The sequence below is a fragment of the Bombyx mori genome, chromosome 22, assembly GCF_030269925.1.
Source record: "Bombyx mori chromosome 22, ASM3026992v2".
NCBI lineage: Eukaryota > Metazoa > Arthropoda > Insecta > Lepidoptera > Bombycidae > Bombyx > Bombyx mori.
This window is the reverse complement of record NC_085128.1, coordinates 6,966,861-7,111,039: the sequence shown is the minus strand read 5'-3', so window position 1 is coordinate 7,111,039 and position 144,179 is coordinate 6,966,861. Positions and strand designations below refer to the sequence as shown.

Sequence of the window (144,179 nt, the reverse complement as noted above, 5' to 3'; positions counted from 1 at the left end):
GAGTCTCTTTATTCGACTCACCACAGTCGCTACACCTGCTACAGCCAGGATGGCTGCTGACCGGTAGTCGTCTCCGCGGGCCGTCACCAGCGTGTCGTCAGCGTAGCAAACCACTTCGACGCCACGCAGGTTAGCCCCACGGAGGACACAGTCGAAGCCTATATCCCACAGGAGCGGACCCAGTACCGACCCCTGTGGAACTCCCCGCGACACTGTTTTCCGTCCCCACCCACTCCGCTCGGGAAAGATTACAGCCCGCCCTGAGAGATAATCTTCGATCAGATTGCGGAGACCGGTGGGCACGCGGTGAAATCGTAATGACTCCATGATCGTACTCCAGGGGATCGTGTTGAAGGCGTTGGCTATATCGATTGACACAGCCAATAGCACGCCCCCCCCAGAGCACGCCTGGTCGGTAAGGTCACGGACGCGCAAGACCGCGTCCACGGTCGACCGACCTCTTCGGAAGCCAAATTGGTTGGACGCTAGATTCGGCCCAATATTCTCCAGGTGCTGAACAAGACGCTCGGCAACGATACGCTCAAGGAGCTTACCGGCCTCGTCCAACACGACTATCGGGCGATACCCGGAGGGCTCATCTCTAGGGCGACCGTCCTTTGGGATGAGCACCAGCCGGCCCGTACGCCACGGCTCCGGGAACCTGCCCTCTCGGAGGCACTTGCTAAAAAGCCTTCGAAGTGTAGGTCCCAAACCATCTTCAGTTAGGGCCAGAGCCCATGCCCTGCTCGACAGACCGTCAGGGCCGGGCGCCGTGCGCTTCGAGCGCATCTTCGCCACCACCGCCTTGAATTCTGCCTGGGACACACCTTCCAGCTCTCCGCCGTCAGCGACCTGCACCGCTGCCATTACAGGAGGGATGAAAGCCGTTCCGGATGAGTCCGGAAATAGACCCCCGACCACCCGGTGCAAAGTCTCAGGCGGCAGTGTGCTGGTCGTAGGGGGAGCCCAAGGTCGAAGCGCATTGTGCGCCAGCCTGTAGGGCCGCCCCCATGGATCTCGATCGAGCGAGGCGAGTAGATCGTTCCAGGCGGCTTCCTTTGCCATTCTGATGGCCACGCAAAGGGCCCTCACCGCTGTCCTGTACACTACGTAAAGGCGGTCTTGCTCCTCCGGGTCTCGATGCATCCTTCGACGTCGGCTCCGTTGGTACGCACGACGACTGACGTTGCACGACTGGCGCAGGTTGGCGATTTCCTCAGTCCACCAATATACGCGGCGCTTAGGGGCGAGAGCTCGCCGTCGTTGAGAGGGGTCGCAACTTCGTCGCCGTCCTCTGGGCCGAGATGATCGTGGTGGGAGTATACTTCTCCCCCAACAGGACACTTGCTGAGTTTGAAGGCCTCCTCCTTGAGCTCAGCCGCGTCACTAGGAGGTCGCACTCCCGGCAGATGCTTGTTCTCGGGGACCTCAATGCCAAATCATCGGCTTGGGGTTCCTCGAGGACGTGCCCCAGAGGAAGGGCGCTGGAGGAGTGGCTAGTCGAAAGCGGTCTCGTCATACTCAACCGCGGCATGGAATTCACATGCGTGAGACGTTTAGGCGGGTCCGTGGTGGATGTCACTTTCGCATCGCCGGACGTCGCGCGTCGCATCCGCGGTTGGGCGGTGATGGTTGGTGAGGAGACGCTTTCCGACCACCGCTACATCCGTTTCAGCATCGTTGTGACCCCAGGAGCGGTGTCAACGTCTTCATTCTTCGGTGGAGGCGCGGAGGGTCCTCGTTGGGCCCAGAAGCGCCTAGATGTCGAGCGGCTGCACGAGGCGGCTGTCGTCCAGGCGTGGCGCCTCGACTCACTTGGCGAGCCGATGGACGTACGCGTGGAGGCGGAGCGTATGCGCGAGGCCATGTCGCGGGTGTGTGATGCCGCCATGCCCCGCATCAGAGCTCTCGCCCCTAAGCGCCGCGTATATTGGTGGACTGAGGAAATCGCCAACCTGCGCCAGTCGTGCAACGTCAGTCGTCGTGCGTACCAACGGAGCCGACGTCGAAGGATGCATCGAGACCCGGAGGAGCAAGACCGCCTTTACGTAGTGTACAGGACAGCGGTGAGGGCCCTTTGCGTGGCCATCAGAATGGCAAAGGAAGCCGCCTGGAACGATCTACTCGCCTCGCTCGATCGAGATCCATGGGGGCGGCCCTACAGGCTGGCGCACAATGCGCTTCGACCTTGGGCTCCCCCTACGACCAGCACACTGCCGCCTGAGACTTTGCACCGGGTGGTCGGGGGTCTATTTCCGGACTCATCCGGAACGGCTTTCATCCCTCCTGTAATGGCAGCGGTGCAGGTCGCTGACGGCGGAGAGCTGGAAGGTGTGTCCCAGGCAGAATTCAAGGCGGTGGTGGCGAAGATGCGCTCGAAGCGCACGGCGCCCGGCCCTGACGGTCTGTCGAGCAGGGCATGGGCTCTGGCCCTAACTGAAGATGGTTTGGGACCTACACTTCGAAGGCTTTTTAGCAAGTGCCTCCGAGAGGGCAGGTTCCCGGAGCCGTGGCGTACGGGCCGGCTGGTGCTCATCCCAAAGGACGGTCGCCCTAGAGATGAGCCCTCCGGGTATCGCCCGATAGTCGTGTTGGACGAGGCCGGTAAGCTCCTTGAGCGTATCGTTGCCGAGCGTCTTGTTCAGCACCTGGAGAATATTGGGCCGAATCTAGCGTCCAACCAATTTGGCTTCCGAAGAGGTCGGTCGACCGTGGACGCGGTCTTGCGCGTCCGGTGAATTCCATGCCGCGGTTGAGTATGACGAGACCGCTTTCGACTAGCCACTCCTCCAGCGCCCTTCCTCTGGGGCACGTCCTCGAGGAACCCCAAGCCGATGATTTGGCATTGAGGTCCCCGAGAACAAGCATCTGCCGGGAGTGCGACCTCCTAGTGACGCGGCTGAGCTCAAGGAGGAGGCCTTCAAACTCAGCAAGTGTCCTGTTGGGGGAGAAGTATACTCCCACCACGATCATCTCGGCCCAGAGGACGGCGACGAAGTTGCGACCCCTCTCAACGACGGCGAACTCGGGCGGAGCGCCCACACAACCACGACGAATAGTGGCAACCCGGCCGTCAAGGTCAGCTGCCCAATCGGGACCCGTAAGGACCCGGTATGGCTCTGCAACCACCGCAAGGTGGGTCAATCCCTCCACCATGCTCTGAAACAAAAGGTCTTGAGCCCTGGCGGAGTGATTGAGATTTCCCTGGAGAACACGAAGAACGTCTGTCATGACTGGGCGTCCATCGGTGTCGCCGAGGCCATACCGGGCCGACTCCGCGCGCTCTCAAGCGTGGCGAAATCCTGCCGTCGTTGTCTCTGTCTCGGGGGCTTGGCGCAAGCCTTGCCCCCGGAGACGTGGTCCGCCGGTCTGCCAGCAGAGACACAAACGGTGCAGTGCAGCGCCAGCGAGCAGCCAGAGGCCACGTGACCGGCCTGGCCGCACCGGTAGCAATCCCGGCTGCGGTCAACTGACGACGGGCAACGTGCGCTCACGTGGCCCAGCTCGTGGCACCGAAAGCACTGCAGCCTCCTGGCCTCCAACAAATGAGCGCGGAGTACGCTCCAGCCAATCCTCAGCTTGGGGACTGCTGCGATTTTCGCAGCTGTTGAGACCGGGCATCGAACTAAGACTTGGCCCATCCCGCCTGGACCGGACTTTATTTCCCCGACCTTGATACTTTCAGGCGGGCACCCCCCGATTTTGGCGAGCTCATCGGCGATCTCCTCACGCGACACCGAGTCGTCGAGGCCACTGATGCGCATCGCTGCAGTCACCGATGGCCTGGAGATCTCGACGCCCTCTGCGGGTAGAATTTCTTTCAGCCTATTCGCCAGGAGATCGGCCTTCTCCACTTGATCGCCTCCATCTACCACCAGGACCTTGGCACCGGTTAAAGAGGACCGAATCCTCTGGACCGGGATGCCTAACGATTCTAGGTCGATCTTTGCCCTCGCTTCCGCAAGGACGGACCGATATGTAAGGCCGCGGCTTGCGGCTTCTGGCTGTAGTTTTAATACCACAGCCTGAGAACGCGGAGCTCGAAGCCGCTTCTTCGTCCTCTTCTTTGAAGACGGTGCTTTCTCCTCCGGTGGAAAAGCTGCGACTGTTCTCACGGCCTCCCCCCTTGACTTAGCACCCCTACGGGTGACCGTGGACCAGCTTTCGGTTAAAACAACTGGAGCCGGAGGGAAGGCACCCAGTTCGGACAGGGGTGCTAGCACCGTGGTCTTGCGTCTAGGGCCTTGTGTCTTCTTATTCGCGGAGGGCGGCAATGCTGCTTGTACCGATGTTGATTCCAGCGTAGCATCAACGATGAGAGGAGGGTCTGGCGATTTCTCACAGGTCTTCCGTCTATCCGCCGCCAGGGGTGGCCTGATGCGAGGCTCCGGGGGCAGCCGCATCTCCAGACTCGCAAAGCGAGCGTCAACCATGGTGCCGACGGCACGCATAATGCGTTGGACACGTAGCTCCTCCTGGTCCTCTGTCGTGGTGGTTGAAGCTGGGGCTGGGGTTTCGACTGGGTTGGACAACGTCAAAGCCCGTGAGATGCGTGCCAGCTCCTTACGTACCTCCTGCAGTTCCTGCTGACCGGCGTTTACCGCTCGCAGCCTTTCCGTCTCTTGGGCCGCGGGACGGTTCGCCAGCTCTTCTGTGACCTCCATTATTGTCACCGCCAATTCCTTTAGGGCACGTTGATACGTACTCTTCAGGTTGCCGGGCTTACTGCATACCTTCAGGGCCATCGCGGCACTCTCCTTCAGACGACACTCAGGATCCTTTTTAGGGCTCCCTTCCGTGGCTTTTGCGCTTCTTACTTCGCGCATACTACTCATGCTACCGGTGGCCTTTATCTCAGAGCGCTGAGTTTTAAGACACGTCTGTTTGTCCGCAGTCAGACCAGTGGTCGGCAGACGACCACGCCCTCTCTTTGATTGCGGCATGACACCACCTTTGCCAGTAGAGGCTGCTCCGTCAGAGCCGGAACTGCTTCCAAGCTCGTCACTACTGATCGTCAGTACTCTTTTTCGCTGTCTGCGTGTCGGCGAAGAGCGGGCCGACGATTGGGCCGACCCAGCTGTGGCCATGCTATCGTCCGACACGAGAGCGGTTCCGGACGATCTCCCTTCATTGTCCTTAACGGACCCTATAGCTACTACGTCCTTCGCGGACTCGTTCTTCCTACTTATGTCCTTCCCGGACCCTGCTCCTTTTTTGACGCCGTCCTTCCCGGACCTTATCTCAGTGCAGTTTGTGCCCCCCCCCAGAATACGAGGGGCTGCGCACTACCGACGAGTCAGTAGTACGGAGGGATTCTCCCGCTTGGCGGGTACCCTCCTGGGGTATTACTCTTTGCAAACTGGACATCTTCATTGGTTTCCCTTTGTTTTTTGCCCGGGGTGCGGTCCCCTGGGACACCCTAGCGACCGGTCGCCCACCGGCCATGCATCCTCTCACCGGGTGTCAAAGCTTAGGATTAGGATTGAAATGAAAAGAAGAAGAAAATAAAACAAATAAAACCAAAAATAAAAACCAAAGGCGAAGAAAGACAGGATAGAGAATAACACAAAATGATAAACCAAACAGTAAAACGAAGAAAGTTACAGATTACAAATCAAAATATAAATAAAAGAAATGAAGATAACAAAAAGACAGTAAATAAATCAACGAAATAATCAAAGGGAAAAGGATAAAAGGTGGATGCCCACGCATCTCCAGGAGGACCACCCTTCAACAAGTGAAGGGGGAGGAGAGCTTGGAACCCCCGGAGCTGGTTTTGGTCCACGTCGTTCGGTCTCTCTCGTTGTAACAGAACGAGAGAGACCGGACGATACCCCTGGGAATAGAGCCCAGAGGCCCGTTATCCGCCACCTACGGACGCGCCCGGTAGAAGTCCAGCAACTCCCGCGGGACAAATTGATAACCTAAAATTAGTTGTAATTATACACATAGTTGAAGGTGGTTTGTAGAAAATAACAAGTACTCATGTAACTTAGCTATAAATTTATAATAGACCATATAAAAATACAAAATAAATAAACGTTATTTCAGTAGATGGACATGGAGCTTCGCAGCCATTACTAAGATTGATAGGCTCAAGTAGGCATTAGGGGTATATGTACGGGGCGGCTTGGAGCTCCAAAAGCATCTTGCGGAAGCGGCACTTAGATTCATCTATCCACCGCAAAACCGCTCGTAGCCGGCGCGCTATTCACTACAATCCATCATCCTGCCTAGATCAATTAAACCCGACTCGGACTGTTATGTGCCAGACGGGAATGAGATGCCTAATGCAATCTTCATCACAAACAGCTTTGTAATGACCCGTTAATACAAGAATGCATATCTAGAAAAAATAATCTGTATTAATATCTAATAAATTGTTACTGCCTGCTGCTACACGGTTATGGAAACCCAATACATAGTAATGGGTAATATACTTCACAGTTTTTTACGTTTTAATCCGACAAATCATCTCATTTCTTTTTCTTTTCAATATTACAAAGAACAGTAATTTTCATACTAAGTGCCACTAATATCAGCTGAAATAGTTTTACATGAAAACAAAATGTAAAATCACAACGACAAAACTAAACCAATCATCCATGTTTTTTTACATCGAGTTCCGCAAACGTGAGAAGTATCCCTGTCATAATAAAGTTATGTTAGAGTAAAGGCATATAAAATGCAAATACGAGAGTGCAGTAAACGAGATCTTGGCGGTAAATACGAGCCTGTTGGTGGCATCAGCCAACATAAATAATTCGTCATAACTTATGTGCACGATGTCGCGCCGCTCCAGACAAAAACACCTCGGAAACGGAGCTTTGATTTTAAATTCTAATTTTATGAAATGTCCTATTTGCATATCACAACGTGTATTTTATTCAAAAACTGTAGATTGGTTAGCTTTTAATTTTTTTCATAAATGATATTTGAATGTAATATCTGTCTACAGCAAAATCGTTTTTTATTATTATTTAAGTGTAATGAGACTACCCCATGACTGTTTTTCAAAAAAAGAAATACGGGTGTAGTTAATTTTAATATTGCAAGGTTCAGACATAACTAAAAAAAATTAACCACCACCGGAAACACGAAAGCCTTAAATATGGTATTAGACATTAAATATTAATCATAAATAAGAAAATGGAGACATTAACTTTCGCAGATCGTTAATCACGATCCTGATAGCAAGTCTTTTTGATTCAAGGGTTGATTTCAAACGAAACCGCTCAAGACAAGTGCATGTAAATATAAAGGTATATTATCGGTAATTCGTGTCTTACAAAACGTAATTCCCTAGGATTACTTTCAGCAAGTTGCGTAACTAATGAAGTAACTTGTGACACGGGTCGGGCCCTGGGATCGACGTAATCAAATTAATGAGAAAACTTCACTTCAATTTAGGGATTCCTGCCTCAATCTTTAGGATATTTGGCAGCGGTCAAATCGAGCACTTGACCATACTAAAAATATCCCGAGGGGCACGTTTATTGTATTAGGGGTACTTGAGCACTTCCTTAACCGACAAGGGATAGCATTTAATTTTATATCACTGAAAGTGTCTTGTTAGGCAGAAAACTATTCTGTTAAGATGTCATTGAATACGAAAAATCACAACTAAAAACCGCTTTATTAATCAAATATCTATTACTAAAGTGGTATTAATTAGGTTTCATAATTAGCCACTGTTTTATTATATCTTATAGAGCTTTAAATCTGAAACCAAATCATTTTCTCGTCTTTGATGAGCTAACATTGTAAATTTAATCATAATGATATATAACATAGGTAGGGAACAAGGAAATCTTATTTTTCTTTTTTCATTGCATGTCTAGGTTGAATACTATAGCTACTCTAAGCATACATATACAATTCAATCATTTCAAACTTCATAAATGGTACTACTTGGACAACTCATAGTGAAAATATCCGAAATTAGAAATTCAATCTTTTTTACAAATCCAACGTTCTTAAATTTAAACAAGGTTATTAAATTACATAGTAACTAACAGAAAAGAATAGTGATAATCTAGCGAATATGATCAACTCAAATGTTCACTTGAGGCCTTTGATCTGATTAATGTAATTCGGTAATTAGATTATAAGCTTTACGAAACCATTTATTTTTGAGGAAAAAAGTAAGTACTGTGTATTTTCTTGTAAAATACAAAGGGCTTTTTCATTAGCGTACATACTGAATATGTTATTTAATACATATGTGAAGATAAAAAACGGGATATTCGTGAAAGGACTGTGAAATATAATTTTGACGAGGATCTAGCAGCATTGTGAAGTTCAAATCATAAATTATACTACTGACGTAACATTTCCCGAAGTTTTCTAGATTCCGCATAGATAAGTTTCAATTCGCCTCAAGTTTTTTTTGCCAAGCGTTTTCAATAACGAATAACGATGTAAGGTGTTGAAGTTTTATCAAAACGTAATTTGGGTATGTTTATGAAGTTTGCGACACACAGTTTTCCAAATGTATTTTTTGGTATGCAGCCAACATCTAATGAAATGAAAATTTATATTGCTCAGTTTAACTGTCCGAATAATGTTTAGCAAACCGGATAAGCTATCGCCGTTTCTTTATATTGTAGCAGCCTTCAAACTTAAACGTAATTAGAAATTCGTTTGATTTGTCTTTTTTATTATTTAACTAACTGACCCGGCAGACTTCGTAGTGCCTCAATCGATAAATAAAAGACCTAACTTTTGTATAAAATAAATTTAAAAAAAAACAATTGGAATCTTCACCTTTTAAACCTTTTTTGGACTTCCACGAATAATTCGAGACCAAAATTAGCCAGATCGGTCCAGCCGTTCTCGAGTTTTAGCGAGACTAACGAACAGCAATTCATTTTTATACATATAGATAAGGCAAAAACTGTGACTGACGACCCTTTCGAATTTTGGGCAGATTTCAAAGTCAATAAATTAAACAATGATAATAATTTTATTACACGATTTATGTATTTCTTGTTTTTTTTTCAGTATTGGATATGGCTTCTTGCAATGCCATTACTGCTAGCAACAGGCTTAAATCGATTAGAAATTCAATAACGTTCCACTAATACAGTGGAAATTTACTGAAACATCACTGGACTTTTTGGAAAACTTGATAAGCTATGTCCACCGATCTCATTTCAGTTACTTGTGGATAGTGGATGACATAACTTCAGTCCTCTCGTTCCCACCAACCTTCTTCTTCTTCTCAATAGTGTCACTCTTGACAGAGTGGTCGTGGTCGTCATGTACTGTTGTAAGACATTGACATTGGGGGACTTGATGCATCTCACGATGTCCCGCTATTTCTCCCTGCTCGAGGCCATTCTACTGCACTCATTTAGGGGACTACCCACGAATTAGACTAATACAATTCGTTCCTTCTAGAAGCCGATTCTGCACACGTAATTAGAAAAGCTTAGCGGATAATTTGTTGTAATCCCGGCAACCACATTACACAATGCGAGTTTACATAGCATCCGATGGCCATCATTTCAGCGAATACTTTTAAATGATAAACGACGGAATTTTGCAGTGATTATTGAAAACAAATTGCATGAAATTCGACCTCGAACCAACACCGCTCTAATCCAGACATGACATGAAACGAGCGACAGCTTATATCACGGTTGTGTGTGAACTTTTGTCTATTTCATTTTTTTTCTCCTTGTTATACATTTGTATATTGTGTTATTTTCGTTTTTTTTTTGGAATGGAAAATAAAACTTGTTGCCATTACACTTTATGTAATCAATTTTATTATCCGTCAGGTACACTTTTATTATTATTATTTATTTCTATCTTTATTCCAAAGTGTTCAATTGGGTAGATAAAGAGTAGTGGGAAGTCTAAATAAAAAAAAAAAAACTATACCAAAGGGTGTTGGGAAATTGGTAGTAATAGTAGTACTAACCAAGATATTAAAAGAAGGAGGTGGCATGCACGACTATAACAGTACACCACCGTCATGTTAGACACGTTTACCGTCCTCTATTGATATTGTAAACACATCATATACAGGATTTAGCACCACAAGAGACCACCGGCAAAGAGACTTGATTATATCAATTCTAAAAAAATTAAGACAAAGAATCAGGTTACTCACAACAGCACTGATAGGAATATTTTGTATTTTGTACATTGTAAAAACATCGTTACTGTTACTTTTGTTGTAATGAATGCGTCAACAACAAATCGTAATAAATAATTTTATTGTATGGTTTCATTTACAATTACATAATTTGATGATACGGGCAGGAAAGACTTTCAGGTAATTTTTTTTGAACCATCACGGATGTAGACGAGTATTAACTAAAATTTAGTGAAGCATGTTACCAATAACAAATGCTCGACACGATAAATATTACAAAACATTATAATACGAAACCCATGTCATTGACTTCAAAAGCAAAAGATTACACAAATACGAGATATTTGCTAAACACAATCGTCAACGAGCTGCCTTGCGTTAAATAGCCCATTGAAGTGTGAAATTCAAAAATCAACTAACATTTTCTAGTTCAGTGAGCCATTCATCCCTCAGTAGTCTTTTGCTCGGGACGTGTTTGCTTTTCGCTGGAGAGATTTCCCTTTAGATAAATAAAATTCATCGTGTTGATTCGACATTGTTTACATTGAAATGCTTTTAGGTGTATTTGAAATACGTTTATGTTGTTTTTTAAGTTGTAACACTTTTAAATATTATTCTCTGTCAACTTCCACACCGAGATCCCTAATACTATCGACCTCTTTTATGATGCTATGGTTTATAGTGTAGTTGTAGTGAGTTCTAGTTTTTCTTCTGGGAAAATGAATTGAATAGCATTTGACCGGATTGAGGTCCATATTGTTGCGTGAACACCATGAAACCAAGCGGTCAATGTCGTTCTGCAGGAATATCACATCCGACGGACATTTTACAACCCTGAAGATCTTCAAATCATCCACAAACAGATAATGTCTGCAGTAGTGAAAGCAATCATCAATGTCATTAATAAATATATTGAAAAATAGAGGACCGAGATGGGATCCCTATGGCATACCAGATGGTGTCGAGAAAGGGTCAGAAAATAAATCTGACGCTACGACCATTAATTGCCGGACCGAGAGATACGATGAACACCAAGTTTGCAATGGCTCAGCAATGCTGTTATCAGAGAGCTTCTGCAAAAGGATTTTGTAATTCACGCGATCATCCGCCTTGCTAAAATCGGTGTACACAGCATTAACAGTCGAGCGCTTGTCGACCTCGACAGCAATTGCGTTAATGAAAGATGTCAAGTTTGTGAACGTAGATCTAGACTTCGTGAAACCATGTTGATGAGGACTAATTAGATTTTTGAAATTGCACCCCCCCAAATTCGGGTGGAAATCTTTGCAAATACATCAAGAATAGAAATAGATCGGTAATTCCTGATAAGATTATTTGGGCCATCCTTATGCAAAGGAGCAATCAGCGCCGGCTTCCAAATCGCTTGGGAAAACACCTGTTCTTAACGATTTGTTGTATATAAGACGCAGTGGGTGAGCAAGTACTGTAGCGCATCTAGAAACAAATACTGCGGGAAAGCCATCCAAACCAGGTCCCTTATTCGAATGAAGTTTTTTTAAAGCTTTAAGTACATGTGCGTCATCAAATTGGATAATCGACAAGTAATTATTTAATCATTTTGCAACGTGAGGGGCTGAGGAAGGTAGAGGACTGTCATTGTATACAGAAGACTTTAACTTACTTAAGTTGTAACATTTTCAAATGTTATATACATATATTATATATTTCTTTTTTTTTTCTTTTTTTCTCTAATATTATACAATGGACCGCTTTTTTACCAATGCATGCAGTCGGTACCTGTAATTGTGTTAGCATTTAGTGCGAGATTAATGTCTATGTTACCTGTACTGTTCTGTGCTGATGTTTATTTAATACGTTGGTACCCAATAAATAAAATAAAATAAATAAATTTCTTGAATTACTTATAAATAAACTAAGCTCCACTCCAACCACCAATCCATTTTGATATTTTTTTAGATTCTATAACACAAAAATGTATAATACATAAATTGTTTATGCGGTGACTATCAAAGCCATAGTTCACATATGAGCATAATGTTCAACAGCGGGCTGCTATTTCCATTAAACGCTATCTTTAAGATTCATGGGAGGTCCCGACAAAAATGATGGCCGTTTAAGAAATTGAATACCCTTTGCTCGTACTTAAACTTTTTTGTATCCATCCACACTCCAGTATAAGAATTTCGAACTGATATTTAGCGGACCAAATTATTTATGAGATTTATAGTATGTAAAAATTCTGCACAGTGCAATACAATGCATTTTGGAAATGTATTTTATTGTATTTTATATAATGACCCAAGGATAGAAACCAAAACGTAATAATATAGGCTTTAAACTGAAAACGTCTCTATAAGTGATAAGAGCTCTTTGAATTTCCGAAATACCGTTAATGTTGTAATAAAAGAAAACGGTACTATTTTATGATTTTGTGATTTACCATTTTATGAAAATCCTTGTGCTGAAAAAGGGCTGATTATATTTCAGTTACCACGCCAGTTTACCTATTGGATACCAATGCAATTGAAACTTTGCCCCAGTTTTTTTTTAATATATCAACATTTCTGAACACTATTAAGTAAATTCTCGTGTGTATTCACACTTAATTATCCTGCCTATAATTCGGTAGACCGACTCAAAACATAACCAGATACTGTATAAGTTGCAAATTGAGTGTTAGTTTTAGTCTGTGGAAGTTTCAAAGATTGCATGAATATGCAGTCCCAAGCTCCCAACCAAACTTAAACAGTCGGCTAGACGCGTCAACGGGATTATTTAAAGACACTTTACCGGGTTTACTGATAATTCCGTATTTATAGATAATTAACCTAAAACCTTTATATGTCTGCTCGTAAAATATGATTCTTTCAGAATTGTATATACATATATGGTATGTAAATTGAAACAAAGTGAATTCAAGTTTACACAGTTAAAAGTGAAACAATTTTGCTTCATTTAAGTATATTTTAATATGTGAGTTTATTTTAACTGACAGATGTAACTAAGTAAAACGGAAAATTATCGTTATCAATATCGGATACTAGATAGCACTAGTCAAACAATAGTGATCCGACAGAATAATTAGTATTAATCTACGCGTGAGAATTTTATACCCGTCATGATAATCGTCTTATCGTTGCCGCCGCTGACTACTCCCCCCATTCCGATAGAGGCACCCGTCACGTGCGGACGTGCTCATCGACCACCCGATCGCCCGGTCTTTGTTCGCCTGGCTTTTGTTAGCCCGGCCATTGTTCGCGCGGCCTGTGTTCGTGGTACATCTGCCGACTAAGTGCTCTTCCTGGAAGTTTTTATTTGTTTTGTTTCCTTTTGTTGTTTCTGTGTTCGTGGTACATCTGCCGACAAACTGTTTTCCTGGAAGTGTTTAATTGTTCTGTTTCTTTTTGTTATTTCCGTTTTGTTGTGTTTTTTCTTTGTCCTGTAGTAATGGTGCCGCATCGCCACCTGTGTTCAATAGAACCGCTCAGGTCCGAGAAGTTGGGGCCTCGCCGCAAGGCGAGTGTTTTCAAGACCCGGGGCCGCCCCACCTGGGCACTCAGCGATCATGGACGCTGTATTCGCGGAATTCCTCCGACTTCGCCACCCACAGCTCGCCTCAGAGTTTCTGGCCTTCAAGGCCGATCACACTGCGAGCCCTCTCGTGGACTCTGCCGAGCTCGCTGCTCCTGCGTCACCTGTACCTGCGTGCAAAGTTTCTGCATCGAGCACCGCAGCCTTCGTCGTGCCTGCCGTTCCCGCGTCGCCTATACTGGCGAGTAAAACCGCTGCGTCGTCCGCCGTGGCCACCGTTCCAGCAGCGCGATCATCCGCAGCCTCCGTCGTGCCCTCCAAAACACCTGCTCGTAGGTCACCTGCGCCCGCCTCCTCGTCTTCCGACTCTGACTCGGAGATGGAGGTCGACCTCGCTCCCGCCTCATCGACGGATGGATTCACCCTGGTACAAAAGGGTAAGAAGCGTGCCGCGGAGTCTCGAGCTCCCGCGGCCGCTAAAATTAGCAAAGCCGCGAACGCGTCGCGCCCCCGCCCTCAGACTCCCGTTGCGCCTCCAGCCCGTGCCACTCCGTCGCCGCGTCCGGTGGCACAAAATAAAACCCAGACCCCTCCCCCGGTAATCCTCCAAGAGAAGGCAGCTTGGGATCGAGTTTCCCTGGCCCTTAAGGCCAAAAATATCAACTTCACGAATGCCCGTAACCTCGCGAACGGCATTCAAATTAAGGTTCGAACACCCGACGACCATAGGGCCCTCTCTTCTTACCTCCGTAAGGAGCGTATAAGTTTCCACACGTATACGCTCCAGGAGGAGCGCGAACTCCGTGCCGTCATACGTGGCATCCCTAAAGAGTTGGATGCCGAGCTAGTCAAGGCCGACCTTCTCGAACAAGGCCTACCGGTTAACTCCGTACACCGCATGCACACAGGTCGCGGAAGGGAGCCATATAACATGGTTCTCGTCGCCCTCCAGCCTACCCCCGAGGGTAAGCAAATATTCAACATCCGAACGGTCTATAGCCTTTCCGGAATCGCCGTCGAAAACCCCACACAAGAAAGGCACACCTAGCCAGTGCCATAACTGCCAATTATACGGGCATTCATCCCGTAACTGTCACGCGCGCCCCCGATGCGTCAAGTGTTTAAGAGATCACGCCACGGCCCTCTGCCCTCGCGATCAAAAAACCGCGACGGAACCGCCTAGCTGCGTCCTGTGTCGTACACAGGGTCACCCCGCAAATTACCGCGGATGCCCCCGAGCCCCGAAAATAAATCGCCGCATCGCCCGCCAAAACCGCCTCCGAGCTTCCGGCCCAGACATCAAAGCCTCGGCACCCTCTGTGTCGCAGGCTAAGCCAGCGTTCGTTCCGGCGCCGGTGCCCAGTGTCTCGGCTTGGGCGAAACCGCTGCCGTACACGAACACGGTTACAACTCCCTCCTCCGCGATTCGTCCCGCCCCCGCAACTCGTCCCTCTCCCGCGACTTGCCCTCCGACCGCGTCCGACAATCTCGCTTTAGCGATCGACTTCTTTCAGTCGATCAACTTTGAGCGCGTTAACGCTTTGGGCGACGCCATTCGCGCTGCCTCCACTGCACAACACTTTATCGCCGTTGTGCAAGAATACGCCGACGTATACGCGTCATTAAATACGTACGTCCTCCCCTCACTCCGCCGGTAATCAATGGCGTATATAAGTAGAATAAAGCCCCTATCCGTAACGATAGGATTTTTTAACGCTTACGGTCTCGCAAATCAACGTGATCAGGTTTCTGACTTTTTGCGTGACCATCAAATTGATATCTTTTTAGTGCAGGAGACCCTACTTAAGCCCGCGCGCCGTGACCCTAAAATCGCGAACTATAACATGGTCAGGAATGACAGGCTCTCTGCTCGTGGTGGTGGTACCGTCATTTACTATAGAAGAGCCCTGCATTGCGTCCCGCTCGATCCTCCCGCGCTCGCTAATATCGAAGCATCAGTGTGCCGAATCTCACTGACGGGACACGCGCCGATCGTTATCGCGTCCGTTTATCTTCCACCGGATAAGATCGTTCTAAGCAGTGATATCAAGGCGCTGCTCGGCATGGGGAGCTCTGTCATTCTGGCGGGCGACCTAAATTGTAAACACATCAGGTGGAACTCACACACCACAACCCCTAATGGCAGGCGGCTTGACGCGTTAGTCGATGATCTCGCCTTCGATATCGTCGCTCCGCTAACCCCGACTCACTACCCGCTAAATATCGCGCATCGCCCGGATATACTCGACATAGCGTTATTAAAAAACCTAACTCTGCGCTTACACTCGATCGAAGTAGTTTCAGAGTTAGATTCAGACCACCGTCCCGTCGTTATGAAGCTCCGTCGCGCTCCCGATTCCGTTCCCGTCACGAGGACTGTGGTGGATTGGCACACGCTGGGCATCAGCCTGGCTGAATCTGATCCACCATCGCTCCCGTTTAACCCGGACTCTACCCCGTCTCCTCAGGATACCGCTGAAGCCATAGACATCTTAACGTCACACATCACCTCGACATTAGATAGGTCATCGAAACAAGTTGTAGCGGAGGACTTCCTTCACCGCTTCAAATTGTCCGATGATATTAGGGAACTCCTTAGAGCTAAGAACGCCTCGATACGCGCCTACGACAGGTATCCTACCGCGGAAAATCGTATTCGAATGCGTGCCCTACAACGCGACGTAAAGTCTCGCATCGCCGAAGTCCGAAATGCCAGATGGTCTGATTTCTTAGAAGGACTCGCGCCCTCCCAAAGGTCTTACTACCGCTTAGCTCGTACTCTCAAATCGGATACGGTAGTAACTATGCCCCCCCTCGTAGGCCCCTCAGGCCGACTCGCGGCGTTTGATGATGACGAAAAAGCAGAGTTGCTGGCCGATACATTGCAAACCCAGTGCACGCCCAGCACTCAATCCGTGGACCCTGTTCATGTAGAATTAGTAGACAGTGAGGTAGAACGCAGAGTCTCCTTGCCACCCTCGGATGCGTTACCACCCGTCACCCCGATGGAAGTTAAAGACTTGATCAAAGACCTACGTCCTCGCAAGGCTCCCGGTTCCGACGGTATATCCAACCGCGTTATTAAACTTCTACCCGTCCAACTCATCGTGATGTTGGCATCTATTTTCAATGCCGCTATGGCGAACTGTATCTTTCCCGCGGTGTGGAAAGAAGCGGACGTTATCGGCATACATAAACCCGGTAAACCAAAAAATCATCCGACGAGCTACCGCCCGATTAGCCTCCTCATGTCTCTAGGCAAACTGTATGAGCGTCTGCTCTACAAACGCCTCAGAGACTTCGTCTCATCCAAGGGCATTCTCATCGATGAACAATTCGGATTCCGTACAAATCACTCATGCGTTCAACAGGTGCACCGCCTCACGGAGCACATTCTTGTGGGGCTTAATAGACCAAAACCGTTATACACGGCAGCTCTCTTCTTCGACGTCGCAAAAGCGTTCGACAAAGTCTGGCACAATGGTTTGATTTTCAAACTATTCAACATGGGCGTGCCGGATAGTCTCGTGCTCATCATACGGGACTTCTTGTCGAACCGCTCTTTTCGATATCGAGTCGAGGGAACCCGTTCCTCCCCACGATCTCTCACAGCTGGAGTCCCGCAAGGCTCTGTCCTCTCACCCCTCCTATTTAGCTTATTCGTTAACGATATTCCCCGGTCGCCGCCGACCCATTTAGCTTTATTCGCCGACGACACGACTGTTTACTATTCCAGTAGAAACAAGTCCCTAATCGCGAAGAAGCTTCAGAGCGCAGCCCTAGCCCTAGGACAGTGGTTCCGAAAATGGCGCATAGACATCAACCCAGCGAAAAGTACTGCGGTGCTATTTCAGAGGGGAAGCTCCACACGGATTTCCTCCCGTATTAGGAGGAGGAATCTCACACCCCCGATTACTCTCTTTAGTCAATCCATACCCTGGGCCAGGAAGGTCAAGTACCTGGGCGTTACCCTGGATGCATCGATGACATTCCGCCCGCATATAAAATCAGTCCGTGACCGTGCCGCGTTTATTCTCGGTAGACTCTACCCCATGATCTGTAAGCGGAGTAAAATGTCCCTTCGGAACAAGGTGACACTTTACAAAACTTGCATTAGGCCCGTCATGACTTACGCGAGTGTGGTGTTCGCTCACGCGGCCCGCACACACATAGACACCCTTCAATCTCTACAATCCCGTTTTTGCAGGTTAGCCGTCGGAGCTCCGTGGTTCGTGAGGAACGTTGACCTACACGACGACCTGGGCCTCGAATCTATACAGAAATACATGAAGTCAGCGTCGGAACGGTACTTCGATAAGGCTATGCGTCATGATAATCGCCTTATCGTAGCCGCCGCTGACTACTCCCCGAATCCTGATCATGCAGGAGCCAGTCACCGTCGACGCCCTAGACACGTCCTTGCGGATCCATCAGATCCAATAACCTTTGCACTAGACGCCTTCAGCTCTAGGAGCAGGCTTAGGGACCTCGGTAACCGTACTCGTCGAACTCGACAAAGAGTTCGCCGTGCAACCTAACCCATGAATCAGCTCGCTGAGTTTCTCGCCGGATCTTCTCAGCGGGTCGCGATTCCGATCCGGTAGTAGATTCATTCGCGAAGCAGCTGCTCTTGAGTTGTTAGGTCTCCTTCGGAGGCGCTCGGGCAGCTGTTAGCAAATCCCACCCCTCCTGGCTGAGCCTTTGCTCGCCCACCTGCCCTGGTGAAACTGGAAAGGCCTCCGGGCCACAAGTAATCCTTCAATCATAAAAAAAAAAAAAAAAAAAAAAAAAAAAAAAAAAAAAAAAAAAAAAAAAAAAACTACTCCCCGATTCCTGATCATGCAGGACCCAGTCACCGTCGACGCCCTAGACGCGTCCTTACGGATCCATTAGATCCAATAACCTTTGCATTAGACGCGTTCAGCTTTAACACTAGGAGTAGGTTTAGGGACCCCCGTAAAGGTACTTATCTAACTCGACAAAGAGGTCGACATGCGACCTAACCCATGCATTAGCCCGCTGAGTTTCTCGCCGGATGAAGATCCGCTGAGAAGCTCAGCGGGTCGCGATTCCGATCCGGTAGTAGCTTCATTCGCGAGTTGTTAGGTCTTCTTCGGAGGCAGTTGTTAGCAAATCCCATTCCTCCTGGCTGAGCCTTTGCGCGCCCACCCGTCCTGGTGAAACTGAAAAGGCATCCGGGTCACCAATCAATAAAAAAAAGGAACTTTATGCAGTTTAATTTTACTTAAAATATGTTATATATTTAACGATAATATAAACTCTAGTTCTTTTATAGAAAAATGATCACAATAAAACATTTCTTGACAGTTAATTTGAAAAAGGAACAAGTTTATTACACGTGTCCCTTTGTCATCAAGATAAATCTTGAAAGTGCGGTCCGCTTGAGCACATAATGTGAAAATATGGACGGGTGATGGCGAAAATGAGCTCGTATGTTTCAGAAGGGACGTTATATTTCTTGTAAACGAAATTGTTAAAATAATAAAGAGCAATCAATATCTGTACGAATGTGAAGAATTTTTACACCGGTAACAATTTCCAAGAAATACATTATTAACGTACTAACTGATGTCTTTGCAATGTAGACATTAACAAACATGAGACAGAAATCAAGAGCGATTTCAATGAATTTGGAATGCGTTATTCCAATCCCGCAGACACGTATCAATCGTTCTAAGTAAGCCTTTAAGTATGTATTTAACCAATGACTTCTACGACGAAGGAAAAACATTGTGCAATAAAAATCATATCCCCAAAAATTTACATGAGTACTGCGTTACTAGTGGTAAGGCCAAAACAAAGGCTTAGTGTTATGGCGATATTTCCGGATTGCGGAGTGGGAAAAGAGAAACCGCTTGCATTTGAACACCAAGAAATGCTAGTTATTGCATTCGGCTGGTCACGGTCGCCTGTGGCATTCCCAAATAATTTATCGGTGGGTTCCGCGTGGTCAGTCCATCAATATGGATATCGTGAAGTGTAATAACTGTAACATAGTTATTTGTGAGCTATTGGCTTTTGTGCAAAATAAAGCTGATGTAATGGATGAAGACAGTATACTTCGTCTGTGTTCTACTGCGTTCACGACTGATGAAATCACACAGGCGAAAAAATTACTTTTCGAGTCTGTACAAACTACAACTCGAAGGGTACATAGAAAAGGTGAAGGAAAAAGTAAGCGAGATATGGAAGATATTCTATGTGTGATCAAAGAAACAGACCCTGATTTGGTACCTATTTTTGTGGCAAGGGACTTACATCGTCTTCCCCCGGTCACATTTGACCATATAGATGCCACGAGATTGTTAAGGGACATTATTAAACTGCAAGATAATGTGTTGTTTATAAAAGAAAACTATGCTACAAAAGAAATGGTTTTAAATCAAACTTCGGAGATATATGGAAACAAAAAGAGAGGGGCTGCTATTTTACAAGACAGTTTTGATTGCAATAGTAGTCCAGTTGGTCTTCCGCATATTTCAACGGAAGAATTTCAAACCGATTCAACGGATATCATTCATACTTCTTGCATTGACAACACAAAGACTCAACGCCCGGTGGCTCACTTACTGTCATCTGATTCGCTCGCACGCAAGGTAACATGTCATAGTGGCCTCTCACTTTCGCGTCCAACTGAGCGGCTGAGCGGAGAAAACGGTTCTGGAGGTAGGCGATCGGCGGTGTCGCCTGTACGTGTAACATCGCGCCCGGCGAGAACCGAGGTGAGTCAGCCTAGCAGCAACTCATATGCTGAGGCGGCTGCGCGCGCGCCTCGGGCTTCGGAGGTAGCGGGTTCGAGTACTAGTGCGAGTAATGGGAAAATTTGCAAAAATGATGACTGGGTCCTGGTGCAACGAAGGCGTAATAAGAACAGATTCACTGCAATGACGGGAAAAGCGGATAGTCATTACAATACATTTAAAGCGGCAAATACGAGAATACCGTTTTATATATATAATGTTGATATTAATTGCATGACGGAAGATATTTCTAATTATATTATGAGCAAGACCGGTGTTGACGTGCAATTAGAGAAAGTAAATATGAAATTTAAAAAAGATTACGGAGGGTACAAGTTTATGATACCTAAGGATAAATTATCGATATTTATGGATGAGAATTTATGGCCTTGTGGGGTATCTTACCGCAGGTTTGTACAGTATAATAAATATGGGAAAACAAGTGATGAACAAAAATTAATTACTTAAAATGGATAAAGATAATCACAAGACATATAAAATTATGAGCTTCAACTGTATGAGCCTAAAGAGGTCTATGGATTGCATACGGCTACTGAGTAAGAAGGTGGATGTAATGGCACTCCAAGAAACATGGTTATTACCAACCGAAGTACCTGATCTGGGGTTGTTAAACAAAGACTTTTCTTATTTTGGTAAATCAGCGATGGACAATAGCAGTGGGTTATTGCGCGGCCGTCCTTACGGTGGCGTAGGCCTATTATGGAGAAATGATTCATTTCAATCGGTGTCTGTGATCCCCTGTGCGAGTGAGCGTATTGTCGCGATCAAAGTGTGTGTCGCGGATCGGTCTATGTTATTTTTTAGTGTATATATGCCTACTAACGAACTTGATCATTTATGTGAATTTGTTGAATGCCTCAGTGAAATATCTGCTATAGTTGAGAATGAACATGTTGAATCTATATATGTGTTAGGAGATTTTAATGCTCATCCTGGCAAATTATTTGGAAATGAAATGTTAAGTTTTTGTGCGGAGCAGAATTGGCTATGTGCGGACATTGAGAGACTAGGTATTGACTCTCAATCATATACTTACACTAGCGATGCGCATGGTACCTGTTCGTGGCTCGACCATTGTTTAACTAGTGTGGCCGCGTGGCGGACAGTAGTAAACGTAAAAATACATTATGATGTTTTCTGGTCAGATCATTTTCCATTGGAGGTCGAATGTAATCTTGAAAGGGTTAGATCCATGACTATTCCGCCTAATATTAGTAATGTAAATAAAATTATATGGGGTGAACGCACAGGAGATCAAATTGATATGTATTTTAAATATTGTAATGATAAATTGAAATTAATAGATTTTCCTCTAGAATTGAACAAATGTTGTGATAAAGTGTGTACTAATGTGAATCATCAATCTGTTATAAATAATTTTTATATGTGTATTATTAATGTTTTAACTGAAGCCTCTATTAACTGTTATGATAATTTTAGTAATAAGTGTGAAATAACCCATAGGGGTATTCGACCATTGATTGGGTGGAACAAGCACGTCCGCAGTGCTCACCGGGTGGCTAGACAAACTTTTCTTTGCTGGGTGTGGAACGGGAAACCTCGGAAAGGAACTGTGTATAGGGATATGGTGGAATCGAGAAAAATATTCAAAAAACAGCTTAAATTTTGTCAAAACCATCAGGAACAAATAAAAATGAATATTCTTGCCACAAAACACGAACAAAAAGACTTCCGAGGTTTCTGGAAACAAACAAGGAGATTGAGTCCAAAAGCTGGTATCCCGGTGAGCATTGATGGCGAGTGTGAGCCTGTGAGGATTGCTAATCTGTTTAGGAACCATTTCAGGGTACAATCACCCGGTCAGTTAAGTAGAGGTGCTGATGCTGGGGTGGTGGACCCGAGTCGACCCTCGCAAGTACCACCTCGGATAACAACGAAGGAAATAACTAAAATAATAATGAATATGACTAAGGGTAAGTCTCCCGGTCATGACCACCTCAGCATTGAGCACTTTCAACACGCCGGTCCGCATTTACCTAGATTGCTAGCGCTCTTATATACCTTCTGTATCAGACATTCGTATCTGCCCGGGGCGTTAATGAGAACGGTCGTTGTCCCGATTTTAAAAAATAAAACAGGCGACGTATCGGATCGTAACAACTATCGGCCGATCTCCCTGGCAACCATAACTGCTAAGGTACTCGATGCAGTGCTCGAGCGGCAGGTGAGTGATCATCTTAAATTAAGTGATGCTCAGTTCGGTTTTAGACCGATGTTATCTACCGAGTGTGCAATCCTGTCGCTAAAGCATGTGGTGGGATACTACACGGAGAGGAATACGCCTGTTTATGCAGTGTTTCTCGATCTTTCGAAGGCTTTCGACCTAGTCAGGTACGACTTGTTGTGGGGTAAGTTGAGGCAGACGGGCGTACCGGGACCTTACGTGGACTTGTTCTCCCATTGGTACGAGTATCAGACCAATCAGGTAAGATGGTCAAACACACTTTCGGAGGAGTACAGGTTGGAATGCGGGGTGAGGCAGGGGGGCTTAACCTCACCGGCGCTTTTCAACCTGTATATTAATGAGTTGATCGAGGCACTCGGTGAGGCACGTGTCGGCTGCTCGATTGATGGTCACTGTGTGAACAGCATCAGTTACGCTGACGACATGGTGCTGTTGAGCCCATCGATCGGTGCTCTCCGGCGGTTGTTGTCCATCTGTGAGAGGTACGCGGAATCTCACGGGCTCCGCTATAATGTTAAAAAAAGTGAACTGCTCGTCTTTAAGGCAGCAAAGACAAAACCGAGTTATGTGCCACCAGTGACGCTCGGAGGTACTCCACTGAAGAGGGTTACTGAGTTCAAATACCTTGGCCATATTGTAACTGAGCACCTTAAAGATGATGCAGATATTGAAAGGGAACGGAGAGCGTTGGCTGTCCGCTGCAGTATGCTGGCCCGCAGGTTCTACCGTTGTACCGCACAGGTTAAGGTAACCTTGTTCAAGGCGTTTTGCCAGTCCTTATATACCTGTACCTTGTGGGTTCGATATGCGCGGCGGGCATACAATGCTCTCCGAGTGCAATATAATAATGCTTTCAGGATGTTGTTGGGGCTCCCGCGGTACTGTAGCGCATCAGGTATGTTTGCGGATGCTCACGTGGATGATTTTTCATCAATCATCCGCAAACGAACGGCCTCACTGATGCGTGGGGTTCGTGCGAGTACTAATAATATCCTGATGGTTATAGGTAATAAACCCGAATGTGCTGTTTTGAGACACTGGGTTCATATACATACCCATATACCAGGTGCCTCAAAGCAGCGCAGATTTATGAATTAAATGTTTAAATGTTTTAATTGCTAATTTTAATTTTAATTTTAATTTTACTAACATAGTTCTAAGTATTATTCAACTTACAACATATGGACTTAAGAGGGTCTGAATTAAATGAATTTTATTTTATTTATTTTTATTTATAGGTATGTGACTTGAGACTTAATTTTGATTCCAAATAGAAATTTACCTAGAGGCCGCATATAACATATCAGTGAAATGGGTAGTGTACTGCTCGTATTCATAATTCGTCAGACGCATGACTTCGCAGATCATCGCGAGGCAGTTTACTCGGTTTGATACCTATTTGCGAAGTTATCTTAATAACGCTTTCGACTGAGATTCTCGCTGCTGTTGCTGTTTGTAGATTTATATTCAAGAATGTTTATAGATACTATTCGTTCTTATATCCTTCACCTGATGGGGTCGGATTAAATACTCCAGAGCTGTGACAAAAGATGCTTCTTGTAGTGTCAAAACAAAATTGATCATAACTCCTCTGCAATAGAAACAGTATCGCTATAATATGTGCTTAATGGTCATATGCGCGGACGTACAAGTGAAGGGCAGCTTCGCCTGCGGTAGTTTCTTACCATGCACGCGCGTACTCATCACACCACCGAATCGCCGACGCATCATGGTGTCTTTTTACCTAATTTTTTTTTCCTACCTATGGTGATAGCCTTGAGAGGCTATTTCAGCTTCACCCTAAGATGTAGGTGAGCTCACGGGGCTCAAACCGGAAGTGTTGCTAACACTGGTCCTAGCAAGAGCAGTGCTTCGCAAAATCTACCATCGGACCAGAAACGCGACCCACTAAGAAGATCCGGCGAGAAACTCAGTGAGCTGTGTCTATGGGTTAATTCGCTAGCCGAGCCCTTCGTCGCAAAGCGACGGGTTCGACGACGATGGTGACCGGTGCTCGTGGTGCCTAAAAGCACCGTTAATGGATCGGGAGATCGTTACTTAATGATTTGCTAGCCTATAGCCTACTCCCTCCTATATAGCCTACTCCGGATACGGTACGGAGCGATTTTATCTATTACAAAAAGCTACTCAAGCTACCATTAATAACTTCCAAATGTTTTAGTTAACTGTTAGTTTGTAAGAGGCTGCACTAAGTAAGCAAATGAATTGTAAGTCCACACGAGTAGTTGCCACCATCCTGCCTATTTATCATAATACCTACCATAATAATAATTTCATATAAATAAATATCCAACGTATTATTAGTTGCAACATATTGCATTTCAGATTGCAGTTGACCATGTACCTATGCAAAAAAATGATTTCTCGTTTTAAACATCTCGTATATAACAGCAAAATGTCAATCATATATTTTTCTTAAGTACCACATGATATGGATTTCAACCACAATAATCTGCTACTTGATGTTACTTAAGATCGCTAGAAAGTTATAGTGTTTTAGCTAAGCGGCACATTTAAGTAGGCAAAGGTGACCATGCACACGTAGCCGAATTTTAATCCTAGCCACCAAAACTAAATGAAGCGTACAGACAGAGGCTAAGTGCGCTTACATTGAAGATGAAACGTTCACTTTTCCTTAATCGAACAATTACTTCGTAGGATACAAGGCCATAAATGAAAATGCACCGAAAATATAAACACAGATATGACAATTTCGTAAATTCAAAACAAAGCTTTTTAACGGCGTGGGAGGTAAATAAACCGAAATTTTCTAATTTTCCGTAACATTGCACAAGAGCCAGGAACTCATTTGCATTCTTACCTACAGATTATTGGGAAACCTGTTCGCTTGGGAATCGATAACCTAGAAAAAGCTATTAGAAGCATTCCATTGAATCTATAATATTGTTTGCTTTCTAGAAAAGTAGCATGGGTTTTACTTTGTTTTATTCCATTTCTGTAAGGACAACAAATTGCACTCTTAATTCAATGTAGGAGCATTCTTTTTAGTGATTAAGTCAAAAATTTTGTAGTAAAATGTTATTGTTATCGAGTTCAGTCCCAGTAGGTAACAATCTGGCATTCCAGTAAACCCATACTAATATATAAATCTACAGTGATTTTTACGGATGTTCCGTTATAACTACTGAACCATGCATCCGATTGACTTGAAACTTGGTATCCATGTAGAAAATACATGTACCTAATGGATAGGCTAATATTTATATGAGTGTTGGACTCCCTACACCAGTTGCGGGGGCATTAATGATGAGAATCTTTGTGGGGGTGAGAAATAATAATGTTAATTTTAAATGGCCAGCGAAGCGGACGGGTACAGCTAGTCTTTTATAAATTGAAGCAACAATAAATATGTAATATATGCCTTTTTTTTCTTTTTCGTACATGGGTGGACGAGCTCACAGCCCACCTGGTCTTAAGTGGTTACTGGAGCCCATGGACATCTACAACGTAAATGCGCCACCCATATTGAGATACAAGTTCTAAGGTCTCAGTATAGTTACAACGGCTGCCCCACCCTTCAAACCGAAACGCATTACCGCTTTACGGCAGAAATAGGCAGGTCGGTGGTACCTACCCGCGCGGACTCACAAGAGGTCCTACCACCAGTAATTACGCAAATTATAATTTTGCGGGTTTGATTTTTATTACACGATGTTATTCCTTCACCGTGGAAGTCAATCGTGAACATTTGTTGAATACGTATTTCATTATAAAAATTGATACCCGCCTGAGATTCGAACACCGGTGCATCGCTCAGCACGAATGCATCAGACGTTTTATCCATTAGGCCCAACGGCTTCATGCCTAAAAAAATCTAACCTAACAAGAAGGGTGTCTTATTCTTCAACAGCTCAAATTCAACATTGTGATATACAAGAGTCAAATACGTTCTGCCGGCGAAATGTAACGATACCTAACTGAAATAAAATACGAATGCTTCTATACTATTGCCTTTTTGACAAAACATACTACTTTACCATGTAGAATCATCTTCATGTGTACATATTATCTTATCCATCTTATAATTACATTAGCCCCGTTCAAAACTAAAGTCGTTTGAATCGTGTATATTTTAAGCATATACACACGTTAAGTTTGGGACCAACATCACTTAAAGTGGAAACTGTAACTGTTCGTAAACAAGTCTTAACAAAGTTCTGTGGTTAAGTTGTACCGTCTCTAGTGTTTGTACGTACAATTCTATTGTTAAGTATAAACCACCCAACCAAATTTAGTTTCGATCATCTAATCATGTTCATGGTACTTAATTGTTAGGGAGTAATAATACTCGATCTTTATTTTGCTGAGATTTGAAAAGGTACTTTGATGTCGTATACTGTCACTATACAACACTGTTAACAATAACCTTTTTAAACGCTTGTAAGAGGTAAACGTAACTCAGCAAGTGTTTGGAAAACCAAGTACAGATGTACCTACCTACTAATTAGTGAATTAATATTTTATGTAAGCTTGATACCTATACCGTGAGAAAAACCATCTTAAATTTCGGAGACAGACAACAACCACAACAAAGTGGTCGTATAAGAGTTCATTTGTTTTCTTTTTGAAGACCAATTTCCTTACAAGATGGTACTTATCGAATGTTACGTTTTCCTGGTCGAACAAGAACATTTTCAGTTTCGTTTTATTTTTCATTGAAACATTCAAAATTCAACATCACCGTCGATTAGGTCGTCGGTTTAACCACCATTTAAATATTGCGGAGCGTTATAAAAACACGTAACGAGGAATTAAAACGAATTTAAGAATATTTTTAATCAAAATTTATGTATGCTATAAGAATAAAGTTCTAAAATAAGTATAAAGTTTTAGAGAGAATGAAGAGAAGATACCTACTGTTTTTTCGAAACTAGTCTTATAATTTGTCTGGTAATCTTGAACTCTTGAAAGCCGAACGTCACTCTAGAAATTAATTCATTCTGTCCAGTTTGAAGTAAATCGCTTATAACGTCTTTATTCGTGAACAGATTTTAAGTTTATATTTTGTTACGGATATCTATTACCAGTCCATAAAACATAACAACAAATACACAGGTTAACATAAAAGTTTATTTAAGTTCTCAACTATTCTTAAAAGCCATAACAAAATCGGAGCACTGCGAACTAACTAGCTAACAAAAAATTATTTTTCACGTGCAATTGCAAGTCTAAGATCACCGTTTTCCTGAAGACGTCTATCAAATCATTCCGAACAGAAGACTTTATCTGTTGGAGGCGGCCGCCGCCGGCGCCGCTTATTAGTCGCATCAGCCTTTCTGATGGACACTCTACAGATACTGAACATATGATTTTATCTTCGTTATCGATCTCTTCGTAATAATCTAATTTCACTTTCAAATTGTATGGTATTTCTTGATGCAAAAAATCTAAGAATTTCGCTCTCACAGCGTCTTCTATGACTGATTTCGGCGTTTGGTCAGTCCATTCTTCAGTTGAATAATGAAACTTTCCGGGCTTGGCGTTGTTGACAAGGTACTCCTTTAACAAAATATCATATGCATTTATACTTACATATATTGTACATAAACTAAATTTACAACCGACCATCAGTCGTCTGTGATCACGAAAACCAGATTAAATCGTAAAAGTGGTTTTACTTAATTCTATTAATACGGTTTATTTTCGTCTATTAAATTTCGTAATAACATATCAATTTGTTTTAACACTAAATGTAGTAGTAACAGAACGACGCTAGAAATCGACTTCTTAATCATATATGCATATGTACATATATTATACAACCGAGGAATATTGGTAATGATTTACCCTAATATGAATGTATAGTGTCTATAAAACTACTCTTACTCACCCTTATATCTGAAACTCCATCACCATTCAAAGCAGATACCATAAACACATCCGAAAAATGACTGAAGCCTCTCTCCTGTTTATTAGGATTTGTGGGACCAGGAATAGAGTTTCCAGCAATAAATCCATTAGTGAGATTCCTCACTAAAGTCAATAACTGCTTCTTTGACCTTAACTTATCAACCTAAGGGATTAAAAAGTTTGCCAATAAGTTTAAAATAAATGTGTGTAGCTTAAAAACTAAAACACACTATAGCAAACCTAAGTAACAATTCATTAATTATTTTCTTTTATTCTGTTCCCACTGGTAGATATTAGAGCGAAATTTAAAGTTATTGTCATCTGTCCTTGATGCGTGTGTAAATTTTGAAATTAATTGTACGTCTTGACTTTAGTAAAAATAGCATTAAAAAAATCATAACTTTTAATCCCATCTCTCCTTTAGTGTTAGATTTATTTAATTTCAATAATAAAACAAGAGGAAATAGTACAAAAAGCAAAATTAATGTAAATCTTGTAAATTTTGTGATTATGATTAAATTCCCATCATTGAGATCGCTACAATACCTTATTTATGATAAGAAAACTTGGCATATCTTGTACAGAGTTCAGCATTTCAACAACATCCTTGTGTAAAGATTCTCTGATATATTTACATGATGCATCATGGACAACACCAACTACATCTGCACATCTGAGACTTTTGTGACATGATCCTAACATTGAAGGTGGGAGGTTGTATCTGTGAACATAAAGAGTGATGTTAGTGATATTAGGTAATTTTATTGAATTTAACTAAAATTATTCTTTTTTTTCATGCTAAACAATTCACAGTGCTTGAAATTGTGAAAATAAATGCTCATTGAAAAGATTTTTTTTGTTTATGGCCCACTCTAAAATAAACCACATTAATCAAATGCTATAAAAATTTTAAGAGTTTCAATACCAAGATGTGGCTGCCTGAGGGTAATCAAAATACAATTTAAGTTAATTCTAATGAAAAAGAATAAGTATGTGTACTTTCTTTTAAAGAAACAAACCTGAGCTGTTCCATCTACTAATACCACTACAATAAAACAATATTAACTACCTTAATTATTAAACAATTAATTTCCTATATTCATATACAATTATCATTCTGAACATGGGTTAATTTGAGACATGTGGCAATTTAAATTATAAGCTAGATCAAATAGCAACACAATGTGCCAACCAGTTCATCTAGAATATTGTATGGTACTTTTGGTGGTTACCAATTGACATCACCACTTTGAGAGATAAGTCTCAGTTTTATAGTACAATGACTGCCCGATCCTTGAAGTCAAAATGCATTACTACTGCCTTTGATGAAAATAAGCATGCTGGTACCACCCCATGTGGGCTCACAAGACTCTCTTCCACCAGGAGGTGTGCCCTGTCAGCTACTTACTTCTTTTGTTCTCTATCAGTTACAACACCCGGTGTATCCAGAAATACAATCTGTGTGTCATTGCAGTAACACATTGCTCTTACTAATTTGGTAGTTGTATGAACTTTATTTGAAGCAGCACATATCTATAGAAAAAAACAATATTGTGAAGGAGTTTTTTTTTTTCTTTTCAATATGTGTATGAAAAAAAAACATATCTAACAATAACGTAATAGTAATTTTAGTACTTTACACATAGTTAATAAATTAATATGTATCAATAAACATAAATCAGTTCCCATAAATACCAATATACCAAAAAATTACAATGGTACCCAATACAAAAATAACATTGTTATCATTTACATTATAAATAATTAAAAAAATATTTATAACATTTTAAATAAATGTTATTATGCAATTAACAGTTAATCCTCACAAAATATAATTTAATATATAATACAATTGTTTTAAGGATTTTGGTGTTTCAACACAGTATATTATAACATGGCCTGAACTGTAAAGAAAAGTCCATAAAAGAAAGAACATATTATCTAAAAAATAATTAAATCGTTAATTTAATAATAGCCTGTTAATTCAAATTCTCACCTTTCGGTCAATTATTTTGTTTATTAAAGTACTTTTTCCTGAATTTGGGGCTCCAATAATCGCAACATGTACGATTTTACCTATGTTTTTATTTTCAGCATGTTGTGGTTGAAATGAATAATTAACGATACGACGAGGGAGCATATTACGATAACTAAAAACACACATCCCACGAGTAATCGTAGCCATGGTTATTATGTGATATATAGTAATAATTACAAATAACCATTTAGATGTGTATTAATAAAAATTTTATGTGTTTAAAAATCTAGGTGTTATCTTTCCATTTCTTTTTTTTTTGAGGAATTTTATGACCTGGTAACTAAGACCTTTAGGTCATGTCTTATTTTAATTTATATTCTTATTTTTATGAAAAATGATAATATGTAGTGAAATGAAATGAGATGATATGGGATGAAATATAAAATATAATCTCAGTAAAATGGTGGTCATTTACTGAGATTATTATTCAGTTTATTTTTTCAGTGGACTTTTTGGAGGATCCCGAGAAGTTACGTCCAGCGACTTTGTTTCATTTTCCCACATTTGTGCACTTTCACAGATATTAAACAGTTAAAAAACCACCGTTATTACACATTTAAACCTGAAGAAACACTAAACAGACAAAACAAACAAAATTAAACAAATCACATAACTTCACTCCTCGCGTTCCCGCCAAAAAGTCACTGAAGTAGGAAACCTATGGAAATGAAACGTCAACAACAAATTTGTGCCATTGTGACGTCATCTGACCACAAAACATGACGGTTTTAGTGCTGTACAAAAGATTTCAATGTTATCAGGTTTTATCGATAAACGTTCTTGGCTCATTTTATTTTAAATATTGTTGAGTATTATTTATTTGTAGAATTTATACTTTAATGGGAAGTAAGTGGGTATATTGTTATGTGCAAATATGATATGATTTAGATGTATGAAATCTAAGACAAGTTCGTCCTTCGAATTTGCCAAGTAAACGATGTGATGATTTTTAAAAGTTGCTACACTGATTTTATAAAGTTGTCGTTTGTCGCAAAACATAAAGATATGGCGCAGTACAGTGCCATCTGCCCATTTCCAGCATGCTAAATGTTATCGTATTTTAAGTACGTGTTTTTCTTAGACTATTACAATCTATTTTAATTGTTTTGCTGACTCTAAAGTCCGTAACACACTACCGCAGCGCACCTCAAGGGAGGTGCGCCGCACCATTTGAATCACTTTCACTTGAGAGTGATTCAAATTTTAAACTTATAAAGGGACCGCGTGAAATAAAAAACACATACAGAACATTTATTCATTAATTACAAACGACATTCCTTGTGACTTCCTCTCTAAAATCACTTAATTATGAAATATTTAACGAATTTACAATAGTGTTTTACTCACGGCGGAATAAAACTATTTTATTTAAATAGTTCCGAAGAGATTTTGTCGGTAGCCTTTTTCCCGAAATATCTAAACAGAATGTCTAAATATGTTTTGATGACATATTTTAAAGAGGTATTTATGATTAGTGTCATGATCAATAGATGCCGACCGAATAGATTCCGTTTATTCATTATGTAACCATTCATATACCAAAATGAGCTTAACAAAACATAGATTCTTATGACACTAAAGTTTATTCAAAATGACCACCGTGATTTTGAATACAGGCCTTCAATCTGCGCAGCCAGTCGTCTATCGCAGCACGAACGAGGTCCATGTCAATATCGGCGGCTGCCTTAATCAAGGATGTCTTGAGTGACCCCAAATTGGGATGAGGCTTTGAGTACGCCTTTTCCTCCAAGTGTTGCCATATCTTGTAATCTAACAGATTAAAATCTAGACTGGAGGAGGGCCAGTCTTCGTGCCGGATGAAGTCGATTTCACGCGCCGCCAGCCAGTCTTGTGTGCTCTTCGCTCTATGAGCTGGCGCCGAATCTTGTTGGAATACCCAGTGCCTGTTATTGAACATGGTATGAGAAACAGGTTCCACAAGGTTCGTCAGGACTGTATTTTGATACACAACTGCATTCGTTTTTACACCTTTCTCACAAAAATGTACCTCTGTTAAGCCCCAATAAGAAGCTCCCAACCATACCATGAGCGAGGATGGAAAATGACCTCGTTGGACACGCGGAATACGGTTGCTCGCTTCTTCACTACTGTGTGCGTACACCTTATTATTTTGTTTGTTGTAGCTCTCTTCTACGGTAAAAATATTTTCATCCGAAAAAAGAATTTCCCAATATTTTTTTCCCGCGTACCGCTTCAACAAAGCGCGGCATCTCTTCAGTCTCAGGTCCATTAGACAAGCATTCAAACGATGTCCTGTTTTTCTTCGATATGCCCGAAGCCCTAAGTCTTCATTTAACACCCTTTTCACCGTGGTTCTGCTTAACCCCGTCTGAAGGGCCAACAGTTTCTGCTTACGTTTGGGATTTCTTTGAATTCGCGCCTTCACAGCTTTTATCACTGCTGGAGTCCTAACAGAAGGGCGACCACTTCTTGACCTGTCATCTACACTAGAGTCTTCATTGTATCGTTTGATGGTACGATAAACGAATCTTTTGGTTATATTCAAATTTTTCAGTATGTTAAAAATTTTAATTGGCGCGTAACCGCAACGATGCAACGCAATAACTGCAACACGGTCTTCTTTAAGCGTCCACTCCATATTTAAAAATGAATAAAATTCTAAAAGTATACATTTTTATTTTCATGAACAATTCGGAATTCGAATTCAATAAACTTTTTTGTGGCCAGCATTCTAAAAGAAAAGTTTTTACTGTGTGACAATACTTATGACCTGACTAGGTATATATAGATAATAGTTTTGGGCATCGACTTTCTTGAGATCCTATAAAATACGTTTTAATTATTATTTTTGTATGTTTTAAGCATGATAAAATATGAAATTTTATATAAGCAATCATATTAAATCGATATCAAAGTTAATATATAATGTACAACCCAAAACAGACGGCCGAAATGACGTGACAATGATGACATTTGGTGCGCTCAACATGGTGGATTTTCGGCCTCATTAGACATTTACGTATATTTATGTTTCATTTTATGTACGCACTGAAATACTGTTATATTGTTTTCTTGCGAGTTAAAGTGCTGAGTAAGAACGAGATAGATATATGTTTATGTGTGTGCCTTCAAAATGGGTGCTATTTATATAAGCAATTGTACGTATAGTATACATAGATTATACACTTAATATATTAGAGAGATTAATATACAATATGTCGTGTCCCTACTATATAAGTCTATGCAAAAAGTCTCCATTAGAGTCGTATTTTTATTAGACGAAGCCCACTGACAGTTGCTAATGTCACTTTGTAAAATAATGTTGCTATATTTAAAGTAATAGTGATGCGTTCAGTTCTCGTTCAATCAGATGAATGAACAATGAGTGCGAGTAGTTAATCATTTCAAACTATAAAAGAATATTATTTCTAATTTACAATAAAATTGTATAAAAGTGCTCTGATATAAGTTACTAGTAGTATGTAACTACAATCAGTTTTTTGACAGCTTATTCTAAGGCGTGGCGCGGCGACTAGTGCCAACACCGATCACCGCCGCGCGCGTTAGTCGCCATTTTGTTTCTAATTCGGCTTCTAACCTCTGGTCTGATAGCACGAATATTTTTTCTGGGCTCACGCTGTTTAGTTATTGTTTTTATTAAATTTTTCGTTACGTTGTGTTTATGGAAATTGTTGTGTTTATTTGTTGCTATATTGTTCCGTACAAACGATATGGATCCTCAACCAAGCACGTCAAGCCAAATTTGTCTCCAAGAAAGAAGAGAACGCGGATTGCTTTAAGCGTTACCGAAAAAGTTATGATACAAAACGTCTACAAACACGTATTTGAGGAGAAAGCTGCTTCTCTATTACCTATTGAAGCTCCCGAAAAAAAAGAATGTGTTTCGAAAACAGCTGACATTTCGGGAATCGGTGTGACCTCAGTTTACAGTGTATTAAAAGAACACAAAGAAAATGAACAATTTAAGTCTCCCGAGAAACGTGGACCGAAACACAGTTTCAAAGATAAATTAGACGATTTTACTTTTGCCGCTATAAGGTGAAAAGTACATCATTTTTTTATGCAAACGAACCACCCACCATTATAAAGGCATCTTAAACTTTATTCCTTCTACTGCATTATATTCTGTGTCTACCATAATGTTCTTTGTAAAACCAAAGTATTGCGTAGATTTCCTTACTCAAAAACTTTTTTTATTACTTTACAGATTCTTAAGGTTGTCAATGAAGACCCAGACTTGCCCAATTTTTCTCGGAGTACATTAAGAAATGTTATGAAACATTGAAATTTCAATTATATCACAAAATCAAGACAAAGTATTTTAATTGACAGACAGGACACTATTTGATGGCGCCAGCGATACCTTCGAAAAATTAAAGAGTATCGAAAGGAAGGAAGGTATTTATTACCAAGATGAAACCTGGATCAACGAAGGTAGTTACAATTTTCTGTTTTCTTTACATTAAATTGTACTTTCAATAATTAATTAATATTTTTCACTGTCGCGAAGGTCATGCACCGAAGAAGGCATGGATTGATCAGACAGTTTCATCGTCCCGCCAGGCCTTCCTAGATGGCTTGACCACTGGCTTAAAACAGCCTTTAGGAAAGGGCAAACGATTAATTATCAGCCATATAGGCGGGGAAGAAGGATTAGTAGAAGACAGCTTATTAATATTTGGCTAACAAGCAAAAATATTTCATTCGAAGAAACAATGGTTAAAGCTACTCTTATAGAAATTGTACGGCAGCACAAACAAGAAAATTGCGATAAGTATGTTGTGGATGAGATGGCAGCGCAGCATGGGATAATTGTGTTATGTCTGCCCCCATACCACTGTGAGCTCAATCCCATTGAGTTGGTATGGGTGCAAGAATATGTTGCAAGAAATAACAAAACCTTCAAAATGACAGAAGTAAAAAACTTTTTGAAGAAGGACTTCAACATATCACACTTGAAAAATGGAGTATCTGCGTGTCTCATATAATTAAAGAAGAAGACAAAATGTATGGTCTCGACCACAAGATCGACAATATTTCAGTCAGATTTATAATTAATATCACCGAAAGCGATAGTGATAGTTTTTTATCTGATGATGAATAAAAACAAATTATGTAATAAGCGATGTTTTTTTATTTTCATTACCTACCTATAATTGTTATATTTTATACTTCTATAGTTTCAAGTACATGATGTATTGAAAATAGGACAGCCTTACAAGTTTCCTCGCAATGTTTTGTTTAATGTTTAAAACACTCGGTATTCATTATAGGTAGATACTATATGAACATAGTCATCGAAAACTCGTTGGTATGTACAAAGCACGACTACACCGTACCCGATATCGGCAGTTTGGCACACTAACTATTCACTAGACAATGGAGGAAATTTCATTCATTCAGGAGTTTTTTCAATTATTCACTTTGTCACAACACTATTTTTATTTCATCAAAAACTGACAAAAAAGTAAAAATCAATTGACTTCGTCATGGCCTAAAGGTCTAGATAACAGGCCATATACTCAAAAAAAAATTGACTTCGTCTAATACCGGTCACTCACATTCGCAAGAATACGCAAACCCGCAAGTGTAGGACGACATTTGCAAATGATTATGCAAAGTTTTCGCTGCATTGGTGGTTTTCCAAGCTGTGTCGGTTTTTCAACCGACATCAATGCACGCGAACTGCGATTATTCGTGTAGTCTTCCACACATTCGTGTGACCAGTTGCGCCCACGATTGCGAAGGTAACGGACGTTTCGCCATTTTCATAATTCATGACGTATACTGTGTAGCGTAGCTTAATCATGGATTGGAACAACACTAAGGTGATGGAGTTTATTGAACTCCTGCAAAATGAATCGACCATATGGGACCATCAAAAGAAATCCCATAAAAACAGAATGGCTAAGGGCCAAGGGACGTCTGGGAAAGAATTAAAAACTCCCTTTCTCTTCAATGTTCTATTGGTGAATTAAAAAAGAAGAGAAATTCGTGAGACATTCGTAAACAAGTGTGGGAGAAAGCACAAACGGGTTCGCAAATTGAGTACCGAACCCATTTGCACAGCCGCTATGTTTGCGAATGAATATCTGCCAGCCCTTCACATGCGCGCGAACATTCGTACAATGTACAAACATTCGTACAATGTACAAATGTTCGCGCGTTTGTGAGTGGCCGGCATTTCATTCGCAAACTTAGCGGCTGTGCAAATGGGTTCGGTGGGGTTCGAGAATGGGCGTTAATGACGCCTGCGTTCCAATTAAAATCTCTTTTTCTCTCCAATGTTCTATTGACGAATTAGAAACGAAGAGAAATTCGGGAGACATTCGTAAACAAGTGTAGGAGGAAGCGCAAACGGGTTCGCAAATTGAATACCGAACCCATTTGCACAGCCGCTATGTTATATATGAAACACTAAATAGACAAAATAAAACAAATCACACAACTTCACTCCTCGCATTCCCGCCAAAAAGCCCGACTATAGTTTCTTTTTTTTAAGGGGTTTTATGACCTGGTAACTAAGACTTTTAAGTCATGTCTTATTTTAATTTATATTCTTATTTTTATGAAAAATGATGAAATGAATTGAAATTAAGATGATTAATTTGAGACATTAATCAACTGGGATGAAATCAAATCAAATGAAATGAGATGACATGATATGGGATGAAATATAATCTCAGTAAAATGGTGGTCATTTACTGAGACTTTTTCATTGGACTTTTTGTAGGATCCGAGAAGTGACGTCCAGCAGTTTTGTTTCATTTTCCCACATTTGTGCACTTTTACAGATATTAAACACTTAATAAACGACCGTTATAACACATTTAAGCCTGAAGAAACACTAAATAGACAAAATAAAACAAATCACACAACTTCACTCCTCGCAGCCAAAAAGTCCGACTATAGTTTCTTTTTTTTTTAAGGGATTTTATGACCTGGTAACTGAGACCTTTAAGTCATGTCTTATTTTAATCTATATTCATATTTGTATGAAAAATGATAGTATGTAGTGAAATGAAATGAAGATGATTAATTTGAGATCAACTGGGATGAAATTAAATAAAATGAGATGAGATGATATGAAATGTAATATAATCTCAGTAAAATGGTGGTCATTTACTGAGACTTTTTCATTGGACTTTTTGTAGGATCCGAGAAGTGACGTCCAGCAGTTTTGTTTCATTTTCCCACATTTGTGCACTTTTACAGATATTAAACACTTAATAAACGACCGTTATAACACATTTAAGCCTGAAGAAACACTAAATAGACAAAATAAAACAAATCACACAACTTCACTCCTCGCAGCCAAAAAGTCCGACTATAGTTTCTTTTTTTTTTAAGGGATTTTATGACCTGGTAACTGAGACCTTTAAGTCATGTCTTATTTTAATCTATATTCATATTTGTATGAAAAATGATATTATGGAGTGAAATGAAATGAAGATGATTAATTTGAGACATAAATCAACTGGGATGAAATTAAATGAGATGATATGAGATGAAATCTAATCTCAGTAAAATGGTGGTCATTTACTAAGATTTTTTCAGTGGACTTTTTGGAGGATCCCGAGAAGTTACGCCCAGCGGCTTTGTTTCATTTTCCCACATTTGTGCACTCTCACAGATATTAAACGGTTAATAAGCTACCATTATTACACATTTAAACCCGAAGAAACACTAAATAGACAAAATAAAACAAATCAAACAACTTCACTTCTCGCGTTCCCGCCAAAAAGTCCCGACTATAGTTTCTTTTTTTTTTTTTTTTTAAGAGATTTTATGACCTGGTAACTGAGACCTTTAAGTCATGTCTTATTTTAATCTATATTCTTAATTTTATGAAAAATGATGTTATGGAGTGAAATGAAATGAAAATGATTAATTTGAGACATTAATCAACTAGGATGAAATTAAATGAGATGATATGAGATGAAATCTAATCTCAGTAAAATGGTGGTAATTTACTAAGATTTTTCAGTGGACTTTTTGGAGGATCCCGAGAAGTTACGTCCAGCGGCTTTGTTTCATTTTCCCACATTTGTGCACTTTCACAGATATTAAACGGTTAATAAACCACCATTATTACACATTTAAACCCGAAGAAACACTAAATAGACAAAATAAAACAAATCACACAACTTCACTCCTCGCGTTCCCGCCAAAAAGTCCCGACTAGGGATGTAAACCGGTTCAAAGAAAACCGGAGAAAAACCGGTTTTTATACATACCGATAAATACCGGTTTTTATTTAAGAATACCGGTTTTTTACGCTTTACATTCACAGTTCACACCAGTGCTACCAGATCAAATATACAAGCTACAAATATAAAAAAAACCGTGTTTCAGAATCAAATTACCGTGCATTACATTTAAAAACTACAGTGCAATAACCACAATATGGTTGGTAGACTTTTAGCGTACGAAATGAGAACCGTGACCCAAATATCCACATATCTGCACCCAACACAGAAATGGCTTTCGCTATCCAGAGCACATGTTGTCTGCAAAAGAGATGGTGCATCGTGAACTGGGGAATCTTCTTGAAGAATTTTCAACTCTCGCTTTATCATCGGAACAGCCAGAAAAAACCACAAACAATTTTAAGAGAGGGTAGTTGGACATCTGTCAGATCACACGCGTTTCGATTATTTTTAGTGTTTTTCCCGTTTTTTCTGTGTTTTTAAGAATTGTGTTGCCCTATTTTTGTTGGTGGTGGATTAGTTTAAGTCTCATTTAACTGGTAAGTGTATTTTTTATGTCAATGTCGTCCTCGGTGGGCGAAAACGTCCCGCCGGACAGAGGGAGGTCTTCTTTAGATTTAGAGATGGACGATCTTTCTCTAATGCTTAATTCTCCTGTAAAAGCTTCACAAAAACGCCCTGCGGAAGACGTATTAAGCGTCCCAGAAAAAAGATCAGCTCCACATTTACCGGCAGCTGCCTCTATTCAACATACCTACACCCGGCCAGGTTTTGATAACAATTCAGTTCTTAATTACTCTGAAACTGACTCTGGCCCTTTTGTTGTCCATGTATCTCGTTCAGATGGTGACTTTGCCCCAGTTTCGAACCACACCCGTACCCTTAAAATTGCTCAAATTATCTACAATGGTAAGATCTCAGGGATAGATGAAATTAAAAACATGGGTAGAAATAGGGCTGCTATTATTTTTAAAACATATAACGAAGCGAATTCATTTTTAACAAACCCATTACTTTCATCTAACAAATTGTCAGCAATTATTCCACGCTTTCAAGTTACCAGGATGGGTGTCGTGAGACAAATTCCTGTAGAGTGGTCTCTTGAGGACCTAGTCTCATGGATCGAGTGTCGGTCTGTTTCAACCATCGTCATTAAAGCCAGAAGAATGAATAAGAAAAAGAAAATAGATGGAAAAACAGTATGGGAACCGACGGGTACAGTTGTCCTTTCTTTTCTTGAGCAAGTTCTTCCTAAACATGTATATTGTTGCAGCGTTTCCCTCCCTGTAAACATATATACTCTTCCCACTATTCAGTGCTTAAAGTGTTGTCGTTTTGGGCACATTCGTGATCAATGTCGATCGCAAGCCCGCTGTTCGCGATGCGCAGGCCCCCATGAAGGTAATTCTTGTAGTGTTCCAGAAAGTAACGTAACCTGCTTGTTCTGCTCTGGTTGTCATCCCGCCTCTGACCCGAAATGCCCCGAACATGCCCGTCAAAGATCAATTAAGATGGTTATGTCTGAAGAAAATATTAGTTATATTGAGGCAGCTCGTAGATTTCCTTCAGTGCGCACCTCCTATGCCGATGTCGCCAATTCTTCTCTTCCCCAAAAACCTATCTTCCTGAGCCGATCAGCTCCATCTTCGAATACCCTCCCGTCTTCCTCCCCCTCATCTTCTCGTCATACTCCGTCAACTTCATCATACAAAAAAACTGTTTTTATTGAAAAATCGTCTAAACCAATACTTTCCAAGTCTTATGATCGTCATGCTCACAATGATATTATTAGCCCTCCTAACTCTTGTTTACCCAATGGTTGTGCTCTTAGCACTCCCACCCCCTGTGCCCCTGCTACAAATGATAATCTCGCGGAATTAATGTCAATGCTGCTTTTAAATATTTTATCAAAATTCAATGATATACTACCGAACAACGTCTTGATTCAGATTCACGCTTTAATTTCTAGTCTCGTCAACTCTCAACCAAAGCATAATGACGAAGGTCCTACAATGGAACTGTCGTAGTATCAGAAATAAAAAACAAGAAATAATTTATCTATCTAATCAATATAACCCTGTCCTCTTTGCTGTTGCGGAGTCATGGTTGAGACCGGCTACTCTGCTTAGGGTGCCCGGATTCTCGTGTCTCCGCGATGACAGAGACGACGGCTGGGCAGGAACTGCTATTTTGGTCAGAAGAAATATATCTTTTTCTCGCATTACCCTTCCTCCTCATTCCTCAGCAATTAACATTGTGGCAGTTCGCTGCTTTAACATCACAGTGGTCTCAGTGTACATCCCTCACCCTAATAGTAACCTTATTCAAGAATTTTCGACACTCTTAACCTCTCTTCCATGTCCTCTCTTAGTCTTAGGAGATTTTAATATACGCCATACAATGTGGGGTTCTGAGTTATGTGACTCAAATTCCTCATTATTTCTTGATAAACTTGATGAATTAAATTTGTGTCTACTTAATGATGGAACTCCCACCCGTAGAGTATCCCCATCCCAAAGTCCAAGTGCCCCAGACCTGTCCTTGTCCTCTCCCTCTTTAGTTAACTCGATTTCTTGGTCTGTTCTGTCTAACTCCCATGGCAGTGATCATCTTCCAATATTACTAACTCTAGCCGATTCTTCCATCCCATCTTCAATTCCATATGAACCCCTTTTGAAATTCAGACTTAACAAGGCCGACTGGCAAAAGTATTCATCTTTAGTTCAAAATAATCTTGAATCTCTTCCTGATGCAAATGATGAAAATACTCTATTTTTGTACCTAAAATTTTGTTCCATTTTATCCTCCGCTGCCGAACTAACCATTCCCTTAAAGAATTTAGCTTCAAATAAAATTCCCTCACCAGCATGGTGGGATGCTGAATGCTCCCAAATAGTCCAAAAACGCAAGGAGGCTGAGTCTGAATTTTCTAAAATTCTCTCTTTAGAGAATTTCCTAGAATTTCAGAAAATTTCGGCCATCACTAAAAGATTTTTGCGACAAAAGAAATCTCTTGCTTGGCGTAATTTTTGCGAGTCTCTCTCCCCAAGAACTCCTGCCTCCTTGATTTGGAAAAAAATAAAAGCATTTCGTAAATCCCAATCTGATAATAATATTAATTCTAATTCCTTGTCTTGGCTTCCTGATTTCATCTCCAAACTCTGCCCACCCTTTGTGCCTTTTAAACCTTGTCCCTTAATTCCCTCCTCCGCCTCTAATGACCCCATGAATTCCAGCTTCTCATTTGCAGAACTATGCTGTGTTCTTGACAACCTCCGAGATTCAGCCCCAGGTATAGATGGCTTCCCGTACTCTTTTATAAAAAAATTATCGGACTCTTCTAAAAAAATCTTTCTAAATCTTTTAAATCATATATTTCTCTCCAGTTCTATTCCAGCCTCATGGAAAACTCAATTGATAATCCCAATTCTAAAACCAGGCAAGGATCCAGCTCAATCTTGTTCATATAGACCTATTGCTCTCTCGAGTGTGCTAGCTAAAATTATGGAACATTTGATAAAAAATCGTCTAGAATGGATAGTTGAAAACAGGTCTATTCTCCCTAATAGCCAGTTTGGCTTTAGACGAGGTTACGGAACATTGGACAGTCTGAGCCTCCTCACTTCAGATATTCGTGTTGCATTCTCTCAAAATCGTCATGTTATAGCAGTTTTTCTAGATATTTCCTCTGCATACGATAATGTCGACCTTCATTTACTTATACAAAAACTTATTAACCTGAATATGCCTCCTAGAATTGTGAATTTTATCTTCAATTTGTTTTATGACAGATCTATTATAGTCCGCATCTTAGGTGAAAATTCTTCTCATCGGACCTGGAAAGGTCTGCCTCAGGGTTCTGTTCTCAGTCCTCTGCTTTATAATATTTACACTGCTATTTTAGATACTACTGTGAACCGTTTTTGCCGTATCCTCCAATATGCTGATGATATTGCCCTCTATACCATATCTAATTCTTTCTCACAAGCTTGTAATTGTCTAAATTCTGCTTTGTTTAATCTGAATTCTTGGTTGAATGATCACTGCTTATCCCTGTCCATCCCTAAATGTTCTGCGGTTGCTTTCTCCCGTAAGAGAGTTATCCCTGAAATAAATATTGAAATTTGTAACCAATCTATTCCAGTCTTGAGTAAAGTTAAGTTTTTGGGCATTCTCTTGGATTCTAAACTCTCCGGTGTTCACCATTTAAACTATATCTGCAATAAAGTTGAGAAGAGCATCAATGTTCTACGCGCACTCTCCGGTGTTAAGTGGGGTTCACATCCTTACAGCCAGAAGCTTCTTTATAATGCTTTAATTAGAAGTCACTTTGACTATGGTTGCTTTGTTTTGGAGCCTTGTAATAAAAAGGCACTTACAAAACTAAATCGTATTCAATCAAAATGCCTCAGAATCATCTCTGGCGCCATGAAATCTTCCCCTATAAATGCCCTACAAGTTGAATGTTTTGAACCTCCTTTAGCCTTGCGTAGACAGTTTCTTGCTGATAGATTTTTCTACAAAGTAATTTCTCTCTCAAACCACCCCCTTTTAGCTCTACTTTCCCAACTAGCTCAACTGACCGAAACCTCTAGATACTGGCATCATAAATCTGTACCTCCTCTTGTCAACTCGTATAAGAAACTGCAAAATTTAGCTTCTCCAATTTCTCAATATGATAAATTCCCCCTCTTTCTTTTCTCTTTTGACTGTCTTTTATTTCGTCCCACTACCTTCTTGAATATTGGGATCCATAAAGACACCCCAGGAGCAAATTTACAATTTCAGAACATAGTACAACTACAATGGCCTAATCATTATCTCCTATTCACTGATGCATCTAAACTATCCCAAAATAGCCCTGTAGGTGCTGCGGTATGGATCCCCAAGTTTAAACTCTCCTTAAAATACAAACTCCCTCAGACTTCCTCTGTGTACTCTGGTGAAGCTGTTGCTCTTTTAGAAGCAGCTCTTTTTATTAAAACCCGCGGTCTAAGTAAATCGGTAATTTTTTCGGATTCCTTAAGCTGTCTTCAAGACATAACTAAATTTCCATCGCATTCAAAAGTCAATTTTGAAATTATATTAAAAATTAAAGAAACTCTGTTTCAATGTCACTGCTCCGAACTTGATGTCACTCTCGTCTGGATCCCAAGTCATAGCGGAATTTGTGGGAATGAGCTTGCTGACTCCTGTGCCAAGGAGGCTGTTGTTATGGGCTGTAACAAGTATAACAAAATTTTTCCTCGAGATTTACATTCTCTGGCAAAATCTGATATGCTTCAATCTTGGAATGAAAGCTGGCAGATTTCTCGTCAGTCAGTAGGTAAGCATTATGGTAACTTGCAACCGACCCTGCCCTCTAAGCCTTGGTTTTCCTCCCACTGCCGTCTTCCTAAAAAAATTGTCTCAGCTATAATCCGTCTTAGACTTGGCCATGTTTGCTCCCCTGTTTTTCTTGCCAAAATTAGAGTCCGTGACCATTCTCTTTGTGAGTGTGGATTAGATGAGGGTACCCTGGATCACATTTTCTTCGACTGCCCCAATATCGTATCCCCTCTTTATGATATCCTTCCCAATGACATTCCCCGACCTATTAATATTAATTGTTTATTAACTTTAGTCTATTCTAAACATGTAAATGTTCTGTGTAAATTTTTATCTACTAATAATATTTATCTCTAAAGTAGTTAGTCTAACATATATTTGTTTGTGCTGTTCTTAAAACCACAGATTCGCGTATGGAAAAACCGACCAAATTTATTTGTATTTAGATTTAGTAACTTTTTCCCTCTCTAAGCACCTGTCATTTTTGTAAATACTTTGACATTGGCAAAATCAATGCCAAAGGCGTTGGAGCCAAATTATCTAAAAGAAGAAGAAGAAACAATTTTAAAAAGTCTGGTATTCTGGATTTTTTGCATTCGCGAAAACGGGATATTCCGAACGCCACGGCGGCCGCAGTGAATATAGTGCGAATGTATATTGAGACTGAAGCCGCCACAGTAAACCACACCGAAATTGCTAACATCCAGAAGGAGCAGGCTTCTGAATGACGCAGTGGACCAACTGTGCCTCTTGCATCAAAATTTTGATTTAATACAATAGTATTAAATCAAAAATAAAAAGCTTTTTATTATTGGATAATATATATGATCATTAAAAGCCTATATAAAATATGCTCACCCAATTAATTGTATGAAGAAAATTCTTCGTTTGTACGTAAATTTGTTTTATTTAGTGATTATTTAGCCTTTATGGAAAAAACCTAAAAAAACCGGTTTTTTGAGAAAAAAACCGGTAATAAACCGGAGCAAGAAATTGTAATCGGTTCACATCGCTAGTCCCGACTATAGTTTCCATACTGTCATACCATCGATTATACACTTAATATTTGATTTGAGCATAGACCTATATAGTAGGGACACGACATATTGTTCTATACGTACAATTGCTTATATAAATAGCACCCATTTTGAAGGCACATACATAAACATATATCTATCTCGTTCTTACTCAGCACTTTAACTCGCAGGAAAACAATATAACAGTATTTCAGTGCGTACATAAAATGAAACATGAATATACGTAAATATCTCCGTCTCCGTCTAATGAGGCCGAAAATCCGCCATGTTTAGCGCGCCAAATGTCATTGTCACGTCAGTTCGGCCGTCTGTTTTGGGTTGTACATTATTTATTGACTATGATATCGATTTAATATGATTGATTATATAAAATTTCATAATTTATCATGCTTAAAACATACAAAAATAATAATTAAAACGTATTTTATAGGATCTCAAGAAAGTCGATGTCCTAAAACTATTATCTATATGTATTTAAATTCATTATGGAGCCCTCATCCGAAAAATCCATTTTTCGGTCGAAATCTATTGATCATGACACTAATCATAAATACCACTTTAAAATATGTCATCAAAACATATTTAGACATTCTGTTTAGATATTTCGGGAAAAAGGCTACCGACAAAATCTCTTCGGAACTATTTAAATAAAATAGTTTTATTCCGCAGTGAGTAAAACACTATTGTAAATTTGTTAAATATTTAATAATTAAGTGATTTTAGAGAGGAAGTCACAAGGAATGACGTTTGTAATTAATGAATAAATGTTCTGTAGGTGTTTTTTTTTTCACGCGGTCCCTTGATAAGTTTAAAATTTGAATCACTCTCAAGCGAAAGTGATTCAAATGGTGCGGCGCACCTTCCTTGGGGTGCGCTGCGGTAGTATGTTACGGACTTTAGAGTCAGCAAAACAATTAAAATAGATTGTAATAGTCTAAGAAAAACACGTACTCAAAATACGATAACATTTAGCATGCTAGAAATGGGCTGATGGCTTTGAACTACGCCATATCTTTATGTTTTGCGACAAACGACAACTTTATAAAATCAGTGTAGCAACTTTTAAAAATCATCATATCGTTTACTTGGCAAATTCGAAGGACGAACTTGTCTTAGATTTCACCCATCTAAATCATATCATATTTGCACATAACAATATACCTACTTACTTCCCATTAAAGTATAAATTCTACAAATAAATAATACTCAACAATATTTAAAATAAAATGAGCCAAGAACGTTTATCGATAAAACCTGATAACATTGAAATCTTTTGTACAGCACTAAAGCCGCCATGTTTTGTGGCCAGATGACGTCACAGTGGCACGAAATTTTGGTTGACGTTTCATTTCCATAGGTTTCCTACTTCATTGGATTTGAGAAGTTGCATCAAAGTTTCTAACGAGATTACAATATTTACAATTAAATAAGTACAAATAATATCCAAAGAATATTAATGTATGCAAACGCCATTTAAGCTGAAATTATTAATAGTACAATCGCAATTACAATTATAATGAATGCATTGGAATGCAACAGTATTTAAATAACGATTGTAGGTAAAAATCGCAACTTTACGTGTCAATAAAATTCAATACGCAGCTTGGATATACGGTTCGATTCGCCGCCGGTATGATTTTTCTCAGGTAAATAGCAATTGAAATTCTAGAATTATTATTACAATTGTGTACTTTCATTATGACCAAGCTGATAATGCAAAATAATCGCAGTATATTCATATTATATTTACCAATTTTCTATTACAGAAATGTCAGAAATAAAGTATAAAAATCAAATATTGGCAGCTATTGATCACTTGCGCGCCAGAAAGTCACGTCCAGATGCGAACAGAATTTGTAAATTTATGTTGAAGTGCTATAAAGTACAACCAAAGGACACAAAAGCAGATCTAAAGCGCTGCCTTAAAGAGAAAAGTATATATAAAGTAGATTATAAAGATAATGTGAGCTACAGGAACGCTGCTAAGTGGAGAAAGAAATCAAAAAACAACAGTAAGTGTTTAATATCTGTTTTTATTTCTTGTTAGTAGATGAGATCAGCATCCATCTCATAATAACTATTATTTTCTGGTGACACTACAATAGTGCTAAAATTATTTTTAAGTCATTCTTAGATATTTCAAGAATTCAAGACATCGACAGTGGGCCCAAGCTGTGAGTTCTCTTAAACATAATATATTGTAAAATTAAACTTTTTTTTTTCATGTCTTTCTTAGACCGGAGGATGTTTATTTATTAAGTACAACCTATACTTCTTCTTTTATTTATTAGCCATGTCTGCTGCAATTGCAACAAGTGAACGCCGAATTATAACATCGGCTATAGCAACACTTATCTACCAAGATCAAAGTTATTTAGAAAATGGAATTGCCTTTGATGACCTTATAAAAGCTGCTTCTGATCAGGAATCAAAGTACTCCAAAAAACAATTGGAGAATATTGTAAACAAAGAATTAAGCTCTGGTAGTTTAGTGAAATTACCAAATGGTAATTTAGCTTTGGGACCAGCAGACCATGATGTAGATAGCTCTGATAGTTTTAGATTTGAGAGTAATGCAGATTCCAATACGAAAGTAAGTAAATTTTTATTAGAGACTATTGTTGTATTCATGATATTTAATAAAGCTATTTCTAAAATTATTTTAGATGACGTCCTCAGCTAATTCTTCATGCAGATCATCTCCACAAAGAACTAGAGGACGGCCTAAAAAACGTGGTGGAGGTGTTTCTGGTGGGCATAGTAATAATACAACTCGCAGCACTGCAGTACGTGTAGGAGAACGACGAAAAATGGCAAAAAAAGTATTTGATCCATCAGATAACAATGTGCCGAGCAAAAGAAAAAGGGGTCGTCCTGTGGGGTCCTTGAACAAGAGCACAATAAAAAAAAGATTGATGGTGGCTGGACATATTAAGGATGATGCACCATTATCAGAAAGCCAATTTTCTTTGGATGGAAGTGGTGATGAAATAGACCAGGAAGATTCTTTGCCGCATGAAGAATCAGGTGGAGTTTGCTCAGTTTGCCTTGTACAAAAACCACGAGGATCAAATGATAGACTTGTTGAATGCCGTGATTGCAGCAACAAAGCTCATATAAGCTGTTTGCAATCAGGTTCCAATATTTTAAAACCAAGGCCTGACAACACATGGCAATGTCCTCATTGTAAAACATGTGTAATATGCTGTGAAACTAATGATGCTGTAAGTTAAACTAATATTTGACTTGGGTTTTAATTTTCACAATAAGAGAACCTCACCTGTTAGATAAGATAACCGTTTTGCTACAAGCGTCGCCTATAGACGATATCTACATAATGTGAGAAAATTGTAATAAGGGATTGTGTCAACACTTGCTTCAAAATGTGACTGTTTATTGAGAATTTTAATGGTTATTGGTAAATGGTTTATTTTTATTGATAATAATTGTAAAATCTCGAAATATGTTATTGTGTACGGAGTACACTGCTGTAGCGAAAGGCTTAATAAAGAAGATAGTTGGCTCTTAACACCTGGGTTACAGTAATATCTAATGAATTAAAAATATCATACCAAATTTTTATTTGTTTTAGGGTGTTCTCACTGTCTGCAGTGTTTGCTCTGATGCTTATCATGCACTTTGCCATGCACCTCAGATACCAGATAGATTGAAAGCTTGGGATCAATGGGAATGCAATAATTGCCTTGAATCTCGACCAACTGTGATAGGGTCACCCGCCATAATACCCAGAAGCTTTGACTACAGTGGACAAAATTCACCAAATGTTGATCCTTTCTTGAAGCCACATGAACTAGATAGAGCACCATCCAAATTATCTATGGATACACCAATAGATCCAAGCATACCTGACATAACACATTGGAATACTGATGATGTTTTTGAGTACTTTTCAAAGCATCATCCTGAAGCTGCCCCTATTCTCAGAGATCAGGTTAGTATCCCATTCCTTATTCCTTTATTTGAAATAATTGTTACAAACTAATTTTTAATTTTTTGAAATGAATTGCATTCTCAGGAATTTGATGGCCAAGCTTTAAGTATGGCATGTCGTGCTGACATTGTAAGGGGTCTGGGGTTACCTCTTGGACCTGCCCTGGCATTATATCGTATTGTGGTGAAACTACAAACAAGGAAGGATGATTGGACAATGTGTTGGGGCTAAAATTAAAATAGAGAAGTACCTAGAAAGTTCATAAATAAGATTTATTATAAATTTATAATATAAATATGAAATCGATACACAAACTTTACCTTTATTTTCATTCTATATTATGTAGCATGTGCACATTACGAAGCTAGTGGTAAGGTAAATAGTGTTGATTTTTATTAACAACCAATAAAAATTATAACATAAAATTATTTGGTTTCATTTAGAACCAATAATTTATATATTAATATATCGCACAACATACGGTGCATGAAACGTTGGAAAATTCAACATCTTATTATATAATTTTTATATAGTTCTGTTAGGCTATAGAAATAAAATGAACTACAAACTTCATCAGTAAAAGCAGACCTCTCTCATCTCACTAATAATTAAAAAAATGTATTTTCTCATACTCAATTCAGTGTTAACAAAAATTGCTTAAGTGACTTTATAGCACCATATGTGCGATATACTAACACTTTTCACAATGACACTAGGAAATTGTACATGTTAGTGTAGAAAAATTTTTAACCACTTGCAATAAATTGCATAAATACATTTTTGTGAAGCACAAAATCAATACAAACAACAAAATATAATTCATAAAGTCAGATGGCTGCACCAATGTGACTACATATTCCTGCTGAGCTAATAATTGATTGCAAATCAAATTTGCATAATTTTCAATTAAATAGATGTACCTTATGCTGTGATAGCTATTTACAGAAGCTTCATATCTTACATCAGTCCTTTTAAGGATTAATATTCAGTTTTTGTTTCTATTAAAAACTACAAATATAGATTACTCTCTATTATAATTAAAAATGAAACAACATATAAATATTACAATGAAAAATCACATAATTACCCGTTTACCATAATACTAAGAAAGTTTTTCTCATTCCAAATGTTGATCATAATGTTTCATGTATGACATAAATACATTAAATACCATTGTTGCAAGATTTACATACACAACTCGGTATTGTGTTGGTAAGTAATAAAAGTTAATATATTGAACTGGAGGCCAGAAGAGGCAGTCAGCCTGTAAGCAAAGAATTTTTATGTGAAGTAAAAATTATTTAATTTAAAATCTTTACAGATTTATTGCATACATACCAAATACACATATTTAAATTTCTTTGTTATTTCTTCATTGCATTTCTCCAGTGACTTCTTTTCTAATGTCCCCATTATGTAGAAAAAACAAACAATTGTCAATGGTGACACTATAGTTTCATCGTAGAGTATTTTTTTAAATATTGTCTTTACATCATTCTTCGGTAAAACTTTGTCTAAATAGATGTAGTAATAATGATGCATGGGTCCTAATACTGTACCCACAATGAACATCCGAACTAAAATATGAAAGAAAACTTGAATTGATTTTAGAATATATTATGTCTAAGCTATTTTGGAAAGCCATTTTTTTTTAAATTTAAATTGGAAGAAATTTTATTGTAGGGCAAAATATTTCTAATAACACTTACCGGCTCTTGCCCAATCATATCTTTCTTTTAATAGTTTTGATTGAAATTCAAATTCTTGTTGAAACAAGTCTCCTATTGCCATAAAACCACCAGAGGTAATACTGTTAGTGAGAAGTAGGTTTTTTTTGAACAAAAAATGTAAGCCCCTGTTAAATAATGACTTTGAGCGTGTTTGTTCACGTCGATAAAGAGGAATTGCAACGTTTTTTATTTTCTTTAAATTCAGCGCGAACATGTTTGGTTTCAGAGTGATCTTTCAGATTCTAAAAGTTATTTTAGTAATTTACTTTAAAACTATGTAACATAAACTCAAAGATAAGACGAACATAAATTTTATGAGTAAGTAATAAACTGTGAAGGCACGGGTTGAAAATTTTTAAACATTATGTAAATTTGTCAAGACTGCCGTATTTAGCGCCAATTCAATATTAAAATATTTTTCTTTCTTAATAACAAGCATTCTAATGTTTTTGCAGACTTGCAATTATTTTGATGAGTACATATTTTCATATCTCATTTATAGTTCTTCCACATAATCAAGAGCTTTACGTTTTTCCGTCAACTCCATTTTTCCCTCACTCCTAGTTTTACTCTTTTCTTCTTCTAAGTTCTGATTTGAACATTTTGAACCACAGATTCAGTGTGACCATATGTGGCAGGATCCTGCCATTTTGGCAGGATTGGACTCTTATTTTAGCTTCTGGCATGATAGACAAACGTAGTAGTAGTACTGGGCTATAGAAAATAACTTTCCTTGTGGCAACTCAATAAAATGTAAAAAATGACAGCTCTGAAGATACTTCGTGAGCATGTAGGGGATTTCCCTATACTTCTCGTACTATATTCGTATCATATTCAATTAACAACTTTAAAACTTTGCTTAGAAAGTTGATAATCCTGAAACGAGTATTCATAAACACGAGTTTACGGCTTATATTTCAATTTAATCAGTAATAGAGACATACTTAAAGATAGATTCGATTTAGATTATAATTTCTTAATTTTAAGATCCTTTACTTTTATCGTGGATCTCGAAAGCTAAAGATGATCCAGAAGTAGCCTTTTGTAATTCCTGTAACTTCAAATTAGTAACCCGTCTGTTCGCTATAAAAGACCACCCTACCTTGCGGTAGGCAGCGGCTTGGCTCTGCCCCTGGCATTGCTGAAGTCCATGGGTGACGGTAACCACTCACCATCAGGTGGGCCATGTGCTCATCTGCCTACAAAGGCAATAAAAAAAAAACCATGCCGCTACTAGTAAACAAAAAAAATATGAGAGGATTCACTGGGTAGTCTTCGGTAAGTTTAATAAACAGAATGTAATGTTTATTTTTTACAACGTACAAGTCGTATCACAATATGCACAGTGCTAATGTTTATTAATTTATTTAGTCTTACATCCAAAACAATGTCGTTGCATTTTAAAGTAAATTTATATATACTTACAGTTCTCATCTCTTCAACACGCTGTGTATAAATGCTTTAGTTCAATATCAAATATTATAAATCAATTCCCTAATCTTGCTGGTAAAAAAAATTCTAAGTGCTATCGGCTCTAAGTGTTGACAGCTTTTGGGGTGCTATCGGAAAAATGCGGAATTCCAGTGGGCACTTAAAATACGTAAATATTGCAAATTTCGCAAAAGGACTGCTATGTTTACCAATGTCTAACGCTGCATGCCAAAGAATATTCTCTCAAATAAATTTAATTAAAACGAAAACGCGCCATAGATTTATAAACACACATGTAGCGTCTATCTTGCATGTTAAACAAGATATTGGTGAGCATGGCGATTGCTTTGCATTTAAACCAACCAAAGATATGTTAAGCAGACTGACTGTGTGTTTTTACTTTTATTATTTTAATTTAATCGTGACCACACATACATGGCAAGTCTTTCAATAATATACATATTATATTATTGTTTCTTCACTTTCAAAGTCTACGTACAGCTCAGCTGAACTGTAGGCTATCAACCGACGCCGTGAAACGGAGTTCTTGTGACAAGTCGTAAGGCAAAATTTGACTACACAGCTTACATTTCTCACATTAGCACATAATTAATACTCAAAAACCATCAATATACATCAAATATAGTTCATTTAATTTTAAATCGTCATTTCATTTTAATTTGAAGTCGTCGTGGCCTAACGGATAAGACGTCCGGTGCATTCGTGTTGAGCGATGCACCGGTGTTCGAATCTCAGGCGGGTACCAATTTTTCTAATGAAACACGTACTCAACAAATGTTCACGATTGACTTCCACGGTGAAGGAATAACATCGTGTAATAAAAATCAAACCCGCAAAATTATAATTTGCGTAATCACTGGTGGTAGGACCTCTTGGGAGTCCGCACGGGTAGGTACCACCACCCCACCTATTTCCGCCGTGAAGCAGTAATGGGTTTCGGTTCGAAGGGTGGGGCAGCCGTTGTAACTATACCTGAGACCTTAAAACTTATATCTCGAGGTGGGTGGCGCGTTTACGTTGTAGATGTCTATGGGCTCTAGTAACCACTTAACACCAGGTGGGCTGTGAGCTAGTCCACCCATCTAAGCAATAAATAAAATAAAAAAGTTAAAATATCAATTCACAGAGGGCGCTACCTCATACTATAAAAGGTGATTTACAATTATTTACTAATGACAAAGTTTTACTAATAATATACTTAGACATTTAGGATAATTGTATTTTAATTATTATTATTTATTTTTTTCCTTTTTTTTCCTACCTAAGCTGGTAGCCTAGAGAGGCTATTCCAGCGGAACCTTAACTAGTGGGTGAGCTCACGGGGCTCACACCTGACGACGATGCTAACACGAACCCTAGCAAGAGTCGCGCTTCGCAGAATCTACCACCGGATCGGAAACGCGACCCACTGAGAAGATCCGGCGAGAAACTCAGTGGGCTGTGTCTGAGAGTTAATTTACTCGTCGAGCCCTTCGTCGCAAGCGACGGGTTCGACGAGAACGGTGACCGGTGCTTGAAGTACCTAGAAGCACCGTTAGTGGATCGGGAGGATCCGAGATGACGTGTTTTGGGCGACGTCGATTGCTTTCCATTCTGTCCGCAGGATCGGGAATGTGGTTACCGGCGGCCACGATGAGAGGGTTCTCGTGTCGTGCCGCTTTATCGAAGTGGCGCATCGACGCCGACTGTAAATACTTACTGACGGACTCTAAGTCCAGGTCGTCATGGAGGTCGACGTTCCTGACGAACCACGGGGCTCCGACGGCTATCCTGCAAAAACGGGATTGCATAATTTGGAAAGATTTTAAGTGAGTGCGGGCCGCGTGAGCGAACACTACACTGCACTTGCATAGGTCATGACGGGGCGTATGCAAGTTTTGTAAAGTGTCACCTTATTTCTAAGGGACATTTTACTTCGCCTACATATCATCGGGTAGAGACGTCCTAGAATGAAGGCGGCACGGTCGCGTACCGTCTTAATATGAGGGCGGAATGTCATCCTTCGGTCGAGGGTGACGCCTAAATATTTGACCTTCGGGGCCCACGGTATGGGCTGGTTGAACATCGTGATTGGGCGAATGGCGGAGACGGAGGTGTCGACGCGCCTAGTCAGGAGAGGGATGCTCAGCGTGGTGTTCGGAGGGCGAGCCCTTTCGAAGAGCACCGCTGTGCTTTTCGTGGGGTTGATGTCGATGCGCCACTTCCGGAACCACTGTCCCATGGTGGTAGCTGCGGTCTGAAGTTGCCGATGGAGCAACGCCTTCTTCCTACACGAGTAGTAGATGGCGGTGTCATCGGCGAAGAGCGCCAGATGGGTCTCCGGAGACCGGGGTATATCATTGATATACAAACTGAATAGTAACGGGGAGAGGGCGGAGCCTTGCGGGACTCCGGCTGTGACGTGACGGGGGCGGGATCGCGTTCCCCCGACTCGATATCGGAACGATAATTTTTGAAGGTTTCACTTCTAGCACGTCTGAATTGCACGCATGTAATTTTTTTATCTTATTACGAAATGTTAATTAGTTTATAAAATTGTTTTGTATCGTAAATAATAAAATATAATAAACACTTTTGAATATGCATTTTTTGTTGAACCAGGAAGTAGAAAAATACAATATTACAATTAGGTACCCATTACATTAATTCTAACATGTTCTTCTGAGATTTATCTGCACTTAAATACAATATCGTGTGCATCTTGTCAATTGGGCCCTCCCCCGTCTTACCCCGCCACATACCACAGGAGGTGAATAGCACATCCGCGCGCATTAAGCAGACTTTGGCTGGATTTGGTACGTTTTCAACTAAAGGAAGGCAGGATCTAGAGATAAGAGATGGTCACACAGCACAGATTATTCATTTGATTTTGTAAAGGATTTTATGACCTGGTAACTATGACCTTTAGGTCAAGTCTTATTTTAATTTTAATGTAAAAAAAAATTATATGAAAAATGATGAAATGAAATGAAGTTGATTAAAATGAAACTAGGCGTGAAATGACGAAATGAAATCAAAATGAAATGAGATCAGATTATATGGGATGAAATATAATAACAGTAAAATGGTGGTCATATTTACTGAGTCTTTTATAAATTTGAACATTTGAATACAGATAGTTAATATAATTACGATTTCGGGAATTCATTTGTTTGAATTGAAGGTTCTGAAACGTCAGCCGTCTCGGTACGGCAGCCCGTCGCGTTGCATCTCTTTCAATGTCTTTAATGTTTAATCAAGTGCCACAGACTATGCATTAATACAAAACAATCGGCTGAATTGGCTGGCCATTGACTGACAAAAAATGGCTCAGTCTAATGAAAAAGTTGATTTTTCTGGCTTATTTAAATTGGATGTGCTAATTCATGCAGATATTGTATCGTACAGTTTCTATGAAGTCGGTCTAAAGAAGTTTTTTGCATTTTCAAGTGACAAAGAATTATTTTTCATATATATTGATCCATTGTCAAAGAGGTTTGAACGAAATTATGATTGGGACTTCGTGGATAATCCAGTTTATTGCATGTGTTTTGAGCCTAGTGGGACCTGGACAATTATTTTAAGTGAACAGAAAGTGCTTCTAGTACCTTTTCTACCCCAATTCATTCCACAAAATGACTTCGATCACAAGTGGTCTTTGTCAAGTGTTACTGTTCTTCCACTTGGTAACATTCCAAAACCTACATCAGTGGTATTTTGGCTTACTAAAGAGTCTGAAAATATACTCATAATTGCATCTAAGGTATTATACAAATTTGTGGTTTTAATATTTGTTTCAGCTATACACTTTTACAATACAAAATTGGATAATGAAATTTTAATACCTATATTATTTCACAATACAATAAGGTCTTTGTAAAATGTACGTTAAAAAAATCAAAATAAAACATAATTCTCAAGATATACTTTAAAAAATAAATTGGTAATGGAAATGTAATAAAAATTAATGAAGTTATTGTACCTGAAGAGTAAATGCATATTCTAAGCCCACTCTGTTTCAATCCTGTCTATTTCTAACAGAAGGTATTCATACATTCTGGTCTAAAGTGTGGGAAAGTGATTAAACTACAATTGAGTCTTCCAAGCTATATGCCTCAAGGCAGTTAGTGACATTTTCACTATTTTGTATGCTGTAAAAGTGACTTTAAAATTTTCAATTCACAGGGCGGAACAATATCCTTTTATTCATTGGAGACCCAGAGTGTTGTAGGGGAATGCAAGGTGTCAGGAGAGATTACAGATTTACAGATTTGTTTTGATGACTCATTGGATTTGTTAGCACTTTTGGTTAGTATGTTATTAAAACCTAACATTTAAAATATGAGGCTTGGAACTACTACTTTTATTGACAGTGAATTTTCAAAGATCATTTCAGATACACATCATATAGCTTTGGTATGAATGCCCCATCTTGATGTTTTTAAACCCAAGTCACATGTTAATCGTCAAAAAAAGAGATTTCAAGAGAGCCATGATCAGTAGGCTTCTTTTCTGTTTGTATAGTATAGGTGTGTGTTATATTATACATTGAAACAGTATATTTATACATAAATGGTACAGCTAGTGTATTCTGGCCAATATATGAAAAACATTAAAAGCTTAAAATATACTTTACTTTGTCTCTATTTAAAGACAAAATTGAGAAAGATGATTTACCTTAATCACATTTTTATTCTAAACAGGCTAAGGGAACTGTCTTTTCAGTAACCATTTTTATATTTGGTCTTAATTGCCTTTGTGCACAATAAAATGAAAAGCCAAAAAAATACACCACTGCTGTTTTTTTTGGATATAGAATAGATATGCTTAACAAAATTCTCTGTTTGGACTCGGGAAAAGTAATGAAACCAATGCAATTCTGTTTCTATTTGGCCAGTAAAATGCATTTTTTAGATCGTTCTTTTGTATTTTCTAATGTTTTAATTAGTTTAACATAATATTATTATATGTAATTTAAACCCCACAAATTGTTCCTAACATATGCAGACCGTCAAATCCCACAACCCCACTTGCTACCTAAGTTTTATTTTTTATTTTTTTATTGCTTAGATGTGTAGCTCACAGCCCACCTGGTGTTAAGTGGTTACTGGAGCCCATAGACATCCACAACGTAAATGCGCCACCCACCTTGAGATATAAGTTCTAAGGTCTCAGTATAGTTACAACGGCTGCCCCACCCTTCAAACCGAAACGCATTACTGCTTCACGGCAGAAATAGGCAGGGCGGTGGTACCTATCCGCGCGGACTCACAAGAGGTCCTACCACCAGTAATTACGCAAATTATAATTTTGCGGGTTTCATTTTTATAACACGATGTTATTCCTTCACCGTGGAAGTCAATCGTGAACATTTGTTGAGTACGTATTTCATTAGAAAAATTGGTACCCGCCTGAGATTCGAACATCCGTGCATCGCTCAACACGAATGCACCGGACGTCTTATCCGTTAGGCCACGACGACTTCAAATGTGGGCATATGAGATTCGGCCCTGTGTCTGAAAAAAAAGTGAAACAGCCAAAAACGGACACAAAAAAGGGTAGACAAGTGTGCTACTAACATACTACATGCAATCTTCAGTCTGCATGTGATCATAGCTCTTTCTCTTAGCAAATGTAAAAATTGTGATTGTAAGAACCTTTTAAATACTAGTTTTTGTAATGAAAAATAATTCACAAGCTTATAGAAAAGGGTTCCTTTTCACATCATAATTATTTTCTATGATAAAGCTTGATGATCAGTCAAATGTATTTTAAATATAACTGTCCTATGTATATTGAATTGTAGTATAAAATATATTCATTTCCAGATTTCGAGCACTAAATCACAACAGTGGAAATTAGTATTAGAGCACAGATCATATGGTTATAGTTGGTTACAACAAATCAAAGCTAACGACAGAGATAAAAAAGATGGATTTATGTCTTATATAAAGCAACTATCAAAGGATAAAATTACACTTTTTATTCAAGGAAGTTCAAAAGGTGAATGAAAGAACATAGTGTATTAACAAAATGCAGTCAGAAAATTGAGCCAAGCCAATGACGATCGAATTAATAATGACATCTCTTGACAATGAAATGTCTCTTAATTTACATTTATTATTAGTAGTTTTTTTCATTACAGTTCAAGATATCAGGCATAATTAAAACCACTTTCACGGCCTTATCTTGTACTTTTATTTAACTATTTGTCATCTCTGACCATAAAAACTAGACTATTATAATATATAATTTGATGGAGTAGATAATAGCATTTTTTATTAGTTTAAGAATAAGAATATTTGTCATGAAAAAGAAATACTTTTTTATGCTCTGGATAAACAGCCAAGATCCCTTTTTTTCCCCTACCTATTCGTTTGTAGCCTAAGAGGCTACAGCTACACCCGAACGGGTAGATGAGCTCACCGGCTCAACCAGAGAGAATTTGCTAGCCCTAGCAAGAGCATTGCTTCGCAGAATCTACCACTGGATAGGAGTTGCAACCACTGAGAAGGTCCGGCGAGAAACTCAGTGGGCTATCCCATCAAAGCTTCAAATATAAAGTATAATTGAATATGAAATTTCGAAAAGGGCACATGTCGTATATTTTGTCAAATACGTTATTTCATATACATGTAGTTTTGAGGTTTACCTACACCCAAATTATAATAATTCCAGTAATTTTTTATTGCTAATTAACACTACAATATATCTCAAAAGTTAATATTTTAAATTGTGCCCTTTTCGAATTTGCATAATCAATTGGTGTCCCATTCTTTACAATATAATGCAACATGCAACACGTCAGAAGCTTGAATTGTAGGACTATCGTACCTTGAAGTGCAAGCCTACAATTTGTTTTTGCATCAGTTACTTCGTAATTTTTACGTTTGTAAAGCTATCTATGTATGTTTAATTGCCTAATTAATGGTTACAATATTCATCAACAATAAAATTAAAATGATATATACCTACAGATGAACACAAGTCACAAACGGTGGAGTATGTATTGAAACCAACCGAATACCTTCCGCTGTTTAGAAAAGGTTCGAATAATTGGGCATTGACTGCTCAATATGTAAACGGAAGACATTTCCTGACTGCGTTTGAATTAAATGAGGGAACAATGATAGTAAGTTTAAATGTATGATTATATTTTCGAAGCAAAATATTAAGTGACCAATTTGAATTATTACTGTAATAAAATACTGTAAGTAAATTATTATATGTAGAAATGTCTTATTAGTGTAATTAAGAACGTGCTTTTAAATTACATTACTCTGATGAAGAGATTTATTAAGTAAATATTTTAGCTTGAAAGCCCTGAAGAAGACACACCATCTAGAACTCTGAGACCACAAATAAAAAAGGATGGTTTATATGTACAAGGTTTGTGGTCCCAAAGGTTAATTTATCTATTGAGGAAAAATGAAATTGAGGTGCACAGTTCCAGCTTTTCAGTCATTCAGGTAAGAAAAACGAAATATTATAGTTAATTATTGAACGGTCGGTTAGTTCTTTTGTCATCTATTTTATGCACGGATGAGAAAGGTCAATTCGTTCCTTGTCGTCTAGTTTGTGTGTGCTTTTAGGAAGTCGTTAAAATTACTGTCTGCCGCTAGTCACGTCCGCCTTCGTTCCATTCCTCTCTTTGTTTCTTTTCTAATTCTTGTCAAGTCTCTGTCTTAGTCTATGTCTAGTCGTTGTAGGTCTTATGTCCTGTCAAAAAGGTTGCAGAGCCACGACAATTATTTTTAATTAACACGAAACTCAGGGCCGGATTTAAACGTAATGCCGATCCTGGGCACCGAAAAAAAAGACGCCCCAATTCTGGAATTTTACTTAAACTTGTAGTTTATATATTTTATTTTTCAAAATTAAAATAACTAATTTATTGCAGAAACTTTATTATATATTCCAGAAACATAAATAAATATTTGTTTTTTTTTCTAACAATTATAATTGTTTTTCACATTCAAAATTTTGCCGCCCTGTGCACTTACCCCGACTGCCCCCAGTGTAAATCCACCGCTGACGAAACTCCCATCCGAGGTTACCTCTATTAACATACCGGGTATAGTCATTTGAATGTTTGCAATATTTCTCATTGTACTTTAATTAATTTTGATTTAAAAAACAATAATACACAAATCTGTTGAAACGAAATATTTCTACACTTAGTAGAAAACAATAACATTTTCAGCACGAAAGCTCACAAGGAGTTAATCGAGATTTTACTGAAATGTGGTCTGCGGAACTCATCGGCGATGTGCAGCGCGCTCATCTTATGGCTGCTAAAGACGCTTCCACAACAACTGGGGATTGGCAAGAGCCAACGTTTTTGTGTGATTTGCAACTACCGAGGTTCACTTTACAACCGTGTTTGATTGTAACAAACTGCGGTGCATATATATTGAATACTATGTAAGTTTAATTTCAATCTCATATTTTTAAGCCTAGCTACTAACCTAACTTACTTATTAAGGTACTTGTTTTTGTGATAAAGACTGTATGTTGGATTATAACATACAGTTTGAAGCGTAACTGAAAACATTAGTAGGCATTTAAATTACTTTAAAAAACAATTATTTCAAATAAGATATTATACTTATATATTGTAATATAACCATGAAGGTGACTCTCAGCACACCCAAACGATATATTTTAATTAGCAAATATAAAAGGGAAATTAGCAGTCATAAATTGAAGTAAAAAAACTGACATTGTGCGATATAAAATTATAAATATTATATAAACAACTGTTTATGGGGACCCTCTATTGATATAAAAATCAATTCCAGCCAAGGAACTTCCTTCGCCAATGTTCACTAATGGATTTGAATCTTTCGAATGATACAATGTAAATACTATACTTCCACATGATTGTCACTACAAATTTGAAACGTGAAGCAGAAGCCCAATTACGTTACATTATGTATGTAACTAAACACGCTGAAGCCACATCTGTGTGCTTAGTGCGAGTTTTTCACGTTCTCGATAGCGTAAAAGTTTACTCATTGGTACAGCGCCCCTAGCGGCAAACGTAGGCAAACGTTCTGTTATGGGAGTTTACTCTGAGGTCGTTTTAAAAAGGGAACTTTTAGGATACGAACAATTTTATTTGATTTATACAATATGGATGATGTAACTCTAGGAGCAACCCCAGCAGCCGCACCCGTACTCTAAGACAGTTCACGCTCTACTAACCGTTCTCCGGTCTCCTCTAAAGTCTCTACCTCGGACCGTCTAGTGAGTGGTTGGAGGGTATCAGCATTTTAGGGTTCAGTACAGAGATATAACAGTTCCAACTCCATACAAGTTTGAGTTAACTTTTACGCTAACGAGAACGTTAAAAAAAAACTCTCACTGAGGACACTGAATATTTTCATTTCGTTATTTTCTGTTGATTACCGATGTTGTTGTCGCTCAACGACAACACGGATGATAATGTAAACTAGTTTTTTTCCTACCTATGCTATTTCAGCTTCACCCTAATGTGTGTAGCTCACGGGGCTGAAACCGGAGTGTTGCTAACACTGACCCTAACAAGAGCAGTGCTTCGCACAATCTACCACCGGATCGGAAACGCAGCCCACTGAGAAGATCCGGCGAGAAACTCAGTGGGCTGTGTCTTTGCGGTAAACTAGTCAAGACTGGTGTTTGTTATGTAGCTGCGAGGTGTGCGAGTGGCTCGTTGGCACGATATGTCGCGGCGGGACGGGCGCGGAGCAGCGCGCGGCGGCGCTGGGCGCGGCGCTGCCCCCGCTGCTGCGCGCCGCCGCGGACCTGCTCATGTCGCGGGGGAACATCGCATCCGCGCACTACCTCTACTCGTTAGCGCAAGTACGTGCACACACTATACATACACCTACCGACCTGTGTGCTTAGTCCGAGTTTTTTAACGTTCTCGATAGCGTAAAAGTTAAGCCATTATTGTGTGTAGTTGGAACAGCGCTCCTAGCGGCAAACGTACACAAACGATCCCATTCCATACAAATATGGTTGTACTTACTATTTTTGTTAACCATTCATAGTGTTTTTATTGTACCTCACCTATCTAGTTCTTCTTCATCTTTTTCTCTACCTTATCCCACTAGGTGGGGTCGGCACAGCTAATTTTTCACGTCCATTCTCTTCTATCAGCCGTCATCTCAACACTCACTCTTCTCTCTCTCTCTCTCTCTCTCTCATATCGTTATACACACACTCCATCCATGTCTTCTTCGGTTGACCTCTTCCTCCTCTACCTTGCACTACCATTTCCATACATCTCCTATTCACATGCATCTTCTCTCTCTTCTCTACGCATCACATGTCCATACTACGCTAATCGTCCTTTAATTTGTTAATTACCGAAGCTATTTTCACACTTACCCTAATATATTCATTCCTATTCACCTATCACCTATCTAGTTTTTGCAATGCTCAGATAGAGTTGTGGATCGCAGGGGTAGCTAACACTTTCCGATCTCGATTGCTTTTTTTATTATTATTATTCGTTGTCATTTCTTGTCCCACTGAAAACTGCTTTTTCAGTAAATACACAGAATATTAGAATTAATCATAATATAATCATAGAAAGAAAATAGTGAAATCACTAATAATTTTTAAAATGAAACCGACATCACCTTTGTTGTTACAAACTAATAATATTATAACTTATCACGGTACTTCATACTTTAATGGTACGATATAATTATTTCAGAGTCCACCAGATGGCTGGGTAGCCCGACTAGGTGTGTTTGGTCGTCTCCACGAACTGTCCATGTTTAAACAATCAGCGAATGTCGGAAGTCTTGGGAATGCTGCAATTATCGTCAAATTACTGGCTGTGTTAATCAAAATGTCTACTAATGAAGAAGAAATATTCGACTGGTTAGTGAGAAAAATCTCGATTGAAACATTATTACTTTCGATAGCTTAATTTAAAAAGTTGAATTGATAGTTAAAAAAAATTATAGAAGAATATGATAATAGATTATGATTATGTCATTATATTTTATCACATATTTAATAAAAAAATTATGTCTAAACGCTGCCTAAATGATAGCTATAGTAGATTGATAAAAACTGAATGTAACCCTGTAACAGTAGAATGTTCCCACCTCGATAAAGCGGCACGACACGAGAACCCGCTCATCGTGGCCGCCGGTAACTACATTCCCGATCCTGCGGACAGAATGGAAAGCAGTCAACGTCGCCCAAACACGTCATTTTGGATCCTCCCGATCCACTAACGGTGCTTCTAGGTACCTCAAGCACCGGTCATTATTGTCATCGAACCTGTCGCTTGCGACGAAGAGCTCGACGAGTAAATTAACCCTCAGACACAGCCCACTGAGTTTCTCGCCGGATCTTCTCAGTGGGTCGCGTTTCGATCCGGTGGTAGATTCTGCGAAGCATGGCTCTTGCTGGGGTTCGTGTTAGCAACGTCGTCAGGTTTGAGCCCCGTGAGCTCACCTACTAGTTAAGGTTACGCTGATATAGCCTCTCAAGGCTCTCAGCTTAGGTAGGAAAAAAAAAAGAAGAATGTTCTCAATAACTGAACTTTTGTTTTAGGGATGTAAAATTCACAACTCTTAATCCGGCTGAACTATTGGAATTGGCTTCATTTGCTGCTGCGGTTGGCTTGTGGGAGATGCTACCATTATTCAGCATTCACAGAGGATACCCTAACATACTTCTCTCAGCAGTAAAGTCTCGAAGTGCTATATGCAGAGGAGCTTTAAACTGTCTCCTTAGGGAGCAATGTGTTGTACCACTGCTGTTGGAAGAAGACAGCCAATGGCTCCTTGATTTTATTATTGGCAATTGTGAAAAGTTTGACACCTTCCTACTTAAAGTGAGTAGAGGAATAAGCTGAAAAAAAGTCAGCGGCAAACTAAACAGTAGGTCAATATTAACATAAAAAATAAAATTGCAGTGTCTATGTTTGTGGTTGAATCCGTTACAAGACCAACTGCGGCCTGTAATGAGGGACATGAAGCAGGGCATATCCACAGTTTATGTAAGTGCCCATATTTCTATATTGAATAATACATAAAGCGTAATATGCTACGTATTTAATATAGATGATCTTATTATTATTATTATTGTGTAAAAATGAAAGATTAAGAATTTTCTTGAAAGTGTGTATTCTGAAGTTTTTCAAGATTAGTCTTTTTGTTAAAAAATTTAGTCATTTATATATTTAGTATTAACGTCTTGCTTTTAAGCGATTTCTAGAGCCCAATGATAATTAAATCCAACTGTTGATTGAATTTTCTACCGGCTCTCGCGACATAAGAGACACAAAGTCATTTATGGCTTTGACAGGATAAAGTCTCAACCGTAATGTAACTGTTTGATATAATATAAGCCGTTCTTTTTCACTCTCTCTAAGCCTTTTAAAAGCGCTAGAGAGAGAGAGCACACTTTTTGAACAATGACGTCAACATTTAAGACTGGGATGTAAATTCTACACAAACACTTGGGTTTTGAGAAACAATCAGAATATCCCATTCAGCCTCCACCATAAACCATGACGATAATTACTCAAAGTGTTACTTAACTATTTCAATTATTTCTTCAACACATGTATTATATTTCTTGAACTTGCCAACCCAGATTTTGAGTATAAATAAATACTAAATTAGTAAAGGAGAAACCCCATTTTGGGCCTAAGCGTTACACGAATGGGATATGTACCAAAAAATTCGTCTATTTTGCTTGATTAACCTATTGAAATCTTAGTTTCATTGACAATGGCCAAGTGTAGAAAATAAGTTGAATTCAATTTTTTGTTTTAAACAATCTTTGTAAACATCTGCAACACTTATTTCAATATACGTAACTAGCTCCACAAACGCGCGGATTAGAATTAGAGCATCCATAAAATAGGATAGGATAAATGACTGTTTTTATAGGTATTTTAATCAATGTAAATAGAGTATGGCCATCGAATCGTGACACAACTACTTACAATGGCGGCAATTCAAAATATCTACAACTGACAACATCAAATATAGCATGAAAGGGTAGTTTTGCATTTTTAAATTAATGTGACTATGCCATAGAAAAACACAAATGTATCAAATCGTGTTAAGTTATCTTTAATGTTGCCAACTGAAGATATTTTGGAATGCCGCTATTTAGTTGTGCCATGATTCGCTGGCCAGACTATAAACTTAATCTCATTGAATAACGTAACGTAAAGCACCAAAATCTACTAACAAAAATCATTAAAAGAAATAAATAACTGTGCCATTTAGTTATGACACGAAATCATGTCGGCAACTGCGGCAATTCAAAATATTTTCAACTGGCAATCTTAAATATAACATGAAAAAGTCGATTTGGTACTTTGAGTTTTTCTATGGTGTAGTTATATTAATAATTTTACTGGTGGTAGGATCTCTTGTGAGTCCGCGCCTCCCGCTCGCCTTTTTTTGCCGTAAAGCAGTAATGCATTTCGGTTTGAAGGGCGGGGCAGCCGTTGTAACTATACTGAGACCTTAGAACTTATATCTCAAGGTGGGTGGCGCATTTATGTCGTAGATGTCTATGAGCTCCAGTAACCACTTAACATCAGGTGAGCTGTGAGCTCGTCGATGGGTATCTAACCCATAAAAAATAAAAATAAAAAAGGCATGAAATAAAATGAAATGAAATGTGATGAGATAATATGGGAGCACGTAATGATTTATATTTTATATAAAAAAGTTATCATATAAATATAGTTTTTCATATAAAAAAGTTTTCATAAAAATTAAAATAAGACTGACCTAAAGGTCTTAGTTACCAGGTCATAAAATCCCTTAAAAAAATCATTTCGTGCGCAGCGCGTTTCGCATTACGTTGTTTTTAATGTGGCTTTCGTTCGTTTTCGTAAACAACCTAACGCGCGATTTCTCGTAACAGGTTCCATTTTTATTTTAAAGCAACCTGTTGCTGCAACAGGTTTCATAAAAAATTACTCATCTTTAGTAGGAAACAGCCTCAAAAATATCGTTTTTATTAAAATATCTCGAACAATAAACATAACCTAAAATGTAAACATTGTCTGATTTTACCAATTTGGCCATTGCTGGGAGACCTGAAAATTGGGCTCATGAAACCTTCTTAGGTATTGTAACTTATGCCCAAATTCTAGCACTGTAACGCCAGGCCCAAGTTTGTATGGATTTCGGGTTTGTCCTTTATCAACTCCTGCATAAGTCATTACATCATTCTATACAAAGTCATTACACGCCGTATCTCCATCGAGTCGTGTTTATCTATACTTATTATAAAGTTGAAGAGTTTGTTTGTTTGAACGCGTTAATCTCAGGAACTACTGGTCCGATTTGAAAAATTATTTCAGTGTTAGATAGCCCATTTATTGAGGAAGGCTATAGGCTATATAACATCACAGTAAGACCAATACAAGTGGAGCACCGATAAAGAATATTTCAAAATATTTTCACTTTCTAGGTAAATGAAATGGGGGTAAAATTTAGTGCCATGTCAAAATAATTATTCCACGTGGACGGTGTCGCGGGCAAAAGCTAGTATTAATATAAACATCATTTTTAGACAGCAAAAATGACGCAACTAATATCTACGTTCGTCAATGTCGCCTGTGCTGTGGAAGCCCGGGAACCATGTCAAGATATACATTTGGAGGTCACGCAACCTCCATCCGACACATGGAAGAATCAAGTGTTCACACCCAGACGCTCCCTCACTTGCGGGCTGGCGCATTGGGCCGTGGTCAGCGACGGCAACGCCAGGGTGATGATGGCTAGCACACCAGTCAACACGGAGCTCATCGGCAGGGTTATAGACGTGGCCTGTGGACGACACCACACTCTCATTTTAACGGAAAATGGAGTAAGTCATTTTCTTATTTAAGGTAACCGAGCAGGAGATTCACTCATTTCATTACTGATGGTAGGACGTCTTGTGAGTCTAGGTGCCACTGCCCTGCCTATTTCTGCCGTGAAGCAGTAATGTTAGGTTTCGGTTTGAAAGGTGGGGCAGCCGTTGTGCTGTTAAAAGTGAGACCTTAGTACTCATGTCTCAAGGTGGGTAGCGGCTTTTGCGTTGTAGGTGTCTATGGGTTCCGGTAAACACTTAACATCAGGTGGGCCGTGAGCTCGTCCACCAATCGAAGCAATACAAAAAAAGGATATTTTATGTACCATTTTTGTCTAAATATTGAGCACGTACTATAGACTACAAAATGATAATACTGTTAGTCACGTTGAGACACGAGACTGAAGTCTCGGTTCCATGGGAACATCGATTGTTCTAGAATAGTTTTGCATAGAAACAAGTAGAATGGTCGCATGTATAGTCAGACTGTAAGATGTACGTGTAAGTTTGTTCGAACGGTCAAAACGCTCGATGATTTCAAATCGAGCTACCACTCTGGAATTCGAATTCTACAAACCATTACCATCTTTCTACCAAATTATTCATGACGTAAAATTAAAAGATGACTAATAATCTTCCGTTTTAATTGTCGTGATGGAACGGTCGTCAAATGTCAGTGTATCTCATACCAGTGGGTTAGTAGTATATCGTAATGTAATTTAGTGAAACGTTATTTGAGAAAAAATATTATATATTTGTTGACTTTTGAAGTGAAACTTCTAATGCGACTTCCAACAAGGTTGCTTTAAACGTTTAACGCTACCATACTAGAAAGAGACAGAGCGAGAGTGAATGCGTGACACTCGAACATATGCCCGTAATATAAAGCCTGTTACAGGCCAGCGCGAGCGTTAGCATCGAGTAGCGTCCAGTATTTTAATGAAGTATTTAAAACTTTAAAAATATATAATATAAATGTTGAATGTGTAGCATCTCTTATACACAGCATTCTGATTTAAAGATGAAGAATGAAGAAAAGCACAATACTACACGTCGAAAAAGAAGTTACACTTCATTCACGTGCACCAAGTTGCACGCGCACCGTTTTTTTTTTGAGTGTTTCATGAAGTTCTTTTTGGGGCAGAGCCAAGCCGGTGCCTACCTTTAGATTACATTTTTAAATGAATATGCAATTTCGAAAAGGGCACATCTTTGAAAATGTAAAATGTTCAGGAAATGAAAAAAACTGATTATTTTCTAAAGCAGTGTAAAATTTAAAATATTAACTTTTGAGATATATTTTAGTGTTAATTAGCAATTGAAAATTACTGGAATTATTATAAAATGGATGTAGGTAAGCCTCAAAACTACATATATGAAAAAACGTATTTGACAAAATATGCGATATGTGCCCATTTCGAAATTGCATATTAAATAAATATAATTCGACAAAGGCCTCCTCTAAAGATTTCCACTGTGTCCTGTCCTTTGCTGTACGCGTCCATGTAGTACCAGCTATTTTTATAATGTCGTCCTCCCATCTTTTAGTCTGTCTACCTCTATTCCTTTTACCATCTCGTGGATACCATTCAGTTATTAAACTGGTCCATTTCTCCTTTTTCTCTCTGATCATATGTCCAGACCATCGCCATTTTAACTGTTTGTAAGTTGTGTATGCGTTCTTAAAGTTTGTCTTGCTCTTTATGTCTTTTAGTTTTATTCGGTCTTTTCTTTTTACGCCTATTGTACTTCTCTCTATTCCGTTTTGACAAATTTTTAATTTGTTTGATAGTTCTTCTGTCAACGCCCAAGTTTGACACCCGTACAGTAAGCATGGAAGAATACACATATTAAATACTTTTCTCTTTTGTTTTATAGGCATGTCTTAATTTTTATTTCTTCGCTTAGCGACCAGAACCGTTTCCAGGTATTAGCAATTCTTCTTTCTATTTCCTTTTGCATGCAGTCTTCTTGAGATATAAGTTGTCCAAGATATATATATTCTTGTACATATTCTATTACCTCGTCATTTATTTTTATTTCTATATTTGTAGAATTTGACATTATTTTAGTTTTTGTTAAGTTCATTGACAGGCCTGCTTTAATACTTTCATTCGATAGCTGTTGCAACATGCTTTCCAGAGTTTTTGGGCAATCCGAAAACAAAATAATGTCGTCTGCAAAGCGAAGATGACTTAGATTTTCACCATTTATATTTAGTCCCTTTCTCCATTTTAGGTTCCTAAATATCATTTCAAGGACGGCTGAAAATAATTTTGGTGATATAGGGTCTCCTTGGCGTACACCTCTTTTAATAGGGAATTCGTCTCCTGTCGATTCTAGCTTCACTCGAGCAGTGCTTTTTGTGTAAATATTTTTAAGTATTCTAATGTATTTTGTTTCGACGCCTTGTGCTTCAAGTGCGTTCCAAATAAAACTGTGTTCTAATGTGTCGAATGCTTTGTTAAAGTCAATGAACCCCAGGTAGTAAGTTTTGTTATATTCTTTAAATTTTTGTAGTATCTGTCTCAAAGCGTGAATGTGATCTATAGTTGAAAAATGTCTACGGAATCCAGCTTGTTCTTTGGGCTGATTTTCTTCAAGGGTATTTGTAATTCTAGAAAGTATAATTTTTGAAAAAACCTTGTAAATATTCGACATCAGGCTAATGGGCCTATAATTTCCTATGTCTCCTTTGTCGCCTTTATGGAGCAATATAATTGTTGATTTAGTCCAATCATCGGGGATGTTTTCCGTGTTAAGTATTTCATTAAATATATCCGTAAGCTTTGGAGCAATCACTAGTAATGTAGTTTTTAGAAGCTCGTTTGTGATGAGATCTGCTCCAGGTGCTTTATCAAGTTTTTGTGTTTTAATTGCTTGAATTGTTTCAATAGTTAGTATTTTCGGTGTCTGCTCTGCATCTGTTGGTATGTTGTATTCTTTTTGAGTTTGTTCAAATCTTTGGCTTGTGTACAAATGGCGGTAATAATCCGTAGCAATCTTTAGTATATCGAGTCTGTTACCTGTCGTTATACCATCCTTCTTCTTCATCCTTGGTATCCACTCTTTCTTGTGGTTTAGTTCCTTCCTTGCCTTTTTTATTCCTCCTGTTCTTTCTATAAATTTTTCTATTGTAGATAGTCTTTTTGTTTTCCTTTCTTTTCTAAGTTGTTCACTTATCTTTTTGCTTATTTCTGTAATTTTTTGGCGGATTTCTTTACTTTTCTTCTGTTGTATAAGTTCTTTACGTTCTTGCAGCAAATGTTTAGTTATGAGTGATATTTCTTTCTTATTGTTTGTGTTGGTTTTTCTTGTTACAGTTTTTAGTTGGTTGATTAGTCCGTTGTATTTTTCTTCAGTTGATGTAAGTTCTTTTTTCCCATGTCTGTCTTTCTTTAGTGATGTTTGGAGGTTTTTTAGATAAAATGTAGTCGATTTCGTTCTTATAAAGCCCACTAGGCGAGATCCACGTCCATTTTTTCTGCGGTTTTTTTTTATAAAAGCTATTCAGAATGCTTAATTTGTTTTCAGTTGCAAAGTTTACTAATCTTGTGCCGTTTTTACTTCTGAAGCCAAATCCATATCTTCCTATGATGTATTCTTCTCCATTTTTCTGTGTTCCTATCTGACCATTGAAGTCGCCCATGACAATTTTATTTTTGTGAGCGCTTTCCATAGTATTTTGAAGATCATTATAGAAGTTTTCTATTTTTATTACATCTTCCTTTTTGTCCGATTCAGTTGGAGAATATGCCTGAATAATCGACCATTCTTCATTTTTTCCTTTTATAGATAGTTTGATATTAAGGATTGCAATACGTTCTGAGATTCCTCTGAGCTCTTCTATATTATCTGCAAGATTTTTCCTGACCATGAATCCAACTCCATATAGTCCAGGCGTCTCGCCTATATAGTGCAATATGTAGTTTCCTCGATCTTGTATGCCCTCACCAAACTGTCTCATTTCACTAATCCCAATAATATCCCATTTTATTTCTTTTACTGCCAGTTCAAATTCTTTAAGTTTTTCTGATGTTCTTAGTGATCGACAGTTGATGGTTGCTATGTGAATATGTTTTGCCTTTATTTCTCTTCTCTTTTCCGTATCTATGATATTCATATCTGAGTGGTTTGAGGTAAATAAATATAATAAATATAAATAAATATAATAAATATTTACTAACAATCACGCCACGTTAACGGGTCTCGTGATAAGTTCGTAAAGAACTTGTGTAACGGGTACCAGATAACGGAAATAAATGTAAGATTTTTATTATACACATACATATATTTAATATACATCCATAACCCTGGAAAAGACATTTATATTTATCATACAAATATCTTCCCTTGGCGGGATTAGAAACCGCGACCCCCTTGTGTAGGACCATGTCACTTACCACTACACCAGACGACCCTTTCATTCAAATGTACGTGACAGTTGTACAGCGCGGGCGACAACACGTTCGGTCAGCTGGGCGTGGGGCGGCGGTGGCGCGGCGCGGCGGGCGAGGCGGCGCGCGCGTCGGGCGGCGTGCTGCGCGTGCGGCTCGCGGGGGGCGCGCCCCTCGTGTGCGTCGCCGCCGGACACTACCACTCCGCCGCGGTGGACGCCGGCGGGCGACTCCTCACGTGGGGGTCCGTCACATTCCCCTCATTAAATCCCCTACCCATACTTGATTTGACAGATGTCCCCGTAGTTGCTCTCTAGTGGAACTATGAGGTATTAGAGTTGACGTTTTACTAGTGGTTGGACCTCTTTGAGCTTGCTCTTGAGAGCATTCTACTGTTACGTCTGCATTCGTATCTAGCGATGCAACGGTATTCGTATCCCGGGCGGGTACCAATTTTTCTAATCAAATACGTACTTAACAAATGTTCACAATTGACTTCCACGGTGAAGGAATAACATCGTGTAATAAAAATCAAACTCGCAAAAATATAATATGCGTAATTAGTATGGTAGAACCTCTTGTGAGTCCGCACGGGTAAGTACCATCGCCCTGCCTATTACTGCCGTGAACCAGTAATGCCTTTCGGTTTGAAGGATGGGGCAGCCGTTGTAACTATACTGAGACCTTAGAACTTATATCTCAAGGTGGATGGCGCATTTACGTTGTAGTTATCTATAGGCTCCAGTAACCACTTAACACCAGGTGGGCTGTGAGTTCGTCCACCCATCCAAGTAACAAAAACAATTTTAGTGAGTAAACCATTGATACTACAACATCGCGGTCTAGTTATATTTATACATACACTAGCCATACTCGCCCGCTTCGCTGGGCATTTAAAATTAACATTATTATTTATTGTCATTATTATTAAGGAGTCCAACACTCATATAAGCCTATCCATTAAGTACATATATTTTCTACATGGATACCAAATTTCAAGTCAATCGGATGCACGGTTCAGTAGTTATAACGGAACATACGTAAAAACCACTGTAGATTTATATATTAGTATAGATTTGCCGTGAAGATAAGGTTACGGCACACTTGGGTACGTGGTAAAGGACATCAAGAAGCCGCAACTAAGTGACTGTGCGTTAGCCTAACTAAATACGAAATATAAATAACTTCTTAAATCTAAAATAACATTACACCTTTGAAAAATTACATTCGCGCGTAGTCGAAATTTCAATCGCAGGAAAAGAACAGCAAATAATTTCAGCTCACATTGCATCTTAATAGAAGTGGTTGTTTATGAAATTTAAGAAAAATGTTTCAATACAAAATCATTACACGACTGAAGGACTTGTATGACATTGCACAATAAACTATTTTATTATTAGTAGTGTTAATTCAATTATCTTATTTCGTCCATAATTACTGATACTTTAGTATGTATTTAGATTTTTTTCACTGCACCGGATTTCTTTAATAGCTCCTAAATATAAAAAGGAGCTTGGATGGCAAATAATGAAGAAAATTGTACTTAATAGATTTATCATTGCCTACTTAATAAATAGATTGTTTAAATACTCTGTCACAGGTGGGGAGTGCACGGTCAGCTGGGCCTCGGAAACATCGACGATCAGTGGACCCCACAACTGGTTACGAAGTTTTTGGGGAGAAAGGTAAGTTCGTCGCAAGCGAGTAAACTAATCCATAGACATAACCCACTGAGTTTCTCGCCGGTAGGAAACAAAAAATGAAAACCTCGTACAGTGACAGTATAAATGGTGGTAGGACCTCTTGTGAGTCCGCACGGGTAGGTACCACCACCCCGCCTATTTCTGCCGTGAAGCAGTAATGCGTTTCGGTTTGAAGGGTGGGGCAGCCGTTGTAACTATACTGAGACCTTAGAACTCATATCTCAAGGTGGATGGCGGCATTTACGTTGTAGATGTCTATGGGCTCTAGTAACCACTTAACACCAGGTGGGCTGTGAACTCGTCCAACCATCTAAGCAATGAAAAATAAATAAATAAATTGATCATAAATGACAGTTAGTTTTTCTATAAAAGCGTATTTTGTTAGTTTTTTTAAACTATTATTTATTTTTCATTTTTAATTGAATTTCAATATTTTTTTTAAATACTGAATTGTCATCGTTCCTTAATAATTATACCAAATTTCGAATTAATCCGACGTTTTGAAGGGGGTCAAAATCATGTTCAAAGATTCCGTTAACATACATACGTCTGAAGCTAATAAAAGCGTATATAAAAACCTGGTACCGTGACAGCGAATGTAATGGCGCCAGGTGCAGAGCGTGGGGTGCGGCGCGTGCCACTCGGTACTGCTGACGCGTGGCGGCGAGCTGTGGGCGTGCGGCGCCAGCGTGTTCGGGCAGCTGGGCACGGGGCAGCGCGGCAAGGCGTCGCTACCGGTGCGCGTGGCGCTGCACGAACCCGTACGCGCCCTAGCCGCCGGATACTTTCATAACGTGAGAAAAATTTTAAAAGACCTTGTCATTTCTTATTCAGATCAAAGGAGCCGTCGCTGCTGTATACTTTCTTTTTTTTTCCTACCTAAGCTAATAAATAAGCCTTGAGAGGCTATTTCAGCGTAATCTTAATTAATAGGTGAGCTCACGGTGCTCAAACCGGAGTGATGCTAACACTGACCCTATCAAGAGCAGTGCTTCGCAGAATCTACCACCGGATCGGAAACGCGACCCACTGAGAAGATCCGGCGAGAAACTCAGTGGGCTATCTCTATGGGTCAATTCGCTCGTCGAGCCCTTCGTCGCAAGCGACAGGTTTGACGAAGACGGTGACCGGTGCTTGTGGTGCCTATAAGCACCGTTAATGGATCGGGAGGATCCGTAATAACGTGCTTTGGGCGACGTCGACGGTTTACCATTCGGTCTACTGGATCGGGTATGTAGTTTCCAGCGGCCACGACAAGAGAGTTCTCATGTCGTGCCGCCTTCTCGAAATGGCGCAATGATGCCGACTGTAGATACTTACTGACAGAGTCGAGCTCCAGGTCATCGTGGAGATCCACGTTCCTCAGGAACCATGGTGCTCCGACGGCTATCATGCAGAATCGGGATTAAATAACCTGAAGGGGTTTCAAGTTGGTGCGGGCCGCGTGAGCGAACATTACGGTTGCATACGTCATGACGGGGCGTATGCAAGTTTTGTAGATAGTTACCTTATTACGGAGGGACAGTTTGCTTCGTCTGCAAAGCATAGGGTACAGTCGTCCTAGTATAAACGCGGCACGGTCGCGTACCGTTTTAATGTGCGGACGGAATGTCATCCCTCTGTCGAGGGTGACGCCTAGGTATTTGACCTTCGAGGCCCACGGTATGGGCTGGTCAAAGAGAGTGATGGGGCTAACGGCGGAGGTGTTTACGCACCTATTAGAGAGTGGGATGCTCGAAGTGGTATTCGGAGGGCGACCCCTTTTGAAGAGCACCGCTGTGTTTTTCGTGGCGTTAATGTCAATGCGCCACTTCCGGAACCACTCCCATGGTGGTTACTGCGATCTGGAGTCGCCGATGTAACAACGACATCTTCCTACACGAGTAGTAGATAGCCGTGTCATCGGCGAAGAGCGCTAGATGGGTCTCCGGAGACCGGTGTATATTATTGATATACAAACTAAATAATAACGGGGAGAACGCGGAGCCTTGCGGGACTCCGGCAGTCAGATGACGGAGGCGAGAGCGAGTTCCCTCTACTCGATATCGAAACGAGGAACACCCGTAGAAAATTATTTGTTAACGGAGACGAGCACATAAATCACGTGATTGTGAATGGTCGCCATTACTTGTGCACATCAGCTATTGCCTTCATAGCGACGCAGTCAAGACGCTGCTTACCGCTGAAGACTCATCATTATCATTCTCCTGCTCATTTCCCAGTCACCTGGGGTCAGCGCAACATGTTTTTTCTCCTTACATACGCCTCTATCATATAGCATTTCACTCCCTTCTTACAAATATCGTCTTTCACGCAATCCATCCATTTCTTCTTAGGTCTACCTCTTCCTCTATATCCTTCCACATTCATAGTTAACACTCTCTCACCAACCTCATTTTCATTGCGTCAACGCCACTTTCAGAATTTTGGTTACTCCACAAATCCATTGCAACATTCGCATCTCTGCTGCATGCAGTCGTCTTTCATCCGCCATTTTAATGGTCCAACAAGCTGATCCATACAATATCCATTACCGCTGAAGACTACTTTCAAATCTCTATAATGAAATAATTTTAAACAGTTGGCGTTAACACATAAAGGCGAGGTGTACGTGTGGGGCGCCAGTCCGCAGCAGGTGCGCGCCGCCGCCGCACGACGCGCCGCAGAGCCCTCCTCCCCCACCCTGCCCTTCCACGACGATAACGACAGATACCTCGCACCCTCCTGCGTCGATACTACCAACGTGCGAGGGAGAATCGTACAGGTACAGATCCGGATAATTTACTAGTATTTTTTTTTTATTGCCCTTGTAGGCAGACGAGCAGACGGCCCACCTGATGATAAGTGGTTACCGTCGCCCATGAACTTCAGCAATGCCAGGGGCAGAGCCAAGCCGCTGCCTACCGCTTAATACTCTCCACAAACCTCTTTTAAAGAAGGACATGTCATAGCGCTCAGGAAACACCGTGGAGGGGAGCTCATTCCATAGCCGGATGGTACGTGGCAAAAAAGATCTCTGGAAACGCACTGTCGATGAACGCAGCGGTTCCAGATGATATGGATGAACTCTGCTCCGATGGCGGGAGGTGCGATGATAAAAAGGAGATGAGGGGATCATCTCAAACGATTCCTCAGAGCACTCCCCATGGAACATACGGTACAAAATACAGAGGGAACCGAAGTCCCTCCGCAGACCCGGAGGTTCCAAATTTAGCAAAAAGATCACGTTCCTCCGACATCTCTGTTGTGAAAAAATATATAATGTGGTTCGATTCGTATTTACAGATATCCGCTGGTTGGCATCATTCATGCATAATAAACAACATGGGCTCTATTTATACCTGGGGACTTAATTTCGATGGACAGCTAGGTAAGGTCTACTCAATAAGCAAATTAATAATATAATATGATCAAAAAGCATAAAATATATAGATGATAAATAAAAACATACTTTTTTAATTTTTTAAAAGTAATAATTGTCACTGCAGTTTTAATATTCTTCAAAAGAAATGAAGTGACTTAATAATTTTCTTTAATTTCACATTTAAAACAGTTAAGACAGCAGAGATCTGTTGTTTGTTTTTTTAAATTAAATTATTTAATTATGAATAGGCAGTGGCGATAGAAAACAAATACAGATTCCAACCGAAGTTAAAATTCGTACGGAGACACAACCTCATACTATGAAAAGCGATAGTGAGAAAACTACAGATGCTGATGAAAATATGGAGTTTAATACCAAAGCGTTGGTCGGGTGCGGTGGTGACTTCACCGTCTATATCGACGACGATGGACGAATTTATTCCACTGGCAACACTCATTTACAGGTAAATTATCGATTACTCGAATCTGGAAATACTGTGATTAATCCTCATATTAATGTGGATATTTTCTATCTCATCTTACTGGTAGTAGGACCTATTGTGAGTCCGCGCGGGTAGGTACCACCGCCCTGCCTATTTCTGCCGTGAAGCAGTAATGCGTTTCGGTTTGAAGGGCGGGACAGCAGTTGTAACTATACTGAGACCTTAGAACTTATATCTCAAGATGGGTAGCGCATTTACGTCGTAAATGTCTATGGGCTCTAGTAACCACTTAACACCAGGCGGGCTGTGAGCTCGTCCACGCAACTAAGCAATAAAAAATAATAAAAAAATGTACATTTTTTTTTTTCATCAGATCTCCAATGAGAAAACGAAAGGAGGTAATCGGGTTATTATGATGAAAACAACGAAACGCGTAATCAAGATTCCAGCGAGCCGCACGAACCATAAGTTCCTGTTCCAGCCCGTTGCCGCTGTCGACATGTTATCTAGCGCCAACGACTTGCAAAGGCAACCTATAGTATCCCAGCTAAACCCACTACAGTCCATGAAGGATTTCAAAAGGAAGTCCTGGGCCGATGACGTCATAATGCTACTCAAACCGTGGATAAACGAAGCCAATGTAGCAAGGAATTTAAATATGGCTGCCAAATTTGCTTATCATAATAACGCATACTCTGAGTGTTTGAGGTTAATGTTAGAGAATTTAAAACGCGGTCCCCAAAACGATTGCTTCTACGTGCAACACAGCACGCCCCTTGAGATTGAACACAGCGCGGACTGCGAGGCTGGACCGCCTACCCGCAAAGACGAGGTCAAAATAACTATTACAAATGTCATAGCAAAAAGGATAAAAGATGTGTCCTTGGCTATTCTGAACGATGTCGCCTATAACGTAATAGATCCATCAACCTTTAAATCATTACCGTGTTGCTGTGATGAATTAAAATATCTGTTGAAGAAAAAACTACCCAATGCAACGGTAAACATTTTCGAACAAGATCTCTCTGGTAAAGCAGCTGATGTGATTGATAAATTGATAAACATATTCCCCGTGGACGCAGCACTGTGGGAAATATGTTTCCGTTTGTCTAAAGATTTTTACATTAATAACAGTTTATCTATAACTGAACTGGAACGTGTTTTGCGTAAGTATATGGAATCGAATGCTACTACAATGATTACTGCGATACTGTATTCGAAAGATTGTTCAGAATACAGTGAGATTTTGTCACCAAAATTTTACTTGAATATGTGCAATCAGGTAATGGACACATGGGGCTGAATTAGCAAGGGATTTGAAAGATGACTCAGAGCAATTATTGGTGTTCGTTTCCAATGATATCCATCGAATTAATTTTTGCATCAATTTGCAGATCCCTTGATCTTATCGTAGATTTAATATTAATTATCGTAGATTTTTTAAACATTATTATAACCTACAAGTATTCGCAATTGCGATACTATTATTGTAATACTAAACAATGAGCGATTATTTTTAAAACTAATTAAATTATAAAATTGTTTTGTTTGATTTTTCGATTGTTCGAATTTGTTATTCCTACAGGATTATGTTTTAATGTTATTTTATTACTTTTATTTCTTTATTATGATAAATTTATGAATAAAATCAGGTTATTATTGTGTAATGTACGTGGACCGCCAAGAGAAACGAGACTGTCTACGATTTGCTACCAGAAGGTTCTTGGTTACTTTAGTCATATTGCTCGGCGGCCACCAGACAACCTTGAAAGATTGATTGTGGTGGGCAAGGTAGAAGGGAAAAAACCCGCCGGCCGGCCACCATACCGTTGGTCGGATCAGATATCTGCGCTCACTAGACTCTCTGTTGCGAACGCCCTGAGAGAAGCCGAAAACCGAAGCAAATGGAAGCTGAGGGTACAAAGAGCCACGAAGGGCTTTCAAGGACATGACCTTCAGCAATGAAATATTCGACTAAGAAGAAGAAGAGAATATACAGGAAAGTTAAGCTAAGTCGAGCTTGAAAAACCTTGTATTTTTTCTGTAATACCTATAACTTACCTGGTATGTCACACTATTCATGCTCACCCAGTTCAATGTTTGTGTAATCTAAGAGGTTCTGTATCCTGTTTCGATTTTATAGTTGCTATTCATTTTTTCTACGCTTAAATTCTTTGAAATAGCAATTTAATCAATAGATTAAAAAGCAATAGCTTTGGTAACAGTAATCGCTCATTATCCTGGATCCTATAATGGAAATTTTACTTAATAACCATACACCTCTAATGAGATTAAATCCCCTTAGACTATATTTATAGGAAATAATACATTTTCTACTCTTTTTAGTATTTGTGCTCTCTTATAGACTGATTTTGTTTGTGTTAAAATATGTAGTAGTATATGTATGTGTATATAAGTTTCTAAGTTTTTATGTGTTATCATTGGTGATTTTGGCATGATTTTATACAAGTATATATATTTTTTCAATGTTTGTTATGTCCGTTTTGTTTATGTAAAGATTGTTGTCAATTCTATAAGATACGCAGCAGTTTGCACAGTACTTTATGTAGTAGATTTAGCCGGACTGAATATATGAAGGCGTACTGAACTTCCAAACGTGCTTAGTCGTGGGAGAACTTTTTTTGGCGTCATTCGGTAATTCATTGCCATCGTATTTACTATAGTAGAATTATTTTGTCCGTGCAGTTTGGGTCATAAAAAGTCGGAGCAGTGAAGCAAGTATTTCGCTCTTTCTTCCACTCATGAGCCTTATGGACGGGCATAGTGATGCGCATTATTGTTGTCGATAAGCGTTATCGATAGTGTATTTAGTTTTGTCATTTTGTGGGTTAGTGATAAAAATGAAAGAAAAAATCACTAATCGAACATTTACATCACATATCGCCGCAGAAAGTTAACGAGCTTTGTAACTTTTCGGGATCTATTCTTATTTCAGTTAAAATTTTTAACACATTGTTGATAACAACACGTGCAATATTATTTTGAATGAATTCTGCTGTTTTGATACAAAACAAAGGAGTAGCCATTGTGTCAGTAAAGAAATTCAGAGAATGAATGCATAAAAACACATTTCTCTTCGACATAATGTAATTTAATTTGCAGGTAAGTACAAATGACTCATAACATATCAATGTCTCACCACCCTTCGTATACCACCCTGCCGCCGTGTACCTGCCTTCGATGACTCATTAGTTTTTATCAATAATTGCGTTGCGCCCGCGCAACATGCTCGCCGCCCTAGCCGGGCTATGTTTTAAGACCCAAACTGCACGGACAAAATTACTATAATTACATTCATTTCAATTAATACAATAACCCTGCTGAAGTCGAAGCCGACTAAATTAGCCCGCGTGTACTGTATTAGTCTTATGAAAATGATACAACGGACCGCCTTAGTTAAATTCATGAGAGATTCACACCAAAATTGTAAATGTCATTCGTTTCTTCAGCGGAGGCTTGCCGTGATCTAGTAATTTAATGTTGCAACCAATCATACTTCTCTATTCCAATTACGAAGTCTAATGATACAGATGTTATTATTATGTTATTGTGTGTGTGAATTAATTGTATCTTGATTTAAATTGATTGTGTATTTTTTAAATGATGTTTACGACCATGAACAAAAAATGTTTATTATTTTAAATTATGCGAAAAGTGAAGAGTTACGTTCTAAGAAGTGTCAAAAGGACCTTCGTAATTAAAATAGAGTTAGTCACCGCTTTATCCACCGCTACCTTCTTACTTCACGAGTCATTTCTTCCGACTGTTACTCTTAACTTTAGTTGTTAGATAAAGTTCCAGAACGACCTACTTCTAATTCTGTTTTATAGCTTTTCGTAATGCTATCGACTAAGCACAGATTGTATTGTTCGGTAAATTGACTGTAGATTTAATATATCCATTATAAAGTAGATGTTTTATATCCATGACATTTTACAATGATTATCCTTTACTATATTAATGTATTTCAACTAGATTAATTTAAAAATGAAATTGTTGATTTTCTTTCTACAACACGAATTGTTTACTCGTTAGTTTGTCTAGTCAAGATTTCTATTTTATACGTTTGTTAACACAATTAAGTTTTGAACTTTGTTTGTTTGTTTTTATGAATTTCCCATTTAAATTTTTTGTTATAATGTTTTTTAGTTAAGAAATAAAAATAAAACTTTCTTACATGAATGTATTCTGGTATTTACAAAACAAGATAAATACACAAATGTAGTTTTATTTTTAGTGACAGTAAGGATCCTTTAGGTATGCACTTGCACAAAAAAAAAAACTAAACGGTACTTTAACAAAAATAAGTATTATTGAAATTATTTATTAGTTATTATACAAATAAATATCACATACTAGCAAACTGGCGTCACAATTAATGATTTCATAAATAACAGTGTGTTCCTTCAACGCTTTCAAATACTCTTGTAATAATTTACTTGAGCTTTATATTTAAAAACGTACGTGGCACGATTCCTTTTAAATCAGATTCATTCATACAAGATTCCTTAAAGCGGACACAATATAGACTAAAAACCCAGTTGTTCATTGGGTTCATTAATTATTAGCACCTCTACATTTAGAAGTTGATTGGTTTTCCGGAGTACGCTGCTAGATTTGCTTCACGTAGCGCTTCGGCACATGTCTGAAATCAAATTTACATTAATTATATTCAAATATATATATGGTCAGTGATGGGCGTAACTAGTTACTTTTGTAATCTAATTAGTAATTAAACTACAAAATAATTTAATTACAATGTAATCTGATTATATAGTAATCAATTACATTGTAATTAGAATTACTTTGGATGTGAAAGTAATTGAATACAATGTATTTAATTGCAATATAACTAAATTACAATCTAACCTAATTACATAGTAATCAATTACATCGTAAATCGTAATTACTTTGAATATAACACTTGTAATAAAAACACATATTTATATATATGATACATCGATTTTTAGATAGGTAGGTTTTATGTACTTCAATAAAAATAAATAGGTAAGGCTCACTTCATAGTGAACTAGAAAGGAAGGTGTGCGGAGTGGGGGACGACTTTGCTTATTACTTTTCGACTTTTTTTTGTTTTCGTACGCTACTATGATTAATTGTCCGAAAGCCAACCAACCGTCTGTCAGTCGAAATGTTTGAAAAAAGAGTCATATTAAAAGTAAGGTCAAGTGCGGTAGGCAGCGGCTTGGCTCTGCCCCTGGCATTGCTGAAGTCCATGGGCGACGGTAAACACTCACCATCAGGTGGGCCGTATGCTCGTCTGCCTACAAGGGCAATAAAAAAAAAAAAAAGTAATTTAAATTATAAATCAGCAAAATAATGTTGTTTAATTTAATCTGCCAATGATTAATTTAAAAAAAAGAACGTTAAATGATAAAAGATTATAAAAAAAGTATATAAAATGTGTTTCATTTTTGCGTTTGTCAAAAAAGTTATTAGTAGGACATTTTTTGTTAGGTTTCCTAACATAACATAACAGAATAATTATGTGATCAATTATCAGTAATTATAAGTAATTTGTTTCAAATACATAAGTAATCTGTTACAGTTAATGTAATTAGATTAACTTATAATGGAATTACTTTATAACTGATTACAATAAGTACTCACTGTAATCAGTTACTTAAGTAACCTGTTACAAAGTATCTCAATTACCAATTACAATGTAACTGTAATTTGTAATTATTAATCTGATTACTTTTTGCCCATCACTGTATATGGTATATTATGTATATATGTACTTTTTTTTCTGACTGAGGGATTACTGGTTGTCCAGTTTCGCCATAATAGGTGGGCGAGCAAAGGCTCAGCCATGAGGGGTGAGTTTTCCTAACAACTGCCCGAGCGCCTCCATAGGAGACCTAACAACTCAAGAGCAACTGCTTCGCGCATTAATCTACTACCGGGTCGGAATCGCGACCGGCTGAGAAGATCCGGCGAGAAACTCAGTGGGTTAGGTTAGGTTACAGGTCAAACTTTGCAGAGTTCGACGAGTAGGGTTCGCGGGTCCCTAAGCCTGCTCCTAGCTTTAGAGCTGAAGGCGTCTAATGCAAGATTTTTATATGTACATATGTATAGTTGTATGCATGATAAGATACTGGTGGTAGGACCTCTTGTGAGTCCGCGCGGCTAGGTACCAACGCCCTGCCTATTGCTGCCGTGAAGCAGTAATAATGCGTTTCGGTCTGAAGGGTTAGGGCATCCGTTGTAACTATACTGAGATCTTAGAACTTATATCTCAAGGATCCAGTAACCACTTAACACCAGGTGGGCTGTGAACTCGTCCAGCCATCTAAGCAATAAAAAAAAAATGCAAATCATTACTATAGGTATTATTACTATCAAGATTTAATGACTTTAAGGTACAAAGCGGATTTTCCGAGTTACATGTTCACGAAACTGAACAAAATTGACTGTTAAGTTTCGTTTTGTGTATATTTATACTTACAGGATGCGCGTGACAGACTCTCGCAACGTCTTCAGCAGCGGCACCATACTCCTGCGCGAGTACAGCCTCGTTGATCAACTCACCACCGCCCTGATGAATTTATCAAATATTTATATACCAGTAATATTGCTGATAATGATCTTAAAAATCCGCTAAAAAAGCGATTCATGTTCAAAATATAAAGTCTTTTAACGTAATCGAACGATAGATGGCGTACTAGTAGCGCGCCATCAAACAAAAGACACGGGCTTGTATCACATACAAAATAAACACAAAAAATTACATTTTTATTTTAGATGGTTATTTCTGACAAATTTTTTAATCTTTACAATACAATTTATTATAATATTTTACGATATAATATTTATTGTTAAGAATAATAAACAGTGCCATCTATCGAAAGATTGAGACTGTTAACAGTTTTAATAACATTTAATTTTGTCAAGTGCTCATTTGCCAGCATAAACATTAACATTTTTTTATACTCACAGGGCCAATAATGTGAGTCCCAAGGATTACGTCTGTAGTCTTATCGGAAAGCACTTTGACGAAACCTTCAGTTTCCCCATTCGTTTTCGCTCTGGAGTTCGCCAGGAACGGGAATTTACCCACTTTGTAAGCTCTGCCCTTTAACAATATTAATTAGTTGTGAATGACAGCTTAGCATTTTCAAAACAAATAAGTTCTGAGACTTACTTCTTTCTTTAAATCTTCTTCAGTCTTTCCGACCCAGCCAACTTCGGGTGAAGTGTAAATAACCGACGGAATTGCATCGTAGTTGAAGTGGACGGGCATACCCTGAAAATTTGTGTACAACTTTTTTCAGTTTCACCTTCAACGATTGAAATATCACTTAGTTCTATTTTGATGGTTTTAATGTGATTAAAGCAGTTAAAGCCTTGTTACAAAAATAGTCAGGTCTGCTATAACAGCGATCTCTATTAAAACTTAGATCTAATCCTTTGCTATCCTTCTTTCCTTGTTGTCTATAAATATATATCTATCCATTTTATTGAAAATTTCTAATCTACATCACAACAATTAACTATAATAACTGAGAACAAATCATGTACGGTCATTGTTTTATTTTGTAGTTGATTGATTGACAAGCAGTTTTATACAAAATATTTGGATTGTTTTCATTCTATTCTATTCTATTTTAAAATTCTATTCAATTATATTCACACATAACAAAGCCATTCAACGTATTGTCAATGGTCAATATTTAACAAAAATTAGTTTGATTAACAAAATTTTGTTTTACCTTAATACCTTCCACGCAGACGATACCTTCGTCCTCCGCTTTGTGAGCCAACATTGGTCCGTGAATTACATCACCAATAGCGTAAATTCTGGAAATAATATAAAATGAAATCCTTTTTATTAGCAAGAGTCCGTGATGATCACAATATCGCGTACCGCGAATGCTATACTTAATACTTCCATACTTCCTTATCATTTGTCTGTTGTACCAGTATCCGCTCCTTATTTACCTATTTAACTCTCCTCCCAGACACATGTGTACAACACTGGCAATATAGAATATTATGAGCCACAAGAAATACTGTTGGCATAAGTACTTATGTTTCCTTCATTTAAATGCTATTCCCCTTTATCCAAATGCGATTGAGATTTCGACTATTAGGTCGTATGAACGTCAAAGTCGTAGCGTTACTGACTGTTACGCAGATAGCAACTCGAATGAAATACACTGGATTTTTTTTATTACTTTGATGTGTGGACGAGTTCACGGCCCACCTGGTGTTAAGTGGTTACCGGAGCCCAAAGAAATCGACAATGCAAATGCGCCACCCACCTTGAGATATAAGTTCCAAGGTCTCAGTATAGTTAAAACAGCTGCCCCACCCTTCGAACCGAAATGCATTACTGCTTCACGGTAGAAATAGGTGGGGTAGTGGTACCTGCCCGTGCGGACTCACACGAGGTCCTACCACCAGTAAAAATACCACCTGGTCCTAACACCAGTATGTTAATTTGGATGACCCACCCGGGCACAGTAGTTTGGAATTTGTTGTTGACAGGAATCCGGCCGCGGTCGTCCAAAGCGATGCCCACTTTGTCGAGCCCGAGACCTTTAGTGTAAGGGCGACGACCAATTGAAATTAGCACCACATCGCAATCCAACTGAAATATATTTTTAAGATAAATATCAGACCATATAATATATTAACAATAAACAGGTAGCTAAAGGTAAAAGGAAATAAATATGTTATTATAAATAAACTAATATTCATTTGGTATGTGACATATAAGTATTAATTTATTACGTTATTATTTTTATTGCCTCAAAACTCGTATGAGCATATGGACCACCTGATTGAACACAATCGCTCATAGACACAGCAATGCCAGGGACACTAATAACCCCCAGCCGACTTCTGGGAACTTTTTTCAAAAACTCGTTTGAAAAAGAAAATGGCAAAGATATCAGGAATCACAGAATTTCATCTCGGAGCAAAAGGGTGTGTGGGAAATATGATCTCTGATAACATACTGTGACTGAATGCAGTGGTTTGAAAGAACGGTCTGAATAATTATTAAATATTATTCTAAAGCAGAGTTCATCTATACTACTTGTATCCGCTGCGTCCATTGAGTGTGGTTCCAAATATCTTTTTTGCCACGTATTAGCTGGTTCTAAAATTAAACCCCTTCCACTGTGTTTTCCCCAGTTCTGACATGTTCTTTTTCAAGCCAGGCTTGTGGAGAGTGGTTGTGCTATTGCTGAAGTCTATTAATAGCGGTAACCACTCACCTTCAGGTGGGCAGTAAGTAAACTCGTCTGCCTTCAAAAGCAACAAAAAAATGTATTGCTGAAAAATATGTACCAGTGGAGGGTGGTAAGACTGTAAAATAAATATGACTAGATTGTTTCAAACAAATTCTTTAAACAGTTCCTATGAGGCACAAATACACGATAAATCGTTGGAGCCCTCAAATGCCTTAGTCCTATTATCAATATTATTCCACTCTGTTTTTCTTTATGAAGCTACAGTTCATCAAAGGTTTATTATTCTATCTCTTGCTTTAGCCACTTTGAAACAAAATGTCTTAAACCTTACCACTTCCTTATTGCCACCTTTAGCAGCTTCAACATCAACTTTGATAGTACTACCTTCTTTCTTAACCCCTAAAACTTTAGTTCCCAGTTTGAATTTCATTCCTTGTTTGCTTAAGATTTTCTGAAGAGTCTTGGCTACCTCTCCATCAATACCAACACCTAAGACATAGGAAAATAGGCATTAACATAATTCATATGTCAATTGCATAATAAGAAGTGTAGTAAACGTCAATATGGCAAGAATCATTTGTGTATTTAATGATAATAGGGTGAATTATAACCCATCTCACTGTCTATCTTAGTAATTTACATGTATTGGTTTGAAGGGCGTGATAGCCTTTAGATATACTTTATTATAGAGATTTACACATTGCAAGGTTGGGAGGCACATGTTGTGATGTTTGTGTTCAGGACACCACTTAACAACAGGTTCACCTGTCTTATCAATAAAAAATAAATACATATTTAATTAAATCAAACGAAAGCACAGTGGACGACATTATTCTTTTGTGAGTATTGAAGGTCTACACTATTTGACAGTATGATGATGCATAATCAATCATACAAACTATTATCTGTTTACTTGCAAGCTCTTTATTTTTAGATACTACATTTTTTATTTGCAATATCTTGTGACTTTATCTAATCAGACAATATTAATACACTGAGGTTTATGTGATTGTCTGAGTCTTTTAAATTCAGTTCTGATATTAAATTAGCTTAGCAGATAGATCTAGATAGTGACTGATACAGATTTTTTTTAAATTTCATTAATAAAGCGAATTAAATTAATAGTTAAATATGGGAATTAATAACAGGTACATATTTTATTATTTGAAATTTGACAAAATTATTATTTTACCTCCAATGCTAGTTAGGAATTCAATTGCAGTAACATCAGCACCAAGTCTTTGATAAACAGAACCAAGCTCCAAACCGATAACTCCAGCTCCAATCACCAACATTTTTTTCGGTACTGACTCCAAGGAAAGTGCTCCAGTCGATGTGATTATTTGTTTCTCATCAAACTGTATAGATGTGATTCTAGATTTTTAAAATTGTTTTAAAACTACTATGATGAAATATCATTATGTAATAGCTTCAAAATATATTTTTATTGTTCCAAATAAAATATCAGTAGTGCAAGACGAGGACTACGGGCATGACCTTTTTTTTTTTTTCCCACAAGAGAAAATCGCCGGATCCCCACCCGCGCGGCAGGTGGGGTATGTGGGAGTTGAACCTCACTAAAAACTCCTGCCGCTCACGACCGGCGCCCTACCTCGGACCGGGCCGGAGCCCAGTCGGGGCTATTGAAACGGCGGGACAGGGTTGACGCAGAGCACATTACATCCATCCCACCGTCTCACGGACGCCGGACCGGTGGCCGCCAGCGACAAGACCACCGGTTCCCCCGTTCAGCGGGCCGAGAGACGGGCATGACCTGGAGTGATGTCAAGGAGCAAGCGCAAAATAGGGTCAAGTGGATACAACTTATGAAGGCCCTATGCACCAGCTTGGTATCTTAGGACTATTACAACAAAAACAACAGTGCAGAGATATTACAACAAAAGCCGCAGCATCGCAATACAAAGCTATTTTTTAAATTAACTAATGCATACTACAATGCCCTATATTATTTTTAATTGCTATTCTGAGGCAGTCATTCCTGAAGAAAGTAGAAGAACAAAGTTTATTCATAAACTATTTATATAAGCCTGTTGTGAATTCTGGAAAATGTTTTATCTAATTATTCTATTATAATCTATTCTATTCTATTTATAATCACAATATGCTACAAGCAGTTTCACTCTTTTTTATTTAATCTTATATTTTGTAATCAATTAGAACACATCATGGCTAATTGAATTGACAAAAGCAGAATTCCTCTAATATGAGCAGATAAGAATATCAAAAGGGACTATTTTCGCAATGTAAGTAACTTTTTACCACTACTAAAAAGGCAAAAACCTATCTATTCTTGTATGATTAGTGTGAGGGCAAGAAAATTTCTTTTGTCAATTTGCACCTTTTGCCACTTAATAAAATAAACATATCTATTAAGAATAACTTACAGTAACTCCAGGGAAAGGTGTAACTTCAGACCCAGAAGCGATTAGAATATTTTTGGTATTAACAGTCTCAACACCCTTCTCTCCGTGTACTTCAACTTTATTTGGGGCAACTATAGTTCCTACACCTTTGACAAGATTAACCTGCAATAATGAAAAATTCAAATACAATAACCTTTTTTTACATACAACTAAAACAATAATAATATAGTTCCTCTACATATTGGAAAATGGTGTTCAATTACTAAGCCTATTATTTCTACCTATTATTTTAGCAAGACAACTGGTTGAATGATACTTGTTTACAGTGAAAAATAATCATGAAGTAAGCCTTTAATTTGTTTTTCATATACATTCATATACGCTTATATATGCTTATAAGGCTATAGATCTTTTAGTTTTAAAATGCAAAATGACCATCTTTTTTGCGATTGTGTATATCGCACATCTCTTGATTAGTTGTAAAATTTCTATTATTTATAAAACAAACTTAGAAAAACTTATATTGATCTAACTAAGCATATTAAAAGATTTGTCAGAGATCAAAATTGAAATAGTATGTGCTTTAACGTTATTAATATAACATTTTTTTTTAAAACTTAGTTAATCAAATTTCTGATAATGCTATGACTCACCTTGTTCTTCTGAAAGAGCATTGCAATACCTCCTGTGAGGCCTTTAACAGCATTAGCTTTATATTCCATCATCTTTTTGAAGTCAAATGTAACTTCACCAGTTTCAATACCCCTTTGCTTGAAGTCATGTTTGGCCATATGGTAAAGATGTGAGTTGTGCAGTAAAGCTTTTGATGGTATACATCCAACATTGAGACAAGTACCTCCTAAAGTAGGGTCCTTTTCTACTGAGACCACCTAAAGAAATCACCAATTTTTTTATCACTCACTCTAGGTTAATATTAATCTTTAAAAGTTAATTCTAATTGTAAAAATGTATAGCATAGAAATGATGCCCACAACATCTTTTTAATATTCAGACCTTCATGCCAAGCTGGGCAGCTTTAATAGCTGCTACGTATCCACCAGGGCCCGAACCGATAACAACAAGATCTGCATCATGTGTGGTAGCATATTGTCTTGTAGCAATTCGTACTAAACTTCCACTCTGTAAGAAAAAAACAGTACTACAATATAGAAATACAAGTTATAAATAAAATTTTAAATTAAATTACTACTGAGATTAAATATCAGAGCGTCTCTGATTATCGCCGAATGACACGATCACATGCTTGAAGGTCATTACAGGTTAATTATTTATTTTGTTTTTATTACCTCTAATAAAATCGAATCCAAAGATGAGCAAAAACTTTTTGTAGATTTATTAAATCGAATAATTTATGGTGTATTTATGTCTGTAAAAAACAGCTATACGTATAGGTGGGACCTATACCATTGCATAACTTCTGTGATATTGTAAATTTTAAGAGGAAATGATTATTTTTTTTCGTACTTACTCTAAAGGTAGGAGAGGCAAGTTTTAGAAATTTATAGCCCATGTTTAGCAATTTCTTTTGAATTTTTGGATTAAAATATAAAATCCGGAGCCCTGGCGATCGGCAGGCGGAATACGTCGAGATTGTCAAATGTCAATTGTGATATATATTTTTTTGGATTTTATGGCCTGGTATCTTAGACCTTTAGGCCAAAATCTTGTCAATTGTGATACTTGCTCCAGTGCTGCCAGCTTTATTTTAATGAATCCACAAATTGTTTTGTGTTTTGCCGGACAGATATTATGTGAAGTCCTAAAATATAATAAATTAAGAACTTAATTATCTTCAGAAGAAGGGATTCTTCTACAATTTCTGTTTTTGCAGAATAAATTTCTTTGGTCGCAATTTTTTGTACTATGCTATTTGGTAGTATGTAGTTATTGCATTGCATTTTCCTTCGCGTTTTAAGCTAGCACTGACAGTGAGAATTGAAGATAGCAAATCTAGCTTCATTCAGTTTCTGTTTTTTGTGTTGCCATGCTAATGCTAATGCTAAATAAATGCAAAATAATCGCTCTACGTCAGCGTTAGAATTCGGTAAAACTAATAAAGATATAGCAAATGTGTTTAAATATTGAAATCGGTTTTCTCCAGCCAACTTTTTGAAATTCAGTACCTTGTACAAAATTCCTTTGTATTTTGTTATTTTTCCAACTGAGTAAATGGATTTGATGCTCGGCAACTTTCGAAATATCTTCTTGCGTTTTTCAAAATAAACACCATGTCAGCAACCCGCTCTTTATTGTGAGATAGTGCATGATCTACACTAATTCTTTTAATATTTTTAATGAGTTTCAAGTTTTCGGGAAACCTGTTTTTTAGTTCAGGAATCAAATGTACAATGAACTAGATACACCTCTTACGTACTATTTCCTCTTTATTCGGTAGAACTTCTTGTTCTTTCATCGTTAACATATGAGATTCAAGCTGTACCCAAATAAAATTTCTTGTCTACAAAATCTTGATTATTTTACGTAAAAGTATCTACTTTCTGAGTAATATTATTTTGGCAATAAGTGTATCAATCAATTTGTCAATTCATCCTATAGTTTTGAATTATCTGTTTCTTCTGATTCAAATAATTTATTAATTCTGTTAATATCAGTAAGAATTGGATACATAGATGCAATGTCACGCATAATTGACGTCATCTGCATACATTATATGCAGTGATTCTGCTGTATAGCATCTTTCTTATAATTTGGTAACATTACATGCAATTGTGGACTCTATAGATAACCATTTAGTTTAATAAGATTGTACAATTTTTAACAGATCATTATCGTCATTGTTAAGTTGGTATAGTTCTATGTAGGCAGCTTGCCTCGGCAAAGATCGGATGAACCAGTCATATGTTTCTATAGCAATTAATTCGAGATTCCTGAATTAATATGGAAATCATTCTAGTGGTTCAGTTTCTCGAATCGTGGTCGAGGCGGTTGGCCAATCCCATGTGGGGCTTACGGACTGTCGAGGTGGTTTACCCACTCTTTGATGACTGGGTGAATCGTGGCGCAGGACACCTCACGTTTCATCTGGTGCAGGGGCTGCCCGGGCACGGATGCTTCGTGAAGTACTTGCACCGGATAGGAGCTGAGCCGACGACGAGGTGCCACCATTGTGGACACGACCTGGATACGGCGGACCATACGCTCGCTGTCTGCCCCGCTTGGGAGGTACAGCGCCGTGTTCTGGTCGCAAAGATAGGACCGTACTTGTCGCTGCCTGGCGTCATGGCTTCGATGCTTAGAACCAGTGGTCGTGTCACCGGCGGCCGCCAGTCCAGCGTCTGGGGGACGGCGGGATGGATGTAATATGCTCTGCGTAAACCCTGCCCTGCCGTCTCAATAACTACGACTGGGATCTGGCCCGGTCCGGGGTAAGGCGCCCACTGTGAGCGGCAGGAGTTTTTAGTGATGTTCAACTCCCACATACCCCACCCGCTGCGCAGATGATAATCCGGCGATTTTCTCCGGTGGAAAAAAAGAAAGAAAAAAAGGTGGTTCAGTTTCGTACACTCACCACTGACTCAAGTAACGAAAGCCACAACAAAAACTAGAAAAGCCACTAGCGACTAAAATCAAATTTGTCCGCTAAAGGACGTCTAAACCACCAAATCTACTGGAAATTTCACTGAGTTGGCCACACTGATTTCTTCCAGCTTTCTTTTCCTTATCATAGTTGTGATGCAACAAATAAAATGTTTAAATTCTACTATAATAATTTAATTGAATAACGTTGTGAAGAAGTTATTGAAACCACTAAGTGTTAAACAAAGTTAACCAAATTTTAAAGATAGAGATCATTATTGGTCATAATAATATTTTTGAGTAATGACACAACTATTTAAAACTTTCATTTTTTTGAAGATTTTCAATTCGAAAAAAATGGATATTCTTACTGTATTTTTTGGGACTGATGTTACAAAAAATGCCTTCAAAATTTCACCAGGACAAGTGAGCGATCTGGCTTAGTCAAAAGAGGAACTTTACTAATAACTACCCGAGTACCTCAATAGCAGGCCCGCAGAACACCTCTATTCATTCATCTTAATATGCTATCAATGTTTATTTCAGTCAGTGTTGTAAAGCAAAGTAGATCAATTCGATTTCCATTAATAATTTATTAAAAAAAGGAAACAAGCCTTAAAGTTATTAAAAAAGCAGCCGATATTACTTGAAGTAATTGAAGCAAAAAGTCTTCAAACAATCGAATTTTCGTGGTTGGAGGCGTCCGAATAGGGGTCGGGGTGCAGTTGAGGTACCTCGGCCTCGTGTTGGACAGCCGGTGGGCTTTTCGTGCTCACTTTGCGGAGCTGGTCCCCCGATTGATGAGGACAGCCGGTTCTTTGAGCCGACTGCTCCCGAATATCGGGGGGCCGGATCAGGCTGTGCGCCGCCTCTACGTAGGGGTGGTGCGATCGATGGCCCTGTACGGTGCGCCTGTATGGGCTGAGCCACGCAACCGGGCCGCTATGGCTCGGTTCCTGCGCCGGCCGCAGCGCACCGTTGCTATCAGGGTCATCCGTGGATATCGCACCGTCTCCTTCGAGGCGGCGTGTGTGTTGGCGGGGACGCCGCCATGGGAGCTGGAGGCGGAGTCGCTCGCTGCCGACTATCGGTGGCGCAGCGAGCTTCGTGCTCTGGGCGTGGTGCGTCCCTCCAAAAGTGAGCTGCGGGCGCGGAAGGCCCATTCTCGGCGGTCCGTCCTCGAATCGTGGTCGAGGCGGTTGGCCAACCCCACGTGGGGTCTACGGACCGTTGAGGCGGTTTACCCAGTCTTTGATGACTGGGTGAATCGTGGCCGAGGACGCCTCACCTTCCGTCTGGTGCAGGTGCTGACTGGGCACGGATGCTTCGGAAAGTATCTGCACCGGATAGGAGCTGAGCCGACGACGAGGTGCCACCATTGTGGACACGACCTGGACACGGCGGAGCATACGCTCGCTGTCTGCCCCGCTTGGGAGGTGCAGCGCCGTGTCCTGGTCGTAAAGATAGGACCGGACTTGTCGCTGCCTGGCGTCGTGGCGTCGATGCTTAGCGGTGACGAGTCCTGGAAGGCTATGCTCGACTTCTGCGAGTGCACCATCTCGCAGAAGGAGGCGGCGGGGCGAGTGAGGCAAAGCTCTCCTCACTACGCAGAAACCCGCCGCCGCCGAGCAGGGGGTCGGGACCGGGGTCTCGTCCGTAACCCGGCCCCCTAAGAGCTTCGGGCTCCCCCCGCTTTGTGCGGGGAGGAGCTTAGGCGTGGGGCGGCGTGGTAGGTCGCGTTCCCCCGACCGCTCCGGGGGAAGGTGTAGCGCGGCGCTATCAATCGGGCTCTTGGCCCGTCGACCGAGGGAACCGGCGGTCATGTTGCTGGCGGCCGCCGGTCCGGCGTCTGGGGGACGGCGGGATGGATGTAATGTGCTCTGCGTAAACCCTGTCCCGCCGTCTCAATAACTCCGACTGGGTTCCCACCCGGTCCGGGGTAGGGCGCCGGCTGTGAGCGGCAGGAGTTTTTAGTGAGGTTCGACTCCCACATACCCCACCTGCCGTGCGGGTGGGGATCCGGCGATTTTCTCCTGTGGAAAAAAAAAAAAAAAAAAAAAAAAAAAAAAAAAAAAAAAAAAAAAAAAAAAAAAAAAAAAAAAAAAAAAAAAAAAAACAATCGAATTTAGGTTGTGCTTCTTTGAATTTCAATCTTTCACGTCACAACTTCAAAGCTGGTAGTTTTCTCTTCTAAAATTATTTGTGGAACTATTATTTACATTAGCAACAATAACCTCCAAAACTCACCACCATAAAAAACAGATGCTCTAATATTTTCCAAGGACGATGGACGGAAGGTGGCAGGACGTCTTGTGAGTCCACGCGGGTAGATGCCACCACCATGCCTATTTCTGCCGTGAAGCAGTAAAGCGTTTTGATTTGAAGGGCAGAGCAGCCGTTGTACTGTAAAATTGAGGTCTAAGGAGATCTCATGTCTAGTCTATGGGATCCGGTAAATACTTAACACTAGGTGGGCCACGATGCCGTCCACCCATGTAAGCAATAAAAAAGGCATTGTGGCTTGCATAGGATACGATGGTATAGAGTCTTCCATAATTTATTCCATGAGGACTTAAGATAAAGGGATTCAGGAATTAAGGAGTCAGGTAAGATAGTAGTTGAGGTTATTGCTACTACTGACGGGTGGTAGGAACGTAGTAACAGTAGCTCGAGATTAGTGTTTCACACGGGGATCAAATAATTAATAATTAATTTTTTTTTAAAAACTACTATGAAAATAAATGTATTCTATATAGCAACACTGAAATGCGCGCGCTGCGAGAAACGGAAATTTTGTTTATCAATCAAATCAAGTAGTGGATGGTGATTGGTTGTGTTGTCGGCCAGACGCGTGTTTTTGCGTAAATCTATTTGGACCCCGAGTTTTCCAAGATAATTGATAATAATAATTTTTATTAGTTACTTAAGACACAACTTGAAAAAGCCGCGAGAAAAGCGATAAAAACGTACATTTTTCTTTAACCAGTCGCGTATCACGGTATGTAAATATGTTTTAATATAATTTATTCTGTTTTTGCTGTCTATCAATAATTACAATAATATGTAACATGACAACTTTTTGTATGCATATAGATCAATTTAATTATATCAATACATAATACTAATACAAATTAAATATAAATTATCAATTATCATAAATCGCTTGTAAAATAACTAAATAGGTAAATTGAATTTTTACATTTTTATCTAGACCAGAAGTAATTATTCACCTCTCTGTATTTTGATGATCAATACCGACTATTGCGTAGAAACAACGACCATATTAAAATAGTAATTTAAAAAAAAACCCTTTAAACATTTTCAGTGAACACATGCCGAATATATGTATGTACATACATGGAAAATAAATGTATTTAGCTAAAAAATATTTGAGTAGTAGATCTCCGATGTCAGATTTTACAAAGTGAATTTATGGTATTAAAGTTCATATTACAAAATGACTATGAACTCCGAGTTTTTAAATTTTTTTTACTTCTACCGTTATTTCGGTAAATATGCTCGTACTTTGGTTTTTAAGTTATTACTAATATTCTTTGAGTTTTTGGTAGCGGAGAATCAACAAAAAAAAATGTATTGGTAACATGTTTGAAGTTAAAAAAAACCCGGCGGAATTAATATCCTCTTGTCCTTGGTTTCGATTTTAAGTCGGTCAGAATAATGTTTATATTAAATGTTTGTAATACAATGTTGTTTCCAATAGTAAATAAATCATGTTTGACAACTTAGTAAGCTTAAAAAGGTGTAGCCAAAATTATTGGTGTAAAGATTGATCGGTCAAATATTTGCAAGATACAAACTTAAAATGCATTTTAATTAGTTTGTCACGTCATTTAATTCATAATTTGAAAACAGGAAGGAACTAAATAAATCAATTTAATTTTTTGACAACGACGTCGCATCGTAACGATTCGATCACTTCCTGTTTAACATGTGTAACACACGTTTGCCTACAAATTACTCACAAGAGGTCTAACAAAATATACGTCTAATCACGCGTGAAAACGTATCGTTATAACACGGCCGGTAAATTTATTAACAGTAGGTAGGTGAAATCTAAGTACGTCTAACAGTGAAAATATTTTGTGTTACGAACGAAAATAATGGCATGTTTCTAAGAAAAAGCCGTGTTTTGCATTTTGAAAATTAATAAACAACAGCGAGTGGAATATTCGATCGCCTTCTATATTTTAACAGCAACTGCCTAAACTAAATAATGACGATATAATTCTTACGTATTTTTTTCGATTTTTTCGGGTACAGAATATATCCTACAGCTATTTGGAACGAGTATATAAATACTAGGTCCCAAAATTATGTACGTCAATTAATGATCATGAGCTAGTTACTTTAATACTGGTTCGAACTGACACTAATCTTTGATTGCACACACACGGTGTTCGATAGTTCTTATCTGTCCTACCGGGTCTTACTTAATAATATTATGCCAATGATGTAAACAGAATTACAAATCACTCCTGTCCGTTTAGCAATTTTTGTATCAATTATTAACCAACATTTATTGAATCAGTCATAGGGATGATGGAAGATAGAGTCATAGTTATGCGGTCAATGAATCACGAAAACGAAATTGTTTGTAACAAATATTCTTGTTATTTTGCATTGAAGGAACCTTGAGATGAAGCTAGATAGAAAAAATACAGTATGGAAACTATGCATGGATCATGAACAAGTAGTACCATAAGGCTAGAAAAAATACAGTATGGAAACTATGCATGGATCATGAACAAGTAGTACCATAAGGCTGAGGACCTAAGTCTCTGATCCACTGATCAATTGATTTAATTTTACTCAGTGACAAACTATTATTCTGGGTTTCATATTTCTTAAAATTACTCATTGTATTTTTACTTTTCTAATTTCGAAATGTTGTCAACTATTGCACTGTCGATTGCAGCTATGGTGACATCTGACATGTACTTATTGTCAAATTATTAATGTTTGATATTGATGATCACTTTGTTGGTGCAAATAAATAAATAAATGATTTAAGCTACACATACATATTATCATGCACGTTTTTTATATTAGTACGCATCTCTTATATATAAATAAAAATTAATGTATATGATACAATATAATCTGTAATGAAATATAATCTGGCAATAAATTACGCGCACGTAATATTATGCTTTGTTGTTTACCTCTGTTCGAATCGCTCTAATATTTATAAGCGGGTTAAACATCTGTGCGATTGGTTCAGCCTACCTGCGCAGTAGGACAGGTAAGGTAATCCTGTTAGGTGGCCGTGACACGGTACCCGGCTCGTAAAGGCATTATAGCGTAGTGGTTCGTCGTGCATCCGTCTCCGATATGTGCGATACAAGAGCACGTAGACTTGCACCAACGATACAAGAGAAGCTCAGCATATTTGAAAACGGTATATACCAATGATATCTATAAGTAATTATCGTTAACCATTGACCTCTCATCACACAGCCATTAATAGAGATAGATCAGGAATATGCGTGTATGAAAGTTTAGTTCATTCGTAACCTAATTCGTGCATAAAATTGTTTCGTTTTGTCAGCGTAGTATTTCACCACGGCTAGTTGTCATTTAGCACACGTACTAATAGTGTGGTTTAAACAAAAGCACTTGTCCAGGACACGTGCACTTTCACGGCGTTTGATTACGGCACTTGATCCTCTTGACATGTTTAGCATTTCATGGTGATACGTTGTTTCCATGGTTTTCAAACATTTTCCAGTATTTCGCGTTGACTAATGAATTAATTGAAATATAATTGTATTGCTAGATTTTACAGATAACACACACAGATACACTCTGACTAAATTAAAAATAAACTTGCTTATATTAAAGGAAGATAGATCAATGATTACTTTTATATTGAAAACAAATATACCTGTAAAGTTGATGGCTTTAATGCTGTTATTTTTGTCAAGTAATTTCAACATCAGACAAAAACATTTTTCCTGTGTCACAAATATGACAATTCCATTATTCGACATATTCGAGTATCTCATTAGTTCTGTGGCATTTTGTCAGGCAACCCGCTAAGCTGAGCACAATACATCGTTGTACTTGCATTCTCACATGAATATGAACTAAGAGATTAGAACGCTTTGTCAGTTACGACCAGTTACGACTTTCTGTCAAAGGTGACCGACTGTTTTATCTAGCAACCGTTTATCATTCAAACCGCGCACGTGTAGGTACTACTGCCTTGAGTTTAGTGCTCGCATCTTTCAACATTGGAATTTGAGATGATATCATAAAGCTAAATAATCTGAAGTATAAGACTGTAAAACGTATTGAAAACATCTTGCGTATGAACTATAAATGTGGACGACGATGTTTAATGCTAATGGAATGAAGATACAAAAATTAATTATGTTCGTAAATTCATTATTAATGCTATAAACATACTATTACAAAGATTTAGTGAACAAATAAGAAAATCATGAAGGCATGCGATTACAAAATGCGGTCACTAGAATCACGTTAGACAGAGGTGTTGCGCAACAATATGCACTATGCATATTGGGATTACGCAGCCCAATTTTTTTTATAGAATTGAAACTCTAAAACATATAATATTATAATCGATCTCAGTTTTTATATAAACAATACTACAGCCTTTCTAGAGTGGTGAAATTGGACTGATTTAATTTCGAGATACTGGAATCGTAATATTTTCTATGGATAATAAATAATGTCAATTGTAATATGTTATGATTGTTCCATCCTTCAAACTGCAACGTATAAGCGATATATTGTGTAATTGAGTAATTGTTAAGGACAGAATGGAAAAAAAACGGTTTTGAAATTATAATTTAATCCTTTAATGAAAACGTAATATAAAACCAGATAGTGAAATAGAAATAGTTCCTAATTAATATGCATAGAGAATATTTCATTTTATCATATAAGTTACTGCACGAAGGGCACATAAAAATCAGTGTCGGTCGTAGTCGGTTCGTAATCGCGTATTCAATATTCATGAAATTCTGCATACATGGAAAGTACCGTAGCATTTGTTCCATTCTCGCTCACGACTCGGTCGTGCGCGGACGTGCTTTCCGATCCGTGGCCCGCTTGCGAGCTACGTCTCTGAACTCACAGTTGTGCTCGACAGTTTAGTGACCGTGAATACATTCTCGTTTACGACTCGGTTGTGTGTGAACGTGCCTTCCAATCCGTTGGTCGCTTGCGACCTACGCATCGGAATACACATTTGTGCGTGATAGTGTTGTGACCGTGAATACCCACCTCATACCAACTGTCTTTTTCAAGGCAACCAATCGCTACGATCAGGCTTCCTGTGGCACTCACAGGCTAGCGATTTCCTAACCCTTCCCAAAACAACAGTCTTTTTCAAGACTAGACCCCCGCTCGCGATTCTGCCTGCTGTAGCACTATACAGCCCGAGCGGGTTCCTTTCCTTTTCCCCGCCGATTGCCGTTTTCACGGCATAGGCATTCCCCCCCCCTGCTCCTTGCTGTCCTGCAGCACAGGGGGGTTACAAATCCTATCCGGGGCCTCGCCTTTCGGCGAGTTCAACAAAAGTCCCGGGGCCGCCCCCCCCGGGCAAGAAGACCGAAGAATGGAGCAAGAAGACGTTAGTGATATTGTCGGGTTCCTCCGGGATAGGTACCCGTCAATTAGGGCCGAGTACCTAGAGTTTAGGGCCGCCCGTGGCAATCCCTCCCCCCCCGCGTCCGTCGCCGCGTATCTCAAACGTGCCTCGGAGGCACGCCGCGCCCCCCCCGCCGCCGCGTTAAGTTCGAGCGCACGTTCCGACGATGCGACTCACGAAGCGCCTAGCGCTACCCCCACCCCCGCGCCCGCGTCGACTACGTCATCGCGCGTCTCGTCCGTCGCGACCTCGATCGTTTCGAGTTCAGGCTCCGATACCGAATCGGAGATGGATTTCGAATCCGCGTCAAGCCCTCAGCCTGGAACTTCGGATGGGTTCCAAACCGTAACGCGCGGTAAAAAGCGTACTCGCGCCGTGGAGTCCCGGAGCTCCACGACGAAGCAGACAAAATCCGCGACCGCCTCCCGCCCGCAGGTAGTCGTGACACCGGAGTCGGACTCCGCTCGCCGCGTAACCCCGCCGCCGCGTCCCAAGCCCGCGCCCGCTCCTAAAGCAGCTGCCCCGCCCCCGCTGATTCTCCAGGAAAAAACTGCGTGGAACCGCGTTTCCCAGGCCCTTCAGGCAAATAAAATCAACTACACCCATGCGCGTAACGTCGCGCATGGGATTCAGATCAAGGTCGCAACGCCGGGCGACCATAGGGCCCTCTCAGCATACCTCCGAAAGGAGAACATAGGTTTCCACACCTATGCTCTTCAGGAGGACCGCGAGCTCCGTGTAGTAATACGCGGAGTACCGAAAGAGCTAGACATAGACTACGTTAAGGAGGACCTGATCACTCAGGCACTCCCTATAGTTAGTGTGCATCGGATGCACAGCGGGCGGGGCAAGCAGCCCTACAACATGATACTCGTCGCGTTGGAGCCAACCCCGGAGGCCAAGAAAAAGATCTCATGCCTCTCGACAGTCTGCGGCCTATCCGGGGTCTCCATCGAAGCCCCCCATAAACGTGGCACTCCCGGGCAGTGCTACAGATGTCAGCTTTACGGCCACTCGGCTCGTAATTGCCACGCGCGCCCCCGCTGCGTAAAGTGCCTCGGCGACCACGCCACACTAGATTGCTCGCGTGTTAGGGAAACCGCGACCGAACCTCCAAGCTGTGTCCTATGCCTTAAGCAAGGGCACCCCGCGAACTACCGTGGATGTCCTAGGGCTCCGCGGAAACGTCCGACCCACCCAGCCCCCCGAACCGTCGGCCCAAAGACTTCGGCGCCTTCAGTGCCGAAACCCGCCTTCGTGCCGGCTGCAGTTCCCACGGTGTCGGCGTGGAAAAAACCGCTGCCGTATACGAAGGCGGGAACGGAAACCGCACCCCCGCCCCCGCTCGTGACACGCCCCGCGCCCCAGCCCCTGCTCGCACCTCGCCCCGCGCCCGCGTTCCGTCCCCCGCAACCCTCTGCCGTCAACGACTTCGCGCTCGTGCGCGACTTCGTTACCGCGGTCAACTTCGACCGTCTGCGATCGTTCGCAGACGCGATACGTAGGTCGGTAACCCCCGAACAGCGGCTCGCGGCCGCTTTCGATCATATGGACGTCTACGAGTCCGTGTCCCGCACGTTATAAAAATCTTTACCGGTAACCAATGGCGCAAAAAGGTAGAGAAAAACCGTATTCCCTTACGTTAGCATTCTATAATGCTAACGGACTCGCGCGGCAACGCGATCAAATTTTTGAATTCCTCCGCGACAATCTTGTAGATATTCTATTAGTGCAGGAAACCTGTCTGAAGCCCTCGCGTCGTGACCCGAAAGTCGCGAATTACGTCATGGTTAGGAATGACAGACTCACCGCCTCCAAAGGCGGGACTGCCATTTACTATAGGCGGGCCCTGCACGTTGTCCCTCTCGATACTCCCTCGCTCTCACATATCGAGGCGTCAGTGTGCCGTATCTCGCTGACGGGACACCAGCCGATCGTCATCGCATCCGTTTATCTCCCCCCGGACAAGCCCCTTCTGAGCAGTGACATCGAGTCACTGTTCGGCATGGGAGACTCTGTCATCCTGGCAGGCGATCTAAATTGCCACCACACTAGGTGGAACTGCCATCGTACAAACGTCAACGGTAGGCGTCTCGACGCGTTTATAGACGACCTCACCTTTGAAATAGTCGGTCCCCCAACTCCAACATGTTATCCGTATAACATCGCGCTCCGTCCGAGCACTATAGACCTGGCATTGCTTAGGAACGTAACTCTGCGCTTACGTTCCATCGAAGCAATGTCAGAGCTCGACTCAGACCACCGACCTGTCGTTATGCAGCTCGGTCGCCCTCACAACCCAGTCACTGTTACGAGGACCATGGTGGATTGGAATAAGCTGGGCACGTGCCTAGCCGACGCCGCTCCGCCAATCCTCCCTTACGGCCCGGATTCGAATCCATCCCCCGAGGACACCGTCGAATCCATAAACATCATTACCGATCACATCTCTTCCGCGATCATTAGATCTTCTAAAGAAGTCGATGTGGAGGACATCTTCCACCGCATCAGACTGTCCCCCGATCTTAGGAATCTCTTAAGAGTTAGGAACGCGGCAATCCGGGCCTACGATCGTCTGCCCACGCATTCAAACCGGATTCAGATGCGTCGTCTACAACGCGAAGTCCACTCCCGCTTAAGCGACGCGCGTAACGATAATTGGCATAGTTATTTAGAACAACTCGCGCCCTCCCACCAAGCATACTGGCGACTAGCTAGGACTCTCAAATCCGAAACTACCGCTACTATGCCTCCCCTCTTACGCCCTTCAGGCCAACCACCGGCATTCGATGACGATGACAAGGCAGAGCTGCTGGCCGATGCACTGCAAGAGCAGTGCACCACCAGCACTCAACACGCGGACCCCGAACACACCGAGTTAGTCGACAGGGAGGTCGAGCGCAGAGCTTCCCTGCCGCCCTCGGACGCGTTACCCCCCATTACCGCTGACGAAGTTAGAGACGCGATCCACAACCTCCAACCTAGGAAGGCACCAGGCTCCGACGGCATCCACAACCGCGCGCTAAAATTTTTGCCAGTCCAACTGATAGCAATGTTGGCTACAATTTTAAATACCGCTATGACGCACTGCATCTTTCCCGCGGTGTGGAAAGAAGCGGACGTTATCGGTATACATAAGCCGGGCAAACCGAGAAACGAAACTTCTAGTTACCGTCCGATTAGTCTCCTCTCGACGATAGGAAAAATTTACGAACGTCTCCTTAGAAAACGCCTCTGGGATTTTGTTACCGCGAACAAAATTCTCATAGACGAACAGTTCGGATTCCGCTCAAAACACTCGTGCGTTCAACAAGTGCACCGCCTCACGGAGCACATTCTGATAGGGCTAAATAGGCGTAAACAAATCCCGACCGGCGCCCTCTTCTTCGACATCGCGAAGGCGTTCGACAAAGTCTGGCACAACGGTTTAATTTACAAACTGTACAACATGGGAGTGCCAGACAGACTCGTGCTCATCATACGAGACTTCTTGTCGAACCGTTCGTTTCGATATCGAGTAGAGGGAACTCGTTCTCGTCCCCGTCAACTGACTGCCGGAGTCCCGCAAGGCTCCGCGCTCTCCCCGTTATTATTTAGTTTGTATATCAATGATATACCCCGGTCTCCGGAGACCCATCTAGCGCTCTTCGCCGATGACACGGCTATCTACTACTCGTGTAGGAAGATGTCGCTGCTTCATCGGCGACTCCAGATCGCAGTAGCCACCATGGGACAGTGGTTCCGGAAGTGGCGAATAGACATTAACCCCACGAAAAGCGCAGCGGTGCTCTTCAAAAGGGGTCGCCCTCCGAACATCACTTCGAGCATCCCACTCCGTAGTAGGCGCGCAAACACCTCCGCCGTTAGTCCCATCACTCTCTTTGGCCAGCCCATTCCGTGGGTCTCGAAGGTCAAATATCTAGGCGTCACCCTCGACAGAGGGATGACATTCCGTCCCCATATAAAAACGGTACGCGACCGCGCCGCGTTTATTCTAGGACGACTCTATCCAATGCTTTGTAGTCGAAGCAAACTGTCCCTCCGCAATAAGGTAACTCTCTACAAAACTTGTATACGCCCCGTCATGACGTATGCAAGCGTAGTGTTCGCTCACGCAGCCCGCACCCACTTGAAATCCCTTCAGGTTATTCAATCACGATTCTGCAGGATAGCCGTCGGAGCGCCTTGGTTCCTTAGGAATGTGGATCTCCACGACGACCTGGAGCTCGACTCTTTTAGTAAGTATCTACAGTCGGCATCGCTGCGCCATTTTGAGAAGGCGGCACGACATGAGAACCCTCTCATCGTAGCCGCTGGAAATTACATACCCGACCCAGTAGACCGAATGGTAAACCGTCGACGTCGCCCAAAGCACGTCATTACGGATCCTCCTGATCCATTAACGGTGCTTTTAGGCACCACAAGCACCGGTCACCGTCCTCGTCGAACCCGTCGCTTGCGACGAAGGGCTCGACGAGCGAACTAACCCATAGACACAGCCCACTGAGTTTCTCGCCGGATCTTCTCAGTGGGTCGCGTTTCCGATCCGGTGGTAGATTCTGCGAAGCACTGCTCTTGCTAGGGTCAGTGTTAGCAACTCTCCGGTTGAGCCCCGCGAGCTCACCTACTAACGTTAGGGTGAAGCTGAAATAGCCTCTCAAGGCTATCAGCATAGGTAGGAAAAAAAAAAAAAAAAAAAAAAAAAAAAAAAAAAAAAAAAAAAAAAAAAAAAAAAGCATTTGTTTACTTTCTAAGTCTATAGATGTCGTGACACATTTCAGGGCTGGCTTTTTAATCTTCAGTTAAGTTTGATTTTTAAAGGCGCGAAACAAAAGCGTCGCACCTTTAGAATTATTGAGACCTAAACCACACAATGTGTTTTTTGGAAAACATCGAATAAAGTGTTCAAACCGAAAAGACGTAGAGGAAGAGGACGGAGTGAAAGAGACCGATGGATAAGCTTGTCCCTTTATAAACTACTTTTGGTCATTTGATTATCACGAATCGCTTAAAAGGGTCGTTTTAGGTCCATTTTTGAATTAAAATCGAATGGGTCGAAATCATTTTAAAGGTGCGACATTTCAAAATAATGTCGCATTAGACATTATAATATTATAAGAAAGTAGTCTACACTGCGACAATGTTGTCTCACGACACGGTCATTACGCATTCGTTGTAATTTCTTACGAGAGGGGACAGCGCGGGCTGTTCAAGATAATCGTTTAACTTTTAGTTTTTCAAACCAGTTTCCGTGGTTCGATGTGCATTCTTAACGTTATGTAACGCGAGTTTGCTGAATTTATTCGATATTATTATACTATACATTTAACTATATGGATTTCTGAAAATCTAATTATTACCCGTGACCTAATACACCACTGTACTGATAGTCATGCGTTTTTGTCCCCGTTTTAGTCCTCGGATAGCGACATTTTTTCCTCCAAATTAGCTTACATAAAATATATTCGACTCTCACTATGAAGTGTCAGCTAGACTGTTATGTCTATTTCTATATCTATCCATTGACTAGTTCCGGCTTCTGGGTAAAATTGCCTCAAAATGAGAGAAGGCACCCACGTTGTCATGGCTATACCACGATTACTGTAGTCTCTTAACATCATATTGATCGTGAATTCGTTTATCCACGTACGCCAATGCACATACATATTATTATCATCCGTAGGTTTCTTATTAAAAATAATAAAGTTATAAATATAAATTTCCTTGAACAAATTTTTGTTAAAGTCCATAAAGCATTTCAATCAACAGGATACCATTACTATTAAATTAATCATCATTTTACAACGCCTTCGATCCTTTCATAAACATATTTGAAAATGATCATAACACAATCATCCACATCGTAAAGCTGAGCTGTAAATAAACATTCAAATTCTATTCTATACGTACGGAGTAAGATTATCGGAGCACAATGTCGACGATGCGTCCGCATGGGGACGACAGCGAAAGTGCAGGCGAATGGCCGTCGGCGTCACATAACTGGTGGCACGAGTGCCAGGGAACGCTCGAAAAGGACAAAGGAAGTGAATCGATGCATCTGTTTGCCAATCACTAAACTGAAAAGGCACCTGCTCGTCCCGTTCTATACCGAGTCGATGTATTACCGGGTACACAAAGAAACCAGATGTTCGCTTTCTTATTCTACAGAACTTATGTGATACACGATATGAATTGATAGTTTTTATTAACGCCGTTGGGGGGCGATTGTGTTAGGTTCGATTGGAATTCGTTTACAGGCGTTTACATAATGAATATTAGAAAGTCCAAAGACACAGCCAAAGGAGTATTGGTTATTTGTCTTAAATATTATTTAAAGAGGACGCTTTTTTATTACTCTAGATAAGTGAACGAATTTTTGCCTGACTGGATGTTAAAGTGGTAATCGAAGCCTATAAACATTACAACGTGAATGCTGTCGCCTACCTTGAGACATGAGAAAGATTTTGTTGTAAATTGGCTATTTTAGTGTATTTTTCGTACCAAAACAGGCATAAGTGTGGTACCTACCCATGCCCGTTCACAATACGATCTACCTACCACCTTGTCACAGCGCTTCGGAAATATCGCGGAGAGAAATTTGTTCTAGAACGAATGTAAACTCTGGTGGTACGTACAAAAACGCTGTAGTAGTTTTGCTCCAGTGGCAGATGCAATAATTTAATTTGATGACAGGATCATCCCAAATAAATCCTAATAAACTATGTCAGAAGGGTATCAAATAGAACCGCGAGGTGAGAATTATCGAGATACCAAACAGTTCTTTTCCGTATGAAGTTAAATATATTAAACTTATACTTCGGAACCCCAATCCAGAGAAGGGTGCAGCGCCCCTTACGAAGCTGAATCTTTGCTTTGTAAAGCTTAAGTACAGTCATAGAAGTGCCTATCACTTCTCTCTTTTAAGGACTACAATTTTTTAGAAGCCAATTTCACTTCCCTTTCATATTACTCCAAATAAGTTTGATTCAATTTACATAGTTGCTGTGTCATTATTACTATAAAACTATATTTTATTTTTGGTAAATGACACGTATTCCGATTACAAAGTTTGTTATGTTGTAATTGTGGTCAGGTTTAATAATCAAACGGGCACTATAATGTATATAAAACTATTATTTTCACAGACCTAGCCTATGAACCCACTTGAACAATGTTTTTGTTATACCTAACGGTGTTCCAAAAAATATAGTGAGCAATTTTTTTTTCATTGTAATATGTACAATGAAGACTGAGTACGCTTGAAATGTGAAGTATACTCTTCGCAAAGTCAAGCCAATGAATAAAAATCAGAACCTAAAACTCCGTCTTTTCCTTCGAAAACTTTATTTTGTTTTCAAATTGTTACTGCAGTATATGTTTTTTTAACCATTGGTTTATTGTTTAAAAAAACAAGAATTACGTATACGATTGCGAGTTGGGCGGGCGGCAAATAGGGCGAGACGCGAAAAGCTCCGTCTGCCGTTGGGGTCAACGCCCTTAGAGCCCTGCCCATGAACGCACTTACAACCTAGGGATGTCCCTCGTCACTGTTATCGATAGTTCAACAAATCTGTGAGAATGGATTCAGGTGAGGTCAATGAATCTCAAGGTCGGTTAAAGTTTACAGATCTGGTTGTCAACTTTGTTTTTTTTCGATTTCTACTAGACATCATGTTTGTATAAACATCTTAATGGATTGTATGCAAAGAAATCTAACGTATCACAATTCGAATGCAGATAAAACATGAAACTTTACTTAATGTGACTTATAAAAAAGTATTTGTACAACTTTTACGCTTCTAAAATTATTGAATGGTCAATTTGGGTCCGTCAAATTATGTTAATTGACGTGCTAAATTTTACATGACAGCTTTTGCTAGCCCTTCATTTAAACATGCTATGAGGAATGAATGAGGAATTCACTGCAAACGACGCCAAGTCTAGAGCACAAAATGTACTAGAATCACGTGAGTGGATGCTCTCTCAGTCTATTTCACGGCTTTTGAAAGATTTTCCCTTTGCCTTATTATTACTTACCTGAACAAAAAGAGAATCTTTCTATCAAACTAAACAATGTGATTTTTTTTATATAAAACCGATAGAAATAACAAAAACCTTCGAGGTTAAAACTAACCTATTATATCTACATGTACAGACACGTTTGTTAAGTCCTTCATAAAGCAGAATCCTAGCTTTCAATATTGTCAATTAGGTACCAAACCTTCTTATTTTTCTTTGGAAATATAACAACAAACAACTAATAAAAATGGAAGTCAGGATCAGAGTTTTGAGATTACACTCGCTTGAAAAATCTTTATAGATGACCGTCAGAGATAATTTTGTTCGAAGATAAGCTTGAAATCGTGGTAAAAATACTCTTTCAATATATTTATATTAGTTTCATTTAATCCAAACATTACCTGTCGGTTTAAAACTATATTTTCTACCTACTATTCGCGTGCTTGTTGTAAATGATAAGTGTGACATGTTTGTAAATCTGGATTTGACCGATGTGATAGGCAGCGGTAGGCAGCGGCTTGGCTCTGCCCCTGGCATTGCTGAAGTCCATGGGCGACGGCAACCACTCACCATCAGGTGGGCCGTATACTCGTCTGCCTACAAGGGCAATAAAAAAAAATGTGATGCGAGATTAAGTTTTCGCACAAAATGTTAAAGCATTACATAATAATTGTTATTTCAATTAATTCACACATACTATACAAGAAAGTTGAAAATACAGACTAAAAGTTGAAATATTTACCCCACTAAAATAACTGATGTAGGTATTGTGAGATTGTTAGACATTGTGAAATTAAAATTTGTAACCGAAATATTGAGTAAATGGTATAGTGTATAATGGTCAGTAGTCTGGATTTTTGTTAATTATTATTATCAAAACTTCTCTAAGGACTACTTTCCACGTGACCATGAAAACTTAAAGCAATTACAAAGGCAGAAATATTATACAATTCAAATAATGAATAAGAGATTAAACCGTACCAGTAATTTTAATTATGTTAATACTTTTGAATTTATAATCGACGAATCAGACAGACAGAGATATTCGTGTGTATATTTTTCAATTTATTCTCAATATTATAAAACCTATCAATTAAGGTCGCAAATGCTGCAAATTATTGAAGATTAAGTTTTATTGAACTTGGACGTACTTCGAATAATATTTTAACAAATCTCGTTAGAGCCCTTATTATTGCATCGGTGCGTTTATCGCGGTCACTTCTATTTCAGGTGCAGCTAGTGCTTATTAGTAACATTACAGAAACGCTAGTATTATAAGTACGTATTGCACAACGCTTTGAGAATTCCAGCTAAATGTTAGTTGTTTCTATGTTGATTTAAACAGACTAATTTAATACTAGCAAATTGTGAATGTACCTCTAATCGTTTGGAGTAATAGTAATAGTAATAAAAGTGGATGGATAAATAATGAATAAAATCAGAAATAACTTCCAAATACAGACATTAAAAAATTTTTCTAAGCTATATTTTTATATTTTCCAGAATTTCTGTAAATTAAACGGTTGTCTGGAAGAGATCGCTTTTAGCGATAAGGCCGCCTATTGTACAAATGTATCCGCTTTTTGACTGTTTTTTGAATGTAAATTCTGTTTTGGTGTGCAATAAAGTGTATTCTCTCTCTCTCTATATCTAAGTAGAAAAAAAATCAGAACAAAAAATTAAAAATAGGCCGTTTATGTATCATGACGCAATGTGCTTGAATTTAAATATAACTGAAATCTTTTTGGCAACCGCATTGAATATCCTAATTCACTTGTTTCCTTGTAACTATAATATGAGGGTCGTACCCTAATGGCTTCAACCCTTTTCCATTTACACCCTAGTTGATTGTGGACAAACTATCTGTTACGACATTCAGTGCTTATGTACCAATGTCGATGAAAAAAAAAACAACATGGTTTCTAAAACGTATTTCGTTTCGATGCATTTAAAAAGTTTATTCGTCTATTGAGCCAATGAAGATCTATTAGTTTTATTGGACTTATTAAGCATACGAAGTGAAGTACACTCCTTTCTTGGTCATATCAGTTGACCCCCCCATAACAAGGACACGGGAAAATTCAGATTGGAGTCATTAGTGTCATCAAGTATCATAAAGGATTGGTGTGCGCCCGCATGAGGAAGTAACTCATTGATCGAGCCACGTACGACAGAGGGATCTTCCATTCAATGTTGATTGAACACGTCACCATACCGGCCGACAGATATAATCCGGTACTGAATGTATTACAGAAGCTGCGTTGGTCTATAATAGTTATTTGTGTAAGGTCAGTCATTGACGTGCCTTTGTTTATTTTAACAACACCTTTATTACGCTTTAGTTTAAATAGTCCAGGAATGTATAATTTAAATAGTCTTACTTAATGGTGTAATGTAAATATTTAGATGTTTCTAAAGCATGACCAACTAAAATTTAGGGCAACGTGTTAAAATTCTTAAGACACTGACCATTTAGTTTTATAATTTACGGTCCATAAATACACAGTTACCAATCCGCACGTGCCTTGAGAATCATATAACCATAGTAATAATTTCCTCATCCCATTAGGTATCTTTGGACGAACGTAAAATCGTTGCTTTATTGTATAGCGGTTACGTCTGCTTAAGATTCAGAGTGCTATAATAAAACAGATGTACGTATGTATATATGACTAGTAGTTTCAAATAGATTTTCTTCTAATATTTCATTTTGAAAATACTAAGAGTGTCTAGTAAATTTGATAAAGGTTTATGTATAAATATTTTCTTCTCAGTAGTTGTATAGGGTGGGTCATAAGTTTTGCGTCATTTTCATTTAATTTCGATTTCAAGTACTTATTTCACATTCATATATTATTTCCAATTGTAAGTACACCTTGAGACAGGAGGTCGAAGTCTCAATTGCATTATATAACATCTGTCCTACCCTTCAAATTGAACGCATTACTGCTTCTCGGTAGAAATAGGCGAGATAATGGTTTCCGGTGAGGGCTTATAGTAAGTACGCTTTACCACCAGTAAATGCAAATTAGAATGCACATTATTTTTATTTTCATGCGATTTTCAATGAATGCCTTAGTCGCCTTTTACGAAACCCACGAGAAATAAAGAGGTGATTCTCTTTTAGGCCGATACCACCATCCCTACCTGTGACCGTCTAGTTATAGTGTGTTTGTGATATCTTGAAATTCGGAAAAATATATATAAAATTAAAGCATTGACCGATGCGCTTTTTGACAAAGTAATATTGATAAATTTGTTTATTTATAATCAGATTTTAATGGAACAGTAAATGCGGGCCTAAATTTAACACAATAAATACATCACTGAACGATTGTAAGGATTCCAAACGACTTCTGACGTTGTGGTATTCATTTTATAAATATATAAATTACCCAACTTTGAAAAACCGAAGGAAGTATTGAATTGGAAAATTATTAAGTGTCTTTATTCGTTCCTCTTCCTCCTCGTTTCGGTGTCCTCAATGCCGAGGACCGTGACCACCTTCTCGCAACAAAAATTTGTTGTGGATCACTTGACGTTATTTATTATATTATTATTATTATTACCTATTTAATTTTTAAAATTTATTATATTTAAACAAGAATTATAATGACACTCCATATGGCTCAATTAATGATAATTATTTGTCATTGGTGTCACTTGTATTGATATAGAGATATGTATATTATTACAGTCTCATCATTATTATCTTAATTTTCAGTTGTATCAAATCTTGTCAACAAACGTATCTACATAATAACTAGGTGTCGCATCAATTTGTCTCGTCGAAGCGTACGTATGTACATTCATACATACATACATATGTGTGTACATAATATATATTTGAGAGTTGTTATTTTTATTCAGTTTAACTTCACATCGTGATCTGCACAGTATTGTTCTTTTGTTCTGGAAGTTATAGGCGTCAGTATTTTCAATGAAATAACAGTTGACGTAACACCGCGTATAGCATTTAGTCAATGTATTGTCTTATTTGTGCCTGAGTTGTGCGTAAATAAAATTTATATTGGTGGTGGGACGTCTTGCAACGCAACTGCAATATGCAATGCTCAGATTTCGACCTCACGTCTCAAGTTGGAATCGTCTTACCATAAGGTGGAAGGATTCAGGTCGTGAGGTTTCGTGGGTTCCGGTAACCACTTAACACTAGGTAGGTAAGCTCATTCACCCAGAATTGTAATTAATTTCGTTATAAAACCGTTTATCATGTCTGCTATGACCGAGTATGTATTATGTACGAGAGCGATATTATGAATTAAGTTAGTGTGGTTTTCAATGATCTTTTATAATTAGCTAGTTCAAACGTTTAGCGGTTCTTTCATTCACGTTTCTTGCGAAAAAAAGAAGGAAAATAATAAAGAACTTGAGAAAACCGCATATATTTCACGTACACGCCCATTCATAAACCAGCATAGCTTCTGCCATTACACACTTTTTCTGTTGCACTAATGAAAAAGGTTTGGCTTGTGCTCCAGAAAAATGTGTCGCTAGAAAATGAAGACGTTCGTCGTTGGGTTCTTTGGCGGTCTAAAGACGAGTTGGAAAAGCTCGGAGAAGTGCTTTGAAATTGTTCTCAAAGACTCTTCACATCAGCGTAATTTGAAACAAATGTGTTTCTGTAGATGTCTTTGTTGTAAAGTACATGGTACTGCATGTAATAAAAATTTATCCTTATTAATTAGTTGTTGTCAGACCTTGTAACTGTATATATTAGATTAACGGGGCCATACTTAACAAGTTAACAGCCTTCAGATGGCGAATGACGTCAATTGTTTCAGCAAATGAACACGACCACGGCCTTGCTAAAACAACATCGTCGGATGGTGGGCTAAAAATACCCGTAGGTCAAAGGTTAGACGATAGCTTACCATAGAGTGACGTTAGAAATTGTGTAGGTGCGTCCGAGGTAAAGTTACTTATTAATTTATGTTTTTGTTGTTTTTATTGCCTTTATTACAGTTGTCCCTGTCATACTTTGTTCGTGGAGGTTTGAGGAAGGAGGCAGTCTAATTTTTAAATGTTTTCCTAAAGCATAGGCACGAGTATGTACTCTGAAAGCCTAAGTATCAATTCCATTGACAGCTATCCCAACTTTCAGACTGAACCACAAGAATGATCGTCGTGGTATGATTTCGTGCATATTTCCAATTACCTGACTACTAGTAGGTACTTAACATAGGGGCTTAGAGGAAGTATAGAAGAAAAAGTAGAAAATATACTATTACTACCTTATATGGAATGTAATTATGAGATATTCTAGCTAAAAGTTACCGCCTTTAAGAGTTCTCATGGTACAATACTTAGAAATTATAATGTAGCAAGTTGCTATACTGAATTGATTGGAGCCTCTTTTATCTTGGTATTTAGATTTCTTTAATAAATTCCTAACATTCTTTATTATCATTAAGCTTAAGAAGATAATTCTTGTACACGTGTTTCGCAAAATAATGATCGTTTTAAAAAAAGTGTGATACGTGACCTTTGAAGTGGGCGGTTCAATAAACGTTCCCCGGGATTATCCAGCCTACCCTTCTCAAGGACGCTTCGTTCAGACTATTGAATAAGATGAAATGTATTACAAATAAGTAAAATTGAAGTGTGTACTGTAATTTCAGAATAGAGGCTTTTTTAAGCTCATTTGTTTGTACATGAGTGAAATATAAATGCGATTTCTAAAATTTGCTTGTAACCATTTGACCAGGCTAATCTCAGAAGCTTTTCAGCCTGCGTGGCTTTTATTAGGATTTAAGGGATTTTCGAACATAATATAACATACTTTATATAGATAGGGTTTTTGCATAAGGTGAATATTTAAATTAGAAGTTGTATTTTTTCCTCACCTAATCGTTGGTAGTCTAAGGGGCTATTCAAACTACTCACGGACTGTAGCTGAAGAGCACTGCTTCGCTGAATCTACCACCGGATCGGAATCGCAGAAGTTGGTTATATATTTTTTCGTGAAGGAGCGCCAGAGCTCTGATTTTATTGACAGGTAGAATATTTTTTAGAGTATAATTTAGGAAAGCATCTTGTAATATTCACAATTTGCTGTTTAATTGCTGTTTCGCGAGCGATTCGACATTTTTCATTGTGTGGTACGTACAACCCACCCAGCTTGTTGCCGGATGTTTTGAGTGGGTCGCGATTTCGATTGATGGTAGATTCTGTGATGCACTGCTTTTGCTAGGACTAGTGTTAGCGAATTCTCTCAAGTTAAGTCTGTGAGATCACCTACCCGTCCGCGTGTAGCTGGAATAACCTCTTAGGCTACCAGCGAAATAGTTTGGGAAAAAAATTGCAAGGCGCATCTAGTATAAGCGACTTTATAATGAAAACATTGCGGACCAGTATGCCACAGTTCTACAATACGGTTAACATTCAATGCTAATTTACATTTCTTAGTTAAAATATGCCGTTAGGAAATCACTTATAATAAATGTTTGATTTAATTGTCGTTAACGCAGGTAATTATTGAATTGTTTCGTCAATCCGACGGTTTTTGGTTCCGGCTCCGTGTTTGTCTGATATTTTCCGGTTTATTGCAATAAGTGCTCGTGCTAACTAACGATTGTTGTAATGTGTGGTAGAGTAACGTATTGCCTAATATTTAGAAACCGGCGAAAGTATCATAGAATTATTAGAAAATTTAGTAGTATAGCAACGTTCGAATGAAGTACATTTAACCAGTGTTATTTGTTGTCTCAATATTAACTATTTTTATGACCTCAGCCGTTAGTAATTCGACATACTTTCCTGTCATCATGAATATAACTGCGACAAAAGAAACCTTGTCGTTACGTATTCTTTAACTAATTGAGGATCTTACATAATGGTCGCCTGATTATTAATCAGAAGTTACGGGACCACAGTCATCTGAAACACTATTGCTACTACCCCTTGATCATGTCTAGCAAGCTCATCTGCGTCAAAATGTAAATTACATCGAATGATAGTCACTTCATGCTAAAATTTACAAAATTAATTTTGGATTCAAATTTAACTATCTTAATTAAGGATTACTTAAAAATTACATTTATCATAATTTAATTATCGCTATGTGAAATCTTTGACGGGTATACAATGGAGTTTAAATGCGCTCGTATACATTATAATAAAGCAAACAAAATTACAACAGACTTTTTTGTAAGTACAGTACGAGTATATCGGTCTTTTAAGTGAATGTTGTGTATCTGATAACAGGTATTATGTAAATAGCCGTGTGTGTTATGTCGTGCATTTGTCGGCACGAAATTGTCCGTAGGGAAACCTACGCGTCTACTGTTCCTTTAAGTAAACATTCTGTAAAGAATAAATAGTCAAGTGTTTTTAACATTTTGTTACCGCATTAACAGAGTGATAATATTCGTATAAATAGTTCACGTCATTGAATTACAAATAAGAAGAAGTTGAATGAGGTATTTATTGCGTTATATTCCAGAATATTCGTGAATTCTGGTAAAAAAATAACACAACGTTAAATTTATTCTAACAGACTCTTAATTTATTAGCAACAGTTAATGAAGGTTACAAGGTCGACGTTGTATCGTGAAACCGCGACCTGCTAAGTAATATAATCCTTAAAGTAGATGTATATAATTTGCGTCATATACGAAACAAAGACAAACTTACAGTGGAGTGAGGTCATTTCTGAACAAAAAAATATGTACATACTAGCTGATCAGGAGCTGAATTATTTATAATTGTATAGTTTAAATTCAAATAAAGTTGTTTGTAATCATTTGGTTCCAATTTTCCGAGCTACATTTCAATGTTTTATTCGGGCAGCAATTAATACAAAATAATAACCCAAACTATCCAGTATTTCTCAAATGATGCGGTTATCAATGATTATCATGGTCGTTAAGATACTACCGCAATCATTTCATATAATTGCAAAAGAAATCAGAGTGCGTTCAAAAATGTACTAAAAATTTAATGTATATAAGCCATAATATTGTATAAAACCTTTTTTCACTCGCCATCAAGTGAACTATAAACCTATAAAATTGGGACAGCTACTGTGGCAGCATGCAATGCCAAATCGATAAAGTTTAACGGTTATCTATAAGTGGCTATCGTTCATCACTGCTGCCATATAGTTTTCACGGATGGTTTCGACATACGGTAGTAAAATTGAATTCAATATATTGAGGTCGGTTACATATTAAGTTTTCTATGGTACATGATCGAAGCGTGTATAAGTCTTAGTTCTTAGGTTTCACATACATATAACTCGTTTACTTAGGCCACATAAAGCGTACGTATCAAAGTCATTGTATCGCTTCATTAATTCAATTTGTTTAAGCAAACGAATTTATTGTTTGTTGCTTTCGAGTCGCGCTTTTGTTTTAAATTTTCGTTGTTCAGTTACGCGAAAGTTGTGAAATGAATTTCAAGAGTTCATAACTGCACAGTTTCCGTTTGGTACCAAGTGCCCGGAATGAGGTCGTGGCGCGAGATAACGAGCAGGAACAAGTTGCGAAACGTTTTAAACGTTCAAAATAGTATTCCCCTAGAAAGAGTTCCCACGTAATATTAGGTTATTTCCTTAGGAAGGATGCGAGAGCTCCGGGCTTCGCACTCTTATTAAGCCGAGATCAGGGGGACTTACAACCACGGTTGTGGATCGAGGCGAATAAGGCCACAGCTATAAAACAAAGTACTCATGATTTCACGCCTTTAATGTGTAGTACGAATATTGTGTTATTCACTTTTACTTACATTATAGCGATGTGATTGTTAAATCCACTTGATTGTTTCACCTATTCTATATTCAAGTTTGAAATCGAATGTTGTAATACACATAGGCAATAGTTTTAATTGTTCTCCATTATGTAAGTTTTAATGTTGGGAAAAAGCGCATTTCGTATTTGCTGTTAATTAAAGACACGAAAATTTATTAATTGAATTTAATTTTAAGTCGTTTAGTATTAGTTTAGTACTAGTTGTTTAGTAGCGTATTTACTCATATTTCAAATATTTATTTAACTCTGATTCAAAGTGAGTTCATAAAATATGATTGCATTTTTTTCCTAAAGTTTGTATCTGAATGTGTAGATTGGAATGCCATCGACTTCATAACACCTTGATGATATCATCAAATGATTCATTAAACAAATTTGAACGGCTTGCGTCGAGTACGTCCAAACTTATGGGATGAAAACAAAATGGAATGTTTCGGTTTTATTAATAAATAGTTTGGCATATTTGGTATCTATATAATCAACTGTATTTAACTCTACATAAGTAGTGTATTTATCATTTTATTTCTAAATTATTTACAACAAGCAACTGTTCCCATCACTTGACACTTACGAAATATATTTTTATATTCATCTTAGCACCATAACCTTAGCGTGATTCAAAACATTATACATCTGTCGATTACTCCACTTAAGTAAATTAAGATTTCTATAATAAAAGAAATATCGTTACAGTTTTTTTAGATAGCAATCAAATACATATTCAAAAAGTAAAAATAAAAAAGATCCAAAACTGTCGGCCCTCTATTATTTTATTATTATCGATAATATACACTTTACCTATTTAATTCTCAATTAATGAATGCCTCTGTGAATAATGAATGTATTATATGAATAAATAATATGTTCTAATAAAAATACCGCCCTGAGAGAACTCGAAAACCGAAGGAAATGGAAGCTGATGGTACAAAGAGCCACGAAGGGCTTTCAGGGACTCGACCTTCAGCAATGAAGTATGCGAATAAGAAGAAGAAGAAAAAGAATAAAAATATATACTCTATAAAGTTTCCTTCTTCCAGTGCTATCTGTGGACGCTCTAAGTGGTGGCGGCGGCGTGGACCTGGTGTCCACGCTGGTGTCGGAAGCAAACCTGGGCGCCGTGGATATGGTGCAAGAAGGCGAGAGTGGTGCGGGGAGTGAAAGCCTCATCGCACCACGACGACTGCCAAATCCATGCTTAGAAAGTCCACAGCGTATGGACTTGCATAGAGAGCTGCTCTTTAATCAGAGGATGTGAGTACCTACATTTTTTTTTCCATTTAACATATTGTGATTTTTTAGAGGCCATTAAAATTTAAAAAAATAAATCTTTATTTGTACAAGTCTGTCGTAAATACAATCTCCGACAAGTCAGCAGATATTAATAGAAACGCTCCACGAAATTATAGTACACATAAACAATAGCAAGAACTTAAATTATAGCACATCATTTTATTGAGCTATGGTACCGGAATATCAGGAATTTTTCCCGTGGTCGCGTTACCCTTTGTCCATTGTTACAGCGAAGAGTCCTTAATAAGTACTTCATTCCTGTCACAAAGCCTTTTTGATAAGCTGTGTCTCGGAGAAGAAGCCGTCTTTTGCTTTTGACCTAATGGTCTTCATGATTTAAAAAAAAATATTTGTTACATAAAACAAAAAAAAACAGGAAGCTGAATTTTGTAGTATTTGTGGTAATAATCTGATGAGTTACAGACTAGTTTTGTAGTTAAAAATCTTGCAGCAATAAGCTTACCATAGATTATGTACTAAAACAACGATTAGCCACATATGACGTCATACTTTGTGGTTAAACTATATACGTAAAGTAAAAACATTGTACCCCTTTTTACAAAAATTACGCGGACAGAAGAGTATGCCCACACTTATAGACGATATAGAGAAGAATACAATAATATACATTAAATCAATAAAAATGTATTTGACACAAATGCGCATTATTTATTTTGTTTATTCAACTTTATATAAGTCCAATTTTTGTTTTTGCTTAAAGTCTGTGGTCAAATTCAGAATAGATTAATATATATTGTTCGTCTTTAATATTATTAATCAATAGTGTCGCTTTGGCGAAATCTGTGATTATAGAAGTAAAGTCTTTGAAAATAGAATCATAATAATATTCAAACTTATAATTTCAATTAATTATAGTCCAATATCGACAACTGAGGGACCACTAGTATTTAAAAATATGCTAATATTTATGTTACTAATACGTTAATATTAATGAACCATAGATAATATACTAAAATATAACTATTGGCTACATCTGACAACATGCGTTGTGATTAGTTTTCAAAAGAGAGCTAATAGATTTTAACTATAAAATATTTTATTTCACAAAGTATTTATTGTCTGTTTTAGTTAATTGATCGTCTCTTTTAACTACTTTTTGGATTATTTTGTTATTGTATCTGGTTGCCTATTATTACATATTATAATAGAAATTATGTAAAAATGTCCCAGGAATAATGATAGAATACTTGTTATAATTTTATTAGGGTAACAAACTGAATACTTCGTTTTTGCCGTTCCTAAGTTTAAATTCTCGCAGACAGGTGTGCCGCATCCTGTCTCGGCACCAAACCAATTATTGCACATCTGTTGCACGAACCATTGGAATTTGTGGTTCGCCAAGCTATTGGAGTTTCATTTGGATCTTTGAAATTACAATATTCTCTTTCTATTTTTATTAAATTGCACAACTCTTTTGTATGTATGTAGTTAATTTTCAGAATTTCCAAAATTCATTTATCTAAATGCAGTCGATTGATTACCTTGAATACAGAGTCAACCTGTTGAAATAGTCCATTTGCACGTCCAATTTGATTCTCGGTTCCATCTAGTCCTGTTATTTCCGCTTCTGCAAGCTCCGGAAGGAAGCAATTCCAGTCCGACTTGCTAGCATATAATTGTTAATGCATTCTAGTAAATAGTGCAACAAACATTGAAAGATTCCAGTTTATGTATTTGTTTTAATTTAAGTTTAATTATTTCGTGTCTTCAATTAACGCGATGCGTAAGGAATAATAATGTTTGCAAATTATGTAAAACTTCTATTGGTGTCATGAATTTCAATTATATCGTTGAACACTCAGTAATTTCCTAATTTGGTAAACCCGGATTTTTTCCAACAAATAAATACTGTACATGTACCTATCTGATAGTCTATCATAAACCTACATCAATCTAACAAACAAAAGTTGTTCTAAACGTTACATAAGTAACAAAGGTCACAAGTCAAAGTAATATTACCTAATGATGGTAATTATTTATAAATTAGATTAATTTTCAAATAACAAACTCGATAGCTTAATCTAATGTAAACAGCGTTAATTATTCCAAATTATGTGCAACTCAAGATGCAATAACAGAAAAGCGTTAGGCTCATTAATTCTAATAATTAGGTCTAGATATAGAACGATGTAGATGACGACGGTGGCCTTAATTCGTCTTGTAAACAGAGTTACTATACTTCGCAAGCACCAGTGACAATGTGCCGAGGACTAATTTAGCCGGGATTAAACCGAGCTAACGAACTAGCTGGCTCTAATAAGTTTTTAGCTTGGTAGTTTGACACTAACGTAAATCGGCCTAATTATGAACGCTTCAAGTAACAATAACATTTTAAAAAGTCGTAAACCTTCAAAATTTGTTACAAAACGAATTAATTTGATTTGAGATCAACAACGCAATACGAATACATTATTACGAAGGATTATTATGGGTGACGCAACGTTAGACTAGCAGGACTTATTTGAGAACAGATGTGCAGCGAAATAAATAAAAAATGCAGTTATATGACGTCATTGCAGTAAGTGCCAACGAATAGTTCACACATGCAGGTACCGCGCGTGGGAATCCTTCGAGGGAGCTTTGTATGAAACAATAACGAATTGTGTTTTAGGCATAGTGACTGTGAGATTGTTGCGTGTATTATTTATGATAAATACATTTGTTGACAATGTCTATGTGGGTAAATGAGTAAACTTATGTAATATCTGCTGTTTATAATGCGATCTGTATAAATTACAGTAACTTTAGTAAGTATCCGCCGAATGGAACGAATGTTGTTGTGACGCGCATTTTATTAGCCATTTGGTAAACTTTGCACAATTCGCCGTGAATGTTGATATCAGTTGAAATACCACATTACCATATAAGGTTAAATACATTTAATGGATTCCGTATCACAACACGATATGATAAGATTACAACAACGTCGCCACTACGTTGTTTTTCTTATCTCATTCTATATTTCTAATCGATATTAATGTTCATCACGCTTGTTTTCGCATATTTTAGTCTTTGTCTGCAATTTTTTTTTATGTTTAAAGTATGTGCTATCTACTAGCGGAGATATGCAGTCAACGCTCATTCCGAAGCTGTAACTCCATTTTAATATGGTTTTTTTTATTGCCCTTGTAGGCAGACGAGCATACGGCCCACCTGATGGAGAGTGGTTACCGTCGCCCTTGGACTTCAGCAATGCCAGAGGCAGAGTCAAGCCGCTGCCTACCGCTTAATACTACGTATATTTAAATATAAAATAGTTCACTTAATAATTAATAATAAAAATCTAACTATTGTTAATAATAGTATAAAGCAACCATACCTGCTGTATCTTTTTCTGAATTTCTGTAGATAAACGGCTTTGTCTGGAAGAGAGGGCTTTTAGCGATAAGATTGCCTATTGTACCCTCTCTCTTTCCCTCATTTCGAGAGACGTTTCTCCATCTCTCTTCGGTTTTTAATTAAGTTACATACAACTTTTTAGTCGCTATAATTTTGTTGTGTATATAATCACACTTTGACTGAAAGGTTCCCTATCACATATTTTCGGTGGTCCCGATGCGTTCGTGTTTTGTCATCATCAATTCATATTTTGAAGATCGGCACTTCAAGATCAACAATGATCGGTATGAAGAAAACCGGTGTAGCAGCGACATTGCTATCTCACTCGCGCGCTTGCATTTTAATGACGTGACGTCATATACCGTATTGTGCATCCTTGTTTTGGTCATTCGCGCTACAACAATTCCATACAAGGTTCCACTTGAACTGTTTATGATTTTTTTTTATTAGAGATTTTGGATTACAGAAATTCCTATAAAAAATATCCTACATGAAAGCTTCTGTATCTTACATAACAGTACAGTCCTAATTCTATATCCTAATTCTTATCTGAGACTTTTTCGACTTACGACTGACTCGGTGGTGCTGTTGTTAGCGTCCCTGACCGAGGCGCCGAGGGTTGTGGGTTCGAGCCCCACATCGGGTACAAAAATCATATATTATAATGAACAGGTTTGTTTGCTGTTTGCTGGGTGGTTATTATCTATATACTCGTATGTATTTATTTAATCGTATATGAGTATGGATATCTGTCTCTGGTTCCCATAGCACAGGCGATCCAAGTTTGGAGCCTGATAACCGTGCGGGATTTGTTTATTTATTATTATTATTATTATATCTTAATTCCTTGTGGTATGGCCACCGTGACTGGGTTAGTACCACTGTTTTGCATGCCATTTTTTTTCTTATCTATCCCCGAAGTGACCGATTACATTCATGTTGTCATACCCGATTGGCACCAGATATGCTCTGGCCTGGTCTGGCTTAATAACTAAAAAAAAATAAAAAAATAAACAATTCTATTTTTCAATAGCCCACACAAGGATTTTCTATTGAACAGGATCGTTTTGAAAAAAAAATAAAAATTTAATTTGAGAAACTTATTATAGCTAATTTTGAATGAAGCTATTCTTTTATTTTAGAGGAAAGAATGTCCTAAATCAAAAGAGCGAATTGGAAAAGGCGCTATCGAAACACAAAGAGAAGCAGATATTGAATCAAATGCGGGAACAGCAACACAAGGATGCGCCAGGTAAGAAATTCGTTGTTGTTTTTTTTTTTATTAGATTGCTAACCTCTAAAGCAAGATATCTTGTAATTAATTCGGTACACCAAAACTATCAATTGCATTATATAACGAATTTGAAGATTGCGTAATGACGGAACAAAAGTCAATCGAGTTTCAATTTTATTATATTAAATTTCTCCTGCACTGTGGTATTGGGATCGTGCAATATTTCTCTGGTCTTATTGGGATTATTAGTCATTTGCCTTAGAATGAACAAAAGCCTTAACATAAGTTTTATAACATTGATAATATTTTGGTAACATATAATAGTAAAATAGGGCTGTGATTGAGTTCAAATCACCGATATTGTAATGTTACAATCTCTTCATTTGGTTGTCTGTTTGTTCGATCTTCACACAATGTGTTTATGGTATTTATTAGTACGATTCTTTTTTAATTACAGTCTCAGGTCTATCTAACTAAATATTGTTTGTCTTTCTTTATAATTTTCTCTTATCTCGCTAGAATTCATTCTCGATCAATGCTCCATTTCTTACCACAAATAACGCTATTACATAAGGGATAGTTGTAATCTTTATTGGACTATTACTATATCCCAGCTAAGTAGATTGTGATGAGGAGAGCCGCAGACCGGGTTCAGTGGTGTAGATTGGGAGAGGCCTTTGTCCAGCAGTGGACGACTGTGGGCTGTTGATGATGAAGTAGATTGTCTTGTCAATGTAGTAATTGAATGTCACGGTCATATATCACTGCAATATTGGCATTCGACCTTGACGATTGTTCCGAAACGTGAATAACTCAAGTGATACGCAATTTCAAAACAAGTAAGATAATAACGTATTATGAAATTTAAAATGTTGCGATGTTATGCTGCCTCTTTCTACCGTGAAGCAGTAATGCGTTTCGGTTTGAAGGTTGGGGTAGCCGTTGTAACTATACTGAGAACTTAGAACTTATATCTCAAGGTGGGTGGCGCATTTACGTCGTAGATGTCTATGGGCTCCAGTAACCACTTAACACCAGGTGGGCTGTGAGCTCGTCCAACCAACTAAGCTAAAAAAATAAATAATAGACACACAACGGATGACCAGGGTCGAAACTCAAGGTACTCTACTTTTTTAGTAGTTCAATAAAATTACAGCGGTGATTTATTCATACGTTTCAGTGATTTGTCGAAAAATGTCGTAATTTTATATGAGATGCAGTAGCATTGGTCGATCAAAATGCATATTGCTATAAAATACGCTCGACGTCAAAGCTAATAATGATAAATCAAAGAGTGGATTTGAAAAACATATTTATTACTCTATTGCTAACCAACTTAAGACATAAAGTAGAAGTTTTTATGGTACTTGTTAACGGCTGTCTAAAGTCACAAGAACATAGTACATTTCCTGAATTGGTGGCATCAGCGCTCTCTCAAAACACGCCCTTCCTTCCAATAGTAAAAATCTACACTAACAAGTGCTCTAAAAGCAAAAACTATTTTGCGACCGTGTAAATAAATTAAATCTTGCCACTCCTTTTATTCGAAAAATTTACGAAACTAGAATCTAACTAATCGAAGACTTCTCGGTTGTATTTGTTCACGTAATATTTCCGCAACGTAATTGCCTATAAATACAGCAAGTATTAATTAGTTGAACTGTTTTTTTGTTGTTGTTGTTGTTATGAAACTTGAAGATATCGAAGCGCGTACAATTTAAATACTAAAGTTTAACAAACCTTTTCAAGTTCCATAATACTATCTACATATATACGGGTAGTTTTCTAATTACAGCAGAAGAGTGCATTATGCGGCATAATGCTCAACGTTGAATGTTCCAACTACAGCAACGCTTCGCACAATCGAGCACTCAAAAGTACTGCTCTCGCGTGATACTCGCAATCGATGCCGACTCAGTGACAGAAAATTGACAAGTGTTTTTTCTTTAAGTTGGCATTGATCGAAATTTTGTTTATATTATCGTTAGTAATATTATTTAATGTTGAAAAAAATTGTAAGGCTTTCGTTTCGTCGTAGTTTCAATAGAAATATATAATAATAATCAATGTTATAATTAAAACTGTGCTAACTTAGCACACTCTGCTGATGCATTTGAAAACTAATTCACGTTCCAATTAAGCTTCAGCATAATTCGGCATTGTGCGTCACTGAGTCGCATTATGCTCTGTAATTGGAAAACTACCATTAATACGTGTAGCAAACCGCTTTTTACGAAAATTGCGCTGGCAGAGGAGTATGAATTTTCCCACATTTATAGTGAATATAGAGAAGGAGTGAACAATGCGAATATTTTTTTTTTAAATGCATAAAAAATACATTAAACCAATAAAGAAAACATTACACACACCAACATATATTTGACACACTCACGCATAAATACTATTTTTGTTATTGTTAAAGTCTGTGGTCAAGTTGAGAATAGATTAATATTGATTTCTTTAATATTATTTGTCTATAGTGTAGCCTTAGCGAAATCTGTGATTATAGAAGTAAAGTCTTTGACAATAGAACCATAATAATGTTCAAACTTATAATTTAAATTAAGAATTATTGTCGAATTTCAACTACCGGACAACCACTAGTATCCGTAAATTGTTGCTATAAAATAAATTAGGAATATTCTCGTTAGAGTCGGGGTTGCTCGTTCGGAATACGAATCTTTAGTTTGATTTTTTGCTCGCATATTTGTTTGAGGGCCATTATTGGGCGCATAATGTGAACACCGGCCGCAGGTGCATCTTGAGGCCGTTCACCTTCAAGGCGAATATAACATTCCATTATTCAATACAACAAGCACAACTATTTTTAATGAACCCAAAAACTAAAATAGTGTTGTACAATAAAAATAAAGATTCCTAATAATAATTGTAAATAAACCCTCCTTTGTTAATTTAAATAGTTAATTTTATAAGCAACAAAGGACAATAAAGTCATTAGCGTTTATCTGAAACCTCAAACGACACTGAATGAAAGTGAAAATATCGTGCTCATATCTTTGTCCGATTGATTTGCCTAAGAGAAAACTATCACTAGAAATATCGGAAGTGATTATAGCGGCCATATTGAATCTTATTACTTATATTACTGTGAGAAAATCAATTGATACAGTCAATTTGTAATACTGTACCGTAATCGGTATTTGCAAAGACAGATTTTAATATTTTGTTGGTGATTTTTACTTTCGACAATCTTTGTCTTATAGAATTCCCGCGTATTTTTTTTAAAATTTCTATTCAAGATACGAGACAAATACAATAGACTTCGGCAAATTGATATGACGTGATAAACATTTTGCTAATAAACGTACGCAGTATGTGGTAGTAATTAGATACTCGTACCTACACTTACTCGTACATTTACAATACTAGATAAAGTTTATGATTACGTTACATTTTATAGTAAGATATTTAGTAGATACGAACGAAAGGAAAAACCCAAGAAAAAGTTCGCATTCATCATTATCTAGGTACATTTATTTCCACATACATAAATCCTGTTATTGATAAACGCTGTGGAATCTACATCCAGCTTATTGTGCTTTGTTTCTCAATTGTGTTTTTTTATTGCTTAAATGGATTGACGAGCTCACAGCCCACCTGGTGTTAAGTGGTTACTGGAGCCCATAGACATCTACAAAGTAAATGCGACACCCGCCTTGAGATATAAGTTCTAATGTCTCAGTATAGTTACAACGGCTGCCCCACCCTTCAAACCGAAACGCATTACTTCTTCACGGCAGAAATAGGCAGGGCGGTGGTACCTACCCGTGCGGACGCACAAGAGGTCCTACCACTAGGAAGGTCCCTTCACTGCAACTATAATTTTGCGGGTTTGATCTTTATTAAACGATGTTAATCGTTCACCGTAGAAGTAGATCGTGAACATTTGTTAAGTACGTATTTCATTAGAAAAATTGGTACCCACCTGCGGGATTCGAACACCGTTGCATCGCTAGAGACGAATGCACCGAACGTCTTATCCTTTAGGCCACGACGATTCAAATCGCTCAAATTGTTCGAAAAACAGTTTTGAGTACATACAAGTCCAGTTGGTAGTCTTGGTAGTAAGTCAGTAATTTTGATGGTAAAAACAACGGTCTAACTATTCTTATGTCGTGGGTATGGTTCATTAATTCAATTTAGAATTCATTCGGTTTCACAAAACAGTAGAGTCGAAGTTGATTGATAACAAACATGTTCCTTTTCCGTTTGTAGATAAAATAAATACGTCATTAATTAAAAGTGGTTTTTGTTGAAGTTTTTAATGATTTGTTTGAATGTTAGGTTTTTTTCCAAACGCAATTGCTGGTAGCTTATCGGACTATTCCAACTACGCGCGGACGGGTAGGTGAGCTCACGGGCTCAACCTGAGAGAATTTGCTAACGCTTGTCCTAGCAAGAGCAGTGCTTCGCTAAATTTACCACCGAATCGGAATTGCGACCCACTGAGAGAAACTCAGTGAGTTGTGTCCACGGGTTAGATTGCGCTTCGAATTCGACGAGAACGATGACCGGTGCTAGGAGAGCCTAAATGCACCGAGAGTGGATCTGGAGTATCCGATAAGATATGATATATTTTGGGCGACGGCGGCTTTGCGTAGTTCCGTCGCCTGACTCGAATATGTATTTTGAGGCGGCCACGATAACCCTCTATCGTGATGCGCCGCTTTTTCGCAGAAAAATGTCACGAGGGAGCTCATGATTAGTCATTCCACAGTCATTCTCTTGGAATAAAGGAAATCATAAAAAAAACATATTTTGGCAGATTTTTGCTAAAAAATCAATTTTTTTATAAAAACGCGACCCACTGTGAAGTTCCGGCGAGAAACTCAGTGGGCGGTGTCTGTGGGTTAATTTACTCGTCGAACCCTTCGTCGCAAGCGGCGGGAGGATCCGAAACGACGTGTTTTGGGCAAAACATAGCTTAGAACAGATTAGAGTTCGACTGTTCGCATCGGGGTCGGAGGGTTGTACACGCGGAATTATTCAATTTTTTTTTCTTCTTTTTTTTCCAGAATTAGAACGCGCCCTGACAGAGCGAGCTCGGCGACTAGAACAAGCCGAGCAGACTACAGAAGAAGTAGAGCCGGGCACAAACCCGACTTTGCAAGAGATACGAGCGCGCTTGAGACATGCGGCTCCTCCCGCGCACACACCGGCAGCCTCTGCACACTGAAATTCCAAATTTCGTCGTCTTACCTTTAGAGAATCCTTCTGGTACTAAACTATATTCTATGAACTATGTCTTCTTAGTAATGAAACTGGTTAGGACGGCACATGTCTTGTTCAAAAAGTCGATATAAAAAAGGCCACAGATTAAACACGAGCAGCGCCATCTAGATGGATGAATTTGAGTTATTTGCATCGCCATCTAGCGCAGACTAAAATAATAATACAAGGCTGCTCAGATTTGATTATACACGAGGCGTGTTTGTTTAATATTACCATTGAATTGAGTGTTTGCGTTTTGTTGGTTGTAGATGGTGTGAGTGTGAAACATTTTGTTTGCAAAGCTTGTATGGTATAAAATGTTAATATGATTACTTATAATACTTTATAATATTTGTATAGATACCTAATTGTTTTTCAACGAGTAATCACTAAAAGTGTCACAAAAAGTATCAATTTATTATGTACTTGGATTATTATAGATCTCTCATTGGAGAGTTTCTTCGAGTTTGACGGTTTGAAATATGTTTTTATTTATTACGTTTTTCAGCTTAATTTTTTAAATTGAGAATTGACAAATACGTAATGTTATAGAATCGAGCAATGAACGACTGACGCATCGACTGCATGTTAACCATAAGGGTAATGTCGACTCCAACAAGAGTAAAAAAAAGATATTTTTCTAAACTTTTTAACGTCACAAAAAAATGTAGAAGTTCACTCTAACGTTCTCACTGTACACCAATATTTTTAATTACCAAAAATGTAAAAAATAATAAACGAATAGTGCAAGCCATTGTCAATTTTGATAAAAACATATGATAGAACTAGATTAGACAGATTAACCGGTATCTGGTATTGCCAGTGCCCATGGGCGGTGACTATTTACCGTCAGATGTGAACAAATGAATGTTGATTCTCTGTGATTGCGACAAAAAATAATGCCAAAAAAATTAACTCTCAATAAAATCAATTGCTAGTCACAACCTAAGATTAAATCTTTTGTCAATGTTAGCAGCTATGTTCTTTGTTCTAACTTGATACACAATATCATTATGTTCACAAATCAGACCGAAAATTATCATGTCCATTATTTTATGGAGAATTCTAGAAAACTACACACACTATTATTTACTGAGATCTAATCTCAATTTGGCGCTTGCAATACAGTGACCATGATCACGGATAGACAGAAGACTGCGGGTAGGATGCCATGAACGGAAAAATCTGTCTACCTTCTTTCCAGTCCTTTTCTGGTGTTACCATTAAAACTCGATGACTCGCCCCTGCCCTATACTTTAACGGTATCGACACTTTTTTTCGAAAATTTTGAACTCGCTTTCTATTTTACTAAATATATATTTACAGCGGTGTCAAAATATAGGGGAACACATCGCTTGTGAAAACCGTAATAAGAACTCGTTAAATAACAGTGTCTAATAAAACAATCGTGGTAAGGGCCTCGGAAGTTATAGAAAAGAAATAATTCAGAAAACAAATCTGTAATAACGAAGTCACGTTCAGTGTGCTTAGTGTGTGTTTTTTAACGTTCTGGATAGCGTAAAAGTTAACTTATATTAAATTTGTTAGTTGTAAAGTTGAAATGCAGTTAGAACAGCGCTCTTAGCGGCAAACGTAGGCAAACGTTCCAACTCCATACAAAGTTGAGTTAATTTTTCCTCTATCGCGAACGTTAAAAATTCGCACTAAGCACACTTTTCACAATTATGAACATGCATCTCCTTACTTGTTACGCCTTTAAAGTTGCCTATTCATATATTTTTGGTAAATAAAAAATATTGGTGGATAGCCTTCTAACTTCGACAAATAGTTTTGATAGTTGTTAATACATACAAATACATTTTTTTATGAAACACCTTATAGAACGTAGATAGATATTGACAGTTATAGAGAGTATATTGGATAGATATTTAAACGTTTTATTCATATTTTAAAAGTAGATATCCTATGAATATTAGAGTAAAAAAAACAAAATCATAGTACATACTAAGAAATTCTACATATATATATTTTAATAGTGTTATTGTAGTGTCTGTTCACGTCTTAGATTTTATCGGAAAATGTAACGCTCCTTTAAAGATAATACATTTTTTGGATCCTATACACTTGCACTTGTATTGTAATGGCCTTAAACTTGAAATACCCTTAATAGTCGACCAGTATGTTTGCATTCGAAGTGTTCAAATTCAAAGATAGAATATTTTTTTATAGATTTTATTCGATGTCTAATAAATGAGACAGAGATTTCACAAATTAATAGATATTAAATGATATTAGGTGAAAGAACCCATATAAATTGTTATACCTAGGTGATGTTCTGTAGCAAGAAAATGTCTAAGTCACAATATTAAATGTATATGTACCTAATTCTATTGAGTGTTTAAACTTTATATTAAAATATCATAATACATGATAAACGTTTATCGGAGTTTATAATAAAAAATAATAATCACCATAAATAATTTAGTAATAGTTGTATAGATTACATTTAGAATCTCTAAAATTCTAGTAACGTTGTCTTCTAGGAACTATATAATTATTATATATTCATTCTTACGATATAAATTCTCCACTGTGCCTATTCGCATGTTTGTTTATTACCTATCGGACATTATCAGTAGTGGAAAGTGGAAATGTAAATTTTTGTTCATCACTTTTGATAACTTTCAAGTATCAGATTACTAAAAGTCATTCCACTTGTTATTCTTTCACTAAATACTTCGTTTCTTTTTCTGTTAAAATTGTTGTTAAGTTGAATTGTATTTTAATTTAGTACAAAGTGGCGCCTTCGTATTAAGAAGGATTGACTATTCGAAGCTTAGGAAGCTGCCGTGGCCATTTTAAGTTGGATAGTTTATGACGTAAACGTAGTTCTTAAGCGTTTCATTCTTTGAAAGTTTGAAAATTAAAGCTGTACGAAAATAATTTGCATAGTCAAATAAACTTGTTTTTAGCAAAGTTCTTTATTTATTTACGCGCATAACCAAATAAAAATTAGCATTAATTTGAATTAGCATTTTGTTCGAATGTAAATATTTATTACCTACCCATTTTGTTAATTAACGTTATAAGTGGATTGCTTCATTTTTTTTAACTGGAAACGTCAGATATAGCTAAATTAACATCATGTGTCAATAGGAGTAACAAAAAAATACGGAAGACACATTTCCTAGGCGATAAGGTAATTTTCTTTCACGCTTCGATATTCTCAATTATCAGAATGCATCGAAACTAGTTATTAGTGAATTAATCGGGGAAAATTTCCGAGTTGTTCATGCATGAAACGCTTTCGTTTTCTCAGGACGAGGAGTGACTAGTAGTGGTCAGACCGAATAGAGACGTGGAAGCCAGTCAGTTTTCGCGATTATTCCATTACGTCCACAGTCGACGGACGGAAACCATTTAAACATCACGTCCAAACAATGTTCATAGTGCGCTGTTAATTATACTAGTGATCAAATCGACATGTCTCAAAGACGAATTTATATTTTATTTATCGCGTTGTTTTACCTCTACATTTCTGCGGAAGCGAAGAAATCGAAGAAAAACAGGCGACCGTATGTCGATGAAGAAACAAGCACGCCACAAGCCAACGTCATCTCGTATTCAGCATTTGGATTTAATGATGTCGGATCGTACGACGGTTTCATGCCGACCTCCGCAGATTACACTGGTTTTAGTTCTGCTGGTGTCAATCAAGAATCATCAACGAGATTGTACGCGCCCGCTTTCCCAACTGCTCTCGATGCAACGGACTTTGGAAACAATTTTGCTACTCAAGCTTTTGATGGCGTAAACGATAATGACGGTCAGAAATCTGGCGTTCTTCAATACAATCCGAATAATTTTAACTATTTTAATTCTCAAACATTTGAAAATTCAAACGATGATCACCGAAATATAGGAACCGTAGAGTTATATAGTGAAGATAGAGAAAATCCTATATACGGTACCAAAATTCATAAAGGTAAAATTAGAGAACCAACACGATTTAATTATACGGAAAATAACACTTTTCCCAGCCAAGAGATTTATCAAAACTATGCTAATATGCCTATGATAACAGATACACATGAAACGACAGCGGACGGTGATACAAAATCGAACAATCCGGATAAAAATATACAAAATCAAAATTCAGTTAATAAATTCAATACTAATGAAAACAATGCAGTTCAGAATACACATAATCCAATTAAATTTCAAAAAGTCGTCGATTTCACTAATCTCAAACCACATTACCCCATTTCATTTCATAGTATCTCGACAACCACACCCAGGGACATAATCGATTATGGTTCTTTGCCACATTCTCATTCTGGGAATGCGTATGAAAATGCAGTGTCCGAAAATAATAGTCAAATGGTAAAAAGTGGATCTAATATAAATGGCAAATACAATTTTAATAAACATATCAATATAAATGACGATAATGCGATTTTCTCTAATCATTATAGTTTAAATAGTGTTACTCCAAATAACAACGAAAACGAGCCTTATAAAAAACCTATCAAATCTACAGAAAGCAAGAAAAAAATAAAAGAAAAGCCCTGGTTTTTAAATAAAAATAGCACAGGTAATATACGTAATTGGAAAGATTTGTCACATGGCAAAAGATACGAGTATTCAAATAATAACATAAATATGACATTTAAATACGAATCTAATGAATCGAGAAATCCGTTAAATAATATTGATGAAATTGTGCCAGCAAGCAGTAACTTAGTGGATTTGAATTATCCACAGCAACAGATATTTTCCACTTTTAAAAAAATGCCTGAAATTTCGTTTAGTGATTATTCTAGTATCAAGTCATTTAAAGACTCGCAACAGAAGTTGAATGATTTTTCTAATGCTTATAGAAGTCAACTGAGCACCACGCCGTCTTCTAGCTCATACTGGGGAAATACTTATGAAGTAACTGAGTTGCCATCGTTTAAAAAACACCCACATTTCAGTGATGACCTTGATGATGAAATTGTTAGCATACCAAAACGGAATAAATATCATCACTACCACTCCACTCCATATGAAAATAAACCAAATTATTGGCCCTATGGCCATCATAATCCCTACAAATCTAGCAGACCTAAAGATTGGAATAACGAAGAACCAAACCGCTTTAAATCTGAAGAGGATTTACTGGGTTTAAGAAATCAAGATACATCTCGTCCATCATATGTTCCAACTTACAAACCCACAGCATACAGTAGTTCAGATGATAGTGATTATTATAACAAAGTCGTGGACAGGTGGAGGCAATCATATTTGAGATCGAAATATAGGGATTCCAATTTTCGGGATTACGAAAGCTTAGGAACAGATACGAAGGCTTTACATATCCCTGTACCAAAACCATACCCGGTAAGTATTAACATCGATGATCATAGCATTTTATTCTTAAGTTACCGAAAGCATGTTTCATTTTTATTACAACAATTAATATATCCATTGGGCAAATTGCTTGTGAAACCACATGGCTAAATTTTTTATAAAAAATCTAGATGGAATGCGGATCGGAAAATCTCTTGGCTTACGTCTCGCACTATTTTCTTGTTCTTGGTCAGTAAGATAATGTGCATCCAAGCGTTTAGATGAACATCTTTCAGAATATATCAATAATTAATTGATCGAGGTTGATAAAAGAACAATAATAAAATGGAAATAAAATTACGATTCAGCAACACAAGTCATTATTGAAAGTTAAAGTTACTAGGATTTCTCCTAAGTCGCCAATTTTAAAACACTGAGTAACTGAAGAAAGTATTGGATATTCTTATTATGGGTCTATCGACTCATAGTCTGTGAATAGTGTTGCGCTAGATTAGCTTTCAATTAATAGTGAAAGCAATTTCTTGAGTAGTTTCCTTGGGACACTTGTTTTTAACCTTAAGTTATGATGTGTCTAATTTTATTAAAATATATTTATTATTATTATTGGTATTAGAGCAAAATTGTGGCTCATATTCATTACTACGATATCATTACTTGATAGAGAATAGTTACAGTTTTTGAGAGAATGTCTCCATGTAGCTCTTGATGTATGTTTATTAAAGCGGTCTTGAAAATGTCTTTAAGAGACAGTTAATGGTAAGCTTAGACGATTGAAGAGGTAAATACGAAGATTTAGTATTCGTTTTACCGAACTTACAGATTGAAGTTCCCCATCCAGTAATAGTACCGGTGCCCCAGCCCTACCCTGTCCATGTTCCGGTGTCGAGGCCCGTGGCTGTGCCAGTGGTCCACGAGTTGCAAATACCTATAGAGAAACCAGTACCTTATCCTGTTATTAAAAAAGTTCCTTATCCGGTAGAAAAGCCGGTACCAGTGACGGTGGAAAAAGAGGTCAGTCTAAAATTTATTTAGTCGGTACTAATTTCCACGTGCCTCGATATGGTGACTCCATCAACAATGTAACATCAGATGGGCTACGATCAAGTCTCCTTTTTTACTCGTCGTGGCTTAAAGGATAAGACGTACGGTTTATTTGTATCAAGTGATGCGACTACTTCGTAAGAAGGTGACACTCTACTAAACTTGCACACGCCCGGTCATGACCTATGCAAGTGTAGTGTCGCTCAAGCGGATCGCACTAATTTAAGACACCTTCAAGTCATTCAACCCCGATAGCCGTCAGAGCACCGTGGTTCTTAAGGAATGTGGATCTCCATGATGACCTGGAGCTTGACTCCGTCAGCAAGTATCGTCATCAGTGCGCTACTTTGAGAAGGCGGCACGGCACGAAAACTCTTGTCGTGACCGCCAGATATTAAATACCCAATCCTGCCGACCAAAGGGTTCGGTGAGTAAACTAACCCATAGACACAGCCCAGCTGAGTTTTTCGCCGGATCTTCTCAGTGGGTCGCGTTTCCGATTCGGTGGTAGATTCTGCGAAGCACTGCTCTTGCTAGGGCCAGTATTAGAGAAGCCTCTTAGCTTGAGCCCCGACAGCTCATCTACACGTTAGGGTTACGCTGACATAGTTTCTCATGGCTATCAACTCAGGTAGGAAAAAAAGATACAACTATGCCCACGTTCAAATTCCTCAGCCATCTACTTATTATTTCTAATGAAATGCAAACTAACGAATAACATTGTGTAATAATAAATATAATTTGCGTAGTTACTAGACAATTGCGATATAGACCTCAAGTCTCAAGCCTCAAATCTCTATCTATACAATTAAAAAAAAAACTCGTACTCGACATCAACAACGTAAATTCAACCCACCATGAAACATGAGTTCTAAGTCTCAGTTTTATAGAGTCTATAGTGTTTAATCCTTCAAACCTAAACGCATTACTGTTTTGTGGAAAAAAATAAGATGGAAGGTGTGGGCTCACAAGGCCCTACCACTAGTAATAAAATGTGAATAAACTATTTTATGATTCTGAATGAAGCAACGAGCAACTCGTAAAGTCTTACTGTCTTGCTAAAGCATCTATCGTATTGCAAAGGTACTGTTGTTGCAAGGCTTAGGAAAGGCTTAAAATATTTATTGATATCGAACGGCAAGATAACGCTATTCATTTTATGATGCACATAAAATTCCAGCACTTACAAATAGCATGATAACACGCATGATGCATCCTTGAAAGCAAAGCACGAATATCTTCATCATTCATCGTTTAGGTTTCATGTAGAGAATCATTTGAAAAATATCAATACTTTAAATAAACAGGCAATGGATAAGCGCCGTTTTCACATCAACGGATTTTATTTTTGTGTATAGTTTTTAAGGCTTTTAAATTTGCAAATAGTCGAGTGTTGTTTTTTTTTTACAAATGTTTATGACGAATCAAAACATAAAATGTAATGTACAAAATGAATCTCGTATCATAAGGTGTCGGTGAGTGAGTGTGGTCGTTATTTTTTTTAAAAGAAACAAATTTGAGAATTGTGAAAGCTCACCAATTTAAATCTCGCCTTAACAAAAGTTTTAAATTATTCTAGGTGACAGTTCCAGTGGTTAAACCGTATCCTGTACACATTCCTTACGTTAGGCCAGTTTTTCATAATTCGAAACCTTCAGTCGAGGAGTTTGAATACGAACAAGACGACGAAGAATACGTGTCGCGGCCGCAGAAAGAAAAGAAAAATGTGCACTATTCTAGAAAACCATCTAAGTGAGTACATGCATGCGTACACGTAGGTACTTCGCGCTTCGCGATCCGTATGATTTGGAGCCATATTCTAGTTCATGACCCGAGCATTTGCTTAGGATTTGTGTGATAAGTGCTTAATAAGTTGTCACTACATAGTATAAAACAAAGACGCTTTCTATGTCCCTATATCCCTATGTATGCTTAAATCTTTAAAACTACGCAACGGATTTTGATGCGGTTTTTTTTAATAGATAGAGTGATTGAAGAGAAAGGTTTATATGTATAATAACATCCATTAAATAGTGGAGAAATCAATAATAAATTACAGCTTCCGAAGCGAAGCGAGGGCGGGTCGCTAGTTTTAGTAAAAATTACTCTTGGCACAGCTGTTGGATCTTCAAATTTTATGCAAAGCCCGGGTTTATTTTGTGTTTAATGTCTAAATATTTTATTGCATATGTTATTGAAAATGCTATATTTACAACATTAATGTCGCTAACCACATTGATACCATGTCCGAATTTTAATGTATAATGTTACAGTTTTAAGGTGAAAGGCTAAAACGGGGAAATCTATAATAATATTATTTCAGCTTCAAACGCAACAGTCACCAACGTCTAATATTTAGGAAAAGAAACTTCTTTTAAGATTAATTATAAATTAAAATTCCTTCCTAGCACAACGTTGTTTGCACATAACGTAACTTCGCGACATTTTCACACGCACCCGATTCTATTCACGTTATGCAAACCGAATAACAATAACGCGAACCCGTTGCGCACGAAATGTTTTGAAGTTCAAAGACTTCGCTCGAGATATCTCATTGTAATGTTTGCATTGTAGCGGTTAACCAACGCACAACTTATCTTTAAAATATCTATGTAATTTTAGTTCCAACATTACTTAAGCATATAAAACATTGCGGATTTTCTCGGATCTTATAAATCTCCAATCACCTTTTTGTTGCATATATAGGTGAACGATCTTTCAATCTAATAGGTATAAAGGGGTTATCGGAGCCCTTGGACATCACAACGTGAATCATACCACACAATTTGAGGCATGGGGTCTAAGATTCAATTGTATTGTAATAGCCTGCCCCAACCTGTAATCTGGAATTCAAGTACACGTCGCGGCAGAAATAGGCAGGCATTGCTCTTGCTAGGGCTAGTGTTAGCAAATTCTTTCAGGTTGAACCCGTAAGCCCATCTACCCGTCCGCGCGTAGCTATAGGTAATAAATAGCCCCTTAAGCTAACAGCGAATGGGGAAAAAAGTAAATGGCTTTACTTAGAGAAAAAATAATCAGGTTCAGAAGACAAGATCCTAATTCAATGGCCATAGACCAGGATTTTCTCTTGTATAGCTCCGACCAAAGTGATAGATGAGATGTCAGATAATAAATTTTATAGCACAATTCTCAAGGTGGCATTTCTATTGCACCGTGTTCCATTTACAGAACTTTGATATTAAAAATATGTACGTGATCAGTCAAGCTTTTATTTCAGTTCAAGAACCAGATCCCGTAGACCGTCTCGTACTGTATATGAGGACCACGCCAGAAGGCGGTGGCCTGATCGCCGTAGACCTTCGTCAGTAGAACAAAGTTACAGGAAGCATCATGAAGAGGAACCTCAGACACGGCATAGATACAGAGCGTACGAGACATCAGATAACGAATACTATTATAACTGTAAAAGAACTAGGAGATGCTAGCTTCCGTGATAAAACTTAAGTGATTTTTAAGCTGCATTTGTTTATTTCGTCGCGTAGCTTTAATTATTTATATACGTTTGGAATTAAAATAAAATGTTTACCAATCTAGTGACATTAGATTTAAAATTTCCTTCTCAGAACCCATTATCTTACAGTAAAATTTAAGACTGCGAATCTATTAATTTTCAATTTTACTTCTTTTGTTTAGAGTAATAATATGTGAACGAAATTTAATAATATTATTATAGAATAGAAGATTAAAGATATCTTGGATAAGATAGAAGGAAATGTACCTAATTAAGGAAGGTTGTTATAATAAATGTTGCGTGAAAAAGTCTTTATTATTTTCTAGAAAAAGTGTATATTAATAATTTTTTTTCAAGGAATTTTATAAGCAAGTCGGACGCAGAGATGAAATCGTGAAGTTTCGCTCGGGCGCGCACTTTTACCAACGAACGCTTCGATAAACATGTGTACATTGTGCAATGTATAGGTTCCACCTTGATTTTTAGGTTTCATTTTTTTTATTGCTTAGATGGGTGGACGAGCTCACAGCCCACCTGGTGTTAAGTGGTTACTGGAGTCCATAGACATCTACAATGTAAATGCGCCACCCACCTTGAGATTTAAGTTCTAAGGTCTCCGTATAGTTACAACGGCTACCCCACCCTTCAAACCGAAACGCATTACTGCTTCACGAAACAGGCGGGGTGGTGGTACCTACCCGTGCGGACTCTTAAGAGGTCCTACCACCAGTGATTACGCAAATTATAATTTTGCGGGTTTGATTTTTATTACGCGAAGTTATTCTTTCACCGTGGAAGTCAATCGTGAACATTTGTTAAGTACGTATTTCATTAGAAAAATTGGTACCCGCCTGCGGGTTCGAACACTGGTGCATCGCCACATACGAATGCACAGGACGTCTTATCCTTTAGGCCACGACGACTTCAATTCCTTCATTAAATCCAATCAAACATTATAACACTAAAAATCGAACTAGATATGATGCTCAAGCATTGTTTTTGCAACGCGGTAAAGTTTTAATAATAGTAACACTTAAAAAAAAATTTTCAAAAGGTCTATTTTCTCAGCGTAACTAGGTGTTCGCAGACCATACATATCACGCTGTGAATGCCGTCTTTCACCTTGGGAAATGAGTTTCAATAGTATTCTAATGTACAACTACTGTCCTACCTACTAGAAAACATGACTGCAGCAAAAATAGACATGGTTGTTATACGCACCGGAGTTTGCTTAAAATACGCCTTACCACCAGAAAATTCCGATTTGCGATCGTAGTACACAGGTACTCAGAGAACCGTGCTGCCTATTCTATGGTGATTTGTCACTTTTCACAAAGATTTGTCACAAAGCCCACCGGAAGAGATGCCTTGATATTCAAAGGCACACATAAGAAATTACAGTAAACCTAAGTTTAAAATATAAACTTCACCTTTTAATATCAGAATACAGATTTGCAGCAGGACAAGTCTTGATAGGACGCTTAATAAAAACATAAAGGAAATAAAACATTTATTTGGATCAGTCGTTAGTATCCGAAATTAAGACGTTCAGTTCTGAAACTCTTGGTTAGCGTGGTATGGACATGTGATGCGTAGAGAGAAGATGCATGTGACTAGGAGATGTATGGAAATGGTAGTGCAAGGTAGAGGGGGAGGGGGTCGATCGAAGAAGATATGGATGGAGTGTGTGAATGACGATATGAGAGAGAGAGGAGTGAGTGTTGAGCTGATCGCTGATAGAAGAGAATGGAAGAGAAAAATTTACTGTGCCGACTCCACCTAGTGGGATAAGGTGAAGAAAAAGAAGAAGAAGTTATGAAACTCTTGATATAAATAGCGGGGTACCCTTATTCAATAATAACAACAAAGTGTGATATGGGTTTAATGCAAGGGATCATGGACACGTTCATCTACAGTGTTCATCGTACCTTAAAAAAAAATATTTTTCTTATTCCGTGAAATCAGCTTCACGGATAGAATATATATAAAAAATATATATGTATTTCTTAGTGTTTATGTATTTACCATAAAAATATGTTGTAAAAAAAATATCTTTGTGATGCATCATTTTTATTTAAACAACTGAAAAGAATACGTCTTGGAACCTAACATCTAATTGACCAAACCTTCACCTTACACAAACCACATTAGTCGATAGTTAAAATGACAGATTTCATTATTACTGATCATTATTTAATATCAAAGAAATGATAATAGATGTTTAAAAAAACAGTTATTATCCAAAAATCGTATAATAACATTAATTAAAGGATTTCAGGGTCGCGGTTAGTTTCCAAGTCACGACCAGTTATTTTCATCGCGAAACTTTATTTGCGGTCTTTGGGCAGAAAAACGTTTCTTGGATAAAACATTTTTACCTACTAGAAGAAGAGTTTCTCAATTTGGACAATACGTTTTTTGTGTACGTCTTACAATTTGTCCGCATTAACTAACGCGATTACGTTTATATTTGTTTTGATCGCTTGGTTTTTACTCTAAGGTGTCTCGTAATTTGGTTAAGAACTGTCAAAAATCTCTAAAATTTAAAAAAAAAAATTTTTGTAAAGGAAGTAGCGCCGCGCCACCAATCCGCAAATAACTCAGAATTGGGATTTTTTGTTATTCTGGTGTAGAATAAAAAAAATCGGTTGTCCGTAAAGTCGGTTTACTGACGATAGTTGAACACGTATTATGACAACGTAATGAGAAAATACTGATGGAATGGTTTCATTTTTCAAAAGAAAATTTTAATTTTATTAGTTTGATAAATATTTTGTATGGACAATTGACACCACATTCACTTCTCACTGAACTTTATACTTGAGAAAACATGTAAATGTATATTGTATAGCAGCTGTCCACGCGGATGCATCGCTCACTCAAGTAGGAGAGAGACAGATGTCGAACGCTGCCGAACGCGGAGGCCGATTGTGCCTCTTTGCCTTAAATGGAACGCCTCAATGAGTCATGATTTTTCGTGCGTGCAGCCGGCTCCATCGAATTATAAGACGTAGTCACGTAAAAAAAAAAATATTATTAACATTTGCAATGTTTTTGTTCAATCAATGTATGAATTAATTTCACAATAAATACCATGTTACAATCCCCATTACGATTCCAGTAACTAAGCAAATGATTGTGAACTTTGATTAAGAAAGTCTAGTCTTTTCTTGATAGGAAACAATGTGTTATTGACGTCAAGTAGAAATACCTTACATAATGATGCCTCTAATTGCTTGGTGTGTCAATTAACCTCAAGTCAGAAGGTGGGTGGAGGCGTTTATGGTTCCAAAAGATAATAATAAATGTAACGTGTAGAATCAGACGCCTGACTGTATTTAAGCAGCAACTTATCGTGAAAAATACATAGGTAAAAAAAGTAAATGAAATTAAGTTTTACCTAGATTGTTTGATGCCACGTCAAAAGATGATATTATTGCTTTTTTTTTTTTTATTGCTTATATGGGTGAACGAGCTCACAGCCCACCTGGTGTTAAGTGGTTACTGGAGCCCATAGACATCTACCACGTAAATGCGCCACCCACCTTGAGATATCTAAGGTATCAGGATAGTTACAACGGCTGCCCCACCCTTCAAACCGAAACGCTTTACTGCTTCACGGCAGAAATAGGCAGGGAGGTGGTAATTACCCCCGCGGTTTCACAAGAAGTCCTACCACCAGATGATAATGAACAAGATGCCTGTATTTAATAATCATTAAAATCATGCAATAAAGTCAAGGGAAACGGCTAATCCTCTCACCATGTACAACAGCGTTATTGGTGAATAAAGGAAAAATTATGGAAATCTACGCGAAAATTTGCTAAGGTTAATTCTGCGTGTGTACTTGAATTTTGCAGAATTCCGGAGGTTTAAATAAAATGTATCTCACAGTTTTCAAGGTCACAGAAGACTGAAGCGTCCAATTGCATTAGCTAGCTTTTTGGTACACTTACCAGTCTAAAGTAAGTACCAGTCTAAAGTCTAAGCACACTAAGCTGTTGAATGGCTTCTCCCTGCCTACCTAATAATGAAATAAAAATTTCGTTTAAGTTTTTTTGCACGTATAAGGTAAAAACAGGATCTTGGAGTCAAGCTGTCGAAGTCGAAGTCGTCGTGGCCTAAAGGATAATACGTCCGGTGTATTCGTAGCTTGTGATGTACCTGCATTCGTATCCCTCAGACTATTTTTTCTAATGAAAAACGTACTTATCAGACGTTCACGATTGACTTCCACGGTGAAAGAATAGCATCGTGTAATCAAACTCGTAAAATTATATTTTGCATAAATACTGGTGGTAGGACGTCTTCTGAGTCTGCACGGGCAGGTTCCACCATCCTGCCTATTCCTGCCGTGAAGCAGTAATGCGTTTCAGTTTGAACGGTGGGGCAGCCGCTGTACTGTAATTACTGAGACCTTAGAGCTTATATCTCAAGGTAGGTGGCAGCGTTTACGTTGTAGATGTCTACGGACTGGTAATCATTAACACCAGGTAGGCTGTGAGCTCGTCTACACACCTAGGCAATAAAAAAGGAGTATAACCGGCTTAGAATTTCAATAAATATTTATGATTCCCATAGTTTAAAGGTCAACGCAACAAGGTAAATTGAATATACAGACACTAATCACGAAATTTAATGCTAAACTTTTAATGATGTCTAAAATTCGCGAAAACCCTCCGAAAATACTTTTAAGCTAATAACTCATATTTTGTTACTTCATTTAACTTCAAAAGTAGTAAGTACAACGTTTTTACTTCGAATTTAGACCTTAAAATTGATTGTCTATCATTACGTCGTGGAAAGGAGTTAAGCAGGTGTGATAGCTGGATGGATATACTACGTTCTACCAGAGTGATGCATGTTGAAATTGACAGGAAAAAAGTATGGTCATGGCTGCACACCGAAATTAAAAGAGTTAAAAGCGTTTTGTTAGCTATCGCCGCAATAAATCTTAATGCATGCTATAAGTCGACATTAGCAAATGTAGTTATACGATTTCGACATTCAGAATATCTATTATGGATATATATATATATATACTCGTATAATATATATATACACGTTACTACGCACGTTATGTTCTTTTGAAGATTTGCAAAATTACAAGTTCATCTATATATTAATAGGTGAAGCAAAAACTTTGTATCCCTTTTTACGAAAATTGCGCGGACGGAGGAGTATGAAATTTTCCACACATATAGAGAATATAGAGAAGAAGTGCACAATGCTAATATTTTTTTAAAATAATGCATAAAAGATACATTAAATCAATAAAGAAAACATTACACACACTACATACCACGTATTTGACGCACACACGAATGCATACTATTTATTGTCAAACTTTTGTTCTTGACGTCTGTGGTCAAATTGAGAATAGATTAAATATTGTTTGTCTTTATCATTAGCCAGGTACTTGGAATCTTTTAGCATTTATGCGTTTCAGTTGTAGTTGTATTTCAAATGTAGGACAAACTGTGACCGAAACACAACGAAACATCGATGCTATGTCTCAGTAATATAACCAGATCAGTGAGCTTAGTGCAAGTTTTTTAACGTTCTCGATAGCGTAAAAGTTAATTCAAATGTGTATAAATTTGGAGCGTTTGCCTACGTTTGCCGCTAAAGGCCCTGTTCCAACTGCTTAATGAATTAACTGTTGCGCTATCGAGAACGTTATTAAACGCGCACTAAGCACACTGTTCCGCGGTCTCATCTGCTTTTGATCTCGCCAAATTATTAATACTAGACCATTGAATTGAAGCTCAATAAATAAGGTTGTAAAATATTATATAAAGATAAAGAACGTTTTGTAACACAAACATTATGTAGTTTTGTTGGTGAAAGTATCCTGATATAATAAATATATCACCAATTTGATTACGAAAATTGTAATCATATTATTGATTTAACACAGTGTCGTGGAAAAATACATAGATATATAGTAAGGAAGACAGATCCTAAGAATTCTGTAAGACAAATTTTTACTAAGCTGATTCATTTTAAAAATCAGTGAAATATACTTAGATTATTTTTCATTTATTTTTAATAAATATTGGATAATTTAGAATTAATTTATTTTTTATTGATAACTAATAATAAAATTAAAATATCAATGATTCTTCTTCTTCTTCGGGGTCGTCGTACTCCCTTACGGGGGCACGGAGCGGGCCTCGGGGCAAACCCCACTGCCCGGGACGAGCTCCCTGCCACATAGGGCAGGGCACGCGCACGGCTGCACTACATCGACAAAACATATATACTTATACATAATACGATGGGCTGGTCTGCTGACGGCTCGATGCCCGTGGCGAAGTCACCCCGGCGCCGGCCGCTGTCCTCTGCTTCCTAATTTTTTTTTTTTTTTTTTTTTTTTTTTTTTTTTTTTTTTTTTTTTTTTTTTTTTTTTTTTTTTTTTTTTTTTTCTCCGATTAAGCCGACTATCTTACCATAGCCGGGGGTTCCAGTAGCTCCCTTGGTAGCGCCCGACCATCAGGTGGTCTGGCGTGCAAGGGAGCTATATTGTGGAGGTGCTCGTGGGGTCCACCGTCAGCCCGCTCGTAAAGATTACGAGCTAGCCTCCGGATGAACTCCTCGAGCGACTCCACATCCAGATCCCGGGCGATTACGTCATTTCTGACGTAACGCCCTGCTCCGAC

At 38.6% G+C, this 144,179-nt stretch overlaps 9 protein-coding genes and 3 long non-coding RNA genes across 21 annotated transcripts; 7 read left to right on the top strand and 5 right to left on the bottom strand.

Moving 5' to 3' along the window:
• Window positions 1-3,227: 3,227 nt before the first annotated feature.
• On the bottom strand, window positions 3,228-5,367 carry LOC119630231 (uncharacterized). Its single transcript, XM_038018922.1, has 2 exons — window positions 5,334-5,367; window positions 3,228-5,278 (listed from the first exon to the last, which is right to left on the bottom strand). The coding sequence occupies exons 1-2, from the start codon at window positions 5,365-5,367 to the stop codon at window positions 3,228-3,230; spliced, it is 2,085 nt and encodes a 694-aa protein (XP_037874850.1).
• Window positions 5,368-9,750: 4,383 nt separating this feature from the next.
• On the bottom strand, window positions 9,751-10,686 carry LOC134201025 (uncharacterized). The gene is made up of 2 exons (XR_009976183.1): window positions 10,526-10,686; window positions 9,751-10,085 (listed from the first exon to the last, which is right to left on the bottom strand). It is a non-coding gene; the product is annotated as an uncharacterized LOC134201025 (long non-coding RNA).
• Window positions 10,687-20,836: 10,150 nt separating this feature from the next.
• On the top strand, window positions 20,837-23,827 carry LOC119630257 (uncharacterized). Its single transcript, XM_038019008.2, has one exon. It carries the CDS (start codon window positions 20,849-20,851, stop codon window positions 23,702-23,704), a length of 2,856 nt encoding a protein of 951 aa, XP_037874936.1. The 5' UTR covers window positions 20,837-20,848; the 3' UTR covers window positions 23,705-23,827.
• Window positions 23,828-27,704: 3,877 nt separating this feature from the next.
• Window positions 27,705-52,337, bottom strand: LOC101739474 (GTPase Era, mitochondrial). Of its 2 annotated transcripts, none has more exons than XM_021351767.2 (5): window positions 52,222-52,337; window positions 29,907-30,031; window positions 29,045-29,219; window positions 28,479-28,661; window positions 27,705-28,147 (listed from the first exon to the last, which is right to left on the bottom strand). In XM_021351767.2, exons 1-5 carry the CDS (start codon window positions 52,228-52,230, stop codon window positions 27,773-27,775), a joined length of 867 nt encoding a protein of 288 aa, XP_021207442.1. In that variant the 5' UTR covers window positions 52,231-52,337; the 3' UTR covers window positions 27,705-27,772. The 2 variants fall into 2 exon arrangements, with proteins under 2 accessions (XP_021207442.1, XP_004931937.1); XM_004931880.5 differs by lacking the exon at window positions 52,222-52,337 and adding an exon at window positions 30,495-31,210.
• LOC110386195 (uncharacterized) lies at window positions 33,898-35,661 on the top strand. Its single transcript, XR_002431420.3, has 3 exons — window positions 33,898-34,577; window positions 34,747-34,973; window positions 35,050-35,661. It is a non-coding gene; the product is annotated as an uncharacterized LOC110386195 (long non-coding RNA).
• On the top strand, window positions 45,152-49,491 carry LOC101739754 (histone-lysine N-methyltransferase 2D). 3 transcript variants are annotated; one of them, XM_062674902.1, is made up of 7 exons: window positions 46,509-46,590; window positions 46,692-46,760; window positions 46,881-47,126; window positions 47,406-47,707; window positions 47,781-48,338; window positions 48,707-49,066; window positions 49,151-49,491. In XM_062674902.1, the coding sequence occupies exons 3-7, from the start codon at window positions 46,883-46,885 to the stop codon at window positions 49,295-49,297; spliced, it is 1,611 nt and encodes a 536-aa protein (XP_062530886.1). In that variant the 5' UTR covers window positions 46,509-46,590; window positions 46,692-46,760; window positions 46,881-46,882; the 3' UTR covers window positions 49,298-49,491. The 3 variants fall into 3 exon arrangements, with proteins under 3 accessions (XP_004931939.2, XP_062530886.1, XP_062530887.1); XM_004931882.4 differs by having other exon boundaries at window positions 45,152-46,760; XM_062674903.1 differs by lacking the exons at window positions 46,509-46,590; window positions 46,692-46,760 and having other exon boundaries at window positions 46,991-47,126; window positions 47,351-47,707.
• On the bottom strand, window positions 49,314-52,339 carry LOC101739612 (mpv17-like protein 2). Of its 3 annotated transcripts, none has more exons than XM_062674905.1 (4): window positions 52,222-52,339; window positions 50,776-51,038; window positions 50,405-50,643; window positions 49,314-50,330 (listed from the first exon to the last, which is right to left on the bottom strand). In XM_062674905.1, exons 2-4 carry the CDS (start codon window positions 51,008-51,010, stop codon window positions 50,184-50,186), a joined length of 621 nt encoding a protein of 206 aa, XP_062530889.1. In that variant the 5' UTR covers window positions 51,011-51,038; window positions 52,222-52,339; the 3' UTR covers window positions 49,314-50,183. The 3 variants fall into 3 exon arrangements, with proteins under 3 accessions (XP_062530889.1, XP_062530890.1, XP_004931938.1); XM_062674906.1 differs by lacking the exon at window positions 52,222-52,339 and adding an exon at window positions 51,325-51,542; XM_004931881.5 differs by lacking the exon at window positions 52,222-52,339 and having other exon boundaries at window positions 50,776-51,667.
• A 3,135-nt stretch (window positions 52,340-55,474) lies between these two features.
• LOC101742417 (uncharacterized) lies at window positions 55,475-81,209 on the top strand. The gene is made up of 18 exons (XM_012695347.4): window positions 55,475-55,990; window positions 56,413-56,535; window positions 58,056-58,230; window positions 59,205-59,359; window positions 59,541-59,696; window positions 60,431-60,651; window positions 61,899-62,070; window positions 62,933-63,102; window positions 63,787-64,069; window positions 64,151-64,234; window positions 66,781-67,077; window positions 71,507-71,703; window positions 73,060-73,144; window positions 73,774-73,956; window positions 75,744-75,926; window positions 76,448-76,532; window positions 76,775-76,989; window positions 77,342-81,209. The coding sequence occupies exons 1-18, from the start codon at window positions 55,553-55,555 to the stop codon at window positions 78,269-78,271; spliced, it is 4,152 nt and encodes a 1,383-aa protein (XP_012550801.1). The 5' UTR covers window positions 55,475-55,552; the 3' UTR covers window positions 78,272-81,209.
• A 70-nt stretch (window positions 81,210-81,279) lies between these two features.
• Window positions 81,280-90,192, bottom strand: DLDH (dihydrolipoamide dehydrogenase). The gene is made up of 12 exons (NM_001043589.1): window positions 90,081-90,192; window positions 89,606-89,731; window positions 89,245-89,481; window positions 88,613-88,753; window positions 87,400-87,565; window positions 86,539-86,696; window positions 85,464-85,600; window positions 84,720-84,807; window positions 84,152-84,253; window positions 83,945-84,082; window positions 83,456-83,545; window positions 81,280-81,634 (listed from the first exon to the last, which is right to left on the bottom strand). The coding sequence occupies exons 1-12, from the start codon at window positions 90,120-90,122 to the stop codon at window positions 81,569-81,571; spliced, it is 1,491 nt and encodes a 496-aa protein (NP_001037054.1). The 5' UTR covers window positions 90,123-90,192; the 3' UTR covers window positions 81,280-81,568.
• On the top strand, window positions 87,120-88,324 carry LOC134200968 (uncharacterized). Its single transcript, XR_009976101.1, has 2 exons — window positions 87,120-87,355; window positions 87,727-88,324. It is a non-coding gene; the product is annotated as an uncharacterized LOC134200968 (long non-coding RNA).
• Window positions 90,193-94,808: 4,616 nt separating the features above from the next.
• On the top strand, window positions 94,809-130,628 carry LOC101739890 (protein FAM107B). 4 transcript variants are annotated; one of them, XM_062674898.1, is made up of 4 exons: window positions 94,809-95,147; window positions 117,613-117,826; window positions 122,368-122,477; window positions 127,496-130,628. In XM_062674898.1, exons 2-4 carry the CDS (start codon window positions 117,699-117,701, stop codon window positions 127,654-127,656), a joined length of 399 nt encoding a protein of 132 aa, XP_062530882.1. In that variant the 5' UTR covers window positions 94,809-95,147; window positions 117,613-117,698; the 3' UTR covers window positions 127,657-130,628. The 4 variants fall into 4 exon arrangements, with proteins under 4 accessions (XP_062530882.1, XP_062530885.1, XP_062530883.1 ...); XM_062674901.1 differs by lacking the exon at window positions 94,809-95,147 and adding an exon at window positions 111,680-111,734; XM_062674899.1 differs by lacking the exon at window positions 94,809-95,147 and adding an exon at window positions 111,680-111,981.
• A 507-nt stretch (window positions 130,629-131,135) lies between these two features.
• LOC101742562 (homeobox protein 2) lies at window positions 131,136-137,825 on the top strand. Of its 2 annotated transcripts, XM_021351795.3 has the most exons (4): window positions 131,136-133,034; window positions 133,824-134,015; window positions 135,625-135,797; window positions 137,284-137,825. In XM_021351795.3, the coding sequence occupies exons 1-4, from the start codon at window positions 131,136-131,138 to the stop codon at window positions 137,489-137,491; spliced, it is 2,472 nt and encodes an 823-aa protein (XP_021207470.1). In that variant the 3' UTR covers window positions 137,492-137,825. The 2 variants fall into 2 exon arrangements, 1 of the variants encoding a protein (XP_021207470.1); XR_005246041.2 differs by lacking the exons at window positions 131,136-133,034; window positions 133,824-134,015 and adding an exon at window positions 134,074-135,520.
• Window positions 137,826-144,179: the final 6,354 nt, after the last annotated feature.

Coding starts and splice junctions, on each gene's coding strand:
- LOC101739474 (XM_004931880.5), bottom strand. CDS start 30,683: ATGGCTACGATTACTCGTGGGATGTGTGTTTTTAGTTATCGTAATATG. Junction 30,032..30,494: donor ACAAAATAATTGACCGAAAG/GTGAGAATTTGA, acceptor TTTTTTCTATAG/ATATGTGCTGCTTCAAATAA. Junction 28,662..29,044: donor GTTTTCTTATCATAAATAAG/GTATTGTAGCGA, acceptor TTAATCCCTTAG/GTTGATAAGTTAAGGTCAAA.
- LOC101739890 (XM_062674898.1), top strand. CDS start 117,699: ATGGTGCAAGAAGGCGAGAGTGGTGCGGGGAGTGAAAGCCTCATCGCA. Junction 117,827..122,367: donor CTGCTCTTTAATCAGAGGAT/GTGAGTACCTAC, acceptor CTTTTATTTTAG/AGGAAAGAATGTCCTAAATC. Junction 122,478..127,495: donor GCAACACAAGGATGCGCCAG/GTAAGAAATTCG, acceptor TTTTTTTTCCAG/AATTAGAACGCGCCCTGACA.
- LOC101742562 (XM_021351795.3), top strand. CDS start 131,136: ATGTCTCAAAGACGAATTTATATTTTATTTATCGCGTTGTTTTACCTC. Junction 133,035..133,823: donor CTGTACCAAAACCATACCCG/GTAAGTATTAAC, acceptor CCGAACTTACAG/ATTGAAGTTCCCCATCCAGT. Junction 135,798..137,283: donor TATTCTAGAAAACCATCTAA/GTGAGTACATGC, acceptor CTTTTATTTCAG/TTCAAGAACCAGATCCCGTA.
- DLDH (NM_001043589.1), bottom strand. CDS start 90,122: ATGGGCTATAAATTTCTAAAACTTGCCTCTCCTACCTTTAGA. Junction 84,254..84,719: donor TCTGCGTGGAAGGTATTAAG/GTAAAACAAAAT, acceptor ACAAATTTTCAG/GGTATGCCCGTCCACTTCAA. Junction 81,635..83,455: donor GAGTCTGTCACGCGCATCCT/GTAAGTATAAAT, acceptor ATTTGATTTCAG/ACATGTGCCGAAGCGCTACG.
- LOC101739612 (XM_062674905.1), bottom strand. CDS start 51,010: ATGTTCGCGCTGAATTTAAAGAAAATAAAAAACGTTGCAATTCCTCTT. Junction 50,644..50,775: donor ATATGATTGGGCAAGAGCCG/GTAAGTGTTATT, acceptor TTCATATTTTAG/TTCGGATGTTCATTGTGGGT. Junction 50,331..50,404: donor AATTTAAATATGTGTATTTG/GTATGTATGCAA, acceptor CTTTGCTTACAG/GCTGACTGCCTCTTCTGGCC.
- LOC101739754 (XM_004931882.4), top strand. CDS start 46,883: ATGTCAGAAATAAAGTATAAAAATCAAATATTGGCAGCTATTGATCAC. Junction 47,127..47,405: donor AAAGAAATCAAAAAACAACA/GTAAGTGTTTAA, acceptor TTTATTTATTAG/CCATGTCTGCTGCAATTGCA. Junction 49,067..49,150: donor CCCCTATTCTCAGAGATCAG/GTTAGTATCCCA, acceptor TTGCATTCTCAG/GAATTTGATGGCCAAGCTTT.
- LOC119630231 (XM_038018922.1), bottom strand. CDS start 5,367: ATGTCCAGTTTGCAAAGAGTAATACCCCAGGAGG. Junction 5,279..5,333: donor AAGAGTAATACCCCAGGAGG/GTACCCGCCAAG, acceptor GGTAGTGCGCAG/CCCCTCGTATTCTGGGGGGG.
- LOC101742417 (XM_012695347.4), top strand. CDS start 55,553: ATGGCTCAGTCTAATGAAAAAGTTGATTTTTCTGGCTTATTTAAATTG. Junction 59,697..60,430: donor CCAGCTTTTCAGTCATTCAG/GTAAGAAAAACG, acceptor TAACATTTTCAG/CACGAAAGCTCACAAGGAGT. Junction 64,070..64,150: donor TTGACACCTTCCTACTTAAA/GTGAGTAGAGGA, acceptor ATAAAATTGCAG/TGTCTATGTTTGTGGTTGAA.
- LOC119630257 (XM_038019008.2), top strand. CDS start 20,849: ATGGATAAAGATAATCACAAGACATATAAAATTATGAGCTTCAACTGT.